Here is a 142093-nt window from a genome sequence, read left to right as displayed (position 1 = left end):
GTGTTTCCAGGGGAAGCCTCTGGTGCAAAGGGAGGACTCCTCTCTCCCTGATGGATTTGAGGGTGGATTATTTGAGGGGTGATGACGGACTGGAAGTTGATAGTGACGTGGTGGGAATCCATGGTGTTATCTCATTCTGTGGAGAAAATGGAGGGGGGAGAAGGAATGTATCTGGAGGGTTTTCATTTCCTAGCTTTGTGTGTGCGTTCCTTTTCAGATATTGTAATTAATAAAGTGTTGTTTTGTTCCCTCCATCCTCAAGCCTGCTTTGTTCTGTTTCCGGATCACATCTCACAGTAACCATTTTGGAAATACGCCTGCCATGGGGGCCCTGGCACTGTGCCAGGGTCAAACCATGACAGTAGCATAGTTTCTATTTTAACATTATGTTATGACCTAAAACTATATTTAACACACTACATAAGAAAATTAATGCACCATCACTTTCTAACATAAAACATATAATATTTATTTTAGTATTTGCAAAAAGTCAATCGTAAAATATGCATTTTTCACAGCTGGGGAGGGGACGGGGGAGGTGTCTGGGACCTGCTGGCACTTGTGACCTCCTGGGGTGGCCCCGTGCTCTTGAGCAGTCTCCTTTGTCCTCTCCATCCCTTTGTCAGCCTCTTGTCCCCACTGCCACCCCCTGCCCTTCTACTGTCCCCTCCACGCTGTCTACAATGTCCTCAACCCTGTGCCTCAGCTCCCGTGTCAACTTGCTGGTGATCAATAACAATCAGCAAAAGGCAATACAAAAGGGCAAAAGGCAATAAAAAGTTGCAGAAGTCAATACAAAAGTGCAAAAGGCAATACAAAAGTGCAAAAAGAAATAAAAAATTGCAGAAGTCAGTACAAAAGTGCAAAAGGCAATAAAAAATTGCAGAAGTCAGTACAAAAGTCCAAAAGGCAATAAAAAATTGCAGAAGGCAATACAAAAGTGCAAAAGGCAATAAAAAATTGCAAAAGTCAATACAAAACTGCAGAAGTCAATACAAGAGTGCAAAAGGCAATACAAAAGTGCAAAAGGCACTGCAGAACTACAGAAGCCAGTTATTAAATTGTCATTTATGACCCAGTGTTGGCCATGTTTGTGAGGGTCCCAGGATGAGGGAAGAGATTAATCTGACTCCATATTTCTTAGAAGGCTGATATATTATGATATTACATTATATAATAGAAATTATATATTAAAACTATACTGAAATATAGAGAGAAAGGATACGTCACAAACCTAGAAAAGGATGAATAATAAAAAACCCGTGACTGACCAGAGACTACGACACAGCTGGACTGGGATTGGTCATTCAGTAAAAAACAATTCACATGGAACCAATCAAAGGTGCACCTGCAACATTCCAAAGCAGCAAAACTCGGGGAGAAGCGATCACAGTATTGTTTTTCTTTTCCCCTGAGGCTTCTCATCTTCCCAGGAGGAGAAATCCTGGCAAAGGGATTTTACATAAAGTATCATGGTGACAGCCTGGCCCTGCTGCAGGCACAGTGGAAAGCTGGAAGCTGCTGAGGGGACTCAGTCACCCTTGTCCCCTGTCCCTGAGTGTCCCCAGTGACATCACCCCAGGAATTCCCATCAGGATTTGGGACAGTATCAATGAAAATTCCCAGAAAATTCCCCAAATTTGTCTCAAAAACTGCACGGGGAGGGGACAGGTGACAGCAGCTCTGTCGCTGATGATGTCACTGCTATTATGATTTCACGGAAGTGATATCATCATCCCTGCAGCAGATTTGGGATGTCCTCGATGGCTCTTTGGCACCTCTCGGCCACCCCACAGGCACTAGGTCTGTCAGGACCACCACTGAAATAGAACTCGATGATGCTGTCAACTGCTCCCACCAGGTGATCCTTGGCCAGGCGGACGTTGGCCTCCCACAGACGCTCAGCCATGGTCACCTTGTCCTTGGGGACATCGGGATACGCCACATTTGTCCCCTTCAGGGCAGCCTCGATGTCCCCAACCCTGCACTGCAGATCCTGGGGGAGCGCAGTGGCTTCGTCACACGCGGCCACCAAGCGCTCCAGCAGCCCCAGGGCCGCCTCCACCCGCTGTCTCTCCATGATGGCCATTGTTGCCTCGCTGGCAGCCACCCTGGCCTCTCTCTTCACCCGGGCTTCATGCCTGCCCACCACCTCAGCCCCCTCCTCCCCACCCAGGGCCTGACCCAGCTCCAACATCTTTTCCCGAAGTGTCCCATAACGGGCAGCCTTGTCCTGCAGCTCCCTGGCCCGGGCGGTGGCAGTGGCCACCCTGTCGGCCACCTTGGTGGCCACCTCCCTCCAGGTCTTATGGAGCTGGGTGGCCACCCTGGCCAGCCGGGCCCAGCTGTCCACAAGCTCAGACACCGAGCCCTGCCACTTGCTGGCCGCCATTGTCACATGGTCCCAGGTGGTGCACGTGGTGCTGTCACAGGCGGCCAGGACCCGGCTCAGGGAGGTGACATCCTGGCGCCACCAGGTGCCATCAAGGCGGTAAAGGGTGACTCGGAGCTCCTTGGTGAAGTCCTCCAGGTTCCAGTACAGGCACCTTGGGGACATGAGCAGCAGCATCTCCTCCTCCCGCGTGGGCACGGTGGCCAGCAGCTCGCCCAGGATGGCCACCACAGTGACCGGCGGGTGCAGCACGGCTGGGGACAGCTGGGGAGGGGACAGGGGAGGTGTCAGGGACCTGGTGGCACTTGTGATCTCCTGGGGTGGCCTCCTGCCCCCAAGGAGTCCCCTTTGTCCCGTCCATCCCTTTGTCAGCCTCTTGTCCCCACTGCCACCCGCGACCAGCCCGTTTCCCCTCTGCCACCCATGCCCCCTTCTCCCCCAGCGTCCCCGCTTGTGCCCGCCCCCGCCCATCACACCTCTTGGAGCTCCGTGTTCACTGGGGACACCTTGGGGACAACGTGGGAACACTCCATGGGTTGAAGGAGCCTTGGGATGTCGTCGATGGCACTTCGGCACCGCTCGGCCACCTCAAAGGCAGGGGGGCTGGCAGGATCACCATCGATATAGAAATCAATGATGTCTTGAAGTGTCCCCAGCAAGTGATCCTTGACCAGGCGGGTGCTGGCCTCCCACAGCCGCTCGGCTACGGCCACCTTGTCCACCAAGTCCTTGGGGACGTCGGGGGATGCCTCATTTGTCCCCTCCAGAGCAGCTTCAGTGTCCCTCAGCAGGCGCTGCAGCTCCCGGGGGAAGGCGGCTGCTTCGTCACACGCGGCCACCAAGCGCTCCAGCAGCCCCAGGGCCTCCTCAACCCACTGTCTCTCCATGGTGGCCATTGTTGCCTGCCTGGCACCCACCCTGGCATTTCTCCTCACCCAGCCTTCATACCCGACGTTGTCCCTCACCCGCCTGCGCAGGGCTGGACCCAGTGGCGCCCTGTTTTCCTCAGCTATCCCATAATGGGCAACCAGGCCTCGCAGCTTCCTTGCCCAGGCGTTGGTGGTGGCCGCTGCATTGGCCGCCTGTGTGACCACCTCTCTGCAGGCATTGTGGAGTTTGGTGGCTGCCCTGGCCAGCCGGGCCCACCTGTCCACAAGCACAGACACCAACTGGTGCCACTCGCTGGCCGCCATTGTCACACGGTGCCAGGTGCTCAGTGGGGTGCTCCTGTAGGCGGCCAGGGCCTGGCTCGGGGAGGTGGGAGGGTCATCATCATCGGAGGTGACATTGCGGCGCCACCAGGTGTCATCAATGCAGTACAGGGTGACCCGGAGCTCCTTGCAGAAATCCTCCAGGTCCCAGTACAGGCACCTTGGGGACTTGAGCAGCCTCATCTCCTCCTCCCGTGTGGGCACGGTGGCCAGCAGCTCGCCCAGGGTGGCCACCACAGTGACCGGCGGGTGAAGCAGGGCTGGGGACAGCTGGGATGGGGACAGGGGAAGTGTCATCCCACTTGTGGCCTCCTGAGGTGGCCCCCTGCCCTCTAGAGGTCCCCTTTGTCCCCTCTGTCCCTGTGTCAGCCTCTCATCCCCGCTGCCACCCCCTGCCAGTCCCCATGTTCCCTCCCCCATGTGTCCCCTGCATGCCCCCTCCCCACCCAGCGTTCTCTGTCCCCCTCTCTCTCCCCCCACCCATCGCACCGTTTGTAGCTCCACGCTCACTGGGGACACCTTGGGGACGCTCTGGAGATGCTCTGGGGATTGAACCAGCCTTGGGATGTCCTTGATGGCTCTTTGGCACCGCTCGGACACCTCACGGGCACTGGGTCTGTCGGAACCACCATTGAACAAGAAGTCGATGGTGTCTGGAATTGTCCCCACCAGGTGATCCTTGGCCAGCCGGGCGTTGGCCACCCACAGCCGCTCGGCCACAGCCATCTTGTCCACCCAGTCCTTGGGGACACTGGGGGATGCCTCATTTGTCCCCTCCATGGTGTCTACGATGTCCCTGAGCAGGCGCTGCAGCTCCCGGGGGAAGGCGGCAGCTCCGTCACACGCGGCCACCAAGCGCTCCAGCAGCCCCAGGGCCTCCTCCACCCGCTGTCTCAACATGGGGACTGTTGGTGTCTCGCTGGCAGCCGCCCTGGCATTTCTCCTCACCCGGGCTTCACGCCTGCCCAGCACTTCAGCCCCCGCCTGCCTGACCAGGGTTGGACCCAGCTGCTCCCCGTGTCCCTGACCTATCCTAAAAGAGGCAGCCATTTTCTGCAGGACGTCAGCCCAGTCGGTGGCGATGGCCGCCTTGTCGGCCGCCTCAGCGACAACCTTCCTGCAGATGTCGAGGAGGTGGGTGGCCACCTTGGCCAGCTCAGCCCAGCTGTCCAGAAGCACAGACACCGAGCCCTGCCACATGACGGCCGCCATTGCCTCATGGTCCCCAGCGGTCCGTGGGGTGCTCTTGCAGGCGGCCAGGGCCTTGCTCAGGGAGATGAGAAGGTCACGATCATCGGAGGTGACAATGCGGCGCCACACGGTGTCATCAGTGCGGTACAGGGTGGTCTGGAGATCCTTGGTGAATTTCTCCAGGGCCCAGTACAGGTTCAATGGGAACTGGAACAGCAGCATCATCTCGTCCGGCCTGGGCAGGGTGGCCAGCAGCTCGCCCAGGGTGGCCACCACAGTGACCGGCGGGTGCAGCAGGGCCGGGGACAGCTGGGGAGGGGACAGGGGAGGTGTCAGGGACCTGGTGGCACTTAAAGCCTCCTGACCCGCTGCCCTCGAGGGGTCCTTGGTCCCCTCCCTGGAGGGCTCCGCTGCCCATCTGTCTCTCCCTTATTCTCTCTGCCACCCCCGTCCCTCCCTCGTATCCTCTGCCGTCCCCCTGCCCCCACTGCTGTCCCCTCTGCCACCCTTTCACCACCCCACACCTCCCCTCCTCTCCCCCTCCCATCGCACCTCTTGGGGCTCCATGCTCCCTGGGGACACCTTGGGGACACATTGAGGGCGCTCCGGTGGCGAACGAGCCCCGGGACCAGCGCCGGCCCCGGCCCAGAACCGGCCCCATGGGCGGTGCCAAGAAAATGGCGGCACCGCCTCTGGAGGGGCCGGAAAGGGGCGGGGCGATGTGGCGTCACCGCCCCTCACACCGTACCGGTACCGCCCCTATCCCTGGAAAGCTCCAGGATTTGGGCGCTTTGGCTGGATCCTAGGGGATTTAGGCTCAGGCCCAGGGGATTTAGGCTCAGCCCCGGGAGGTTTAGGCTCCATCCCGCGATTTCCAGGAGGATTAATTCCGCCGTTCCCGGCTGGATTTAGGAGGGAATACGGAGCGCTCTGAGGAGCGGGCGGATTTGCCCTCACCCAAGATGGCGGCACAGCTGCCCTATCGTGAAACACGGACCAATCAGAAGTCGCGCCTGGCAAAAGTACTGGCGGAAGTTTCCCCTGCGGCGGCGTCAGCGGCCGCTTCCGGCAGAAAGGCGATGCATTGTGGGCATTGTGGTCCCGATGGGCCTCTGCGGCGGCGGAGCGGGGCCGAGGGGATGTGAGGGGATTTGGGGCGTCCTGAGGTGTTTTTGGGGCATTGTGAGGGAGAATTGCCGGGGGTTGTGAGTGGGCCGAGGGGATGTGAGGGGATTTGGGGGGTCCTGAGGTGGTTTTGGGGCATTGTGAGGGAGAATTGCAGGGGGTTGTGAGTGGGCCGAGGGGATGTGAGGCGATTTGGGGCGTCCTGAGGGGGTTTGGGGGGATCCTGAGGGAGAACTGGGGGGGTTGTGAGGGGATCTGAGGGGATTTGGAGGATCCTGAGGGGGTTGGGGGGGATTTGGGGAATCCTGAGTGGATCTGGGGGGTTTTGGAGAGATCTGTGGGACTTTGGGAGGTCCTGAGCGGGGAATGGAGATCCTGAGGGGATCTGAAGAGTCCTGAGGGGCTTTTGGAGGTGCTGAGGGGATTGGAGGGGTTGTGAGGGGATTTTGGGGTGTTCTGAGGGAGAATTGGGGATCCTGAGGGGATTTGGGGTGTCCTGGGGGAGAACTGGGGGTCCTGAGGGGGTTTGAAGGGATATGAGGGGGTTTGGGGGAGTCCTAAGGGGGTTGGGGGGTCCTGACGGAGAACTGGGGGGTCGTGAAGGGGTTTAGGGTGGATTTTGGGGCGTTCTGAGGGAGAATTGAGGGTCCTGAGGGGTTTTGGGTGGTCCTGAGGGGTTCTGGAGGGGTCTTGAGTGGTTATGGGGAGGATTTTGGGGAGCCTGAGGGGATTTGGGGAGGTCATGAAGGGATCTGGGGGGATTCTGAGGAGATTTTCGGGGGTCCTGAGGGGGATTGGGGTGTCGTGAGGGGATTTAGGGGCGTTCTGAGGGAGTTTTGGGGGTTCCTGGAGGATTTTGGGGGTCCTGAGGGGGTTCAGGAGGATTTTGAGGGTGCCCGACTGGACTGGGGCATCCCGAGGGAATTTTGGGGGTCCCTGTGTGGATTTTGTGCCTCCCTAACTGAATTTGGGACAATTTTGGGAGAATTTGGGGTCATTTTGGGGTCCTTGAACGGATTTTGGAGCATTTGGGGGATTTTTGGGATCCCTGACTGGATTTTGGGGTATTTTGGTGTAATTTTGGGGTATATTGGTGCAATTTCAGGATCCCTGATGGGATTTTGGGATATTTTAGTGTATTTTGGATAATTTTGGGGTCCCTGATGGGATTTTGGGGTATTCTGGGGTAATTTCAGGGTCCTTGATGGGATTTCAGGGTATTTTGGTGCAATTTTGGGGGTGATTTTGGGTAATTTCAGGGTGTGTTATGGTAATTGGATGTAATTTTGGGGTATTTTGGTGTATCTGGGTTTGAACAGACAGGTGTGTGCTGAGGAAGGCAGGAGACCCCTGAAATGGAAAATGTGAACCCTCTCCCTCTGAATTGTTATAAATTTGAAAATAAAAGGCTCTCAGGCAAAGATATGGGAGGAGGAATAACAGTTCTTAATTTGGGTATGAAAATAAAAGTAAAATAAAATAAAATAATTAAAAGAAATATAGAAATCAAAATAAGAATAAAAATACTAATGAAAATAAAAATAAAGTCAGAAATAAAATCAAGATAAAAATAAAATTAATAAAAATAAAATACAATATAAAATAAAAAATTTAAAATATAGAAATAAAAACTATAAAAAAGTAAAACAAAGTAATAAACAATAAAAATAAAAATTAGATACAAATAAAATTAAACATTGAAAAACTAAAATAATAAATAAAGATAGAAATAAAAATAGAAATAAGATAAAAAAGAATAAAAATAAAATAAAAAATAATAAAAAATAAAAAAGAAATAAAATCAATATAAAACCAAAAATAACATAAAGATAAGAATACAAATAATAAAAATTAACTCAAAAATAAAAATAAAATAAAGTAAAAAACCAGAATAAGAAGAAAGCTGCTCCTCTGGGAATGCAGTGGGCAAAGGCTGCTGTGCTGTTCCAAACCTCAGATTACATCCAGGTAGGAATGCTTGGCTCCTCCCCATGGGCGGAGCATCTCCCAATGGGATGGTGTCATCTCATCAGCCATGCAGTGATGCTTAGTGGCCCATGAACAGCAGATAATTAATAATTAACAGCCCATGAACAGCAGATAATTAATAATTAATGGCCCAGTCTAGGTGCCAATATAAAATGTATTCTCTCCCCATCCCCAAGAGCTGTTCACACCAGGAGAGGCATTGTTTAATTGTGTTCCTGATCTCCTGTTCCTGAACCCATCAATTCCATGCACTGAGCAGCAGCTCCCGTTTAAAATCTCACCAATTGCTCCCAGCTTCCCCAAACTTCCAATCCAACACCGAAAAAGACATTACTGTTAAATCTTTCTAGGTCACACAGAGATTGTAGTTTCCTGTTTGGCAGCTGAGAACAACTAATCCTCCACTCTTAGTAGGTAAACACAATATTGATTTTCACAGAAAATCAGAGCAGGGGAGCAAGTGAAGCAGGGAGGAAAGGAAAAAAATAATTATCAAACCAGTGGCGATATTTTCTGAAATAAAACTAAAATCATTCAGCTCTTCTACTCACTAATTTTTCAGAGACAGTTGCAAAGGAAGCTCGCTATCTTCGTGAGGCTTAATTAATTGAAATCTGACTCAGAGAGAACTCCCTCCAGGAGCCATTTCTGTCTGCTGGGCAATCAAGGACCAATCATGACTCAGAACGACATCAGCCCATTGTGAGAGGCTCCGCCCAAGGGAGGAGCTCAGCATCCCCACCTGGATATAATCTGGGCTTTGGGACAGAACAGGCAGCCCTTACCCATGGGTTTCCAGAGGACAAGAGCTGCCAGATCTTTTCTAGGGGATCACCACTTCAGCAAGACCATTTCATCTGGACTGCTACCACCGCCCTACCTACCAGGGTGTCAGGTTGGATTCTCACTCTGTTAGTGGTTTCATTTTGTATTATTGCATGTTTGTTGGTTTTTTCCCCCTTTTTCCTAGTTGTATTTCTGACTTGGAGTTTCTCACTGGTTTTGCTTTCAAACCAGAACATAATTTTGGCGCCCAACGTGAGGCAGCAAGGTTTTTGCTCAAGGACCTGGTTACACTGGTGGGCAATGCAGGAGGACGGGGAAACCCCTCGTGTACCACAAGGAGACCTAAATTAAAGTGAAAACTGTGTGTAAAGTTTGATTCTGTATTTTATACATATATGTAGATATTTATGTATCTATATATCTGTAAGAGTGTATTGGTTTGTGTACAGAAGGTAATAGAATAAGGAATGGATTATGTCATATTTTACAATATAAAGATGTATTCTATTCCCATCTTCAAGAGCTGTTCAAACCAGGAGGGGCATTGTGTTTTCCTGATCTCCTGTTAATGCGTCCATCAATGCCTTGCCCATGACTCAGAGATAACTCCCTCCAGGCGCCATTTCTGTCTGATGGGCAATCAAGGACCAATCATGACTCAGAACGACATCAGCCCATTGTGAGAGGCTCCGCCCAGGGGAGGAGCTCAGCATCCCCACCTGGATATAATCTGTGCTTTGGGACAGAACAGGCAGCCCTTACCCACTGGTTCCCAGAGGACAAGAGCTGCGAGAACTTTTCTACGGGATCACCACTTCAGCAAGACCATTTCATCTGGACTGCTACCACCGCCCTAACGAGCAGGGTGTCAGGATGTATTCTGACTCTGTCAGTGGTTTCATTTTGCACTAAGAGCATACATTCAAAGAGAAAGAAGTGCAATTGAAAAGACAAAGGGATAGAGAGGGACAAAGAGATGGCAAGAATATTTTTATTCATATGGTGGAAAAGTTTATGAAAGGATTTAATTTGACTGATTGTTGGGTGGGCGGGGAGACACACTTAAGTGAAATTTGACCATGGGACGCTATCAGTTTGGGTCCCCTAGACATTTCAAAATGGATTCCATCCAAAAAAAGCACGAGAGTACCCAGAACGAGGGAAGGAGAGTCAAAGCTTATATCAATATTCATAGGGGAAGAGTGTTTATCAAGAAAAATGGAAATTGTATCCTCTAGAAGTAGGAGAAACACCATGTAAATGGTATCAGGCAACAAATGACACACACATCTCATGGATCCCAGAAATCCCCCATTCATATTGGTCAGTAGAAAAAACTGAAAGTAGATGTGGATACAGTGAAAAAGAGAAAATGTTTGAATGCTTAGGAGATTATATCAATCCGTTCTGGGCAATAGAAACCTTATCCTAATATTTGAAACATATAACAAATTGAGATTCTATTTTCTGGGAGGCACCTAAAAATCTGTTTTGGATCTGTGGTAACACAGCATATGTGAAGTTACCAGGAGGGTGGAGCAGGAGTTGCACAATTGGAGCCATAAAACCATCCTTCTCCTTGCTGCCTAAGGATGCGAAATCAATCTAGGGAATCCCAGTGTGTGATGATCAGACCAGAAAGAAAAGGTGTTTAATTGGCAGAACCCAAAATTGGAGCAATGAAATTTGGCCCCCAGAAAGGATTATCGATAATTATGGGTTGGCTACCTGGGCCCAAGATGGATCCTGGGGCTACAGAACCTCAGAATACATGCTCAATGGACTCATCCATCTACAACCAGTGCTTGAAATCATATCCAATCAAACAACTCTGACCATCGATCTCTTAAACCAGCAGCAACAACAAACACGATCAATAATTTACCAGATGTGATTGGCAGTGGACTACCTCCTCTCAGAGGAAGGAGGGATCTGTGAGAAATTTAATACTTCAGAAGACTGCCTAGAGATCGATGACCACAGTCATGTAATTAAAAAAACTTCTCAAAATATTAGCAAAGGAACCTGTGTTGGAGCACAAAAATGGACCCTCTTGTTTGGAGACTCCGATTGGTGGGACAACTTGTTCACCTGGAACAGTAAATGGTGGAAGAAAGTGGTCTTCTTTGTGGAGTGTGCACTAGCAAGTGTAATATTACTAGTGTGTGCAATTCCATGTCTAGTCTGGATAGCAACCATCCTTGTCCATAGCAGCATCGTGCTGCAAGGGAAAGTGGAAAGGAAAAATAGTGAAAAACTAATGTTAATGAAAGAACAGTGATCAGAATGCCAGAGATATGCTTGAACAGTATGAGAAACTGAGAAAAGTAGAAGCTGAACTTTAAAATGTTGATGCAGGCTTGAAGACTGATCAAATAGTTAGAGGGGGAAATTGTTAAAACTAGGTTAGAAACTGTTGTAAAATAGTTGATAGATCATTAAGCATGATCTATTAGTATCAGGAGTCCACTCTCGTGTTTTACAACACAAAATTCAGGATTCCCGGGGCACACGGAATTGAGGGTTTCCAGGGCACTCGAAGTTCAGGATTTCCGCGTATCTCTGTCCCCCAGAGAGAAACTCCAGAAAAGCAGAGGAGTTCCCCCTCCCCACCTTCTCAAGCACTCAGCCAGCAGTGCCTCTTAGCAATTCAAAAGAAAAAAAATCCACCATTTTGGTTATTACATTGTAAAAGGGTTTAAAAGGGTAGAGATAAGAGATACGGCGTACCATAACACACCTAAGTAAAATGCAGCATGCCCCCAGGCGAAATGTGCCAGCCTGGCCAGAACTGCAATGGGCCAACCAAGCACCTTAAACCTTCATGCAAATGAAGGATCCAAAAAGAAACAAATGCAAAGGGACAAAAAACAGGATAAAAAGGGGCTTCTGACCCAGGGAAGTTGTGCCACTCCATCTGGTACATCAGGGACATCGCTGCTGAAGTTGACCCAGTGCTGGCACTGCAGCATTCAGACAGGAAAGCTCCTGCTTGGCCCGCAGGCCCCCTTGCTTTAGGCCTTTCTTTTTCTTATGATAGATGCTGAAATCACTTTTAGTACTGGGAGCCTGCTCTCGTATTTAACAATTGGAAATTCAGGATGCCTGCGGCACATGAAAGTCAGGATTCCTGGAGCACACACACAGATGAATTCCTGGGGCTCACAAAGTTCAGGATTCCCAGAGCACACGAACAGATCAGTTCCTGGGGCACACGAAGTTCAGGATTCCTGGAGCATATGAAATTCAGGATTCTTGGGCCACACGGAATTCAGTATTCCTGGGGCACACAAGGTTCAGGATTCCCAGAGCACAGCAAGTTCAGGATTCCTGTGCACAGGGAATTCATGATTCCCTGGGCACACGAAGTTCAAGATTCCTGGGACACAGGAGGTTCAGGATTCCTGGGGCACACGAACAGACAGTGATCGGTCTGTCAGTGCTGAGCTCCAGCTGTGGCAGTGAATTCTCCTGGCAGTAAACGACATCCTGACTGAACTCCTCCGATGCCAAAGAGAGAGAGAGAGAGAGAGAGAGGCTGACCCCAACCCCTGACCCCCATTCAGTATCTCTGTCCCCCAGCCTGAGAGAAACTCCCAAAAATCAGAGGAGCTCCCCCTCCCCACCTTCTCAAGCACTCAGCCAGCAGTGCTTCTTAGCAACTCAATGGAAAAAAAATCCACAAGTAACAAGGAAAGAACAGGAAAAAACACTACTCCCAGCAAGGTGGTGCCAGCTGCGGTTTTTGGGGCTTCCAGCAACCCCCGGCACGGGGTCAGTGCTCAGCAGCGGGGGCCCTCACAAACCACATCCGGGTGTGAAAACCAAAGTTCACTCTTTGAAAATTGTAAAAGATTAATAAGGGATAGAAAAGGATTTTGGCAGACAGCCAAACAAGTTTCCTTACCTTAACCCGCTGTTCTCCAGATCCGCATGCACGGCAGGGCTACAAACACATTCCTGAGTTGAGACATTCTTCAGACATTTCCAGGAGGTTTGGATGTTGCAGGAACTCTTGTTTGGTTTTAACCTCCGACTTGTCTGCTGGACATTCTGTAGATTGGGTCAATATATTTGATCTCTTCTCCTGGTTCCTCCATCCGGCCACGCCACATTCCTGCTTGTCCCCAGCTGTGACCTGGGCGTGTTTGTCACCTGAAGTGTCCCCAGAGTGTCCCCGGAGGGTCCCCAGGGGCCATGGAGCGCCTCGAGGTGAGACAATTCCAGAGTGGTGGGGGGGAGGGGACAGAGGGGACACGGGGGTGACAGAGGGGACACGGGGGCTGGTGAAAGGGGCAGTGGGGTGACAGAGGGGACATGGGGGTGGCAGGAGGGGACAGGAGGTCTCAAAGGCGACAGGAGGGAATAGTAGGAAGGAAGAGGGTGACAGAGGAGTAGAGAGGGGGACAACAGGAGGTGGCAGTGGGTGGCAGAGGGGATGAGAGGGTAACAAAGGAAGAGAGGAAGCAGCAGAGCCCTCCAGGGAGGGGACAAAGGGGACTCCAGGAGGGCACAGGGGACTCCCCAGGAGGCCACAAGTGCCACCAGGTCCCTGACATCTCCCCTGTCCCCTCCCCAGCTGTCCCCAGCCCTGCTGCAGCCACAGGTCACTGTGGTGGCCGCCCTGGATGAGCTGCTAGCCACCGTGCCCAGGTGGGATGCGATGATGACGCTGCCCAAGTCTGCAGAGAGCCTGAACTGGGACCTGGAGGACTTCACCAGGGAGCTCCGGGCCACCATAAAGTGCATTGATGACACCTGGTGGCCCGACATTGTCACCTCCGATGGTGATGATCCTGTCACCCCCCTGAGCCAGGCCCTGGCTGCCCACAAGAGCACCCCATGGACCGCCTGGGACCATGTGAAAATGGAGGCCATCATGTGGCAGGGCTTGGTGGACGTGCTCATGGAGAGGTGGGTCAAGCTATCTGGGAAGGCCACCAAGCTCCGCAGCCTCTGGTGGGAGGTGGTCACTGAGGCGGCCAACATGGCGATCACCATCACCTACTTGGCAAGCTACCGGCAGGACAAGGCTGCCGGTGGTGGGACAGCTCAGGAAAACATGGTGGAGCTGGGTCAGGCCCTGGGCAGGGAGGAGGGGGCCGAGGGGGTGGCCGGGCACGAAGCCCGGGTGAGGAGAGAGGCCAGGGTGGCTGCCAGTGAGGCAATAAGGGCCACCATGGTGAGACAGTTAGCGGAGGTGGCCAAGGGGCCACTGGAGCGCTTGGTGGCCGCGTGTGACGAAGCCACCGCCCTCCCCCGGGAGCTGCAGTGGCGGCTCGAAGACGTCGAGGCCACCCTGAAGGGGACAAATGAGGCATCCCAAGATGTCCCCGAGGACTTGGTGGCCAAGGTGGCCGAGGCCAAGCGGCTGTGGGAAGCCAACGCCCGCCTGGCCAAGGATCACCTGCTGGGAGTAGTTGACGACATCGTCAAGATCTATTTCTATGGTGCTCCCGCCAGCCCCAGTGCCTGTGGGGTGGCTGAGCGGTGCCAAAGTGCCATCGAGGACATCCCAAGGCTCCTTCAACTCCCGGATCGTCCCCAGAGCATCCCCAAAGTGTCCCCAGTGAGCATGAAGCTGCAAGAGGTGCGACGGGGTGGGGGAGATGGGAAGAGAGGGGACACTGAGGGAGGAAGGGGCACGGGGGTGGGGACGGGGCAATGGGGTGTGGGGGGGACATGGGGGCAGGTGGGAGGGTGGTAGCAAGTACAAGAGGCTGACAAAGGGACGGAGGAACAAAGGGGACCCCTTGGGGGCACGGTGCCACTGTAGGAGGTCACAAGTGCCACCTGTCCCCTCCCCAGGTGTCCCCTCCACAGCTGCAGGCGCTGGTGGCTGTGGTGGCCACCCTGGGCAAGGTGGTGGCTGCTGTGACCGGGCCACACAGGGGCAAGTTCCTGCACGAGTCCCTAGACTCCCTGCATGAGGACCTGAAGAACTTCACCCAGAACCTCTGTAAGATCCTGGACCACGGCGATGTCACCTCCCTGGGCCACTGTGGTGTCACCTCCCTGGGCCACCATAGTGTCACCTCCCTGGGCCACCATAGTGTCCCCTGCCTGGGCCGGGCCCTGGCCACCCTCGGGGCCACCCCAGGGACAACTGGGGCCAGTGTGAGAGCCGTGGCCAGTGCCTGGCGGGAGTCAGTGGCCAAGCTCGTGGACAGCTATGACCAGCTGGCCAGGGAGGCCACCAAGCTCCGTGACGCCTGTGGGAAGGTGGTCATGGACCAACAGCGAATGGTGTCCTGGGACAAGGAGGAGGTGGCCCAGGAAATGGCCACACATGATGCCCAGGTGGTGGCAGCCACCAACGAGGCCATGGGAGAGGCTGTGGTGGCCACCAGGCAGGCAATGGCAGCCACCAAGAGGGGACATTGGGCAGTGGTGGCCCTGGGGCTGCTGCAGTGCTTGGTGGTTGCGTGTGACAAAGCCACCTTGTTCAACTGGAACATGGAGTGCCGGCTCAAGGACATCGAGGCCATCCTGAAGGGGACAAATGAGGTGTCTCCTGATGTCCTCCAGACCTTGGTGGCCAAGGTGGCCGAGTTTGAGTGGCTGTGGGTGGCCAGCGCCCGCCTGGCCAAGGATCACCTGCTGGGGACACTTGGGGTCATTGACAACATCCTCTTGAGTCCCTATGGTGACCATGGCGGCCCCGGTGGCCCCGGCAGCCGCACAGTGGACGAGCGGTGCCAAAAAGCCATCGAGGACATCCCGAGGCTGCTGTTGTGGTGGTGTTTGTAGGTCCCAGGATGAGAGAAGAGATGAGAATCTGACTCCATTTTTCAGGACGATTTATTGTTTTATGATATTATATTATATTAAATACGCTATACTAAAACTATACTAAAGAAATATAGAAAGGATACATCAGAAAGGTAGAAAAGAATGAACAATAAAAACCCATGACAGAGCAGAGAGCCCGACACAGATGGTTGTGATTGGCCATTAATTAAAAACAATTCACATGTTTGGATAAACAATTCTCCAAACCACATTCCAAAGCAGCACAACATGGAGAAGCTGAAGCTTCCCAGAAGAAAAAGTCCTGGCAAAGGGATTTTTCATAAAATATCACAGAGACATGCTGTGGGGACAGTGATGTCACTGGAGAGACTTGTGGACACTCAAGTGCCACTCGCTCCTCGTGTCGCCAAGAGCTCCTCAAGTGCCACCAGCTCCCCAAGTGCCACCAGTTCCTCAAGTGCCACCAGCTCCTCGTGTCACCAAGAGCCCCTCATGTGCCACCAGCTCCTCATGTCACCAAGACCCCCTTGAGTGTCACCAGCCTGGGACAGAAATGGTGCCACTGGGCGGGTGGTACTGCCACGTCCCTGGTGCCACCTATGTGCTGTCGCCACAGAAGGGACACAAGGGTGGCAGAGGGGACACAGTGGTGGCAGGAGGGGACAGGAAGTCGCAAAGAGACAGAGGGGACCCCGGGAGGTCACAAGTGCCTCCAGGTCCCTGAAACCTCCCCTGTCCTCTCCCCAGGGTTCCCCTCCACAGCTGGAGGTGATGATGGACATGGTGGCCATCGTGAGCGAGGTGGTGGCCACCGTGACCGGGCCATACAGGGGCAAGTGCCTGCGCAAGGCCCCAAACTCCCTGCATGAAGGTACCTGAGGAGATTCACCTGGAGGCTCCGTAGGACCCTGAACCACGGCAGTGTCACCTCCCTGGGCCAGCGTGGTGTCCCCTCCCTGGGCTGGGCCTTGGCCATCCTCGGGGCCACCCTGGGACCACCTGGGCTGATGTGAGAGCCGTGGCCAGCGCCTGGCAGGAGTCAGTGTCCAGGCTCATGGACAGATGGGCCCGGCTGGCCGGGTGGCCACTGAGCTCCGTGCCACCTGCAGGGAGGTGGCCACTGCTGAGGCCACTGCTGCAGCCACCGTCCAGGCCAGGAACTGGCAGGGCACAGCTGCCTGCTTGGGGACAGCTCAGGAAAACACGGTGGCCACGGAACAGGAGCTGCCACTGGCCCTTGACAGGGAGGAGGGGGCCTTGACAGTGGTTGCGCTCGAGGTCTGGGGGGTGGCGGCCACCAACGAGGTGCTGGCGGCCACCATGGCCATGGGAGAGGCCGTGGTGGCCAAGAGCCAGGCATTGATGGCCACCAGGAGGGGACAGGAGGTGAAGGTGGCCCTGGGGCTGCTGCAGTGCTTGGTGGCTGCGTGTGACAAAGCCACCGCCTTCCCCCAGGAGCTGCAGCGCCTGCTCAGGGACATCGTAGACACCACAGAGGGAACAGAGGAGGAGTCCCCCAATGTCCCCAAGGCCTTGCCAGCCAAGGTGGCCATGGCCGAGTGGCTGTGGGTGGCCAATGCCTGCTTGGCCAAGGATCACCTGCTGGGGACACAAGATGACATCAACCACATCTTCAGTTGTGATTCCAACAGCTCCAGTATCCGTGTGGAGACCAAGAAGTGCCAAAAAGCCATTGAGGACATCCTGAATCTGCTGCAGGGATGGTGATGTCATTGCCGTGACATCATGGGGGCAGTGACATCATCGGGGACATTGCTGGTGTCAACTGTCCCGTTCCCGTGCATTATTTGAGACAAATTTGGGGAATTTTTTTTGGAATTTTCATTGATAGTGTCCCAAATCATGATGGGAACTTCTGGGGTGACGTCACTGGGGACAGTCTAGGGACACTCAGGGACACTCAGGAACACTCAGGGACAGGAGTGACTGAGTCCCCTTGGCAGCTTCCTGCTTTCCACTGTGCCTGTAGCAGAGCCGGGACATAAACGACAATATAAAAATTGCCTTCTGCAGTTCTGCATTGGCTTTTGCACTTTTGTATTGCTTTTTGCAATTTTTTATTGACTTTTGCACTTTTGTGTTGCCTTTTGCACATTGTTATTATTCAACAGCAATTTGATGTGGTATTTGATACTGATATTGATTGTTGGTAATTACTTGTATCTGCTGGTTGGTGCAATGTAATCTATCAGTTCATGTGTGCACCTTACAGCCTATATGTAAATAATTAAATGAAATCATTTATTAATTAATATTCTCTATATAAATCAGAGCGGGCTGATCTGACCTCTGTGTCAGACACATTACTTGACCCCAGTGAGAGACGAGTGGTCAATAAAGCCATCCCAATGTTCCTTGAGGGGAGCACAGCCAGGGAGCTGCCTCAAGGCGCTGTCACTGAGATATTTCCCCTTGGAAACCCTGGGTGGGATGCAAATACACCCGAGCAGTTGGCAAAATTAAAATGATATCAAAGCCTCATGGTATGTGGATTAATACAGGGGTTCTCTAAAGCTGTAAATTGGTGAAAGCTTTACCAACTGAGGCCAAATTATGATGAATCTCCCACTGATTTTTTAAACAGGTGAAGAGAAACTGCCATCAAATATACTGATCTAGATCCTGAATCAGCTGATGGTAAAGCACACCTGGTTTTGTTCTGTGTGGGTCAGGCTTCAAATGGTACAAGAAGAAAAGACAAAGGGAGTTCAAGAGAGAGATAAACTCCTGGAGGTTGCCTGGAAGATGTTTTGAGACAGAGACCCAACTGAAAGAGTTAATCCCAACCTAGGAGGAAGGCAGCTCAGGAAAAGTCACCCAAGAAAGCTTTCCCTATGGAGAAGGACCAGAGTGCATCCTGTAAGAAATGGGGGCATTGGAAAAAGGACTGTCCAGTGATGAAAGAAAAATCATCAGTCGCTATTGTAGCAACAGTCCCCAGTGGGGAATAATGAGCATTGGCTCCATGATTGCAGCAGGCTGATCAATCGCTTTGTTATACCATACTTTATTACTAAGAAAAACCCATTGCGCTTGCCAGACAGTCACAACACACAGGGGGATCCAATTGGTCAATCAAGCCAAACAACCATTGCCAGTGGCCAATTGTTCTGGTTTGAAAGCAAACCCAGTGAGAAACTCACATTCAGAAATACATTTTATTAGGGAAAGAGAAACCCCCCCCTCAAAGATATATAATAGTACAAAATGAAACCACCGACAGTGTCAGAATCCAACCTGACACCCTGCTAGTTAGGCTGGTGGTAGCAGTCCAGATGAAATGGTCTTGCTGAAGTGGTGATCCCCTAGAAAAGATCTGGCAGCTCTTGTCCTCTGGAAACCCGTGGGTAAGGGCTGCCTGTTCTGTCCCAAAGCCCAGATTATATCCAGGTGGGGATGCTGAGCTCCTCCCCCTGGGCGGAGCCTCTCACAATGGGCTGATATCATTCTATGAGTCATGATTGGTCCTTGATTGCCCATCAGACAGAAATGGCTCCTGGAGGGAGTTATCTCTGAGTCAGATTTCAATTAATTAAGCCCCACGAAGATAGCGAGCTTCCTTTGCAACTGTCTCTGAAAAATTAGTGAGTAGAAGAGCTGGATGATTTTAGTTCTATTTTAGAAAATATCACCACTGGTTTGATAATTATTTTTTTCTTTTCTCCCTGCTTCACTTGCTCCCCTGCTATGATTTTCTGTGAAAAGCAATATTGTGTTTACCTGCTAACAGTGGAGGATGAGTTGCTCTCAGCTGTCAAACAGGAAACTACAATCTGTGTGTGACCTAGAAAGATTTAACAGTAATGTCTTTTTCGGTGTTGGATTGGAAGTTTGGGGAAGCTGGGAGCAATCAGTGAAATTTTAAACGGGAGCTGCTGCTCAGTGCATGGAATTGATGGGTTCAGGAACAGGAGATCAGGAACACAATTAAACAATGCCCCTCCTGGTGTGAACAGCTCTTGGGGATGGGGAGAGAATACATTTTATATTGGAACCTAGACAGGGCCATTAATTATTAATTATCTGCTGTTCATGGGGCATTATTATTATTAATTATTTGCTGTGCATGGGCATCACTGCATGGCTGATGAGATGATACCATCCCATTGGGAGATGCTCCGCCCAGGGGGAGGAGCCAAGCATTCCTACCTGGATGTAATCCGAGGTTTGGAACAGCACAGCAGCCTTTGCCCACTGCATTCCCAGAGGAGCAGCTTTCTTCTTATTCTGGCTTTTTACATTATTTTATTTTTATTTTTGACTTTATTTTTATTGTTATTTTATTTTTATTTTTACTTCATTTTTATTATTTGTATTCTTATCTTTATGTTACTTTTATTTTGTTTTTATATTGTTTTTATTTCCTTTTAATTTATATTATTTTTAAAAATTTTTATTCTTCTATCTTATTTATATTTTTATTTCTATCTTTAGATTATTTATTATTTTAATTTTTAAATTTAAATTTTATTTTATCTAGTTTTTATTTTTATTTTTCATTATTTATTACTTTGTTTTGCTTTTATTTTTTTATCTTGTTTTTATTTCTGATTTAATTTTTATTCTTATTGCTATTTTTATTCTTATTTTGATTTCTATATTTCTTTTAATTTTAATTATTTTATTTTATTTTAATTTTTATTGTCCTACCCAAATTAAGAACTGTTATTCCTGCTCCCACATCTTTGCCTGAGAGCCTTTTATTTTCAAATTTATAACAATTCAGAGGGAGAGGGTTCACATTTTCCATTTCAGGGGGCCTACTGCCTTCCTCAGCACACACCTGTCTGTTCAAACCAAGATATACCAAAATACCCCAAAATTACATCCAATTACCATAACACACCCTGAAATTACCCAAAATCACCCCCAAAATTGCACCAAAATACCCCAAAATCCCATCAGGGACCCCCAAAATCCAGTCAGGGACCCAAAAATTACTCAAAATACACAAAAGTACCCCAAAATACCACCAGGGACCCTTAAATTGAACCAAAATACCCCAAAATTACATGAAAACATCTCAAAATCTCATCAGGAATACCAAAATTACATTGAAATACCCCATAATCCTGTCAGGAAACCCAAAAATGCCCCAAATGCTCCCAAATCCATTCATGCACCCCAAAATGACCCCAAATTCCCCCAAAATTGCCCCAAATCCAGTCAGGGACCCACAAAATCCACTCAGGGACCCCGAAAATTCCCTCAGGATGCCCCAATCCAGTCGGGCACCGTCAAAATCCTCCTGAATCCCCTCAGGACTCCCAAAACCCCTCAGGACCCCCTAAAATCCCCTCCAAAAACTCCCTCAGAACACCCCCAAATCCCCTCACGACCCTCCAAACCCCCTCAGGACCCCCAGGTCTCCCTCAGGGCCTCCCAGTCCCCCTCAAAAATCTCCTCAGAATCCCCCCAGATTTCCTCCTGACACCCCCAAATCCACTCAGGACCCCTCAACAGTCTCACAACCCCCCAAAATCCCCCCAAACTGCCTTAAGACCCCCCCAGATTCCCTCAAGACCCCTCCAGAACCCCTCAGGACCACCCCCAAACGCCCTCAGGATCCTCAATTCTCCCTCAGAACCCCCCAAAATCCACTCTAAGTCCGTTCACGATCCCCCAGCTCACCCTCAGGATCCCCCAAGGCCCCTCAGGACCCTCCACACCCTCTCAGGATCCCCCAAACCCCTTCATATCCCCTCATAACCCTCCCAAACCCCCTCAGCACGCCCAGTTCTCCCTCAGGAGTCCCCAAACTCCCTCACGACCCCTCATATTCCCTCAGGACCAGTCAACCCCCCCCCAGTTCCCTCTCAGGCCACTCCAAGCCCCCTCAGGACCCCCAGTTCTCCCTTAGATCACCCTAAACCCCCTCACATCCCCTCAGCGGCCCTAAACACCCTCACAATTCCCCCAGATACCCTCAGGACCCCCAGTTCTCCCTCACATCCCCCTAAACCCCCTCACATCCCCTCGGCGGCCCTAAACACCCTCACAATTCCCCCAAATCCCCTCAGGACCCCCAGTTCTCCCTCACATCCCCCTAAATCCCCTCACATCCCCTCGGCGGCCCTGAACACCCTCACAATTCCCCCAAATCCCCTCAGGACCCCCAGTTCTCCCTCACATCCCCCTAAACCCCCTCACATCCCCTCGGCGGCCCTAAACACCCTCACAATTCCCCCAAATCCCCTCAGGACCCCCAGTTCTCCCTCACATCCCCCTAAACTCCCTCACATCCCCTCGGCGGCCCTAAACACCCTCACAATTCCCCCAAATCCCCTCAGGACCCCCAGTTCTCCCTCACATCCCCCTAAACTCCCTCACATCCCCTCGGCGGCCCTAAACACCCTCACAATTCCCCCAAATCCCCTCAGGACCCCCAGTTCTCCCTCACATCCCCCTAAACCCCCTCACATCCCCTCGGCGGCCCTAAACACCCTCACAATCCCCCCAGATACCCTCAGGACCCCCAGTTCTCCCTCACATCCCCCTAAATCCCCTCACAACCCCTCAGCGGCCCTAAACACCCTCACAATTCCCCCAAATCCCCTCAGGACCCCCAGTTCTCCCTCACATCCCCCTAAACCCCCTCACATCCCCTCAGCGGCCCTAAACACCCTCACAATTCCCCCAAATCCCCTCAGGACCCCCAGTTCTCCCTCACATCCCCCTAAACCCCCTCACATCCCCTCGGCGGCCCTAAACACCCTCACAATTCCCCCAAATCCCCTCAGGACCCCCAGTTCTCCCTCACATCCCCCTAAACTCCCTCACATCCCCTCGGCGGCCCTAAACACCCTCACAATTCCCCCAAATCCCCTCAGGACCCCCAGTTCTCCCTCACATCCCCCTAAATCCCCTCACATCCCCTCGGCGGCCCTAAACACCCTCACAATTCCCCCAAATCCCCTCAGGACCCCCAGTTCTCCCTCACATCCCCCTAAACCCCCTCACAACCCCTCAGCGGCCCTAAACACCCTCACAATTCCCCCAAATCCCCTCAGGACCCCCAGTTCTCCCTCACATCCCCCTAAACCCCCTCACATCCCCTCGGCGGCCCTAAACACCCTCACAATTCCCCCAAATCCCCTCAGGACCCCCAGTTCTCCCTCACATCCCCCTAAACTCCCTCACATCCCCTCGGCGGCCCTAAACACCCTCACAATTCCCCCAAATCCCCTCAGGACCCCCAGTTCTCCCTCACATCCCCCTAAATCCCCTCACATCCCCTCGGCGGCCCTAAACACCCTCACAATTCCCCCAAATCCCCTCAGGACCCCCAGTTCTCCCTCACATCCCCCTAAACCCCCTCACATCCCCTCGGCGGCCCTAAACACCCTCACAATCCCCCCAGATACCCTCAGGACCCCCAGTTCTCCCTCACATCCCCCTAAATCCCCTCACAACCCCTCAGCGGCCCTAAACACCCTCACAATTCCCCCAAATCCCCTCAGGACCCCCAGTTCTCCCTCACATCCCCCTAAACCCCCTCACATCCCCTCAGCGGCCCTAAACACCCTCACAATTCCCCCAAATCCCCTCAGGACTCCCCAGTTCTCCCTCAGGACCCTCCCAAAGCCCCTCCTCACCGCTCCCCGCTCCCGGTGCTGGCCGCGGTCGCTGCCGCCCATCCCGCGCTGCCGGGGGGGTCCCGGGGCTCCCTCGGCGCCCCCGAATTCCCGCCCCGCTCCCCCCGGCCCCGGCGGGATAGAACCTAAATCCACTAGGACTGAGCCTAAATCCCCAGGGACTGACCCTAAATCCCCAGGTATTCAGCCTAAAAAGCACCGAAATCCAGCCGGGTGTTTCCCATGGATGGGGGCGGTACCGGTGAGGGGCGGGGCCAGGAGGGGTGACGTCACCGCCCCGCCCGCCCTGAGGCGGCGCTGCCATTTCCGCGCGCGCCGCCGGTCGGGCCGGTTCTGGGCCGGGACCGGCGCTTGGCCCGGGGATCCTTCGCCAGCGGAGCGTCCCCAAGGTGCCCAGAGTGAACATGGAGCTCGAAGAGGTGCGACCGGACGGGAGGGGACACGGGGGCTGGCGGGGGGTGGCAGAGGGGACTGCAGTGGGAGAGGGGGGTGGCAGAGGGGACAGCAGAGGGGCAGGGAGCGTGAGGGGCGATGAGGGGAGGGGCAGGGGGTGGCAGAGGGGACAAGGGGCTGACAAAGGGACGGAGGGGACAAAGGGGACCCCTCGGGGGCAGGGGGCCACCGCAGGAGACCACAAGTGCCACCAGGTCCCTGACACCTCCCCTGTCCCCTCCCCAGCTGTCCCCGGCCCTGCTGCAGCCACAGGTCACCGTGGTGGCCACCCTGGGCGAGCTGCTGGCCACCGTGCCCAGGCGGAACGAGGAGACGCTGCTCAAGTCTCTAAGGTGCCTGTACTGGGATCTGGAGGACTTCACCACGAAGCTCCGGGCCACCGTGAAGTGCATGGATGACACCTGGTGGCGCCGCAATGTCACCTCCGATAGCAAAGTCCCTTCCGCCTCCCTGAGCCAGGCCCTGGCCGCCTACAGGAGCACCCCATGGACCCCCTGGTTCCATGTGACAATGGAGGCCTGGCACTGGCAGGGGACAGTGGATAAGCGAGTGGACAGCTGGGCCCAGCTGGCCAGGGCAGCCACCAAGCTCTGCAGCGTCTGCAGGGAGGTGGCCACTGAGGCGGCCGACAGGGCGGCCGCCGCCACTGCCCGGGCCAGGGAGCTGCAGGACGAGGCTGCCCGTGATGGGACAGCTCAGGAAAACATGTTGGAGCTGGTTCAGTCCCTGGGCAGGCAGGAGGGGGCCGAGGTGGGAGGCGAACATGAAGCCCAGGTGAGGATAGATGCCATGGTGGCTGCCAGCCGGGCAACAAGGGCCACCATGGTGAGACAGCGGGCGGAGGCGGCCCTGGGGCTGCTGGAGCGCTTGGTGGCCGCGTGTGACAAAACCACTGCGTTTCTCCAGGAGCTGCAGCGCAGGGTTGGGGACATCAAAGCCGCCCTGGAGGGGATAGATGACGCGTCTCCCAATGTCCCCGAGGACTTGGTGGCCAAGGTGGCCGTGGCCGAGCGGCTGTGGGAGGCAAACGCCTGCCTGGCCAAGGATCACCTGCTGGGGACACTTCAAGACATCATCAACTTCTTGTTCAACGGTGGTCCTGCCAGCCCCTGTGGGGTGGCCGAGCGGTGCCAAAGAGCCATCGAGGACATCCCAAGGCTCCTTCGACCCCCAGACCGTCCCCAAGGTGTCTCCAAGGTGTCCCCAGTGAGCATGGAGCTCCAAGAGGTGCGATGGGTGGAGGGCGGGGGGGGTGTGGAGAGGGAGACAGAGAGGACACTGGTGGGGGATGGGGGTGGTGGGAGGGAACGGGGGGTTGCAAAGGGTATTGGAATTTACCAGTATTACTGAACGGGACTGCCTTGGTCTGTGTGGCCTCAGCTGCTGAGCCGATCGCGGCACCTGTGGTGTTTTCTCCCCAGAGATGCTCTGGCTAGCTGTGAGCACGTGGGGATAAGTCCAGGCACGTCCCGAGCTCCAGTGCTTACAGCTGGAACTTGCTGTTGAAGGGGAGTCACTCCTCAGGCCTCCCTGAGCTGCAGAAACCTTTAAGGCAAGGTGAAGGAAGGAGTGGGTCCTGATGGAGAGTTTTTAATCCAGAGTATTTATTCTGGTACGCATGGCCTCTGAATCCTGCAACAGCTCCAACAGAACTCCCGACCGCGTGGTGTGCTTGCCCTTTTACCTGGGGATAGGGCGAGGGGAGGGAACACAGGGACCACCAGCCAGGTATGAGGGGAGGGGGTTTCAGGTGAGAGGGACACCTGGATGGGCCAATGGCCCCCCAGGGGTGGGGAGCATCCTTTGAGCCTGCCAATCACTCGACGCTTCCCTTGGAATTTCTGGGTTGATAGGCAGTGCCCAGCAGGGGTCAAGGGTGGGGGAAAGAGGGGTGATTGACACCCCACCTGGGGAAGGAAACTTCAGGGGAAGGACTGGGGAAACTGAGGCACACCATGACAACACACCGCAACAAAAGGGGACAGGAGAGAGTGGCAGGAAGGGGGGAGGGGAAACGGGGGGAGGGGTCAGTGGGGGATAGAGGGGGACACAGGGAGTGGCAGAGGACACAGCGGGGGGTGGCAGGGGCTACAGGTGTGGTGGTAGGGTGTTGGAACCCAGGACATCTCTCTGGATGCCTTGGATGGCTCAAAGCCCTGGCAGGGGCTCAGAGACGCTGTCCGGAAGCCAAAGACACCTGGAAATTCAATCTCAACCCATGGAGCAAATTACCAACTTTATATGAAGAATTACAGTCACAAAAGTTTAAGTAGCATAGTAGTAGCAATCAGAAAGTGAAGAGAAGAATTTTGGAGCACTGTACAGGGGGGTTTTGAACCTTGTACAGGGGGGTTTGGGATTCTCTACTTGGGGGTCAGGGGTTCCAAGATGGAGGGATTTGGGCGTGCCCTGTCCTTTCTTTCTTCTCCCTGGCATCCATGTTCAGGGTGATGTTGGCATTCACAGATTGGTTTAGAGTAGAAAGTCACTGTCTAACATAGGTGATAGGTATTGGAACATAATTGTAAACATAGTATATGTAGTTTTTAGTATAAAAGATAGCACCAGCCCGAGAGGCGGGGAGTGTGCCTCGGACAGACCTGCAGAACAGACCTTGGCAGGCCAGACAGAAAATGTTTGAGATAAAGAAATAATAAACAACCTTGACAACGACAGCCGAAGACTTCTCGACTCCTTCTTTGGCTGCTGGGTTGAGGAAAAGAGACTTTTAACAGAGACACACCTCAGGATCTTCCCAATCACATCGACCAGACCAGAGGAGATCCTGAGAGTAGGGGGTGGCAGAGAGGACAGCAGTGGGGGCAGGGGGTGGCAGAGGGAACAAGAGGGATGGAGGGGATACAGGGGGCCCCTCGGGGGCAGGGCCCCCCCCACGAGGTCCCTGACACCTCCCCTGTCACCTCTGCAGATGTCCCCAGCCCTGCTGCAGCCACAGGCCACCATGGTGGCCACCCTGGACAAGCTGGTGGCCATCACAGCCAGGATGGATGGGGATGTGCTGCTGCCCATGTGCCAACCATCCCTGCACGAGGCCCTGAGGAAGTTCACCAATAACCTCAGTGTCACCGTGCACGACGCTGGTAACATCTTCTGGCACCGTGGTGTCCCCTCTGGGTGCGATAGCACTGTCCCCTCCCTGAGCCAGGCCCTGGCAGCCTACGCGAGCACCTCATGGACCACCTGGGAGCACGTGAGAAGCGTGGCCGGCAAGTGGCTGGAGTCAGCGGCCACGCTCGACAGCAGCTGGGCCCAGCTGACCAGGGAGGTCACCAAGCTCCGGGACGCCTGCAGGCACGTGGACCTCAATGTTGTGGCCATGGAAGAAGTCTTGAGAAAGGCCATAAAAGAGGCCATGGTGGGGGCCATAAGAGAGGCCTTAGAAGGTGTCATAGACTATGACGTAGGAGAGGGTGTGGGAGGAACCGTGGTGGCCGAACACCAGGTGAGGGGGGTCACCACGGGAAGGCAGCAGGCGAAGGTGGCCCTGGGGCTGCTGACGCACCTGGTGACCGCGTGCAGGAAAGTCACCGCGTTCTATCGGGAGCTGCGGCGCAGGGTTGGGGAGATCGTAGGCACCATGAAGGGGGCAGAGGAGCCGTCCCATGATTTCCACGCTGCCTTGGCAGCCAAGGTGGCTGTGGCCGAGCTGCTGTGGGTGGCCAGCAGCCAAGTGGCCAGGGATTACCTGGTGGGGGCGCTTGAGAAGATCTGCACCAGCTTCAGGTGTGGTGATCCCAATGGCTCCATTGCCTGAGTGGTGGCCAAGCGATGCCGAAGAGCCGCCAAGGACATCCCAAATCTGCTGCAGGGATGGCGATGTCACCAATGTGATGATGTCATCAGGGCAGTGATGTCATCGGGGACATGGCTGTCGTCACTTGTCCTTTCCCCCCTCCCCTTGTGGGATTTGAGACAAATTTGGGGAATTTTCTGGGAATTTTCATTGAAATTGGGAATTTTTGGGGTAATGTCACTGGGGACACTCAGGGGCAGACAGGGACATTCTGGGGACACACAGGGACAGGGGACAGGGCTGAATGAGTCCCCTCAAGAGCTTCCAGCTTTCCACTCTGTCTGCAGCAGAGATGGGTTATAAATGACAAGTTAATAACTGGCTTTTGCACTTTTGTATTGCCTTTTGCACTTTTGTATTTCTTTTGCACTTTGTTACTAATCACCAGCAATTTGATATGGTATTTGATACTGATATTGATTATCGATGATTCCGTGTAGCTGCTCGTTGATGCAATATAATCTATCAGTTCATGTGTGCACCATACAGCCTATAAATAAATAAATAAATACCCTCTATGTAAATCAGAGCGGGCTGATCTGAACTCTGTGTCAGACACATTACCTGACCCCATTTAGAGACGAGTGGTCAATAAAGCCATCCCAACGTTCCTTGAGGGGAGCACAGCCAGGGAGCTGCTTCAAGGTGCTGTCACTGAGATATTTTCCCTTGGAAACCCTGGGTGGGATGGAGACACTGGGGACACAGGGCTGGTGACACTGGGATGGAACTGGGGACATTGGAACACAACTGGGAACACGGGGCAGGCAAACTGGGACTGTAAGAGATGGTCTGAAGTTTTCTTCATTTGCCTCACGATTGTCGCAAGGGCCCTGAAGACCCCTGACAGGAGCTCTGGCCTGGCTGAGGTGGATGTTTTGTCAAGTGATTGTTTGCAGATGTGCTTGCTGTGCTTTCACAGAACACTGCTTCGAACAGGTTCTGACGAGTGGTGGCTTGTCGTTGCACACTCATACCTGCCTCACAGACCAAGAAGTCTCAACACAATGCCCCATGAATCTTTCCCACCTTTTGGCCAGATGCCACTTGCTTTGGTTTGAGACTATATAAACTAACTTTTGAGACAACTTCCATGATCCCCCATGGACAACGCAAACCTATGTGGCTGCACCGTGAGGATTCCATCTCATTGGTAGCTATATTCCCCTATTCCCCTTCCCCCCTTTTTCCTTCTATCCTTTATTTCCTTTTCTGATCCCTCTAATGCATTTGCTGTTGGCCCTCAATAAAGGTGCATTTGCTGTGATTAAACTGACAGTCCCCTGCTGTTTGTCTCTTGCACTTCAGGGATCTGGAAATGAACCATCATGACTCCCTTGCCCTAGCGGATCGTGACATAAATTGGCATCACAGACAGGATTTCTGTCTAGACAGAAATGGTGCAGGTTCTGTGTAGTCTGTAAGAGGGGAAGGACGCTTCTCTTCAGCTGCACCTAGCCTGCCAGTTTAAAAGACTGAGCATGGTCTAGATAGCAAGGGGGGAGATTCAAATTTCCTGCAGACTGCACATTGCCTACTTGAAAAAGCGCCCGCACTGTCTTCAGAAATTCAAAAGGATCTCTTAGTGAAAAAGGCAGAACACTCTGTTGTTTTGTTTTTGTTGTGTGTGTCAATTTTAACTGCTTGGTGTAGCAAAGGGACAACCAGATTTTTTGTACTAAAGGAGCGCCTCCTGAGCAGCTTAGGTTCCTTCACCCATTCAGGGAAACACAGCGAAGGCTGTGTGGTTGTGTAATTTAACTCTGTACCTCCCTGTTGTGGTTTTGGTCCCTTCACAAAATGACTGAAGACCTTAGCGCAAAAGTTAAAGATTAATTTTATGGTCTGCTCGCTAAATATGATACTAAACCTTCTGGGGGGGGGGGAAGTTTGGGAAGAGAACAACTGGCTTAATTTCGAAAATGTTATTGATAGAATACGTTCTTTACAACATGAAACAAAATTTAAACTGGGCAAAACCAAAACCATTCTCTGCTCAGTTTTGGGAGCTTGTCTCACAGCAGCCATAGAAACTCGCTTGAAGTGAAGAAGTGAGGAAAAAACACAATAATAGACTCCCTTCAAAACCTAGTGGAAATTTTGCAAAAACAATTAGATGAAGAAAGAAATGAAAATAATTTATTACGGGCTGCCTTGAGAGGGGAACATGTTAAAAATTCACATAATGCTGACTCCTGTATGGAGACAGAGGAGAAGGAAACTCCTCTCATTAATCAAAATTACCCTCAAACAGAATTTTGATGAAAAATTGTGATGAAAAATTGTGGGGAACACTGTTGTTACAGTAGCATAATACCTCTAATTAAAACAGAATGTAACTATATCAGTGATGAGGATCTTGACCCGCACATAACCACCAAAGAAATCCCGTACACTGCTACTGAACTAACAAAACTTGCAAAGCAGTGCGGGCTTCTCCCTCTCAAATCTGAGACAGAATACGTGTTTTGAGTGTCTCTCACCAGGGGAGATAAAATTATTTTGTCAGAACAAGAAGCTGGTGGGTGCTGGGGACACGGGGTGTTCTTAACAACGGGAGACAAACGTATCCCATGGTCCCTAATTCTGTGCACATCTCATTGGGCAGGGGGGCTTAACCCTTTGGAAAAGGAGACCTTTTAACCATAGCTGGTACCCCCAACCGACTCCTGGAAAACATTCACAAAGCTGCTTGCTTGCAAATGACACATGAAAAGAAAATAATTCCTGGTTTTGAGTCACCAATGCAATCACCTGTAAGGCCTGAAATGATGACCCCTTTAATTCAACGGCTTCCAGGACCACTTAAACCTACAAGAATTCTCCTTCAAAAAGCCATGGTAGCTGTATCTCCTGTAGAAACACCAGACAGATTTCTTAGTAACCAGAATGACCCATTTGTTCCTCTTTGTGATTTGCTCAGGAAAGGGGTGAGATGGGATTGGACTCCTTCTCAGGAAGGAGCATTGCAGTTGCTGATTTTTGAAGCAACAGCTCATCAAGCACTGGACCCTGTCCATCCTACAGATCCTTTCCAGGTGGAATGGGGATTTGGCTCCTTAGGGCTGTCAGTACACATTGGGCAGTGGGGTCCTGAGGGTCTGACAAGGCCTGTTGGTTTTCATTCCCATGGTTTCAAAGATGCTGAGAGAAGACACTCTACCTGGGAAAGAGGTTTGTCTGTGGTTGGCTTAACTCTCACAGGAGTAGATAAAAACTTAGCAATACAAGAAACTGAGAGCTTGGGTAGCAGCCAAAACAAACTTGCCTCTGTGATTAAAACAACCCCTCCTTTCTTCCCTGCTTCTACTAACTGGGAGGGAGAAGTTCCTCAGATTGAGGAACTGTTAACCACTTGTAGTATTTTCCTGTGTGAGGGACAGAATTATTTTCTTGCTGGTATTAACATCAAGTTTTATGCTGTATTTGTATTTGTGTTGTTTCAGGCCGATGCTTTTAAAAGAGCTACAGGAAATAATACTGTTAAAGCAATACAGGGATGGTTTGGAATTTTCCTAAAACCACAGGAATTTCAATCTGATTATGTTTCTCACTTTACTGTCAAAGGTGTGCAGGGTTGGGCAAAAGGTGAAGGGATTAAATGGACTTCTCACACCCCTTACTATAGATGGGGGGTAAATGGGTGTCCTAAAATCACTGCTTTTTGCCCGACAGGTCCAAGCATAATTCCTTCATTACAGGAACCAGATGATTTCAAGAATCCAGCACATTACCCTGGATGACCTGTTTTTGGTGGACCACCCCCTATTGTAGGGGAAGTACCACTGGTGGTAAAACCTCTCTGACAGTTCCATCGTTCTAACTTTTTCTGCTTCTTTGTGGCAGATTCTGTTGTGTTTACTTTTACAGAATAACTCTGAGGGACATGAAGACCTGATAAACCATGATAACACTCACGTTGGGCAAGAAAAATAATGCTCTTCCTTCCCTTTATAGTAACGAGGTGATGATGTTACAATAACATGTAAATTAATTGGACTTGAATAAACTGACTACCGCAACTAAAGACTTGACCAAATTACAACCACCACTGCAATCATCCTTATTAGTTTTGGGAACGCATCCGTGTCTGCTGTCAAACATACTACCAAATTGGGAAAAGGTAAATGTAAATGACCACACTCGATGTTACACAAAACAACATTTCTTTGGCTCTCAGCTGTATCCAGGCACAATTGTGGTTGCAGTCAGTTGCTGCCTCAATTATCAGAGAAGGTGAAGAAGGCACTTTTCCCACAGAAATTCAGAAAATAATTTGGGACAGTGCCACTGATTTTGAAGGAGAATTCCAATCCTGATGGAACTTGGTGAATTTTACTTATCACCCCATTTCAAACACAGCCACAGCTTTTGTGTTAACCACACATAATGACTCAGTGCATTTGGTATTTCCTATTGTTGCATAAGGGCTGAAGCACGGCAGAGCTGTTCTCTGTCCTTCCAAGCATAGGAAATGGGCCCGTCAAATTAGTGAGAAAAGGCAAACTGTTAATTTGGAATCTTGTATTGTCCAAGAACAACAAGGGTTCATCTATGAAAGTGATGTAATTATAGCTCAGGACACAGAGCAAAATATCTGTCATTTTTAAATTCATCCTAACGAGACTTCTGAAACAGTACTTGTATATATAGGCAAAGGGTGTGCTTGTTTTAGAACTCTTTGTGATATTGTATTTGTGGAAATTGTAGTAGTGGATACTAATCATTCAAATTTTTGTGTTTGTAACTTTACCAAAATTACAGGACGTGATTTTTCTTATAAAGCCCCAGTTATCTCTCATTACCTTTTAGAATCCAATTACACACTGACTCACAAACTATTGCCTACCCCCACTGGGACGAACATTACTTCGGTAAAGCAATTGTTGCTTCATCAGGACTTAATCAAAATGTTGGAGAAGATCAAGAAGAATGGACAGAAAACCCTGGTAACTGTTCATCACAATGTGAAAGAAATACACCATGTCATAGAGAAAGTAAGAAAAGATGTTGAATTAATGCACACAACTTGGCTGATGTCCTCTTCACTGTGGACATCCCCAAGACTGTTGACACAAGGGGATTATAAATTACAGTATGAGTTTTGAAATAATCTTCAATATTCCTTTGTGATTTTTTGAAAATTACTTTTGATTTTTGGTGAATTGTTTTGAAAAAATAGTTTAAAATTAATACTTCCAGTATTTTTTATTGCTTTATTACCTTTATTTGTGACTTGTTTTGATAATTTAAAAAATTGTTTTAAAATAATATTGTTTTAATTAATATTAATTATATTTGCTTATTGTTTCCTTTCTCCCCTCCTTCTTCCATCTTTTCTTTGCCTTCCCTTCTCTTCTCTCTGTCTCTGTCTCTCTGTCTCTGTCTCTCTCTCTCTCTCTGATGTACTGTCTCTGTTTTCTGGGATATGCTATCAACGTACCATGAGTCCTGAAGACTTTGCAACGACCCTATGGAACCCTGCTGATGAAGACCCTTTGAAGACTGTCGTGAGTCACCCAAGTAATTTTTTTCTCCAGTCCTGCGACTGAAGAAGTCGAGATTCGTCGGTTCTGCTTTTCAAGGTTGTTTCTTTTTTCTTATCTATTACATTCTTTCTCTGACCTGCTGAGATCTGTCTGGCAGGTCGGGTTGTGGCACAGCATCTGCCCTTGGGGTGGTGTTAATTTTTTATACTATGAACTACATGTACTTTATTTACAATAATTTTCCAATCACCTATGTTAGACAGTCTGTCTCTACTCTAAACCAATCAAAAAGTGCCACCACCACAGCAGAATATGGAGGACAAGAAGAAGGAGAAGAAGGACAGGACACGCCCAGATTCCTCCATCTTGCCTCTTGAACCTGCATTCTAAAACCCCAAAATTCTACTTTTTCACCCTGTGACAAATTAACTATCATTCTACTTAAACTCTTGTGGCTTGTAAATCTTCACACAAAGTTGGTAATTTTTTCCATGGACTAAAATCAAAGGCACAGGTGTCTTTGATTCCGTGCCAAGGTCTCTGAGCCCCTTGCCAGGGTCTCAAATCCTACAGGGCAGCCAGAGGAACGTCCTAGGTCCCAACAATAACCATCCCAAGGACAGACATTGGGACCTTGAGCACCCTGATCGGAATTCTGGCCTGCCGGTGGTGGATGCACCCCAAGATCCTGAGGCCCCTAAGCAGAGTTCTGGCCTGCCAAGTGATTGTTGGCAGCTGTGTCTACAGTGACTGCTTCTAGCAGGGCCTGCCAAGGGGGCAACATGCCCTATATGCTGGCACCTGATTCGCGACAATAGCTTGAGAATTTCCTCACCTCTTAGCCTGGTTGGACTTTTCTGGGGTAACCTTTCATGGTCCCTCCCTACAGAAGAGCCATTGTTAAAAATTCGAACGAGACCAGATTCCACAACAGAGGTTGAAACAGGCCTCGTTTATTAAAAATAAGCCAGGGAGAACTGAAGACCCAGGATAAGCCCAGGTCTTCTACAACAGCTCAAAAGTTCAGAAGCAGCGTGCTCCTCACACGCTGGGTTCTTTCAAAAAAAAGCAACTGACACTAACACGAACAAACCCGAAAGAACCCTAAATAACTGAAAACCCCCTTTTTATTACTACCCCTGGTCCAGGATTGGTGGGTTTTGGATCCGCGCACCGATTGGTGGAATTCGGGCGCTTTGATTGGTCTTTACTGGTGTTCATTCTGGACCAATCATTTCCTCAGGGCGTCGAGTGATTGGTCAGTGCCCTGGTCCAATCACCATCCACTTCCAGCCCCCACCAAGTCCTGGACACTTCCTTTCCCCCACAACAAGCAAACCCCAACTTTATTAAAAACCAAACTTATAACCCCATCATCTGCTTTTCAACCACCATGATGGACGGACTTAGATGGGAGAAGCCTCTCCCTTTCTCAAGGACTAAGACATGAGACCCCTATATGGAAAAGCTCCCCCTCCTCCCAAGGACTGAGATTGAAACCCCTAACCCAGGGGAGGTGGGGGGGGAGGCGAGCTGACCAAAGCAAGATGTTTATCTGCAGGTTTGGCCATTGGACCAAGAAGACAACGGTTCTTGCCTGCTGCTGAGAATATCAACTGCCTGTATCTGTCTTCAATATTTTAATAGGCTTGTTCTTTATTGTATCTGTTCCCCCTCAGCGATTTCAAGATCTGTTCCCCCCTCAGCAATGGATTATAATAGAACCTTGAGTTGCCAGGACTTTGAGATCTCCCTGACGTGACTAGGCAAACTCCATCAGCTGGACCATGAGCACTTCGTCTCTCTACGTTTGGTAGCTATATTTCTCTCCCTCTTTGGGTAGCTATATTTCTCTCCCCTTTTTTCTATTACTTTCTTTTCTTTTCCCTAATTCCTTTAACACATTTGCTGTGGTCATTTCAATAAAGGTGCATTTGTTTAATTGATACTGCAATCCCCTTTCCGTGTTGTGTTTTTGCACTCTGAGATCAGTAAAATGAACCATCATGACTCCCCACTCGTAGAGCGGATCATGACACCATCCCTTGTTTAATTTCTGTGAAGTCTAGTTCTGGTTTATTCCCATCAGGCACCTGGAACAAGGCAGTCTTTGCTGCTTCCTTAACATCCTGAAGGATTTGTCTGTTGAGTGTTCTGGCCTGTCCCTGTGGGTCTGAGTGGGCTCCTTCCCCCTGAGCTGATCTAAAGTTATATTTTCAGTGGCTGGAGTTCCTGCATAGCTCTTAAAAGGTCATTTAATAAACGTTTCCACACCAGTTCCCACAGAGAATACTCTGTTGGAGACAGCAAAGATGTAAATGGCTGTTTTAAATCATGAGGGGCGAATACATTTGCTGCAAAGGTGGCTTGTAACAGACCTCTGAAACATGCTGATTCTCTCCCATACAAATGAGAGGCTTTGTATATCTCTTTTATTTCTGCAAAGTTTATGTGTTCCCACTGAGGGCCTGCCCCTCCCTCGGTGACATTATATCGAACTGGAAAGACTTTTAACTTCTATGTGATTTCCCACTCTCCTTCCTGGACTGCATCCTTTCTTATCCTCTGCCAGGTATCTGTGTCCTCCTGGTGTACAAACTCTTCCTCAGATTTTGGGGGGCTACCCTGTGGGTGTATGGGAATATTTCCTGTTTTGGATCAGCTTTTCTCCCGCTGACGTTTTGGGTGGGGTCACTTCCTGGATGTCACATCCAGCTCCCATGTTCGGCAGGGTGTGGGCATGCCATCCCGGGGAGTGGGCAGGGATTATGGGCCGGGAGACTGACCGGGCTCGGCCTGCAAAAGGGGGTGTCTCACGTCTGATGGGCAGGAGCCGATTGATGAATCACAGGGGGAATCCTATGAGCCCAGGGATGGAACACGCCCATGGAAGAGAGAGCTTTCCATCTCTGAAACGTGGCGTCAGCCACCTGTGCTTTTGTCCTCACAGACCATAGCTTTGGCTTGGCTTTTTTCGATTGTACTGCCAAAATTCACTGATTTTGTGCATCGGAGGCTACTTTTGAGAGGAAACCTAGGAGAATTCTTTGGGGTAGGTGGTTTATGAGAGGTGGTTTGGAGACTGGTCTGGGCAGGAGGAATCTGTTCTACCCCTGACAGAGGTGGAGGAGGGACGGGATGGGGAACGGCTGGCCTGGCTGCCTCCTGCCTGTCGTCCTGGGGTCTGTGCTTCTCGGATCGGTTTGGAGGAAGGGTTGAGTTCCCCCTGGAATCTCTGCCTTCCCTCCTTTCCTTCTGCTGCAGCCTGTGGTCTGCTCTCCGTCTGCTCTGTGGTATTCTGTGGCTGTTCCTTGCTTGCTTTTCACTTTTCAAGGTTACCAATTGTAACACCATCCAGAATACTGGATGCAGCTTTAGGCTGGACTTCTTATTTTTTTCCACACTATGTAGCTTCAGCCCCACAATGTCCCAGAACTCTAGGTTGTCTCAGATGTATCTAGGATTGGAATTCTATGAAAACCCATCTGATGAGTTTTTTTAAGCTGTTTCTTCTCAAACTTTACATCTTGAATTCCTAACTTGTGATTCAAATAAAAATAAAGATCCTGCTCAGCTAAAGACAACCTGTTTCCCGTTTCTTACTCACCAACAATGGTTTTCAGACAAGTTGTCTCCTTTGTCTGACTCCCTGGGTCTGGAAATGCAGCGGTGTCTCAGCCTTGGCTCAGCCAAATTGCAGCTTTCTGAAGAGGTCCTTTGGACTTTGCAGCACATTGTCCAGCCCCGTCCTGGTTTCAGCCTCATTTCACCGGCTATGAGGCTTTGATCTGTGACCCCCTCTTAGGGTCTCAGATCCTCCTTTACCTATTTTTTTTTCTCTTTTGGCACCACAAAAACCCAGTCACAGACCTGCTCCCCAAAAATGTGAGACCAAGGAAAAAATGTCCTATTTTGATCAAGGGCAAATCAAAAATTTCCCAGACTGTGTCTCTCAATATGAGAAATCACCTGTTCAGGCACACGTGACATATGGGTCTCCTCGAGCCAGGTCTTATAAGCTGTTGGAGATTTATATCACACTTAAGATAGCTCAGCTACCTTAGAAGGCATAAAATCAGCAGGATGGCTTCTGTTGCAGTGTTGGAAACAGAAAAGTTTTAATAAAAGGCAAAATAACAAAATTCTTTACAGAGAAAACCTGACCCAGGTGCAAGAGGTTCTTGCTGCTGATAAAACACCTCACAAAAGCAATTGCCTTCTTTGTTCACTTCTTTTTCTAGTGAATTGCTCAGGTGGGAGTTTTTGGCTCCTGTCCAATTGGTTGTCCTTCAGTTTGAGGTGAAGTCCCCCAGGTCCTATGAGATGCCTTTTTACCTAATTGAGAAGAGAAACTTCTGAGCTTCTTTCCTTTTTAAGGAGACAAAGGATAGTTTTGTCACTCTCTCAACAGGGGGCACATTCCTATACACAACAACAGGTGCAGCAAGTGGAGATAAGGATTGTTTCTCATTCTTTTCTCTGATTTTCTCACAGGCTTCCCCACGACAATGCCTGGGAAAGTCATGCCTGTTGCTCTCTGTGGAGAGAGCTGCTGCCACCATCCCAGTGCCCCCATTTCCAGCCCAGTGTCCCTGTCGCAGTGCCACCAACCCAATGTCACCAACCCAGCCCCATCCCAGTGTCCCCCATCCTGTCCCAGTGCCCTTGTCCCAGTGTTCTCAGTTGTGTACCAGTGTCACCAGTTTCATCCCAGTGCCAAAACAGCAGAAAAAAGAAGAATTTATTAATTCTTCTCTCATCAGAGAGTGAAAACATGACATGATGGAATTGCAAGGAGAAATAAAATAAACTGGTTTAATCTACAAGATGTGGTGAAGGCAAGTTAAGGGTTAAAACCAAACAAAAGGACATCTAAACTCTCAGGAATATTTGAATATAATTTCTATTGAATATATAAATATATATGTGTATTTATATAAAATATTAATATAAACCAGTATTTTTTATATAATAACATACATTACATAACGTGACACAGTAATATATATTAATATAAAATTGTTAGGTTGCACGTGGGGAGGGTGAGGGGTAAGGAGACAGTGACACCTCACTTCCAGCTGTTCGTGTGGCAACAGAGGAATTTATTCTCCATGCCTCCCCTTATGAAGGCATTTTGAAAGAGCCAGTCTGGGTACTCTCATTGGTGCAAACTCCTCGCCCCCTCGGGGTCTGACCAGTGAAATCCTTGCAGCTTCATACAGATCTGACTGGGAGAAGCCCCTGTCAGTCAATCCTGGTGCTTAGTATGTGATATCTAGTAACATATCACCCTTCTTTGTTTAATAAAATTTGTAGTATGTTTTCTTTTACCCATCTGCAAGGGGCCTCTACAGGGCCTAAATGGGGCAACAAAAGACAGCATGGCCAAATTTGCACGGAAGCTGCAGCATTTCTGTTCAGTGTCTGTTGGGGAAAACTCAGGCCACAAGCACAATGCTTATATGCTACAACTTATAAAAAACCAAAACCCATTCAACCTTTAACCCATTTAACCCTTATAGAAAAGCCCAACTATTAAAACAACCTGGAACCTATTTATCCCCCAAAGAATCCAAAACCAAGAAAACAAGCTGTAAACAGAAAAACAGTTTGTAAACATGAGAAATAATTACCAAGCGAACCAAGTCCGTGTATTGATTGTCCATGAGGTAGGTGGTCACTCTGATCACACGCCTCTGTGACGTCTGCTGAGGGTTTATCCGGAGGGTGCTGCCTGTGGTCCCCAGCAGGATGCAGTGCAGGCTGGAAGCATCTGGCAGGTACCCAGCGTGTCCCACTGTCTGTTGAAACACCTGCATATCCCCGACCCCAGGTAAGGAGATCCCAAGGGCTGCCCATTTATTGGTAAGGAGGCTTCGTACCATTACCTTGGGTTTGGGCAATTGAACCTCACAGGGTGACTGTAGTGATGAGAAGTGATTTAGGATAACTAGGCTCTGGGATTTTTCTAATACTGTTGAATGATTTCATGTGTATACAGCTTTAGCTATTCTGCTCAGTGGGCTCTCACTACACATACCTGCCTTTTGTTAATTAAGTGTAAGTTTTAAAGCAGCATGTGCCCTTTCCAGTATGGCTTGTCCAGTTGGTGAATGAGGGATACCGGTTTGGTGTGATTACACCCCAGAGCTGTAGAAATTGCCTGGTTTTCTGTGAGAAGTATGCAGACCCATTGTCAGTTTTGATGTTTTGAGGAATGCCCAAAGCTGCAGAAGCTGATTGCCAGTGTGCCATGGTATCCCGTCCTCTTTCCCCTGTGTCTACTGTAGCCCATATTGCTGAGGAAAACACGTCAATTGAGGCATGGATGTATTTTAACAGGGATGTGTGTTGCCACTCCTCCCGGCTAGCTGATGACAAGTGGGGGAGGTGGCAGATCCCCCCCTGAGCCCGGTGAATTCCAGCTACCACCTGTTGGTGCAGTATAAAACACAGCAGCATACGGGTCCCAGGGTAACTTTATTTGATGGTAAAACTTCCCCTTTTCTCTTCCCGGGACCTTGATCGGGGGGACAAAGGAGCTTATATTTGGGGGCAGGTCTCAGGGGAGGGTACAATCCTTAACAAATCAGGAGAATTGGGAGTAAAAAAACATGGAGTAAAAATTGGGAGTGAAAAAACAGGCAGGGATTACAATGTATAAACCAATAAAAATCCCAAGGGAGGAGAACAGTTTCAGTAAACTAACAGAGTCTGGAGAAATAGAAACTAGCATCTAATAACAGGAGAAGTGACGAAAATTCTGGGAAAAGGCGGGAACAAAAAGGAAACAGCATAAAGAAACTATCAAATTACAAATCAAACAATAAACCTACTAATAAAACAAAAACCACATCACAACAGTGTGTGACATCACTTTGCCAGATTTGTAAAGCATGCCGTGCAGAAGGGTTCACTCCCATCTGCAGTGGTGCAGTGTGGCATTTGCAGTAAGCACAGGTGCTAACAATATTATGAGCCTCTGTGTTTGACAGCTGAAATTGCCGCTGTAAGGCTCGAGCACCTTGGCGGAAAAAATCGTGTGATGCTTTTGCTTGTGCCAGCATGTCTGGCTGTGGTGCTGTCCAAGCAGGGCCAGCTAGCAGATCTGCCCTGGCCTTGCCCTCTGTGATAAAACCTGGTAAGTTTGTGTGGCTCCTGATGTGTAGGATGTAGTATGGGTAAGTTCTGGCCTGGATGGTCAGACATAAAATTTATACTATTTTAAACTATTTAAACAGTTATGCATTATCGATTTCTTTTAGTAGCGCTCGGTCTAACCTTTGTACGATGTCAGCCACATATGCAGAATCAGTTATGACATTTAGGGGACCAGGGGGAAAATGCTGGAAAGCCATAGCTACAGCCCATTGCTCTACTATTTGAGGTGAACCATTCTCATGTCCCTCCAACATTTGCCACTCAGCCTCCTCTATCCATGTTACAATGGCTTTTCTCATTTTCCCAGAGCCATCAGCACACACAGAAACACCCTTTAGGGGTGTTTGGCTATTTAGGGGTTTTAGAGAGAGTGTAGTTTCACTGTTTAGCTTTATTTGTTTATGGCTCAGTAAATAGTAAGTGATTTGTCCAGTGAAGTTTTGAAGGGTGCATTTGCAAGGCTGTGCAGTTAGCAAGACTCCACTCAAACTCCTCCTCTTTTATGAGGGTAATAATTTGTGCAGGCTCTTTTGCATTCAGTTGCAGACACCTGAGATGGCATTTAATGATTAGCTGTGCAATTCACTCAGAGACAGTAGGTGCCGTCTTTTTTGATTGCTGAGGTAAGGATACCCACTCTAGGATGTGCAAAGGGTCAGGCCATTGTGTGGTCCACTGCCCAATAATGCCAGTAATGTGGGAGTCAACGATGATAAAGAATAGGGTGATACACACCTCTGGGCCTATCTGGTGGACCTGTCTGTTTGTGATAGCTTGCTCTATTGTTTCGAGAGCAGCTTTTGCCTCTGGGGTTAGTTTTCTGGGGGAAGTCCATTTGGGATCCTCTTTCAGGAGGTCAAATAAGGGTGCTAATTGCAAACTGGTTATTCCCAGGTATGATCTGACCCAGTTTATAGTACCCAGAAGTTTCCGTGCATCATTTAAATTCTCCATTTTTGTTGAAAATCTAATTGGTTGTGGCTGTATTGTTCATTATTTTAAGTCCCAAATGTTCCCAGGGTGCTTCTTGTTGCACCCTTTCTGGCGCTACCTGCTGCCCAAATGGTTTTAGTGCTTGCAGCAGGTTTGGCTGAATCTTTAGGAGTTCCCCTTTTGTTTGTGTAGTGACCAAAATGTCATCCATGTAGTGATAACAGTACTCCCCTGGAAACTCTTCTCTCACAGATGAGAGTGCCTGTGCAACGTACCACTGACAGACACCGGGACTGTTCTGCATTCCTTGTGAGAGTACAGGCCACTGATAACACTGCGCAGATGCAGCATTAATAATGGAGGCCTCCTCCATTATTAAGTGAAGGCAGACTTTGAGGTATTGTTTGGGTGCAGCGGAATAGTGAAAAAACAATCTTTTAGGTCCACAATCAGGATGTCCCAGGAAGCAGGTATCATGGCAGGGAAAGGCATACCAGCTTGCAAAGCCCCCATGCCTTCCATTACTGAATTGATCCTTCTCAGGTCATGGAGCAATCTCCATTTACGCAGTTTCTTTTTTTACAACAAATACCAGGGTATTCCAGGGGCTCATAGAGGTTCTATGTGTCCTTGTGCTAGTTGTTCTTGTACAAGTGTTTTTAGGGCATTTAACTTTTCTTCTTCGAGGGGCCACTGTGGTATCCACACAGGCTGGTCTGTAAGCCACTTTAAAGCTGATGTGGAACACCTTACGCTGTAGGGGAACAGAATATAAGAAAAAAAAGATAGTATAGAAAGTAATCTCACCCCTAAGGAGTTGCGGCTGGGTCAATTATCAGAGATTAGGAGCAGGCGTAACTTTAACAGGCCACAGCTGTAACCAATAAGAAGACTGCTATAAAAGAGTGGCTTGGCTACTTTGTGAAGAGCTGGAGTCAGTTGGCTGCTGTGAAGAAGGAGAAGTCAGTGCTCCGAAGAGCTGCCCAAGAAACCACATTGAGAAGGCATGAAGCTTTTGAGATACAGAGACAACAATATGGAACTTTTTACGCCCTTCAACACAGTGGTGCCTGTTAAAAACCCATTCCCACCTGCACCCCCCATGCAGACAGAACGTCCCTCCCCCATAGGCTCAGTGGTGCAGCCATGACGTACGGCCGGATTGTCACTGTTTGGCCCTCAGGATTCTTTATCAGCACAGGATTGCTGCTCAAGTGGCTCTGTGTGATCCCTCCAAGGCCAGCAATGGCAGGTCCCGCAGATGTAGTGGCCCACAATGGAGGCCACGTGTTGACTGAGATGATGGTGACGTCTGTCCTTGTGTCAAGCATCCCACTGACCTTCATCTGCAGAGGCTGTGCCTTGGGCATCGTAACAGTACAGACCATATTGGGTCTCTGATCACCTATGATCTGAGTCCAGTTCACCTGGGGTTGTCCTGTTGATTCGAAGCCTTGGTCTCCTTGCTTCCTAGGGTCTGTTTTGGGAGCATAAGACTTTAAAAAGACAAGTTGAGCAATGCTGGTTTTTTTTGGAATGGATACAGGTGGAGTAGGGGGTATGTCTCTGTCTCTCTGGGTGCCTTGTAGGAACGCCGGCCAGCCCCAGGTTGGCCCACAACAGGATGGCAGCCCTGAAGCTGACAGCAGGGGACACTCCCTGGTACCCCGAGGGTACTGAGGGCAGCTAGGTTAGTCACCTTTGCAGCACAGGAGACACTGGGGACATCGGTAGAGGATAAAAGGCCGACTCTCAGCAGGGGGAAGGTCTAAGGTTTATTCCTGTCGGAACCCAGGACATCTCTCTGGATGCCCTGGGTGGCTCAAAGCCCTGGCAGGGGCTCGGAGACCCTGGCAGGAAGCCAAGGACACCTGGGAATTCGATCTCAACCCATGGAGCAAATTACCAATTTTATATGAAGAATTACAGTCACAAAAGTTTAAGTAGCATAGTAGTAGCAATCACAGGGTGAATTGAAAAATTTTGGAGCACTGTACAGGGGGGTTTTGAACCTTGTACAGGGGGGTTTGGAACTCTGTACATGGAGGTCAAGGATTCCAAGATGGAGGGATTTGGGTGTGCCCTGTCCTCCTTCTTTCTTCTCCCTGGCATTCATGTTCAGGATGATGTTGGCATTCACAGATTGGTTTAAAGTAAAAAGTCACTGTCTAACATAGGTGATAAGTATTGGAACATAACTGTAAACATAGTATACGTAGTTTTTAGTATAAAAGATAGCACCAGCCCGAGAGGCGGGGAGTGTGCCTCGGACAGACCTGCAGAACAGACCTTGGCAGGCCAGACAGAAAATGTTTGAGATAAAGAAATAATAAACAACCTTGAGAACGTGAACTGAAGACTTCTCGACTCGTTCTTCGGCTGTTGAGTTGGAGAAAAGAGACTTTTAACAGAAACACACCTCAGAATCTTCCCAACCAGACCAAACCAGAAGAGATCCCGAGAATTCAGAGCTCCCCAGGGAGTGCCTTGCTCAGAGTAAAACAAAAGGAATCTCAAGGTTACATTTAAAGGGGGGGAGAAAACTGAAGGTAGATATATTTGCTGACCAATTAAGGCCCTCCAGGGATGCAACCTTAGGGATGGACATTTGGAATAGCATATAAAATTGTACTTGGGGGCTGACCCCTGGCCTCAGACTAATCACTCAACGACTTGGACCAAAAGTTCTGGATAGAGGGGATGGGATGCTGAGTGACTGACAGAGATCCAGGGCAGGGATTTGGGGATGCCCTCAACACAGGAGAGTGATTACACAGGTAGAGGGAGGGAGTACAAAAAGGGGTACACCATTTGCGGAAAATAAGGGGATACAAATCCAAAACTATTACAAAGTATTACAAAGTATAAAAGTACAATACAACATCTCCCTCTTTTCCTTGGAATAAAAAAGGAAGAGGCACCTTAAGTCTAAAAATTCAAAACTCAGCTTGGGCTGATCTCAAGCAAACCAAGGCTGCATTGCAAAGGTTTCTGTTTCTTCCTCGGGAGCAGAGGGAACAGTCACCCAATTGATCTCTAAAGGAGAAGTAGCTTTAAATATAAATTTAAATAACAATTTCATATCAACAAAAAAACCAAGCAAAACTGAAAGTACAGAATTTAGTATGGATTTTACTGAGCCAGAGAGTCCCCATCCTAGGAAAAGTCTGTCCATCCAGTCTGCTGTTTCCTGCTTGATGTCATGGACCATCTGTTGCATCTTTCCATTGGTTTTGTGGACGTCCTCAGCTTTGGATGACAGGTTCAGGCAGCAGAGACCCTCAAACTCCTCACACTGATGATTATGTAGTAGGGGAAGAAAATCAATTGCGGCACAATTCTGCCTTCTTGTTTCCTCATCTGACAGGAGGTGAGAAAGTGCAGCTGATGTAATGTTGGCCTGTTTAGCCACCCAACATTCTAGCTGCGATAATTCACCTAGAGCCTTGGCTGCAGACACCCATGGCAAAAACACAGTGACTGCAACCCCTTTTGGTTTGGACCAATGTACAATTTCACAATCACAATTTGGGTCTAAATCTCTTAAGTCTCTCTTTTTGCTGGCCAAATTGTGGGTGTTGGTTTTGGTTCACCAATCCACGATTTGAGTCTTGTTGGGCGTAAACAGGCTCAGCTTGGCAAGGGTACATGGACCTCCAGTTAGACGAGAGGGGATACCTGCCCACGCTCTGTCACCACAAATGAGAAAAAACCCTTTAGGGAGGGCACGGCACTTATTATCGGGGGTGGATGGCATTTCCACCTGGGAAATTTTCTTACACCGATTTTTTGCTGTTTGATTTCCCGCCCCTCTGTGGGCCTGGCTACAAGACCAGCGGTGTTTATTGAAAGGCTCCGCGCAGCAGCGGCCCCGAGGGTGGAGCCAGCCCAGCCCCACTGGGGATCAGCGCGGGTCGGGGGCTCGTGGGGGCCTCGGGGCTCAGGGCTGGGGGCACTTCAGGGGGATTTCAATCAATGGGGGGGCCGGGGGGTGCCGAGGAGGGGCGTGGTGAGTGGGGGGGGGGTCCCATAGACTAGGGAGTCCTGGTGAGGGGAGGGGGAGGCGGCTGGTGTCCCCTGGGTGGGGGAGAGGCGGTGAGTGAGGGGTCCTGGCGCACTGGGGGGTGGAGGGGGCTCATGGGCTGGGGGGGTCCCAGCACTTTGTGGGGTTGGTGGAGGGGGGGAGGCAGAGAATGGGGGGTCCCAGTGGGTGGGGGGGCCCTGGTGAATCAGGGGGCAGGTCCCTGGTGATAACAGGGGTCCCAGCTGATAACGGAGTGGAAGACAAGACCAAGCCCCAAGGGACCATTACACTGCCATTAAATTGGCTGCACACATAAACTGATCGGTTATATTGCACCAACGAGCAGCCGCAATGGATTATCAATAATCAAGTACCAGAGCAAAATACTTGTGAAAGTATTTTTTTACAGAAGCCAATGCAGAATTGCAGAAGGCAATTATTAAATAGTCATTTATAACCCAGCTCTGCTTCAGGCATGGGGGAAAGCTGGAAGCTGCTGAGGCGACTCATTCACCCCTGTCCCTGAGTGTCCCCAGTGATGTCACCCCATGAATTCCCATCAGGATTTGGGACAATTTCAATGAAAATTCCCAGAAAATTCCCCAAATTTGTCTCAAATACCGTGTGGGGAGGGAAGAGGAGACAAGTGACAGCAGCAATGCCCTCGCTGATGTCATTGCCCCTGACGATGTCACCGCCCCTGATGACATCACAGCTGTGATGTCACTGTCCTGACAGCAGCCTTGGGAAGACCTCAATGGCTTTTTGGCACCTCTCAGCCACCACGGGGCTGCCAGGGCCACTGGGGCCACCGGGGCCACCACAGGGAGTCAAGGCGAGGTTGTGGATGTCTCCAAGTGTCCCCAGCAGGTGACATGTGAACAGGTGGGCGCTGGCCTTCAACAGCTGCTCAAACTCGGCCACTTTGGCCACCAAGTCCTCAAGGACATTGGGGGATGCCTCATCTGTCTCCTCCAGGATGTCCTCGATGTCCTCGAGCCAGCACTCCATGTAACAGATAAACTCAGTGGCACTGACACACGCGTCCACCAAGTGTTCCAGTGGCCCCAGGGCCACCTCTGTCCAATGTCCCCTCTTGGTGGTAGTCCTTGCCTGGCTGGTGGCCACCATGCCCTCTCCCACGGCCTCATTGGCAGCCGCAGCCCCCTGGGCCTCATGCACGGCCTCTACAGAGACCTCCTCCTCCCTGTCCAGGGCCACCATCAGCTGCTGGGCTGTGGCCACCAGGTTGTCCCCAGCTGTCCCCCAGCGGGTGTCCTCCTCCTGCTGGTCCCTGGCCTGGGCGTTGGTCACGTCCCAGCAGGTGCCATGGAGCCTGATGGCCTCCTCGACCAGCCAGTCCCAGCTCTTCTCAAGCACGGCCACCAACTCCTGCCAGGCGCTGGCCATGGCTCTCACATTGGCCCAGGTGGCCCCTGGGGTGGCCTTGAGGGTGCCCAGGGCCTGGCCCACGGAGGGGACACCGCTCTGGTCCAGGGAGGTGACATTGCCGTGATCCAGGGTCTTACAGAGGTTCTAGGTGAATCTCCCCAGGGCCACGAGCAGGAACTTTGGGGACACGTGCTGTCGCACGTCCCTGTGTGACCCGGTCACGGCGGCTGCCACCTCACCCAGGGTGGCCACCACGGCCACTAGAGCCTCCAGCAGCTGGAAAGGGGACAGGGGAAGTGTCAGAGACCTCGTGGCACTTGTGGCCTCCTGCGGTGGCCCATCTGCCCTCCTGAGGTCCCCTTTGTCCCCTCTTGCCTTCCTTTGTCACCTCTTTGTCCCCTCTGCCACCCCATGCTGTCCCCTCTGCCACCCTCGGTCCCCTCCACCCCTCTGTCACCTCCCACCTACCTACCACGCCCTATTGTCCCCTCTGTCACCCCTCCCCCACCCCCCACGTCGGGACTGTCGCGGCTCCATGGCCCCTGGGGACACTGTGGGGACACTCTGGGGACACTTGGGGGCGAACACGCCTGGGGGACAGTTGCGGACACGCAGGAACGTGGTGTGGCCAGAGAGGGGAAGCAGGAAGAGGTGACGTCACCACCTCCCCCACCTCTGCAGGGCCAGGGCGAGGTCCCCAATGTCCCCCCTGATGTCCCCAATGGGACTGTGATGTCCCTTCAGGGTCCCAAACAAGGCCCAAGTGTCCCTATGATGTCCCATTGGGGACACTGGGGACACACCAGGGTCCTTTTGGGGACACTGTGGGGACATCGTGGTGACCCAAAATGGGATACTGGACATCAGGATGGCCCCAAGGAAAGGACATGGGGGTGATCCCAAGGTCCCCAATGTCCCTTGGGGTGTCCCTGTGCCCCGGCAGTGACAGTACCACCACCATGTCCCCGCCCTGTCCCTGCCTCTACCCCACCAGCACCTCCTGGGCCACCTCCAGCCTCCACGTCACCTCCTCATGCCCATCCCCCGATGTCCCCAAGTCCACCATGATGTCCCCAAGCGCCCAGGCAGCGCTGGGGAAGCCCTGTCCCCATGTCCCCCATGGTGTCACCTCCCTGTCCTGGGTGACAGCGGCCACCAATGTCCCCAGTGCCAGCGTCACCTCCTCCTGCCACGCCAGCGTTTCTGCCATGGCCTTGTTGATGGCCCTGGTGGCCTTGACGCTGGCCCAGGTGGCTGCCACCCGCCGGGCACGGTGATGCAGGCACAGGGCCTTGTCCTGCTGGTGGCCTGTGGCGGTGGCCAGGTGACGCTGTGGGGTCCCCAAACTCCACCAGGCCACCTCGCAGGACACGGCCACCGTGGGCAGGGCCAGCAGCAGGTGACAGTCCTTGGCCACCCCCAGGGCAGGGCAGGCTGAGCCCAGGGACACTGTGGGGAAACGGGGACACTGCACAGGTGGCAGCAGGGACACGGCAGTGCCACCAGCCCAGTGGCACCGCAGTGGTGTCCCCAGGGACACAGCAGTGTCCCCAGTTCCATTCCAGTGCCACCAACCCAGGTCCATCCCAGTGCTCTCAGTGCCAGCCCAGTGCCACCGCCCCACTGTCCCCATACCAATGTCACCATCCCATTCTTCCCAGTCCCCTCTCATTGTACCCAGCTGCAGCCCAGTGTCCCCAGGGCTGTCCTTGTGCCACCACCCCAAAATCATCATTCCAGTACCACCAGCCCAGTGTCACCAGTTCCAGCCCAGTGCCACCAGTTCTGTCCCGCTGTCACCGTCTCAGTGCCACCAGCCTGGTGTCACCAACCCACTTCCAGCCCAGTGTCCTCAGTCCTGTCCCAGTGCCACCAGCCCAGTTCCACCCCTGTGCTCCCAGTGCCACCGCCCCATTGTCCCCATGCCTGTGCCACCATCCCAGTGCCACCAGTTTCACCCCAGTGTCCCCCACCCTGTCCCAGTTTTCCCCCCAGTGTCCCCAGTCCTGTCTCACTCCACAGCGCTGTCCATTTCCCTGCCAGGAATCTGATTTGGAATTGGTGTTTTGGGATTGTTTTGGGGATCCAGCAGGATTTGGGGCTCTGGGCATTGGGATTGGTTGGGATGCAGGATTTGGCATTATTTGCAATAATTTATTGGCACCCAGAAGCATCTGGAATTTGGGAGTATTTGGGATCCAGGATTTTGGATTTGAGATCATCTGGGATTGGTTTTCGGGGATCCAGCAAGATGTGTGGTCTGGGGTTTGGGATTGTTTGGGATTCGGGATTTGTAGTCTTTTAGGATTGGATTTGGGATATCCAGCAGTATTTGGGATCTGGGAATTTTTGGATGCAGGATTTGCGACCATTTGGGGTTATTCCTTGGGATCCAGCAGGATTTGAGATCGCTTGGGACCCTTGGTGTCCCCAACCAACCCTGATATCCCCAAGGGGTCCCTTTTTCTCCCCTTCTTATGCTCCCATGGATAGCCCCGCCCCTTTCCCACACCCCATTCCTTGCTCACCAGACCCTGCTCAGTTTCGTTTCTGCCCAAGCTCTGCCCCTTCCCCACACTTCATTCATTGCCCTCGAGGCCCCGCCCCTTTCCCACACCCCATTCCTTGCTCGCCAGACCCTGCTCAGTTTCGTTTCTGCCCAGGCTCCGCCCCTTCCCCACACTCCATTCATTGCCCTCTAGGCCCCGCCCCTTTCCCACACCCCATTCCTTGCCTGCTGGGTCACACCCACTTTTATTTTCCTCCAGGCCACGCCCCCTTTCCACACCCCCATCCCTTGCCCGCCTTTTCCTGCGCTCCCCGTCTTCCTCACCCTGGGCCACGCCCCCCCGCTCCCCATTGGCCACCATTCCTGGGGCTCCGCCCCTTTCCTACACTCCCATTCCTCACCTTTCCAATCCCCGCCCCCTCCCCACTCTGCCAGTCTCCATTTGCCGCCCCGCGGGGCCCCGCCCTTCTGTGGGCGTGGCTACAAGACCGATTGGCTTTTATTGAAGGGGTCAGCGCAGCCACGGCCCAGGGGGCGGAGCCAGCCCAGGGGGCGGAGCCAGCCCAGGAGGTGGAGCCAGTGCAGGGGGCGGAGACAGCCCGGGGGGCGGAGCCAGCCCAGCCCCAAAGGGCCCAACGTGGGCCGGGGGCTCGGGGGGCCGAGGGCGGAGAGGCTGGGGGCGTTTCAGGGGGGTTCAATCAAAGGGGGCAGCCCGGGGTTGCCGGGGGTGAGTGGTGAGTGGGTGAGTGGGGGGCAGGTCTGGTGAGTGTGGCGCGTCCTGGTGAGTTGGGGGGGTCCCATGGGTTTGGGGGGTCCTGGTGTGGGGGGGAGGGGGTGCAATGGGTGGGGGAGTGGCGGTGAGTGGGGGGTCTTGGCGCACTGGAGTGAGCTCATGGACATGCTGGTCCCAGCGCTTTGGGGGAATTGGTGAAGGCAGGGGGCAGAGAATCGCAGGGTCCTGGTGTGTAGGGGAGGCCCCGGTAAACTGGGGAAGGGGGTTCCTGGTGACAATGGGGGGGAGGGGGCCGGGCCGAGCCCCAAGGCTCCATTATGGTATTATGGTACCATTAAATCGCCCACATGCTGCACACTTCAACTGATCGATTATATTGGGCCAAAAAGCAGCTGCAAGGGATGATCAATAATCAATAATCAAGTACCACACCAAAATACTTGTGACCAATGACAACGTGCAAAGGCCAATTATTATATTGTCGTTTATAACCCGGCTCTGCTGCAGCCACGGCAGAAAGCTGCCTCTGCTGCAAGGCACTCAGGGGGCTCGTTCACCCCCTGACCTGCCACCACGTCCCTGCATGTCCCCAAAGTGTCCCTGTGTGTCTCTGAGCATTCTCGAGTGTCCCAAGTGACAGTACCCCAGGAATTCCAATCAGCATTTGGAGCAATTTTAATGAAAATTCCCTGAAAATTCCCCAAATCTGTCTCAAATGCCGTGTGGGGAGTGGGGAGGGGACAAGTGACGCCAGCGATGTCCCTGATGATGTCACTGTCCCCGATGACATCGCAGCTCTGATGTGTCACTGTTCCCACAGCAGCCTCAGGATGTCCTCGATGGCTTTTTGGCACTGCTCAGGCACCTCACGGGGATCATCAACCCAAGGGTTATAACAGAAAATCCAGTAGATGGACTCCATGTGTTCCAGTGTCTCCAGCAGGTGACGCGTGAAGAGGCGGGCGCTGGCATCCCACAGCCGCTCAGCCTTGGCCACCTCGGCCGCCAAGGTCACACGGAAATCCCGGGAGGGCTCATTTGTCCCCTCCAGGGCAGCTTTGATGTCCCCAACCCTGCGCTGCAGCTCCAGGGGGAACGCGGTGGCTTTGTCACACGCGGCCACCAAGCGCTCCAGCAGCTCCAGGGCCTTGTCTGCCCGCTCCCTCCTCGTGGTGGCCGCCTCTGCCTGGCTGGTGGCCACCTCGGCCTCTTCCACAGCCTCTCCCATGGCCTCTTCTATGGCCTCTTCCACGGCGTCTTCCATGGCCGCAGCGGTTCCCTCACCTGTGGCCGCGTCCCTGCAGGCGTCCCGGAGCTCGGTGGCCTCCTCCAGCAGCTGGAACCAGCTGTGCACCAGCGCGGCCACCGACTTCCACCAGGCCCTGGCTGCCCTTCTCACCTGGGCCCAGGTGGTCCATGGGGTGCCCTCATAGGCGGCCAGGGCCTGGCCCAGGGAGGTGAGAGTGCGCTGGAAGGTGACACCGCGGTGCCACCGGGTGACACCGCCGTGGTCCAGGGTGTCCCTGAGACGATTGGCGAAGCTCTCCAGGGCCTCGTGCAGGGACCTTGGGGACATGTCTAGCAGCACATCGCTGTCCGGCAGGGCCGTGGTGGCCGCCAGCTCGTTCAGGGCGGCCACCACGGTGACCAAGGACTCCAGCAGGGATGGGAACAGCTGGGGAGGGGCAGGGGAGGTGTCAAGGACCTGGTGGCACTTGTGGCCTCCTGCGACGGTCTCTTTGTGCCCTCCTGGGGTCCCCTTTGTCCCCTCCCTGGAGGGCTCTGCTGTCCCCTCTGTCCCTTTCTCACGCCCTCCTCCCCTCTGCCACCCCCTGCGCACTGCATCGCCTCTGCCACCCCCCCGCCACCTCCCTCACCTCCTTCGCCACCACCCCTGCCCCAGCCCTTGCTGTCCCCTCTATCACTCCCCCACTGTCCCCCCCCACAACATTCAGTCCCCTCCACCCCTCCATCACCTCCCCCCTTCCTGCTAAGCCCTCCTGTCCCCTTTGTGACCCCCTGTCCCCCCCTGCCCCTCCTGCCACCACCCGTGTCCCCTCTGTCCCCTCCCGCCCCCTGCGCCGGGATTGTCGCACCTCGAGGGGCTCCATGGATGCTGGGGACACTCTGGGGATGCCTTGGAGACACTCTGGTGACAATCCGGGGAGTGAACACACCTGAGTGACAGTCACGGACTCGCCGGAATGGGGCGCGGCCGGGGGGGTTGGGAGGGGCAAGGGAAAGGTGAGGTCACCCCCCGGCACCGCCCCCCGCCGGGGGGGCCAGGGCGGGGTCACCGATGTCCCCCCAATGTCCCCAACAGGACCCTGATGTCCCCTGAGTGTCCCCACATGGCCCCGATGTTCCCCTTGTTGGGTCCCCAACACAGCCAACGTGTCCTCCCAATGTCCTGCTGGGGACACTGTGGGGACATCGTGGACATCATGGTGACCCAAAATGGGACAGGCGACATCAGGGTGGCCTCGGTGTCCCGAAGGGAACAACACAGGGGTGTCCCCAAGGCCCCCAATATCCCTTGGGGTGTCCCTGTGCCCCGGCAGTGACAGTGCCACCACCATGTCCCCGCCCTGTCCCTGCCTCTACCCCGCCAGCACCTCCTGAGCCACCTCCAGCCTCCACGTCACCTCCTCATGCCCATCCCCCGATGTCCCCAAGCCCACCACGATGTCCCCAAGTGCCCAGGCAGCGCTGGGGAAGCCCTGTCCCCGTGTCCCCCATGGTGTCACCTCCCCGTCCCGGGTGACAGCGGCCACCAATGTCCCCAGTGCCAGCGTCACCGCCTCCAGCTGCCCCAGCACATCCTTGGTGGCCTTGTTGGTGGCCCCGGTGGCCTGGGCACTGGCCCTGGTGGCCGCCACCCGCCAGGCACGGTGATGCAGGCACAGAGCCTTGTCCTGTTGGTGGCCTGTGGCGGTGGACAGGTGACGCTGTGGAGTCCCCAAACTCCACCAGGCCACCTCGCAGGACACGGCCACCGTGGGCAGGGCCAGCAGCAGGTGACAGTCCTCAGCCAGCCCCAGGGTGGCGCAGGCTGAGCCCAGGGACACTGTGGGGAAACGGGGACACTGCACAGGTGGCACCAGGGACACGGCAGTGCCACCAGCCCAGTGGCACCACAGTGGTGTCCCCAGGGACACAGCAGTGTCCCCAGTTCCATTCCAGTGCCACCAACCCAGGTCCATCCCAGTGCTCTCAGTGCCAGCCCAGTGCCACCGCCCCACTGTCCCCATACCAATGTCACCATCCCATTCTTCCCAGTCCCCTCTCATTGTACCCAGCTGCAGCCCAGTGTCCCCAGGGCTGTCCTTGTGCCACCACCCCAAAATCATCATTCCAGTACCACCAGCCCAGTGCCACCAGTTCCAGCCCAGTGCCACCAGTTCTGTCCCGCTGTCACTGTCTCAGTGCCACCAGCCTGGTGTCACCAACCCACTTCCAGCCCAGTGTCCTCAGTCCTGTCCCAGTGCCACCAGCCCAGTTCCACCCCTGTGCTCCCAGAGCCACCGCCCCATTGTCCCCATGCCTGTGCCACCATCCCAGTGCCACCAGTTTCACCCCAGTGTCCCCCACCCTGTCCCAGTTTTCCCCCCAGTGTCCCCAGTCCTGTCCCACTCCACAGCGCCGTCCATTTCCCTGCCAGGAATCTGATTTGGAATTGGTGTTTTGGGATTGTTTTGGGGATCCAGCAGGATTTGGGGTTCTGGGCATTGGGATTGGTTGGGATGCAGGATTTGGCATTATTTGCAATAATTTATTGGCACCCAGAAGCATCTGGAATTTGGGAGTATTTGGGATCCAGGATTTTGGATTTGAGATCATCTGGGATTGGTTTTCGGGGATCCAGCAAGATGTGTGGTCTGGGGTTTGGGATTGTTTGGGATTCGGGATTTGTAGTCTTTTAGGATTGGATTTGGGATATCCAGCAGTATTTGGGATCTGGGAATTTTTGGATGCAGGATTTGCGACCATTTGGGGTTATTCCTTGGGATCCAGCAGGATTTGAGATCGCTTGGGACCCTTGGTGTCCCCAACCAACCCTGATGTCCCCAAGGGGTCCCTTTTTCTCCCCTTCTTATGCTCCCATGGATAGCCCCGCCCCTTTCCCACACCCCATTCCTTGCTCGCCAGACCCCGCTCAGTTTCGTTTCTGCCCAGGCTCCGTCCCTTCCCCACACTTCATTCATTGCCCTCGAGGCCCCGCCCCTTTCCCACACCCCATTCCTTGCTCGCCAGACCCTGCTCAGTTTCGTTTCTGCCCAAGCTCCGCCCCTTCCCCACACTTCATTCATTGCCCTCGAGGCCCCGCCCCTTCCCCACGCCCCATTCCTTGTCTGCTGGGCCACGCCCACTCTGGTTTTCCTCCAGGCCCCGCCCCCTTTCCACGCCCCCATCCCTTGCCCGCCTTTTCCTGCGCTCCCCGTCTTCCTCACCCTGGGCCACGCCCCCCCGCTCCCCATTGGCCACCATTCCAGGGGCTCCGCCCCTTTCCTACACTCCCATTCCTCACCTTTCCAATCCCCGCCCCCTCCCCACTCTGCCAGTCTCCATTTGCCGCCCCGCGGGGCCCCGCCCTTCTGTGGGCGTGGCTACAAGACCGATTGGCTTTTATTGAAGGGGTCAGCGCAGCCACGGCCCAGGGGGCGGAGCCAGCCCAGGGGGTGGAGCCAGCCCAGGAGGTGGAGCCAGTGCAGGGGGCGGAGACAGCCCGGGGGGCGGAGCCAGCCCAGCCCCAAAGGGCCCAACGTGGGCCGGGGGCTCGGGGGGCCGAGGGCGGAGAGGCTGGGGGCGTTTCAGGGGGGTTCAATCAAAGGGGGCAGCCCGGGGTTGCCGGGGGTGAGTGGTGAGTGGGTGAGTGGGGGGCAGGTCTGGCGAGTGTGGCGCGTCCTGGTGAGTTGGGGGGGTCCCATGGGTTTGGGGGGTCCTGGTGTGGGGGGGAGGGGGTGCAATGGGTGGGGGAGTGGCGGTGAGTGGGGGGTCTTGGCGCACTGGAGTGAGCTCATGGACATGCTGGTCCCAGCGCTTTGGGGGAATTGGTGAAGGCAGGGGGCAGAGAATCGCAGGGTCCTGGTGTGTAGGGGAGGCCCCGGTAAACTGGGGGAGGGGGTCCCTGGTGACAATGGGGGGGAGGGGGCCGGGCCGAGCCCCAAGGCTCCATTATGGTACCATTAAATTGCCCACACGCTGCACACTTCAACTGATCGATTATATTGGGCCAAAAAGCAGCTGCAAGGGATGATCAATAATCAATAATCAAGTACCACACCAAAATACTTGTGACCAATGACAACGTGCAAAGGCCAATTATTATATTGTCGTTTATAACCCGGCTCTGCTGCAGCCACGGCAGAAAGCTGCCTCTGCTGCAAGGCACTCAGGGGGCTCGTTCACCCCCTGACCTGCCACCACGTCCCTGCATGTCCCCAAAGTGTCCCTGTGTGTCTCTGAGCATTCTCGAGTGTCCCAAGTGACAGTACCCCAGGAATTCCAATCAGCATTTGGAGCAATTTTAATGAAAATTCCCTGAAAATTCCCCAAATCTGTCTCAAATGCCGTGTGGGGAGTGGGGAGGGGACAAGTGACGCCAGCGATGTCCCTGATGATGTCACTGTCCCCGATGACATCGCAGCTCTGATGTGTCACTGTTCCCACAGCAGCCTCAGGATGTCCTCGATGGCTTTTTGGCACTGCTCAGGCACCTCACGGGGATCATCAACCCAAGGGTTATAACAGAAAATCCAGTAGATGGACTCCATGTGTTCCAGTGTCTCCAGCAGGTGACGCGTGAAGAGGCGGGCGCTGGCATCCCACAGCCGCTCAGCCTTGGCCACCTCGGCCGCCAAGGTCACACGGAAATCCCGGGAGGGCTCATTTGTCCCCTCCAGGGCGGCTTTGATGTCCCCAACCCTGCGCTGCAGCTCCAGGGGGAACGCGGTGGCTTTGTCACACGCGGCCACCAAGCGCTCCAGCAGCTCCAGGGCCTTGTCTGCCCGCTCCCTCCTCGTGGTGGCCGCCTCTGCCTGGCTGGTGGCCACCTCGGCCTCTTCCACAGCCTCTCCCATGGCCTCTTCTATGGCCTCTTCCACGGCGTCTTCCATGGCCGCAGCGGTGCCCTCACCTGTGACCGCGTCCCTGCAGGCGTCCCGGAGCTCGGTGGCCTCCTCCAGCAGCTGGAACCAGCTGTGCACCAGCGCGGCCACCGACTTCCACCAGGCCCTGGCTGCCCTTCTCACCTGGGCCCAGGTGGTCCATGGGGTGCCCTCATAGGCGGCCAGGGCCTGGCCCAGGGAGGTGAGAGTGTACTTGCGCTGGAAGGTGACACCGCGGTGCCACCGGGTGACACCGCCGTGGTCCAGGGTGTCCCTGAGACGATTGGAGGAGCTCTCCAGGGCCTCGTGCAGGGACCTTGGGGACATGTCTAGCAGCACATCGCTGTCCGGTAGGGCCGTGGTGGCAGCCAGCTCGTTCAGGGCGGCCACCACGGTGACCAAGGACTCCAGCAGGGATGGGAACAGCTGGGGAGGGGCAGGGGAGGTGTCAAGGACCTGGTGGCACTTGTGGCCTCCTGCGACGGTCTCTTTGTGCCCTCCTGGGGTCCCCTTTGTCCCCTCCCTGGAGGGCTCTGCTGTCCCCTCTGTCCCTTTCTCACGCCCTCCTCCCCTCTGCCACCCCCTGCGCACTGCATCGCCTCTGCCACCCCCCCGCCACCTCCCTCACCTCCTTCGCCACCACCCCTGCCCCAGCCCTTGCTGTCCCCTCTATCACTCCCCCACTGTCCCCCCCCACAACTCTCAGTCCCCTCCACCCCTCCATCACCTCCCCCCTTCCTGCTAAGCCCTCCTGTCCCCTTTGTGACCCCCTGTCCCCCCCTGCCCCTCCTGCCACCACCCGTGTCCCCTCTGTCCCCTCCCGCCCCCTGCGCCGGGATTGTCGCACCTCGAGGGGCTCCATGGATGCTGGGGACACTCTGGGGACGCCTTGGAGACACTCTGGTGACAATCCGGGGAGTGAACACACCTGAGTGACAGTCACGGACTCGCCGGAATGGGGCGCGGCCGGGGGGGTTGGGAGGGGCAAGGGAAAGGTGAGGTCACCCCCCGGCACCGCCCCCCGCCGGGGGGGCCAGGGCGGGGTCACCGATGTCCCCCCAATGTCCCCAACAGGACCCTGATGTCCCCTGAGTGTCCCCACATGGCCCCGATGTTCCCCTTGTTGGGTCCCCAACACAGCCAACGTGTCCTCCCAATGTCCTGCTGGGGACACTGTGGGGACATCGTGGACATCATGGTGACCCAAAATGGGACAGGCGACATCAGGGTGGCCTCGGTGTCCCGAAGGGAACAACACAGGGGTGTCCCCAAGGCCCCCAATATCCCTTGGGGTGTCCCTGTGCCCCGGCAGTGACAGTGCCACCACCATGTCCCCACCCTGTCCTTGCCTCTACCCCGCCAGCACCTCCTGGGCCACCTCCAGCCTCCACGTCACCTCCTCATGCCCATCCCCCGATGTCCCCAAGCCCACCACGATGTCCCCAAGTGCCCAGGCAGCGCTGGGGAAGCCCTGTCCCCGTGTCCCCCATGGTGTCACCTCCCTGTCCCGGGTGACAGCGGCCATCAATGTCCCCAGTGCCAGCGTCACCTCCTCCAGCTGCCCCAGCACATCCTTGGTGGCCTTGTTGGTGGCCCCGGTGGCCTGGGCACTGGCCCTGGTGGCCGCCACCCGCCAGGCACGGTGATGCAGGCACAGAGCATTGTCCTGCTGGTGGCCTGTGGCGGTGGCCAGCTGATGCTGTGGGGTCCCCAAACTCCACCAGGCCACCTCGCAGGACACGGCCACCGTGGGCAGGGCCAGCAGCAGGTGACAGTCCTTGGCCACCCCCAGGGCAGGGCAGGCTGAGCCCAGGGACACTGTGGGGAAACGGGGACACTGCACAGGTGGCACCAGGGACACGGCAGTGCCACCAGCCCAGTGGCACCACAGTGGTGTCCCCAGGGACAGAGCAGTGTCCCCAGTTCCATTCCAGTGCCACCAACCCAGGTCCATCCCAGTGCTCTCAGTGCCAGCCCAGTGCCACCGCCCCACTGTCCCCATACCAATGTCACCATCCCATTCTTCCCAGTCCCCTCTCATTGTACCCAGCTGCAGCCCAGTGTCCCCAGGGCTGTCCTTGTGCCACCACCCCAAAATCATCATTCCAGTGCCACCAGCCCAGTGTCACCAGTTCCAGCCCAGTGCCACCAGTTCTGTCCCGCTCACCGTCTCAGTGCCACCAGCCTGGTGTCACCAACCCACTTCCAGCCCAGTGTCCTCAGTCCTGTCCCAGTGCCACCAGCCCAGTTCCACCCCTGTGCTCCCAGTGCCACCGCCCCATTGTCCCCATGCCAATGCCACCATCCCAGTGCCACCAGTTTCACCCCAGTGTCCCCCACCCTGTCCCAGTTTTCCCCCCAGTGTCCCCAGTCCTGTCCCACTCCACAGCGCTGTCCATTTCCCTGCCAGGAATCTGATTTGGAATTGGTGTTTTGGGATTGTTTTGGGGATCCAGCAGGATTTGGGGTTCTGAGCTTTGGGATTGGTTGGGATGCAGGATTTGGCATTATTTGCAATAATTTATTGGCACCCAGAAGCATCTGGAATTTGGGAGTATTTGGGATCCAGGATTTTGGATTTGAGATCATCTGGGATTGGTTTTCGGGGATTCAGCAAGATGTGTGGTCTGGGGTTTGGGATTGTTTGGGATTCGGGATTTGTAGTCTTTTAGGATTGGATTTGGGATATCCAGCAGTATTTGGGATCTGGGAATTTTTGGATGCAGGATTTGGGATTTGGGACCATTTGGGGTTATTCCTTGGGATCCAGCAGGATTTGGGATCGCTTGGGACCCTCGGTGTCCCCAGCCAACCCTGATGTCCCCAAGGGGTCCCTTTTTCTCTCCCCTTCTTATGCTCCCATGGATAGCCCCGCCCCTTTCCCACACCCCACTCATTGTTCATCATGCTCCGCCCAGTTTCGTTTCTGCCCAGGCCCCGCCCCTTCCCCACACTTCATTCATTGCCCTCTAGGCCCCGCCCCTTTCCCACACCCCATTCCTTGTTCATCAGGCCCCGCCCAGTTTCATTTCTGCCCAGGCCCCGCCCCTTTCCCACACTCCATTCCTTGCTCGCCAGGCTCCGCCCATTTTCCACACCTCCATTCCTTGCCTGCTGGGCCACGCCCACTTTTATTTTCCTCCAGGCCACGCCCCCTTTCCACACCCCCATCCCTTGCCCGTCTTTTCCTGCGCTCCCCGTCTTCCTCACCCTGGGCCACGCCCCCCCGCTCCCCATTGGCCACCATTCCTGGGGCTCCGCCCCTTTCCTACACTCCCATTCCTCACCTTTCCAATCCCCGCCCCCTCCCCACTCTGCCAGTCTCCATTTGCCGCCCCGCGGGGCCCCGCCCTTCTGTGGGCGTGGCTACAAGACCGATTGGCTTTTATTGAAGGGGTCAGCGCAGCCACGGCCCAGGGGGCGGAGCCAGCCCAGGGGGCGGAGCCAGCCCAGGAGGTGGAGCCAGTGCAGGGGGCGGAGACAGCCCGGGGGGCGGAGCCAGCCCAGCCCCAAAGGGCCCAACGTGGGCCGGGGGCTCGGGGGGCCGAGGGCGGAGAGGCTGGGGGCGTTTCAGGGGGGTTCAATCAAAGGGGGCAGCCCGGGGTTGCCGGGGGTGAGTGGTGAGTGGGTGAGTGGGGGGCAGGTCTGGCGAGTGTGGCGCGTCCTGGTGAGTTGGGGGGGTCCCATGGGTTTGGGGGGTCCTGGTGTGGGGGGGAGGGGGTGCAATGGGTGGGGGAGTGGCGGTGAGTGGGGGGTCTTGGCGCACTGGAGTGAGCTCATGGACATGCTGGTCCCAGCGCTTTGGGGGAATTGGTGAAGGCAGGGGGCAGAGAATCGCAGGGTCCTGGTGTGTAGGGGAGGCCCCGGTAAACTGGGGAAGGGGGTTCCTGGTGACAATGGGGGGGAGGGGGCCGGGCCGAGCCCCAAGGCTCCATTATGGTATTATGGTACCATTAAATCGCCCACATGCTGCACACTTCAACTGATCGATTATATTGGGCCAAAAAGCAGCTGCAAGGGATGATCAATAATCAATAATCAAGTACCACACCAAAATACTTGTGACCAATGACAACGTGCAAAGGCCAATTATTATATTGTCGTTTATAACCCGGCTCTGCTGCAGCCACGGCAGAAAGCTGCCTCTGCTGCAAGGCACTCAGGGGGCTCGTTCACCCCCTGACCTGCCACCACGTCCCTGCATGTCCCCAAAGTGTCCCTGTGTGTCTCTGAGCATTCTCGAGTGTCCCAAGTGACAGTACCCCAGGAATTCCAATCAGCATTTGGAGCAATTTTAATGAAAATTCCCTGAAAATTCCCCAAATCTGTCTCAAATCCCGTGTGGGGAGTGGGGAGGGGACAAGTGATGCCAGCGATGTCCCTGATGATGTCACTGTCCCCGATGACATCGCAGCTCTGATGTGTCACTGTTCCCACAGCAGCCTCAGGATGTCCTCGATGGCTTTTTGGCACTGCTCAGGCACCTCACGGGGATCATCAACCCAAGGGTTATAACAGAAAATCCAGTAGATGGACTCCATGTGTTCCAGTGTCTCCAGCAGGTGACGCGTGAAGAGGCGGGCGCTGGCATCCCACAGCCGCTCAGCCTTGGCCACCTCGGCCGCCAAGGTCACACGGAAATCCCGGGAGGGCTCATTTGTCCCCTCCAGGGCGGCTTTGATGTCCCCAACCCTGCGCTGCAGCTCCAGGGGGAACGCGGTGGCTTTGTCACACGCGGCCACCAAGCGCTCCAGCAGCTCCAGGGCCTTGTCTGCCCGCTCCCTCCTCGTGGTGGCCGCCTCTGCCTGGCTGGTGGCCACCTCGGCCTCTTCCACAGCCTCTCCCATGGCCTCTTCTATGGCCTCTTCCACGGCGTCTTCCATGGCCGCAGCGGTGCCCTCACCTGTGACCGCGTCCCTGCAGGCGTCCCGGAGCTCGGTGGCCTCCTCCAGCAGCTGGAACCAGCTGTGCACCAGCGCGGCCACCGACTTCCACCAGGCCCTGGCTGCCCTTCTCACCTGGGCCCAGGTGGTCCATGGGGTGCCCTCATAGGCGGCCAGGGCCTGGCCCAGGGAGGTGAGAGTGTACTTGCGCTGGAAGGTGACACCGCGGTGCCACCGGGTGACACCGCCGTGGTCCAGGGTGTCCCTGAGACGATTGGAGAAGCTCTCCAGGGCCTCGTGCAGGGACCTTGGGGACATGTCTAGCAGCACATCGCTGTCCGGTAGGGCCGTGGTGGCAGCCAGCTCGTTCAGGGCGGCCACCACGGTGACCAAGGACTCCAGCAGGGATGGGAACAGCTGGGGAGGGGCAGGGGAGGTGTCAAGGACCTGGTGGCACTTGTGGCCTCCTGCGATGGTCTCTTTGTGCCCTCCTGGGGTCCCCTTTGTCCCCTCCCTGGAGGGCTCTGCTGTCCCCTCTGTCCCTTTCTCACGCCCTCCTCCCCTCTGCCACCCCCTGCGCACTGCATCGCCTCTGCCACCCCCCCGCCACCTCCCTCACCTCCTTCGCCACCACCCCTGCCCCAGCCCTTGCTGTCCCCTCTATCACTCCCCCACTGTCCCCCCCCACAACTCTCAGTCCCCTCCACCCCTCCATCACCTCCCCCCTTCCTGCTAAGCCCTCCTGTCCCCTTTGTGACCCCCTGTCCCCCCCTGCCCCTCCTGCCACCACCCGTGTCCCCTCTGTCCCCTCCCGCCCCCTGCGCCGGGATTGTCGCACCTCGAGGGGCTCCATGGATGCTGGGGACACTCTGGGGACGCCTTGGAGACACTCTGGTGACAATCCGGGGAGTGAACACACCCGAGTGACAGTCACGGACTCGCCGGAATGGGGCGTGGCCGGGGGGGTTGGGAGGGGCAAGGGAAAGGTGAGGTCACCCCCCGGCACCGCCCCCCGCCGGGGGGGCCAGGGCGGGGTCACCGATGTCCCCCCAATGTCCCCAACAGGACCCTGATGTCCCCTGAGTGTCCCCACATGGCCCCGATGTTCCCCTTGTTGGGTCCCCAACACAGCCAACGTGTCCTCCCAATGTCCTGCTGGGGACACTGTGGGGACATCGTGGACATCATGGTGACCCAAAATGGGACAGGCGACATCAGGGTGGCCTCGGTGTCCCCAAGGGAACAACACAGGGGTGTCCCCAAGGCCCCCAATATCCCTTGGGGTGTCCCTGTGCCCCGGCAGTGACAGTGCCACCACCATGTCCCCACCCTGTCCTTGCCTCTACCCCGCCAGCACCTCCTGGGCCACCTCCAGCCTCCACGTCACCTCCTCATGCCCATCCCCCGATGTCCCCAAGCCCACCACGATGTCCCCAAGTGCCCAGGCAGCGCTGGGGAAGCCCTGTCCCCGTGTCCCCCATGGTGTCACCTCCCTGTCCCGGGTGACAGCGGCCATCAATGTCCCCAGTGCCAGCGTCACCTCCTCCAGCTGCCCCAGCACATCCTTGGTGGCCTTGTTGGTGGCCCCGGTGGCCTGGGCACTGGCCCTGGTGGCCGCCACCCGCCAGGCACGGTGATGCAGGCACAGAGCATTGTCCTGCTGGTGGCCTGTGGCGGTGGCCAGCTGATGCTGTGGGGTCCCCAAACTCCACCAGGCCACCTCGCAGGACTCGGCCACTGTGGGCAGGGCCAGCAGCAGGTGACAGTCCTCGGCCACCCCCAGGGCAGGGCAGACTGAGCCCAGGGACACTGTGGGGAAACGGGGACACTGCACAGGTGGCACCAGGGACACGGCAGTGACACCAGCCCAGTGGCACCACAGTGGTGTCCCCAGGGACAGAGCAGTGTCCCCAGTTCCATTCCAGTGCCACCAACCCAGGTCCATCCCAGTGCTCTCAGTGGCGGCCCAGTGCCACCACCCCACTGTCCCCATACCAATGTCACCATCCCATTCTTCCCAGTCCCCTCTCATTGTACCCAGCTGCAGCCCAGTGTCCCCAGGGCTGTCCTGGTGCCACCACCCCAAAATCATCATTCCAGTACCACCAGCCCAGTGTCACCAGTTCCAGCCCAGTGCCACCAGTTCTGTCCCACTGTCACTGTCTCAGTGCCACCAGCCTGGTGTCACCAACCCACTTCCAGCCCAGTGTCCTCAGTCCTGTCCCAGTGCCACCAGCCCAGTTCCATCCCTGTGCTCCCAGTGCCACCGCCCCATTGTCCCCATGCCAATGCCACCATCCCAGTGCCACCAGTTTCACCCCAGTGTCCCCCACCCTGTCCCAGTTTTCCCCCCAGTGTCCCCAGTCCTGTCCCACTCCACAGCGCCGTCCATTTCCCTGCCAGGAATCTGATTTGGAATTGGTGTTTTGGGATTGTTTTGGGGATCCAGCAGGATTTGGGGTTCTGGGCATTGGGATTGGTTGGGATGCAGGATTTGGCATTATTTGCAATAATTTATTGGCACCCAGAAGCATCTGGAATTTGGGAGTATTTGGGATCCAGGATTTTGGATTTGAGATCATCTGGGATTGGTTTTCGGGGATTCAGCAAGATGTGTGGTCTGGGGTTTGGGATTGTTTGGGATTTGTGATCTTTTAGGATTGGATTTGGGATATCCAGCAGTATTTGGGATCTGGGAACTTTGGATGCAGGATTTGGGATTTGGGACCATTTGGGGTTATTCCTTGGGATCCAGCAGGATTTGGGATCGCTTGGGACCCTTGGTGTCCCCAGCCAACCCTGATGTCCCCAAGGGGTCCCTTTTTCTCTCCCATTCTTATGCTCCCATAGATAGCCCCGCCCCTTTCCCACACCCCACTCATTGTTCATCAGGCTCCGCCCAGTTTCGTTTCTGCCCAGGCCCCGCCCCTTCCCCCACACTTCATTCATTGCCCTCTAGGCCCCGCCCCTTTCCCACGCCCCATTCCTTGCTCGCCAGACCCTGCTCAGTTTCGTTTCTGCCCAAGCTCCGCCCCTTCCCCACACTCCATTCATTGCCCTCTAGGCCCCGCCCCTTCCCCACGCCCCATTCCTTGCCTGCTGGGCCACGCCCACTCTGGTTTTCCTCCAGGCCCCGCCCGCTTTCCACGCCCCCATCCCTTGCCCGCCTTTTCCTGCGCTCCCCGTCTTCCTCACCCTGGGCCACGCCCTCCCGCTCCCCATTGGCCGCCACTCCTGGGGCTCCGCCCCTTTCCTACACTCCCATTCCTCACCTTTCCAATCCCCGCCCCCTCCCCACTCTGCCAGTCTCCATTTGCCGCCCCGCGGGGCCCCGCCCTTCTGTGGGCGTGGCTACAAGACCGATCGGCTTTTATTGACGGGCTCCGTGCAGCCACGGCCCAGGGGGCGGAGCCAGCCCAGGGGGCGGAGCCAGCCCAGCCGCACTTGGGGGACTCGGGGGTCCTGAGGGGCCACGGGGGGCGGAGCCAGCCAGAGGGGTGGAGCCAGCCAAGGAGGTGGAGCCAGCCCAGGGGGAGGAGCCAGCCCAGGGGGGCGGAGCCAGCCCAGCCGCACTTGGGGGACTCGGGGGTCCTGAGGGGCCCCGGGGGGCTGAGCCGGCCCAGGGGGCGGAGCCAGTGCAGGGGGGTGGAGCCAGCCCAGGGGGCGGAGACAGCCCAGGGGGGCGGAGCCAGCCCGGCCCAAAGGGCCCAACGTGGGCCAGGGGCTCGGGGGGCCGAGGGCGGAGAGGCTGGGGGCGTTTCGGGGGGGTTCAATCAAAGGGGGCAGCCCGGGGTTGCCGGGGGTGAGTGGTGAGTGGGTGAGTGGGGGGCAGGTCTGGCGAGTGTGGCGCGTCCTGGTGAGTTGTGGGGGTCCCATGGGTTTGGGGGGTCCTGGTGTGGGGGGGAGGGGGTGCAATGGGTGGGGGAGTGGCGGTGAGTGGGGGGTCTTGGCGCACTGGAGTGAGCTCATGGACATGCTGGTCCCAGCGCTTTGGGGGAATTGGTGAAGGCAGGGGGCAGAGAATCGCAGGGTCCTGGTGTGTAGGGGAGGCCCCGGTAAACTGGGGGAGGGGGTCCCTGGTGACAATGGGGGGGAGGGGGCCGGGCCGAGCCCCAAGGCTCCATTATGGTACCATTAAATTGCCCACACGCTGCACACTTCAACTGATCGATTATATTGGGCCAAAAGGCAGCTGCAAGGGATGATCAATAATCAATATCAAGTACCACACCAAAATACTTGTGACCAATGACAACGTGCAAAGGCCAATTATTGTATTGTCATTTATAACCCGGCTCTGCTGCAGCCACGGCAGAAAGCTGCCTCTGCTGCAAGGCACTCAGGGGGCTCGTTCACCCCCTGACCTGCCACCACGTCCCTGCATGTCCCCAAAGTGTCCCTGTGTGTCTCTGAGCATTCTCGAGTGTCCCAAGTGACAGTACCCCAGGAATTCCAATCAGGATTTGGAGCAAGTTTAATGAAAATTCCCTGAAAATTCCCCAAATCTGTCTCAAATCCCGTGTGGGGAGTGGGGAGGGGACAAGTGACGCCAGCGATGTCCCCGATGATGTCACTGTCCCCGATGACATCGCAGCTCTGATGTCACTGTTCCCACAGCAGCCTTGGGATGCCCTCGATGGCTTTTTGGCACTGCTCAGGCACCTCACGGGGATCATCAACCCAAGGGTTATAATAGAAAATCCAGTAGATGGACTCCATGTGTTCCAGCGTCTCCAGCAGGTGACGCGTGAAGAGGCGGGCGCTGGCATCCCACAGCCGCTCGGCCTTGGCCACCTCAGCCGCCAAGGTCACACGGAAATCCCGGGAGGGCTCATTTGTCCCCTCCAGGGCGGCTTTGATGTCCCCAACCCTGCGCTGCAGCTCCAGGGGGAACGCGGTGGCTTTGTCACACGCGGCCACCAAGCGCTCCAGCAGCGCCAGAGCCTCGTCTGCCCGCTCTCTCCTCGTGGTGGCTGCCTCTGCCTGGCTGGTGGCCACCTCGGCCTCTTCCACAGCCTCTCCCATGGCCTCTTCTATGGCCTCTTCCATGGCGTCTTCCACGGCGTCTTCCATGGCCACAGCGGTGCCCTCACCTGTGACCGCGTCCCTGCAGGCGTCCCGGAGCTCGGTGGCCTCCTCCAGCAGCTGGAACCAGCTGTGCACCAGCGCGGCCACCGACTTCCACCAGGCCCTGGCTGCCCTTCTCACCTGGGCCCAGGTGGTCCATGGGGTGCCCTCATAGGCGGCCAGGGCCTGGCCCAGGGAGGTGAGAGTGTACTTGCGCTGGAATGTGACACCGCGGTGCCACCGGGTGACACCGCCGTGGTCCAGGGTGTCCCTGAGACGATTGGCGAAGCTCTCCAGGGCCTCGTGCAGGGACCTTGGGGACATGTCTAGCAGCACATCGCTGTCCGGCAGGGCCGTGGTGGCCGCCAGCTCGTTCAGGGCGGCCACCACGGTGACCAAGGACTCCAGCAGGGATGGGAACAGCTGGGGAGGGGCAGGGGAGGTGTCAAGGACCTGGTGGCACTTGTGGCCTCCTGCGACGGTCTCTTTGTGCCCTCCTGGGGTCCCCTTTGTCCCCTCCCTGGAGGGCTCTGCTGTCCCCTCTGTCCCTTTGTCACCCCCTCCTCCCCTCTGCCACCCCCTGCGCACTGCATCGCCTCTGCCACCCCCCCGCCACCTCCCTCACCTCCTTCGCCACCACCCCTGCCCCAGCCCTTGCTGTCCCCTCTATCACTCCCCCACTGTTCCCCCCCACAACTCTCAGTCCCCTCCACCCCTCCATCACCTCCCCCCTTCCTGCTAAGCCCTCCTGTCCCCTTTGTGACCCCCTGTCCCCCCCTGCCCCTCCTGCCACCACCCGTGTCCCCTCTGTCCCCTCCCGCCCCCTGCGCCGGGATTGTCGCACCTCGAGGGGCTCCATGGATGCTGGGGACACGCTGGGGACGCCTTGGAGACACTCTGGTGACAATCCGGGGAGTGAACACACCCGAGTGACAGTCACCGACTCGCCGGAATGGGGCGCGGCCGGGGGGGTTGGGAGGGGCAAGGGAAAGGTGAGGTCACCCCCCGGCACCGCCCCCCGCCGGGGGGGCCAGGGCGGGGTCCCCGATGTCCCCCCGATGTCCCCAACAGGACCCTGATGTCCCCTGAGTGTCCCCACGTGGCCCCAATGTCCCCCTTGTTGGGTCCCCAACACAGCCAACGTGTCCTCCCAATGTCCTGCTGGGGACACTGTGGGGACATCACAGACATCATGGTGACCCAAAATGGGACAGGCGACATCAGGATGGCCTCGGTGTCCCCAAGGGAACAACACAGGGGTGTCCCCAAGGCCCCCAATATCCCTTGGGGTGTCCCTGTGCCCCGGCAGTGACAGTGCCACCACCATGTCCCCGGCCTGTCCCTGCCTCAACCCCGCCAGCACCTCCTGGGCCACCTCCAGCCTCCACGTCACCTCCTCATGCCCATCCCCCGATGTCCCCAAGCCCACCACGATGTCCCCAAGCTCCTGGGCAGCGCTGGGGAAACCCTGTCCCCGTGTCCCCCATGGTGTCACCTCCCTGTCCCGGGTGACAGCGGCCACCAATGTCCCCAGTGCCAGCGTCAGCTCCTCCAGCTGCCCCAGCACATCCTTGGTGGCCTTGTTGGAGGCCCTGGTGGCCTTGACGCTGGCTCAGGTGGCCACCACCCGCCAGGCACGGTGATGCAGGCACAGAGTCTTGTCCTGCTGGTGGCCTCTGGCGGTGGCCAGGTGATGCTGTGGGGTCCCCAAACTCCACCAGGCCACCTCGCAGGACTCGGCCACTGTGGGCAGGGCCAGCAGCAGGTGACAGTCCTCGGCCACCCCCAGGGCAGGGCAGACTGAGCCCAGGGACACTGTGGGGAAACGGGGACACTGCACAGGTGGCACCAGGGACACGGCAGTGACACCAGCCCAGTGGCACCACAGTGGTGTCCCCAGGGACAGAGCAGTGTCCCCAGTTCCATTCCAGTGCCACCAACCCAGGTCCATCCCAGTGCTCTCAGTGGCGGCCCAGTGCCACCACCCCACTGTCCCCATACCAATGTCACCATCCCATTCTTCCCAGTCCCCTCTCATTGTACCCAGCTGCAGCCCAGTGTCCCCAGGGCTGTCCTTGTGCCACCACCCCAAAATCATCATTCCAGTGCCACCAGCCCAGTGTCACCAGTTCCAGCCCAGTGCCACCAGTTCTGTCCCACTGTCACCGTCTCAGTGCCACCAGCCTGGTGTCACCAACCCACTTCCAGCCCAGTGTCCTCAGTCCTGTCCCAGTGCCACCAGCCCAGTTCCATCCCTGTGCCCCAAGTGCCACCGCCCCATTGTCCCCATGCCTGTGCCACCATCCCAGTGCCACCAGTGTCCCCCACCCTGTCCCAGTTTTCCCCCCAGTGTCCCCAGTCCTGTCCCACTCCACAGCGCCGTCCATTTCCCTGCCAGGAATCTGATTTGGAATTGGTGTTTTGGGATTGTTTTGGGGATCCAGCAGGATTTGGGGTTCTGGGCATTGGGATTGGTTGGGATGCAGGATTTGGCATTATTTGCAATAATTTATTGGCACCCAGAAGCATCTGGAATTTGGGAGTATTTGGGATCCAGGATTTTGGATTTGAGATCATCTGGGATTGGTTTTCGGGGATTCAGCAAGATGTGTGGTCTGGGGTTTGGGATTGTTTGGATTCGGGATTTGTAGTCTTTTAGGATTGGATTTGGGATATCCAGCAGTATTTGGGATCTGGGAATTTTTGGATACAGGATTTGGGACCATTTGGGGTTATTCCTTGGGATCCAGCAGGATTTGGGATCGCTTGGGACCCTTGGTGTCCCCAACCAACCCTGATGTCCCCAAGTGGTCCCTTTTTCTCTCCCCTTCTTATGCTCCCATGGATAGCCCCGCCCCTTTTCCACACCCCACTCATTGTTCATCAGGCTCCGCCCAGTTTCGTTTCTGCCCAGGCCCCACCCCTTCCCCACACTTCATTCATTGCCCTCTAGGCCCCGCCCCTTTCCCACACCCCATTCCTTGTTCATCAGGCCCTGCCCAGTTTCATTTCTGCCCAGGCCCCACCCCTTTCCAACACCCCATTCCTTGCTCACCAGGCTCCGCCCATTTTCCACACCTACATTCCTTGCCTGCTGGGCCACGCCCACTTTTTTTCACTCCAGGCCCCGCCCGCTTTCCACGCCCCTATCCCTTGCCTGCCTTTTCCCGCGCTTCCCTTTTCTGCAACCCGGGCCACGCTCTCTCCACTTCCCATTGGCTACTGCTCTGCATGGCCCCGCCCCTCCGGGCGTGGCTACAATACCGATCCGGCGTTTATTGACAGGCAGTCCCGGGGGGCGGAGCCAGCCCGGCCCCACTTGGGGGGCTCAGGGGGTCCGGGGGCGCTTGGAGGGGCCGGGGGCATTTCGGGGGGGTTCAATCAATGGGGGTCCGGCGGGGGGAGGGGCGGTGAGTGGGGGGTCCTGGCGCACTGGGGGGGCTCATGGATCGGGGTTCCCAGCGCTTTGGGGGCGTCGGTGAAGGGGGAGAGGCAGGGAATGGGGGCCCGGTTAACTGGGGGGAGGTCCCCGGTTATAACGGAGGGTCCCGGCTGATAACGGGGGAGGAACAGGACCGAGCCCCAAGGCCCCCCCGGTGCTGGGGACCCCCCTGTGTCCCCCCAGTGCTCGGGGCTACCTGGCAGGACACGGCCACGTGGGCAGGGCCAGCAGCAGGTGACCGTCCTCGGCCACCCCCAGGGACACTGCAGGGACACGGGGACACTGCACAGGTGGCACCAGGGACACGGCAGTGCCACCAGCCCAGTGGCACCTGTTCAATGCCAGTGTCCCTGTGCCACTGTCCCCAGTTCCATCCCAGTGCCACCAGTTCCATCCCAGTGCCACCAGTTCTGTCCCATTGTCACCACCCCAGTGTCCCCAGGGCTGGGTGTCCCCAGTGCCACCAACCCAGTGTCATCATTCCAGTGCCACCATCCCTGTGTCCCCAGTTCCATCCCAGTGCTCTCAGAGCCAGCCAGTGCCACCAGTTCAATCTCACCAACCCAGTTCCAACCCAGTGTCCCCAGTCCTGTCCCAGTGCCACCAGTCCAGTGCTCCCAGTTCCATCCCAGTGCTTGCAGTGCCAGCCAGTGCCAGCGCCTCATTGTCCCCATACTAGTGTCACCAGCCCAATGCCACCAGTTCCATCCCAGTGTCCCCAGTCCCATCACAATGCCACTATCCCAGAGTCCCCAGTTCCATCCCAGTGTCCTCATTCCAGTGCCACCAGTTCTGTCCCAGTATCACCAGTGTTTTGGGGGGGTCCCAGATGGAGTTTGGAGGCTTCTGGGGGGGGGGGGGGTGTTCAGGAGTCCCACAGAAGTCTGTGGGGATCCTTGGGGCTTTGGGGAGATCCTGGAAGGGTCTTGGGGGACTCCAGGTGAGGTTTGGGAACTCAGGTTAGGTTTTGGGGGATCCTGGGGAGATACTGGGGGCTCCCAGATGAGGTTTTGGGGGCTCCCAGGTGAGGTTTGGAGGTCCCAGGTGAGGTTTTGAGAGGCCCAGGTGAGGTTTTGGAGAGCCCAGGTGAGGTTTTGGGAGGCCCAGGTGAGGCTTTGGAGAGCCCAGGTCAGGTTTTGGGGGCCCCAGGTGAGGTTTCCAAGGATTTGGGGCTTCATAGTTGAGAATTCCCAAAGATTTGGGGTTCCCCAGGTGAGAACACAGGCCAGGGGCTCAGGGGGTCCGAGGGGTTCGGACCTGAGGGTGTTTTGGGGGAGTTGAATCAATGGGGGAGCCCAGTGGGTGCCAAGGGGTGGGCTTGGTGAGTGGGGGGTGTCCCCTGGATTTGATGCCTCAAGTTTTGGCTTTTCTGTTTTTCAGATTCTGTGCTGCTTTACTCTCTGGGTCTGGGCTTCATATTAAGGGATGGTGAGCTCTGTTCCCAGAGCAGGGAGACAAAACAATTCCTGCTCTAGCTGGGAACCCAAGGACAAATAATCCAAACCTCAGGCCCAAGAGCATAAACAACCTGGACTGAAGAGAGAAAAACAAGAAGGATGGGACTTGATCACCTAAAGCTATAATTGGACAATGAACTCCAACATGCAAATGGCCCAGAACTTATAAAAGTGACAGACCTCATGACCCATCGTCCATTTTGTGGCCATTTCGGGTTCGTCTTGGGCGCAGCCCTGGCTGGGCTCTTGTTCTGCCCAAGGTGCACCCATGGAGGCCTTTTAAGAAATGCCCGCTTTACTGTATGTGTGCCTGGCCTCTGTTGCAGGTCAGCCTTGTGAAGGCAGCAGGGAGCGGCGGGCACGGAGGGAGCCGGGGCAGCGGGGCCCGGGCTGGAGCGGAGGCAGAGGAAGGCGCAGCCGCTGCCCCCAGGCCGCGGCGGCGGCGGGGCCCAGGTGCGGCGCAGAGGGTGAGCGAGGCCGAGGAGCTCAGGAGCCGCGAGCGAGGCGTGAGCGGCTGCAGGGCTGCTGTGTCCGCGAGGTGGGTGCGGTGGAAGGGGTGTTTGTGCTCTGCAGGGCGGGCGGTGCTCGCTGTGCCCGGGCTGAGGCCGGGCGGGCGCTGTGGGCAGCGGGCTCGGATCGCAGCGCTGGGCTCGGCGTGAGGCCCGCGCTCTGGGGCCGGGCATCACTCTGGGGCTTGAATGCCGCTCTCTCTCCCTCCCTGCTGCTTTGAATTGCTCCTCGTCACTGTTAAAATTCGGTGTGTATGTTCTGCTGCGAGTGTTGTAGTGATAATATCCCGAGAGGCATTCCCGTGGGATTAGTACTGAGAAACGGGGGAGCCCTTACGGGGTTGGGGGGAGCCTCGTTTTTCAAATGCAAACTTACTAGACTCTCAGAAAAGATCTGAACTAGATCGGTATGAACTAGAGGACAATCAGACAAAGCCCGAGTTCGGATAAGAGATTAATATCAAGTTTGATTTCCCGTATACCCCGGGATAAACCCTCAGGGTGCTCAGGTGAGCTGGAGTATGCGAGGCTCTTCACGGTGTCAGCAGGGCAGCGGAGCCCGGCAGCAAAGCAAAAGGGAGAGCATGCCTTAGTCTGAAAGGGAAAAGGGGAGAAAAGGAAAAAAGAGCCAATATTGGACAAGAAAAGTAAAAGAAAGGAAGGGAAGAAGACTTAGATCGAGTTGCTCCCGCTCTGAGGGTGGGGTCGGGCCAGGCCAAGGCGCGCCCCCCCCGCCGCCACGATCGGGGGCGGGGGAGGCGCAGCTCAGACGGGGTCCCGGGCAGTGAAGGAGGAGAAAGGCGAGCCTTGGCAGGCGGGGATGCCGCCGCCACCGCCCCAGGAGGAGCAGCCGGGGCAGAGCCTTGTACCGGGAGAGGGGAGGGCATGGATGGCGGGTGCAGCCCCCGGCACTGCCCCGAGAGGAGGAGCCGGGGCAGAGCCTTGTACCGGGAGAGGGGAGGGGATGGATGGCGGGTACAGCCCCCGGCACGGCCCCGAGAGGAGGAGCCGGGGCAGAGCCTTGTACCGGGAGAGGGGCGGGGATGGATGGCAGGTACAGCCCCCGGCACGGCCCCGAGAGGAGGAGCCGGGGCAGAGCCTTGTACCGGGAGAGGGGAGGGGATGGATGGCGGGTACAGCCCCCGGCACGGCCCCGAGAGGAGGAGCCGGGGCAGAGCCTTGTACCGGGAGAGGGGAGGGGATGGATGGCGGGTACAGCCCCCGGCACGGCCCCGAGAGGAGGAGCCGGGGCAGAGCCTTGTACCGGGAGAGGGGCGGGCATGGATGGCGGGTACAGCCCCGGCAGCGCCCCGAGAGGAGCAGCCGGGGCAGAGCCTTGTACCGGGAGAGGGGCGGGGATGGATGGCGGGTACAGCCCCCGGCAGCGCCCCGAGAGGAGGAGCCGGGGCAGAGCCTTGTACCGGGAGAGGGGAGGGGATGGATGGCGGGTGCAGCCCCCGGCACCGCCCCGAGAGGAGGAGCCGGGGCAGAGCCTCGTACCGGGAGGGCGGAGAGGGATCCTCCCATGGCGGGAGGAGTCTCTCGGCTCTCAGCCCTGTCAGTTTCCATGGCAACCCCGAACGCCGGGGAGCGGCTTCGGGGGATGACGTCACAGATGCAGGCGGACGCGCAGCCCGGGTTAAAAGACGCAGCAAATCCTGCGTGGTGCTTCCTAGGACCGGGGGTAGGCAAAATAGATTATATGGTACAACAGGGTCCGCCGAATCAGAGAGTTCTGGCTCAAGTAGCCCCGAGGAAGATGAAATTGATGAACTCATTGCAGCCTCGAGCAAGCCCCACTACTGTTACATTAATATCCTGTGGTGTTTGTCCCTCTGAGACACAACACATGACAAACTCCCTTTGGTCATCAGCAAACAGCCTCGTTTATTGCCTCCAGCAGCCTTTTATAGCCCATTCCAAACTCCCAGGTCGAGACAGCTCCTTGGTCTATCTCTGTGCCCCCAGACTCTGAACCAATACAATGTCTGCATCTTAGGAGAGCTTGCATTGGCTGTGAGCTTCTGTCAGTCAGCCCAGAGGCTGCTTCATGGAGCTGAGCTGGGCTGCTTATTATAACATGATTAATGCTAATGCTACATACACTGTGCACCACTATCAACTAACACTTCATATTTTTGTGGCTCTGATGTGCCAGGCCATCGGATCCACACTGTCTAGAATTCCAGTTTTCCCGTGCCTCTTCCTGGTTTGAGGCAGGACCCCTCCAGCCCTGGTTATTATTTCTTTCCTGGGCATACATGGTAGAGGTACCTTCAGGGGGATCTGACAGATCATACCTGGCAGCTCAGTCATGGGAGGCTGAGGCTGCCTTCACTTTAGTGGAACTCCCTTTGTTAGTGTTTCCCTCCTTGAGTTGATGCAGCCGTGCTGCCAGGACAGAAGTGTGTTTCCCATCCCACCTTCCCATGTCTTCCCCGTGGTCATGCAGGGAGAACCACAGGTCAGCTCTTGGGGTGCACCCTCTCTGTCTAGCTGGGGGATGCTGGTCTCTGACTTTGGGGTCTGTGACTTGCACTGGTGTGATGTGGGAATTGTTCCTCCTCATCTCCTCTTTGAGTTCCTTGACCATGGCAGGGACATGAGCCTGCATTGGGCCATTGATCACACTCTCACAATTTCTGAGCTTGCTGGCGACAGAGCCCACTGTCTCTTGGTTGGTATCAGCATTGATCGTTGCAGTGAAGGTGGTGTATTGAGATGGCCCTGGATTTGCCAGACTCCACAACATTTGCCCTGTGCACCTGACCTTGTCAGGGTCATTATCATGCTGTCCATCCCTCCCAAAGAGTACCTCCAATACTGCCACTTCTCCCAGCTGTTGGATCCCTTCCTGAAGGGTCTTCCAGTGCATTCTATGGTGGTACTCCTGCATTCTCTGCCTGTGGACAAACCTCTCTCTGACATTCATTAGAAGCCGCTCCCAGAGGGAAAGGGACCCTGTCTCCCTTACAAAAATCTGACTCACACCTGAGTCCTGGGTCAAGGGTCCCCAATTCCTTGCCTCATTACCATCCAGTTGTATGCCTGTACCCATAAGGTCCCGGAGCCAAAGTAGCCAGGTTGTATAAGCCTCACATCCCCATCGTACAATGTCTTTGTGCAGATTTTGGAGACTTTCGTTCGTCAGGGACTCAATGATGATTGCGACCTCTGGGTCTCCTGAGGGTTGTGAGGGCCCTTCTTTACCTGGGTGCTTTGATTTCATCTTAGATCTCCTTGTTTCTACAGGGGCAGCTGCTGCTGGCTGTGAGTGCCCTTGCAGTTCAGCTGGAACCAGGACACGTTGGTTCCATTGCTGCACTGTTAGATTCTCCCTCTTCAAGTCAAGGGGAGAGCTTCTCACCAGGTGGGGAAATACACAAGATGGGACAGATGCTAAAGGAGTATATCTCCTTCAGCAGAACCCCCATCCAATCTGGGTAGTTTATATCTGAGGTGGGCTGTGGGGCAGGCTCAGGTTCTGGGGCAGCATCCCTTGTCTCTGGGGTAGGTGTCAGGGTGGTTATCCAGGTTTGTGGGATCGCGCTGGATCGCTCCCCCCCTGTTTATAAGTTGGTCCGGTCCCAGGACATCGGTTTCTTGTCAATCTCCCTCACTCCTCCCCAGGGTTAGCCAGGTTCCTCCCCAAGTCCCTGTCCGTCATCCAGCGAACCCTTCCTATCTTCCAGAACCTTCTCGGGGTTCTGCTGGGTGATTGGACGAAGGACTGAGGCCACTCCCCTCCTTCACTGCTGTTGGATGTTATAATTGTCAGTTATGGTTTTGTTACACCCCCCCTACCCCCTGATTGGTTGTCTTGTATCCTTTATAACACGTTGTCGAGCACATTTCTTGGTCTTTCGGCGGTCCTCCCTCTGGATTAAATCAGAACTTTGTCACCCCGAAAGAACGTCTCGTGTATTTCCTGCGGGCTGCAGTCTTTGTCTTGCTCCGGAATCCTCCGTCACTCTGGGCTTCCACGCCCTAGGCGCACCCCAATCCTCGAGAGGACTCAGGGGGCGTCGTTGTGCTGCCGGTGACGCTGGCCTCGGCCAGCCGGGTATTCTGCTGAGGTTGACGCACTGCTGCAGTTTGGCGCCCAACGTGGGGCCCTGAGAAGATCACCAGGACACACGGACGAGGATTCCGGATCCCTGGACTCAGTCCGTTTGGATTTGGACTCTACCTCTGTGGCCGTCAAGCTACCCTGTGGTGAGCAGACCCCGTTTTAGGGGTGGCGCTCCCTAGGGATCGGGACCGGTAGCTCCAGCGCCCAGGAGTCGGTTCCCTCCGCAGGATCCTCCCGCCTTGGACCTTTCCCGGATCAGTCGCCAAGCGTGAGTTCTTCGCTCCTCCCTTTCACCTTTTCTCTCCCTCACCCCCGTCTTTTTAAATTTATCTCGTTTTCTGCGGTTTTATCCGCTCTGGCCGTTTTATCGGTCCATCTAATTCAAGTCCTGCAGGCCATTTTCTCTTTACCGGCATAGACCGGCGGCGGGGTTTGGCGACTGTCCTTTTTCTCCTCTTCCTCTCCTTTTTCGTTTTTCCAAGGCGGGCGGGCTTGGGTCGTCATTTAACATCAGTATGGGTGCAAAAGTCTCGACGACCCAAAAGAGACTTGTTAGAAAAGTTCAGGGGGTTTTAGTTGTGGGGGGTTTTGATAATGTTAACAAGAAAGATGTTAAAATGCTGGTTGCTTGGCTCCTCTCCCAATTCCCTACCACAGACCCCGAGCAGATTCTTAACCACACGTTTTGGTCCCATGTCGTTTTAAAAGCTAACAGTATGTGCCGCTCGGGGGACTCCAAGATGTTGAAAATTGCGTTTCTAAGCTCGACCATTCGGGACCTTTTAAGATCTAACAGGCAATTGGGAGAGCAGCCAACCTCACCCGAGTTAGTCCCCAGTTCGGTTGTGTGTTCTTCCCCTACCCCTCTTCCCTCTACCTCTACCCCGAGGTCAGGGATCCTGAAGAGAGCAGCCCGCGACGGCAGCGCGCAGGAGTTGTACCATCTCCCTGGCTCTCTTCAGGGTGTCCCTTCCCCCCGCCCGAGGAGTCCTGGCCAGACTCTTCGGGATTCTCCCTGTCCCCCCTTTTCCCCAGTTAAGTGTATAAAAGGTTCGAAGTCTGTTCGTTTTCACCCTCCCCCTTCCCCTGCCCCTTCGGGAGATTCGCTACTCCAAAATGGCGCGGGTGAATCCCAAAATGGCGGAGACCTCATGGTCTTTCCCGCCGAAACACCTTCTTCTTCCCGAAATCCCTTTCGTTCGCCCCGAAACCCTTTCCGCTTCCCTGACCCCTCCTCTTCCTCAGTTCCCTCCGCTCCATCCTTGCCTCCGCCCCTTCCTCTGCGCGGCGCTCCGCCCTTGGCTCCACCTTTCGCATCCTCCGCCTCTGAGGCGGGGACAATGTCACCGGTCCCCGCCCCCATCACAGGCTCCTCCCCTTCCGCCCCGGTCCCTGGTTCCCACGCTCCCTCTTCCGGTTCCCACGCTCCATCGGGTGCTGGGGGGGGGGCTGGGGCCCGGGATTCGGGGCCGCTGCCCAACTTGTCCGCGGCTCCAGTTTCATACATCCCGGGGAGGGAAGGGAGGACCCAGGCCCAGTGGACCTCATTTTCAAATCAAACTATCAAAGAGTTATGTAAGGCCCAGAAGGATTACTCCCGGGAAAGCGAGTTTTTCCGGGGGATCCTGAGGGCCACCCTTACTGATGCCATAATCATTCCTGCCGATCTCCGGCGGATCTTTTCATGCCTGCTCAGCCCCTCAGAGTTCCGTCTCTGGGAGGCAAATTGGAAAAGAGAAATAGGCAAGATTTTGCCTCAATTATGGCAAGATGCAGGCTCCGCTAGAGACACGGAGGGAGGAATGATTTCCACAGACCATCTTTGTGGCATTGGGGACTGGGCCGATGGGAATTACCAGTCATGGTATATTCCTGCAGAGGCGCTTAAGGCAACAACATCAGCAGCTTTGAAAGCGTTTACCACCCTTAGGTCTCCTACTGCCCCTCTAATTCCCTATTCTAAGATTGTGCAGGGAGACAATGAGCCATTTCTTTTGTTTACTGAACGTTTACGCAAAGCTGTTGAGATGCAGGTTCAGGACGAGGCAACCCGGGAGGGAATTCTAACGGAGATGGCAGCCACCAATGCCAACCCTGCGTGCAAGGCTGCCATCCTCAGCCTCCCGTTCGACCCTCCACCGGACCTGACACAGATGTTGCAAGTCTGCGAAAGGAAGGTGTCGGTCCTCCCTGAAAATCCTCCTCGAGGACAGCACCCGACACCCCGGAGGGTCGCCGCGGCGGACGCTGCCCCTGCAGAGGCCGACAATTCAGCTTCGCATCGGACGCCCCGTCCCATCCGAAGACCACCTCCCGGCGCCGATGCTCCGTGTCATTTATGTCAGAGGACTGGGCATTGGATGCCTGACTGTCCGTTGAGGAAGGAGTTTTATAATTTTAAGTTCCATCAAAAGCCTCAACGGACAGACCAGGCTCCAAAAAACTAACTAAAGAGCGCGAGGCCTCCCCGCGCAACGACATAAGTAGGGCGGAAAATTTTCCATCACGCGGGGGGGGAGGAGGAGGGGAACAACCGGAAGCGGCTCCCCAGGTTAATCCGCCTACGTTGACAAATCCACTGGACTCTACTATTCCACATCCAATATTGACCACTACTTCTAACATCTCTCCATACAGGCTCCAGCTCATCGAGCCCTTGCACCTAACAGACACCAGTTTCCGGGAAGTCTCCGTCTCGCCTGACGCACCAGGTACTTGGTGGCGGGTCAAATGTAAGTATGTCGTTGTCGGAGACACGAAACACACCCCACCACACGTCAACATCTTGCCAGGGGTGTTGTCTACAGACATACACTCGTTTTCTGTCGTCCTGCATTGCACACAGCCACCCATCTTTCTGCCCAAGGGCCAGGTGATCGCACAAGCGATCCCTATCCCGGAGGTCTACCACACTACCACTGAAGCAGAAGTAACGCCTACCGTGGCTTGGTCTCAATTCGTCACCGGAGACAAGCCACGACTCACATGCCACATACAGAAAGATGGGGAGGTCACTACGTTACACGGGCTCTTGGACACCGGGGCAGATGTGACGATCATTCCCGCAAGGGAATGGCCGGCACATTGGGAACTGCAAAACGTGGCTGGAAGAATCCAGGGTGTCGGGGGGGTCCAATTGGCAAAGCAATCCCGGAGCGTCGTCCAAATTATGGGGCCAGACGGGCAATTGGCCTCTGTTCGCCCGTTTGTTTTAGATTATTCTGAACCCCTGTGGGGAAGAGACCTCCTTGCCCAGTGGGGAGCCAGAATCGACTTACCATCGGCTTCCCCGGTTTTTCGGGCAGCGGTCACTGAGGGGCGCCCTACTCAGAAACTCGTTTGGAAATCAGATGTCCCCGTCTGGGTAGAGCAGTGGCCGCTTTCTAAACAAAAACTTAAGGCGCTCCAGGAGCTCGTGGATGAGCAGCTACAGAAGGGTCATCTGGTGGAGTCCACGTCACCGTGGAACTCCCCAGTCTTTGTCATCAAAAAACCTAATAAAAACAAGTGGCGGCTCCTCCACGATCTCCGCAAAATTAATGACATCATTGAAGATATGGGGTCTCTTCAACCAGGGATGCCGTCCCCGGCGATGCTCCCTCAAAACCATCAATTGGCCGTTATCGATATTAAAGATTGCTTTTTCCAAATTCCCCTGCATCCGGATGATGCCCCACGTTTCGCCTTCTCGGTTCCCACCATCAACCGAGAAGCCCCAAGGAGGAGGTACCATTGGACAGTATTACCACAAGGCATGAAGAACTCGCCAGTAATCTGCCAATGGTACGTGTCCTCCTTGCTGTCCCCGGCACGTGCTGCAATGCCAGAAGTTATTATCCAGCATTACATGGATGACATCTTAGTTTGCGCTCCGACAGACGACATGCTTACACATGCGCTTGACCTGACAATCAATTTATTGATTGCTGCAGGGTTTGAGCTGCAACAAGATAAGATTCAACGGATGCCACCCTGGAAGTACCTGGGCCTTGAGATTGGCCGCCGTACTATTGTACCTCAAAAAATAACAATTCGGCCGAATATTAGGACACTCTCTGATGTCCAACAGCTGTGTGGGGCTTTAAATTGGGTGAGACCTTGGCTGGGTATTTCCACCGAGGACCTGGCCCCCCTTTTCAATTTATTGAAAGGGGGAGAGGAGCTTAGTTCTCCAAGGTCTCTCACCCCAGAGGCACAGTCTGCATTAGAAAAGATCCAGACATCCATTTCCAGTCGGCAGGCCCATCGATATCGTCCCGAGCTGCCATTTAAATTTATCATTCTGGGAAAATTGCCACACCTCCATGGGGTGATTTTTCAATGGGACACGTCCATCCAGAAGGACCAAGGGGCTAAGGATCCCCTCTTAATCATAGAGTGGGTTTTCCTTAGTCACCACCGGTCCAAAAGAATGACCAAGCCACAGGAGCTGGTGGCAGAACTTATCCGCAAAGCACGTCTGCGGATCCGGGAGTTAGCAGGTGTGGACTTCGACTGCATTCACGTTCCGATCCAGTTAAGCTCAGGAAACTTTACCAAGGCGATGTTGGAACACCTTTTGCAGGAAAATGAAGCATTACAGTTTGCACTCGACAGCTTCTCCGGCCAAATTTCCATCCACAAACCATCACACAAATTTTTTAATTCGGACATTCAATTCCACCTTTCATTAAAATCAATTCAGAGTCGGACTCCCCTCGAAGCCCTGACAGTTTTCACTGACGCGTCTGGAGCATCCCACAAGTCAGTAATGACTTGGAAGGATCCTCAAACTCAGCAGTGGGAGGCTGATGTTAAAGTAGTTCTGGGGTCCCCCCAGATTGCTGAGTTGGACACCGTCGTCCGGGCTTTTGAGAAGTTCGCTGAGCCCTTTAATTTGGTAACTGATTCGGCCTATGTAGCTGGAGTCGTTTCTCGAGCTGAGGGTGCAATCCTGCAGGAGGTTTCCAACAATGCCCTGTTCCTCTTGCTCTCGAAATTAATTCGACTAGTCTCCCACCGAGAGCAACCATTCTACGTGATGCACGTCAGGTCCCACACCGAGCTACCGGGGTTCATCATGGAAGGAAACAGGAGAGCCGATGCTCTTGCTGCTCCCGTCCAGGTGGCCCCCCTCCCATGCGTGTTCGAGCAAGCCAAGCTCAGTCACCAGCTTTTCCACCAGAATGCTCCAGGCCTTGTTCGACAGTTTAAAATCTCTCGGGAACAGGCCAGGGCAATTGTGGCAACATGTCCCCAGTGCCAAGCGTTTCAGCTTCCCTCCATTCCATCAGGCACCAACCCCCGAGGTCTGTCAAGTTGTGAGGTGTGGCAGATGGATGTTACTCACGTCCCGGAATTCGGACGTCTTTCCTATGTCCACGTATCAATCGACACCTTTTCTAATGCGGTTTATGCCTCTGCCCACGCAGGGGAGAAAGCTAATGACGTTAAGAAACATCTGTTGTTGGCTTTCTCTGTGTTGGGCATCCCAAAGTCTATAAAAACAGACAACGGCCCAGCGTACAAGTCCAGGGAGTTGCGAAGCTTCCTGCAGCAATGGGGAATAGAACATAAGACCGGCATCCCCTATTCCCCGACAGGCCAAGCCATGGTGGAGAGAGCCCATCAGAGCCTGAAAAACACTCTACACCATCAGCATTCGGCAATGAAGATGGACTCCCCACAGACCCGCCTTGCTCGAGCCTTATATACCATCAATTTTCTAAACTGCTCGTTTGATAACCTAAATCCTCCTGTCGTGCGTCATTTCGGCCAGAACAACAGTTTAAAACCGGAGACAAAACCACCAGTCTTGATAAAAGACCCGGAAACTTGGAAGACGGAGGGGCCGTTTGACCTGGTGACCTGGGGGAGAGGATATGCTTGCGTGTCCACCCCCTCAGGTCCCAAATGGATTCCATCAAAATGGGTCAGGCCCTTCCTCCCTAAAAAGCAGGTGTCTGTAGGTGCGGTTCCCCAAGTACAAGAGTCCTGTTGGAGACGTAGACGGAAACCCTTTGAGGGAGACCTAGATATCCTGAGATCGGAATTTTGATTTCTTTCACTGATGCATTTTATGTATCTATTGTTTTAGGGCCCACGCTATGGCAGCCCCACTGGAGACCGTACGACTCACGGCCTTCGTCATCATTTTCTGGCTTCTTGTGTTACCATCTACGCCGTGGGTAGTTCCCCAGCCAAGAAAAAATGTCTGGAGGACTCTCGCTGACGCCCTCGGTCAAGACAGTCTCTGCCTTACCACCGCATCAGCAGCAGACCCCTTGTCCACCTGCCTTGTGGGGATCCCATCTCCTCCGGATGAGTTGCCCTTGCCCCTCCGTGATTCTCTAGAACCCTTTTTCGAGAATAAAATCAATCGCCCCTCTGACCCTAACCCTAATATTGTCTGGAGGAGGTTTGCCAACCAGTTGAATCAATCAAAGACCGAACCCCTAGAATTTAAATTACTCGGGTCCTCCGCATTTCATTTCTGTATTCAGTTCTTCCCTTACTCTGACTTAGACACATCCCTACCAATCAGGAATATCACCTCCAACTATTCGCTATGCCCCTCTCTGTCACAAATCACAACTTCGATTACCCGCGACTTTAAACCTCGCTCCTTACCCAATGGTTACTTTTTCATTTGCGGAAACCGAGCTTGGCAAGGCATCCCCTCTCGCCTTCTCGGAGGTCCGTGTACTATCGGCCGGCTGTCGCTGTTTACACCCAGCACAAGTCAAATTATTAATTGGCGAAAGATAGAGGTCGCAACAAATTCGAATAGAACCAGAAGAGATTTAGCCAATTTGGATAATACATGCGACGAGGAAATTTTCCATTGGAGTAAACCGGAGGAGGTGGCATGGATCACCTTCCTCCCCTGGGTGGCAGTCGCTCAAGCGTTAGGCGAATTAGGCCACCTAGAGTGCTGGGTTGCGAAGCAAGCAAATCTTACATCAGCCGCGCTAAGTGACCTCCTAGAAGACGAGGAAATTACAAGGCAGGCCACGTTGCAGAACAGGGCAGCAATAGACTTTCTATTGCTGCTCCATGACCATCGCTGCCAGGACTTTGAAGGGCTCTGCTGCCTGAATTTAACTTCTAAGGCCGAGGACGTCCGTCTCGCCATTGACCAAATGCGAGAGATGATAGGCAAGATAAAAGAAGATTCGTCAGACTGGCTGGGGAACCTGTTCTCTGGATGGGGACTGTCAGGGTGGTTTGGGTCCGTGCTGAAGACTATCATTTTAGTTGTGTTCGTCGTTTTGCTAGTTCTTATTGTTGTTTCAATTTTATGGACAATTATCAAGAGACTTTTAGTTAAGTTAGCATCACCAATGACCGTTAACCGTGTCACGGAGCACGAACTCCCGGAAGATGAAGACCAACAAGACATGGACTTCGGTTACGGTTATTGGGAAGAAATCGTTTAGTCTTGTTCCTTTCAATTATTTATTTTTAAACAAAAAAGGGGGAGATGTGGGATCGCGCTGGATCGCTCCCCCCCTGTTTATAAGTTGGTCCGGTCCCAGGACATCGGTTTCTTGTCAATCTCCCTCACTCCTCCCCAGGGTTAGCCAGGTTCCTCCCCAAGTCCCTGTCCGTCATCCAGCGAACCCTTCCTATCTTCCAGAACCTTCTCGGGGTTCTGCTGGGTGATTGGACGAAGGACTGAGGCCACTCCCCTCCTTCACTGCTGTTGGATGTTATAATTGTCAGTTATGGTTTTGTTACACCCCCCCTACCCCCTGATTGGTTGTCTTGTATCCTTTATAACACGTTGTCGAGCACATTTCTTGGTCTTTCGGCGGTCCTCCCTCTGGATTAAATCAGAACTTTGTCACCCCGAAAGAACGTCTCGTGTATTTCCTGCGGGCTGCAGTCTTTGTCTTGCTCCGGAATCCTCCGTCACTCTGGGCTTCCACGCCCTAGGCGCACCCCAATCCTCGAGAGGACTCAGGGGGCGTCGTTGTGCTGCCGGTGACGCTGGCCTCGGCCAGCCGGGTATTCTGCTGAGGTTGACGCACTGCTGCACAGGTTAATCTTCCCTTATCTCTAAATGCTAAATAGAACAAGCCTATCAGCAACACCAGCCACTGTATGATATCATTAGTCTTTAGGGTGGATCAGATCCCTTCAAAAACTGGTGGGGCAGATCCAAAGAGATGGTTAAAGGGTTGGGAGAAAATTTGCCCCGGTGTAATTTCCTTACAGGAGGTGTCATATTAAAGTAACCCCAAAAACATCCAGTTAGGGTGTGATAGCTCTGAATCCATGTACCTGCTTTCCAGAGGAAATAAAAGATGCATGAATTTCTCACCTTATTCACCCATACAACAAACCAGATTATCATTTTTCCCTCAAATTCTCATTTCTCCACCCCCAAACTCCCTGTATTTTCCCCCAAAATTCTGATTCTTTTCCCCTAAACTCCCGTTTAAAACAGCCTAACCCCAAATCCTCTTTGTGTCCCCCTCAGACCATGGGAGCATCCCTGGGGGTGTCCCTGGCCCCATACCTGGTGTTTCTCCTGGTCCCAGCAGTGTCTGGTCCCACTCAGTGTCTCTGGTCACCAGGGCCACTGGTGCCACCAGGGCCACCAGAGGGACTGAAGAGGAGATAATGGATCTCCTTAAGTCTTCCCAGCAGGTTACAAATGAACTTGTGTGTGCTCTCCTCCCACAGCTGCTCAGCCTCATCTACCGCAGCCACCAAGGTCTTGGGGACATCGAATGACACGTCCATTGTCCACTACAGGGTGGCCTTGATGGCCCTGAGCTGGCAGTGCAGCTCCCAGGAGAACACAGTGGCTTTGTGACATGCAGCCACCAAGTCCCCCAGGGCCTCCTCCACCTGCTGTTTCCTCTTGGTGGCTGCCATCCCTCGGATGGTGAACACCACAGCCTCTCTCCTGGCCATGGTGGCCATCTGTTGCCATCTTATTGCAAAGGTTTCGTAACTTCTTGGTGATCCCTCATGGGCAGCTCCTCACAGCACTGACTCCTTCTTCTCAGTACAGCCAACAAACTCCATCTAACTTCTCGAGCAGCCAACCTACTCTTTTACAATTCCTATCCTAATTGGATCTAGCTGTGGCCTATTAAGGGCAGGCCTGTTCCTAATGCTTGATAATTAGCACAGCTGTAACTTCTTAGGGGTGAGATTACCTTCATCACTATCTCTATTTTCCTACATTCCACCCATCCACAGCCACCAGCACCTTGTTGCTGGCCGCCACCACCCAGGCCTTGAGAGCAGCCATTGCCTCTATTTCCAGGGCCAGTATTGTGGATGGGACATGCCTTGGCTTGTCTCACCCCTGCTGCTGACCCAAATAGCAGCAACTGTCACAGGTGTTTCACCCTGGAGATGCTTTTGGCTAGATGGATGTTGCAGCTGGGCGCGTGGGGACAAGCCCAGACGTGCCAGGGCATAGAAAATATGACTGGTCCTTTAATTCTCGTGATGTGCGTCCAACCCTTTTCTCTGGTCCACACAGCCGAATTAGCAATGAGGAGTACCTGAAAGGGGTCTTCAAATTCAGGCATTAATGGTCTATAATTCCAGGATTTTATTAAAACCCAATCTCCTGGGTTAATGTTATGTACTTTTGTGTCAAGAGGGGAGGTTTGGGGGACATATCCTCTTTTTCTAAGTTCTTCCAGGGTTCTTCCAATGACTTCTAAATATTTTCTGGTAGCTTCTTCTCCTTCCAGATAGTCTCCTATGCTATAGGGTGTTAACGAGAATGGCAGTCCAAACATCATTTCATAGGGTGAAATCCCTATATCATACCAGGGTCTTGTTCTGATGTGCAAAAGCGCTAGGGGCAAACACTTTAGCCAATTCATTTTTGTTTCTTCAATCCATTTAGTCAATACATTTTTGAGAGTTTTGCTCATCTGCTCCACCCTCCCAGAACTCTGGGGATGCCACGGAGTATGTAATGTCCATTTTATTCTAAAGCTTCGATTATATTTTGGGCCACAAAATGTGGACCTCGGTCTGAGTCTATGGTGCTCACCATTCCATATCTGGGGGTAATATTCTCCAAGATTACTCTTGCCACGACCTGGGCTGTTTCCCTTTTAGTTGGGAAGGCTTCCACCTAATGTGCCCGGTCTCTCTGCAATAACAGCAGCGCGTTTCTCTCAAAGGGACTTGAGGTCTCTCCATTCCTCCTGTACTTGGTGGTGCTGGCCTATCCTTGCCTGTGTCTGGTAGTGGACCTCCCCACTCTTTTGTTACCTTGGATTGTGGGATAGAGTTTCTTTCCTCCACACTTTCTCTAGCTATAGCGACCAGGATCCTAGCCTTGGCCTTTCTTCTTCCCTCCTAAAATACACCTTCAATGCTTCTCTCAATAACTCATTAATGTCCTGCTCTTGCTAATCTTCAATCTTTTCCAGTTTTCTCTGTATATCAGGCCAAGATGTAGTAACAAATTGGACCTTTAGTAGCACTTGACCTTCTGTGGTGTCTGGGTCTGTTTTGGAGTACAACTGGAAGTTCCGCTTTAGGTGATTAAGCCAAGCAGCAGGAGTTTCATCCTTCTCTTGTGCACCTTCAAATGCCAGTTATTGTATTAGTTCCTTTGGGAACTGATTCTCTGATCCCCTGAATTATCAAAGACCTGTATTCTATCACAGCCTTCCTCCCTTCCTCCTGATTAGGGTTCCAATTGGGATCAGCTAGTGGCAATTTCTGTTCACCTGATGGCACTTGGGGTCCCGGACAGTTATCTTTTTCCCAAATTGTTATGCTAGCAGCTCTAATCATCCGGACCTCTTCTGGGGAAAAGAATATATTTAAAATAGAATTCATCTCCCCCCAAGTGTAGATATTTGGACCTAAGAATTGATCCACTTGGTTGGCAATGCCCACAGGGTCCTCAACTAAATTCCCTAACTCCTTCTTGAATCCTCTCACCTCAGAAGTGGTTGGAGGAGCGTTCTTCACAAAGCCAACTCCTCCCATAGGAACTTCTTTGAGGGGAAAAAGTCTCTCTACCTTGGAGGTCCTGGATCGGATACTGCAGTATGGCCCATCCTCAGACACAAAATTATTCATTTGAGGGGTATTCTCTTGTCTTTTGTCCCACACCACGGCCATCCTCCTTGCACATCTAACTCTGGCCAGACTTCTAAACAGTAGTGAATAATCTTCACCTTATCTAATCCCCCTGTGGCCTCTCTAGAACCCCATCTCTCTAACTGTTCACCTAAGGGACTCGGGGGGTATATTCCTCAGTCTCTGGCCTCTCTTCTTACTATTACATCCTCCCATTTTTTTGGGCCTCAAAAAAAAAAAAATCACAAAGTTGCCTCTACCTAAAGGAAATATACTGACAGTCAACTCAAAAAAAAAAAAAAAATCCTATTTGAGAAGTCCCAGCCTCCTCTGCCGAAACTCCAATTTGCCTGAGCACTTTTCGTCAGGGCTTTGTTCACACCTTGGCCTCCCTTCACTGAGACGCAACAAAAAAAACAACCTTGAGACCCCGGCCTCTGAGGCTGAGTTTGCCAGACCTCCCTCCTTCGTCAGGACTTTGTTTGCCTGCAGGACTTTTGGACTTGCCCAAATCCTTCTCGGGACTTGTGATTTTGCCTGACTTCCTTCATCAGGACTTAAAACAAAACCATGGCCCAATTTTTAGTTTGCCTGACTTCCCCCGTCAGGACTTACATTATCAGGACTTTTTAAAACTCAAGATTGGCTTCCTCTGCCGAGCCTCATGCCTGACCTCCGTCATCAGGACTTAAAAACAAAACTGTCTGATTTTCTAATTTGCCTAACTTCCCTCGTTAGGATTTGTATCAGGGCTTTTGCGTGCCACTCACACACTATTTCCTCTGCACGCCCAGAGGGGGCCCTCTTTACCCCTTTGGAAGTGCCTCAATCACCAATTCCACTTGTTTCCCCCTGTTCCCGGCCGGCCCCCTGGCGGGGGTGCAGAACCACGGTGCTAAGAGGTCCTCACTCACTTTGAGGAGCCAACCTGCTCGCCCTTGTCTCACTCACACACCACTCGCTCGCCCCCTCCTCTCACCACTGGATACTCTCATCAGTCCAGTGCTCCTCTGCATCACTGGTCCCAAGCCGATCTCCTCTGGTCCTGATAGCCACCTGTCCTGCAGGTCCAGTGTGGGTGGCCATCCCAGTTCTGGTGTCCTCTTCAGGCATGGCTCTCCTGGAGACACCCCAGCTGAAATGAATATGGCAGGAGATCTTTCTCCTTTTTAATGCCTTTATTAAAAAGATCGGCTTGAGTGGGAAGAAATGACGGGTCGTGCCCATGCCGCCGCTGCTGCCAGGAATGGCACAGAGGAGGAGGATGATGATGCAGCTGTGTCTGCTGGTATGCTGGAAGACCTGGGTCTTCCGTCCTCCCGAGAGATGAGAACATTCCACCTTTTCAGTCTGACATTCAATATCCTCTTTCTAGTCAACCTCCTTTTAAGTTATGGTGAGAGGCAAAAAGAATCTTAATAGACACAAGATTAAGTTCCTCACCTTTGGACATCACTTAGATCTCTTAATTCCATGATGGCTCATTGTTTTTAGGGTTTTTTTCAAGATTTGGTGAGGGGCTTCCTCATTTGCATACTAGCTCTGACGTCGCCTCCCCACCGCTACCTACAGCCTTCAGGTGCCAATCCTCTGGGAAGCTGCAGGGGGACAATTGGGCTGATTTCTAACCATTAACAGGTAACTGAAGAAAAATTATTAACAACAGGTGATTACAACATGAACAGCAATTGGTTTAACTTGTTAACTCTACAACTTTAAAAAATGGACAACTTTTCTACACATAACATCTCATTAGTAGAGAAGTGATCCCTGATAGCAAATCAAACAATAGTTGCATCTGATGATTGGTTATGCCTAAATATGATTGAGTCCAACCTATTGAACCAACCAATTTCTGTACATCAGTAACAGTTTTAACACCAATGTCTAATTTCACAGGTTGAGGCATAATTTGAGTCACCAACATCCCTAGATATTTCCAAGGCATGTATTCCTGTACTTTCTCCGAGGCAATGATCAGACCAAAGGCTTTCAAATTTGTCACAGCACATTGTTTAAGAGCTGATAACTGTTTGTTGTCAGATGCCAACAAGATATCATGCATCTAATGATAACAATAGCAGTTATTATAATTGCTCCTGCACTTTTGACAAGGCCTGTGCCCACGTACCATTGACAAATAGTTATAGAGTTTTTCAGGCCTTGGGGGAGTACCCTCCATTGATATCTTTTGTTGGGTTCAGCATGATTTGTGGAAGGCACAGTAAAAGCAAAAAAAATTTCTTTGTCTTGCACAGCCAGTGGAATAGTAAAGAAACAATCTTTTAAATCAATGACAACTGTCTGCCATTCCTGTGGAATCATTGTAGGTGTAGGAAGGCCTGGTTGTAAAGCTCCCATTGTTGCCATTACAGCCTTTGTCTGCTGTAAATCATATAAAATTCTCCATTTTCCTGATTTCTTTTTTATTACAAAACCACGGGTATTCCAGGGGCTGAATTATTCTTCAGTATGTCCTGCTTGCAATTGTTCTGTGACTAATTCTTGCAGGGATGTAAGCTTTTTGGTAGTAAGGGGCCACTGGTCAACCCAGACAGGTTTATCTGTCAACCATGTTAAGGCTACAACTGGATGTTCACCGCCCTGCATCACAGTGGCCCCTATTAAAAATACGTAGTAATTTTGACACCTCATTGAGGTAAGCAATCTCGTCCCCACAATCTTTGAGGAGCATCAGCAACGTGGGGTCTGATGTTAACTTGTTGGTGACACGATCCGTCCTAAGGACGTGATTCGTGAAGATTCTTTTTCTCTGATCTCAATGTTCAAAACCTGACACGACAAGGCGATTTTGCAGTAAAATCAAAACAGATATACTTTTATTGAATAGCCACAGCAAAGACGCGTTAGAGAGAAGGGGAATGAAGAAAAGGGAAAGAATAAGGAAAAGAAAAGAAGAGAGGAAAGGCAAGGAGGTGTATAGCTACCAGACGTGTAGATGACAAAGTCCCTCAAAGTCCGGTCGACGAAGAGCCTGTCGTCTTCATGTCAGGGGAGATCTCCAGGGTATCAGTCAGTTCTAACCTCTTTTATAGTCCTTTTGAATGGGGGAAGGGGACACATTTCAAAATAGTCTATTGAGAAAGGGTACAAAAAGTCTTATCAGTAGTCCGTCAGCAGCAGGCGTCGTCAGCAGCAGGCGTCGTACAAAAAGTCCATCAGCAGTAGGCAAGAACCATTGTATTCTTGGTCCAGTGGTCGCTTGCAAAACTTGCTTTGGTCCCCATGCACGCCTTCCCTCACCCTACAGTAGGGATTTCAGTCTCAATCCTTTTGGGAAGAAGAGGGGGCTTTTCCATGTAGGGGTCGCATGTCTCAGTCCTTGAGGGGAGGACCCTCTCCCATCTCAGTCCATCTGTCACGGTGGTTGATGTACAGTGAATGGAGGGTCTTTTAGTGGTGACCACCAAGAAGGTCATTCCAGAGAGAAAGTCCAGCCAAGTCAGAAGGGTGGAGAAATTCCAGGACTAGCGTTGCTAGGTGATGCAGGCGAAGGAGAGCACACTGCCCCTTCTTGGGTGCAGTGTTCCATGAGTTGAGCAAACACACCCACAGACAATAATTTGGCTTGGTGGACCAGTCAGACCTGGATTTTCAGAACAGGATCTTTTCCTTTCCCCGGTGGTCTTGGCTTTCATGACGGTCGAGAGGCAAAAAATGAGGGAAGTTTCGGACAGACACTCACAGTTGGCCATCAGGATGTTTCACATTAATTACAATGGCTGACAAGCCACCTGTTGTAGCACCACCCAACCCCATAAGTCCAAAATATGCATGAGTGAGAGGCCACAATTGAGGCCAACAAAGTCGCGACAGTATTGTAACATCTGCTCCAGTGTCAATCAAACCTGTTACTGATATGGTTCTTGGATGATATCCACTGGCTGTGAGGATGCATGTCTTTTCCAGATGGTTTTCTGTTACTTTCTCAGTCCAGAACACTTGAGGTACCCCTGTTGATCCAAAACTTCCTGTGCCACGACTTTGGTCCACTGTATTTGGAACAGAACCCACAAAAGGTACAAGTTGAGCAATGCAAATTCCTTTCTGAATAGTGACAGGGGGGTCATCAATTGATACCATAGCATGAATCTGTCCTATATAATCAGCATCAATAAATCCTAAATGCACATGAATACCTCTAAGTGTGGTACTTGATCTCCCTATCAAAAATGCATTCAATCCTCATCCTATTAGACCGTAGGCATTGAGGGGAACTTTGCATATTTCTTTTGTCAAAATGGTTACTGTGTCAGCAGTGGGTATATCAGTCCCTGTGGACCCCTGAGTATTGTTCACAAATGGGTAGCTTTGCAGTACCAGGAAGGCCTGTAGTTGCTGCTGTGGTTGTCTGGGTATTTGGGTTCCCACGTGCTTCTTTGTGCTCTTCCTCCCATTTCCCTACAGTAGCTGATCATTTGCATGATATTTACTCCTGCATTGTTTAGCATGGTGCCCAAATTTGGCACAACAATTGCACATAGTATTGCTGCTTGCATTTGACTTAGATGTTATTTTCTGGGTATTACACTGTGCCCTTACGTGCCCTTGCTGTCCACAGCTATAGCATTTTGATGGAGGTCTTAGAACTGCAGCAAGAGCTGCCATGTTATGCTCTACTGAATCAACTTTTGAGCAAGCAGTTACCATTTCAGACAATGTGGGCTCCCCAGGTAAGGTGTCAATAATCTTTCTACAGCCTGGGTTTGCATTTTCTTTAGCCAATTGTATACACAATCTGTGTGGCAAAGGTTCATCATCTACCTGTTTCTCAATAGCTGCAGCAAGCTTTTCCACAAATTGCAAAAATGGTTCTCTCAATCCTTGTTGTATAGTAACATATCTCTCTTTTGGAGCTGCCATTTCCATTGTTTCAATTAAAGCACTCACACCTATTTGCTGAGCTTGTGTCAGAATTGAAGGATCCCACCTTGCCTGTAAATCTGGGTTGGCAAAAGGCCCAGTGCCCAATAAGGCATCAACACCCACATCATGACGAGGCTCGTGTTGAACCAAGCCTGTTCCTTTGGCTGTGGTTTCGCTGGATAGTAGGTAGGGACAGTGGGACTCTCATTCATCCGTTCATACGCACGTCACTAATTAGATGACGAGGCATTTGGCTGTTTAATAAACATATATAAATAATACAGATCTCTTTTCCGGGTTAAGTAAGGTGGCCCGTCCACCTGAAGGTCCAGATTAGAATTTAAAGCCCAAAATATGGGCTTTGAAAGACACGGTTATGAAGGATGAACCCCTCCTACCCAAAACCGATTCCACTGTCCAGCAAAAACCAGCCAGGGAAAGGGGCCTAATTTATTCCTATAGTAATGTTACACAGGTACAATCGATCTGGCTTTGCTCGTGAATATATGTACAATATCTACAGACACAAGGACTCTGGATGCTAGGGCCCGGGTAGTCTTCTCTAGCCTTGTTTTAGAGTGACCGAGGGCTGAAAGCAGCTCAGAGTTCTCGCAGTACCACTTTCCACAGGCCCCCATGGCGGAGCCTACATATTCAATGTCCACTGCATTAGTCAGTTGTTGTATCTGTGGGTGAAGGCACTGATATTTTTTGGCCTTCCCTGCAGCAGCCTCCCTCAGTGAGAAGTTACTGTGCTCATATCTGACCATAATGTCAACCACAATGCCTTGGAATCCTTCACAAAGATTAGATCTGGCTTTAACAGTTTGTTAACCTCATCTCACAAGCATGGTTCCTGGAAGACTGTCCAATCCGCTTTCTTAGTTTTGCAGCTAGGAGTTTCATAGATGGCATTATGTCTCTTAATCCTGGCATCCTGTCTAATTGGACAGTTCCCGACAATGTGAGCTACAGTTTCAAATCTAGCAGCACAATGCCGGCATAATTGAACAAAATTCTCCTGTCTACCCCTAGCCAGGAATTCCCTTGTGAGGTAGACATTTGCTCTTAACTGTAGGGCCGATATAAGTTTTTGGTGACGTATGCCGCTGTAGTGCCTAATTCAGGCGTTACTGATGTCATCATTCTCAAAATTCTCGATACTATGTCCCTGGGCAACCAGATGTATCCACTTTTGAAATTCTATTTTCCACCAACTGCACAGTTTTGGGTAGCGGATCTTCGGAATAGGTACCTCCCATTCTGACTGGCCTTCATCACCACCGCCTTCTATCCTTGGTATAGGTTCCCAAATCGATGGGATGGACTCTTTTCTTCCACCAGCTCTTACCCACAGTTTCTCATATACCAATTCCAGATGTTCATCCCTTAAAAAGCCCAGCAGAGCCGCATCAGAAGACTGCGCCAACCTATGGAGTCTTCTCGCCTGTATGCTTGGAATAAGCACCACCAATTTGATGATACCCAGACCACCATCCTTAAAACTCGAATACAAGATGGCATCACATGTACTCAGTGGAAGATGAAGCCATTCCTTGACCGCCTTACGAATCAACAGGTCAAGGGATTCCAGAAGGCCCACGCTCACCTCGGTATGGTCAGCCAAGTATACTAGTCTCTGGATGGTATAAGTCCTAAGTATCTTGACTTTCTGAAGAGGTTTGAGGAGTGAGTTCCCAATCCGATGTAACCAATCTATGAGCTTCTCTGACAAACCTGAATCTGCAAAGCCAGTTCAGGGGTCAACCCATGTGCCGAGAAATTTCTCTGAGCTCCCTGGGTCAATCATCTTCAGGGGGGAACTATTTATTTCCCGAGGGGGACAATCATTGATAGTATACGAGTCCTGAGTAGGCTTGATATAAAAGCCATGACATTTCTCCCCCTGAGTCCGAAGACCAGTAAGTTCACAAAAGGTCTCCAGAATTTTGATGTTACGATTCATGCCATCACAGGAGTCACTCAGCAGCTCTAGATCGTCAGCAAAAGTCATGGCCATTATTTTTAAATTCCCATGATGGAAACCTTCACCTTCACTTTCGAGTTTGCATAGAAGAGGGTCCATCGCCAAGTTGAACCATACAGGTGACATGGGATCACCTTGCTTGACACCTGAGCAAATGTAAATGGGATCTGTCTTTTCCCTCCCAACGGAAATGTACGTTTTGATATCTTTGTACATTTCCCTTACCAACTTCACAACATGCAAGTAAATCCCTCTCTGGATCAGACCCTCAATTACATGCTGATGACTGTCAGTGTCAAAGGCCTTTGCATTGTCCACGAACACCACCCCCAGATGTTTATGCTCCCTTTTCGCATACTTCACCACAAGTTGCAATAACTTGAGGTTTTCAGCACAACCCGGAGCACAAATAAAACCCCGTTGACGAGAGTTGATGGGACATGCCCTAGACAGTCTCACAGTAGCGATCCTGGAGAACAGCCTAATCACCATGGAACCAATGGTGATAGTCTCCAGTTATTGATATAACCAAGTCTCACCACCTCGGAAGACTTGGGTATCAAAACTGTCCGGCAGTCCCACAGTACATCTGGGATAGTACCGGTAAGCAGCCAGAGGTTGAAGATCTCAGTCAACTGGGAAAACTTCGGGTCTTTTATTAAGATGACCCAAAGTAATCCCATCTGGCCCAGGACCAGAGGACTTAGCCATCTCACTCACGTATTTCTCAATCTCCTTTTCAGTAATCAGGCCTTCAAATACGATGTTATCTGTCTCCGCATGCGGAGGGAAATTCGCCAAGCTACCAAACTCTCCCGTTGTATCCCATTGTATCTTAAAGTGATCGTGGACAACCCCAGATGGTAACTGGAACCACACAGTTTCCGTACTGTCCAGAATAATAGGCGCCAGATGCCTTCTATGCAACTCGTACAACACCTGAAAACTGAGAAATTTCCCTCTTTTTACCGCCCTTTTACGCATCCAATTAGTTGCTGTTTTGGATGCACTCTGACCACGAACCATCTGCCTTTTTCAACCCCTGCTAGATCTCATATTTTGGCCTGGCACACCCAGGCTATTTCGAAACTCATCAAAACCCTCATTCACCAGCTTTGGCAGATTTTGACCCTTCAATGCCTTCTTGAAGACTTCATGATACCTGGCAAATATGCCAGGCAATAAACCAGTTTTGATGGCATCACGGTAATGGAGCTTCAACTGTCCCTCCTTTGGCAGTTTAGCAGACCCGGAGTGATGTACCATCTCCCTCACGCATTCCAGCCCAACCTGATCTTTCACAGAGGGACCTCTCCCCAGAAGGTGCCTCTTATCACTGATCTGCTTAGGAGTTTGCATGGAATCTGCTCCGCAATAAGTTGGTTAATATGCCCGCTAATTGTACCAGGAGAGCCTCCTCCTCTTCAGTCCATACCCTCTTGTGGGCCCCCCTCAATGATGACACCTTGGGATGGGAGGCATCAATCTGTTCAAGATATCTCACAAGAGGATGTCGTATCCTTTTGTGTCAGCCCAGGCCAATCTTGGTGGCAAACCCTCGTTGGCATACCTCACAGACCCACTTGCCAGTAGGAACCACACACACTTGTACCTTTACACGCTATACTGTGGTAATTAAGATTTTGCTTGCCACACTTTGAGCACTTAAATACCACCTTTTTCTGCCCGTGTGCCCTCTTCAGATGGTCAATCAGGCCCAGCATCCTCGTAAACTGGGTCAAGCAACAAGGACAAGATGGATTTTTGTCAGGTACGGATACAACTGGTGTTCTTATTGTACCGTCATGGTTTGACCTTGGCACAGTGCCAGTGCCTCCATGAAAGGTATATTTTTAAAATGGTTACTGTGAGATATGACTCAGAAACAGAACAAAGCAGGGTCCAACTTGGGAATGGAGGGAAAAGACAACACTTCATTAATTTACAACATGGAGGCAAAAGGGAAAAAAAGCAAAAAAGCCCACACACAGCAATCCACAATGGAACACCTCCAAAACACTCCTTCTCCCCCCACCCCTCTAACACGCAATCCTCTCTAACACTCAATTCTCAGTTTAATACTATGCTTCACACAACCTCCCCCTAGTTCACCAGGAGAGTGGAGTCTCTCTCTTGCACTATGGGCCTTCCCAGGAAACATAGTTGGAACTTCTTGTGCTTCCATGTCACATGTGGCAGCCGCCCAGAGAGAATCTGCTGTAGTGACCATCTTCTTTCTATGTCCAGTGTTTTTACCACTGTCCATGGATCTAAACTGCTTCTTAGGTTCTTTTAAGAATTCCTTGCCCACTTCCAAGAAGTGGCAGCCTCTCACTATTTGGGACACCTGTCCCCCCTATATTTCACCCCCTGGGGTCGAGGGGCTTCATGAACAGAGAGTCTTCTCTGCTGAAGGCAGGGAGCTCCACTACACCCTCCTCATCAGTCTCTGTTCCCTCTACTTCTTCTTACAACAGCTTTGTCACTCTTGGCTTCTGGCCAACTGCCTCTCCCAAGGTGCAGTCTCTACATTACAGGAAGAAATTGGTTCTGTCCCGGGGCCATGTAAGAGAAAAGTCCAGCCAAAAGGTCACTCCAAATCATCTCCTCCATCTAGGGCACTTCTCATCTGATAGCATTTCTTCACCTACTCAAGCTTTCTTCTCATTTGCCCATCCTCTGTCCCCTCTCAGTTCTCAGCTGGGGAGGATCAATGTTTTTTACAGCTTCCATTATCTCAGCACCAAGGGGGTTAAAACCTCAGCCGCGGTCTGCTGGCGGCTGGGCACCTTGCCCCCCCCTTCTTCTCCAGGCCATGGTGCCGGGACAAGATATCAAATTTCAAGCCAGCACAGTCTCTATCATTCTCTTCTGGGGGCGGGGTTCTGCCCAAACATCCCAGGTCTCCTCCACCCCTGCACCATGCAGGGCTCCAGCCTCCCTTCCCACAGGTCGCATGGCCTCCCCTGCCCCACCCAGACGCAGCTGGGCAGAGGAGAGGTGAGATTGACTCACCGACTGGACTCAAAAGAGAAAGTGCCTCTGGGAATCCTCTACTTTTAACCCCTGTGTGTTCTCAGAGGCGTATCCAAGTCCCCAGTGGCCATACCAAGTGCCAATTTTCAAATCTGGCCACTGATTGGTTTGACCATAACTTTCCCAGAAACTCACTTCCTGGTCAAACCACGACACAGCTGCATATTTGTTGAAGCTGTGCGCTCAAGCCACTTGCCTCCAAGTTTCTTGAAATACATGGTATTGTACTGGTTGGACTAAAATTGTAGCAAGATGCATGATGTCATAAGGTGCAAGCATATCCGCATTAATTATATGTATTTATTGCATTGCCTCTGAGGAATTAATACCAAACTGTGGCACTTTCGATTGGAGATCTTGCACAACCTTCCAGGCAAAGACGTGATGACTATCATCCTGCCCTGTTCCAGGAACTGCTTTAAAAACTGCTGGAAAAGCCGTTCCCTTGGTTGTGGTTTCACTGGATAGTAGGTAGGGACAGTGGGCATCTCGTTCATCCATTCATGCACGTCACTAATTAGATGACGAGGCATTTGGCTATTCAATAAACATATATAAATAATAAATGTCTCTTTTCTGGGTTAAGTAAGGTGGCCAGCCACTGGAAGTCCAGATTAGAATTGAAAGACCAAAATACAGGCTAGAAGGACACGGTTATGAAGGATGAACCCCTCCCACGTGAAACCAATTCCACTGTCCAGTTAAATTGGCCAAGGGAAGGGGCCTAGTTTATTTCTACAATAGTACTAAACAGGTACAATCGATTGAGCTTTGCTAGTCAATATATGTACTATATTTACCAAGGTGACAAGTACTTTGGATGCCAAGGCCCAGGCGGTCTTCTCTAGCCTAATTTTAGAGGGACCGAGGGCCAAAAGCAGCTCAGAGTTCTTGCAATACCACTTTCTACGACCCCCATGGGGAAGCCTCTATATTCAATATTTACCGCATGAGTCAGTTGTTGTATTTGCAAATGAAAGCGCTGATATTTCTTGGCCTTCTCGGCAGCAGCTTCCCTCAATGAGGAGCTACTGTGCTCCTATCTCACTGTGACATAAACCACTAACACCTTAAGAATCCTTCACAAAAATTAAATCTGATTTAAACACTTTGTTAACATAATGTCTCAGGTGTGGCTCTTGAAAAACCGTCCAATCCTCCTTCTTAGCTTCACAGCTAAGGATCTCACAGATGTCTTTTGATCCTGGCATCTTGAGTGATTGGACAATTCCCAACAATGTGAGCTACAGTTTCAAACCCAGCACCACAATGTCGGCATGATCGAACAAAATCCTCATGCCTAGCACTAGACAGGAATTCTCTTGTCAGGTAGACATTGGCTCACAGTTGTAGGACCGTTATAAGTTTTTGGTGAGGTATGCCCTTATACTGCCTAATCCAGGCATTACTGATATCGTCATTCTCAAAGTTCTCAACACCATGGCCCTGGGCAACCAAATCTACCCATTTCTGAAACTTCATTTTCTGCCAATTACAAGGTCTTGGGTAGCAGACTTTAGGAACGAGTGCCTCCTGTTCTGACTGGCTTTCATCACCAGCGCCTTCAATCTTTGGTATAGGTTCCCAAATTGGTGGGATGGACTCTTTTCTTTGGCCTGCTCTCAACCACAACTTTTCAAATAGCAATTCCAGCTGTTCCTCTCTTTAAAAACCCACTAGAGACTCATCAGAAGACTCTGCCAATCTATGGAGTCTTCTCACCTGTATACTTGGAATAAGTGCTGCCAACTTGATAATACCTAGACCACTGTCTTTAAAACTCAAATACAAGATGGCATCACATGTGCTCGGAGGGAGATGAAGACATTCCTTAACTGCCTTTCAAATCAGCAGGTCAAGGGACTCGAGATGGCCCACGCTCACTTTGGTATGGTTAGCCAGATATACCAGTCTCTGGATGGTATAAGTCCTGAGTGTATCGACCTTCTGAAGAGGTTTAAGAGGTGAACTCCCAATCTGATTGAACCAGTCCATGAGTTTCTCTGATAAACCTGAATCTGCAAAGCCAGTCCAGGGGTTAACCCATGTGCCAAGAGCTCCCTGGGTGGATCATTTTCAGGGGGGAACCATTTATCTCCCAAGTGGGACAGTCATTGATGAGTCCCTTTTAGGCTTGATGTAAAAGACACTTCTCCCCCTGAGTCCGGAGACCAGTAAGTTCACAGAAGGTCTCCAAAACTCTGATATTATGATTCATACCATCCCAGGAATCACTCAGCAGCACTAAATTGTCTGCAAATGCCATGGCCATTATTTTCAAATTCCCATGTTGGAAACCTTCACCTTCACTTTTGAGTTTCCATAGAAGAGCATCCGTCACCAAATTGAATAGTACAGGTGACATGGGATTGCCTTGCTTGACACCAGAGCAAATGCAAATGGGATCTGTCCTCTCCCTTCCAATGGAAATGTACATTTTGATGTCTTTATACATTTCCCTTACCAGCTGCACCACATGCAGATCAACCCCTCTCTGGACCAGACCCTCAATTACATGCTGATGACATACAGTGTCAAAGGCCTTTGCAATGTCCACGAACACCCCCAGGAGTTTATGCTTCCGTTTTGCACACTTAACCACAAGTTGCAATAACTTGAGGTTCTTGGCACAAACCAACACGCAAATAAAGCCCCATTGTCAGGGGTTAATGGGACATGCCCTAGACAGTCTCACAGTAGCAATCCTGGAGAACAACCTAATCACCACGGAACCAATGGTGATGGGTCTCTAGTTATTGATATCACCAAGTCTCTCCAACTTGGAAGACTTGGGTATCAAAACTGTCCGGCAGTCCCACAGTACATCTGGGATAGTACCGGTAAGCAGCCAGAGGCTGAAGATCTCAGTCAACTGGGAAAACTTAGCGTTTTTAATGTGTAATTAGATTGAGAGGTTCTCGAAACAATTTAAATGCGCTGACTACTACTGCTAATTCTACCATTTGAGGTGAGTCCTGTATTGTTTGAATGTCTGATTCCCACTCTTTTGTGGTTGCGTTCTGCCAAGTAATTACTGATTTATGTGTTCTTCCTGAACCGTCAGTGAATAATGTTATTGCATCCAATAGTACTTCACTTATCATGGACTTTTCTCTGAAGCTTAGTTTTGTTTGCAGCAGCTTGTGTCATGGGAAATGAATTGAACAAGCATTTGAATAATTTAATAATGCAATTTGCAAATCCAGTAATCTTTGCAATGTCCAATATTCTTATTTCAAAGACAGGTAGATTGTTTCAAAATCTTTGCCTGCCATTACTAACAATCTGGCTCTGGCTCTGATTATAATTTGGGCTGTCATTTTGAATGTGGTAAAAATTGTTTTGGGAGATCTGTAGGGTAAAAAAATCCATTCTCTTATCATCAACGGTCCTTTTCTGAGGAATCCCATTGGAATATGAGACCATACAATTGTATTTTTTTCTCCCAAGACTGCAAGGAAAAATGGTTGCATCATAAAACAATGTGCTTGTCTCTGTTGAAGAGCTTCAGCAATCTTCTCAAGGGCATCTTGAGCCTCAGGGGGATTTGATATCACATTCTCCTTGTTATAAATGAGCACAAAGGGCCATTCGAGTCAATTACATAGCCAATTTATTAATACAGAAAAGAGAAAGCAAGTGCAGCGCTGGGCGGCAGGGGAGTCCCCGCTCCACCAACTGCCGCCTGAGGTTGCTCTGTTCTTCCTTTTATACCCTCCTCCTTCTTGGCCACGTAGCGCTTCCCGTGTCCCTCTGTGCATGTTCGCCCAGTTGCTAGGGGGTCTTCTTCTGCCTCCTGGTGGTCGTTGATGAAGGCCTTCGGTAGTCTTCCTCGATGCCCTCTGCTTGAACCTTTGAACCTAGTACTTGGAACAACTTGTAGTTTGATTAGTTCAGCGAACCTAGCAATGTTTGTCTTTTGTGGTTTTCGTTTTCGTAAGCAGACTGCCTTACGGATTACTTATTTACATCACGTTCTTTTTCGTATCGGTGAACAAAAAGGTCAAGTTTCCATCACAATTCCCCCCTTTTCTATTTCATTCTTTTTGTTCACTAAACCGGGCAAGCTCTTTTCTACTGAGCTCTAAATAGTCTTCTGTTTCCCTACCATTCAGAGGTTCATACCTTGCTCTAATAAGCATAAGGTGGGCAGCTTCTAATCTTCCCTTTACTATGTTAATTATTTTATTGAATATGCAAGGCCCGAAAGTTAATGTTAGGATAAATAATATTAAGGGTCCTGCTATAGTGGACAGGAGTGTTGTGAGCCAAGGAGAGTGGTTGAACCATGAGTCATACCAGCTTTGCTGCGCTTCCCTTTCCTTTTTACGTTTTTTCAATTGCTTCCTGAGCTCGGCCATGGTATCTATTACTATTCCAGTGTGATCTGCATACGTGCAACATTCCTCTCGTAATGCTACACACAGCCCTCCTTGTTGTAAAAACAGTAAGTCTAACCCTCGTCTATTTTGGAGCACTACTTCCGATAATGATCTTACTGATTTTACTAGTCCATCTATGGCCTTTTCAATTCTACTTAAATCTTCATCTACTGACACTCTTAGGTCCCTCATTCCCTTCTGATGGTTTACTAGAGCGGCTGCCCCTGTTCCTACTCCTGCTCCTCTTATCCCTAGCAATATAGCTAGCGTGAGAGCTGAGGCTGTGAAGGGCTCCCTTTTCATCAAATGATATTCGGACACGGTCTGATGTTCGTATACGTACTCCTTTGGGTGATATATAACCCGGGGGAGTATCACTACCTGTATGCAATACTCGGAAGACTCGTTAAAATGAGGTATGGATATGCATGGAGTTACTCCCAACGTATTACACACCCATTTGGCATTCTCTGCCGGGAGGAGCCATTGAGCGGGTTGTCCTTTTCCTTTCCCGGTGTCTGCTGTGATGTTACACAAATGTTGTTTGTCCTCGGGAACTTTCCCTATACATTTCCCTTTCCCTGTTACTTGAGCTACTGATATACCTGGAGTTCTATCTGTTCCCTTTTTCCAATAACATTTTCGTGGATTAGATCCATTAATTCTGCGAAGCTCTGCTATAGTACCTATAGCCTCGTAGAAGGGGGGAGCAACAGCAAAGCACAACCAACATTCTTTTGTCAAATTTGGGTTTGTATGGTTTAAAACTCCAAATGCTGCTTGCATTACTTTCCATAACACGCTATGCTCTTGGGTGGTTTGGTCAGTTAATGGCCACTCACTTGATCTCTCGGTGGAATTTTTTACCTCGGAAGTGTTTGCATTCTGTATTTCTCCAGTTATTATTCTATTAGGCCCCACCGCTCGACTATCTACTGGTGCTGCCTCTTTTTTCATCAAAATCATCCCTCTTCTATCCCTTCCTGGTTCCCAGAGTTGTAGACCCCATGTTTTCCCTATGAGCCAACTAGAATCCTCAGGTTGTGTTACATTTAGACATATGTACTGGCACCACCGCGAGTTTCCTCCCTGTACTGTCCCATCATACCCATAACGTGGGTCTTGACATCTTGGGGGCCCACGGTTCACCCTTAAGTATCTATTTGGCCCTCCTCCGGGGGAGAATCCTAGTGCTACAGTCTCACATCCCCAATATGCACAGTAATTATATCTAGGGTAATTACAATAAGACTTCCCGGGATTCGAGGCTGGACACATGTAAAAGGTTTTATATCGTCTCTGGGGGTTATGGGGGCTTGTTGGAGCATTTCCTTCGGGCCATATGGTGAGCAATTCAGTTAAGTAAACACAAAAGGCTGGGGCTCTTGGTTGGGTAAGGTTCTTGATTACTCTCTGATCTTCCCATTTAACTAGAGACCATTTAAAGGGCTCGTGTGATACGCTGGCTTTTGCCCCAGACGTCATTAGCATTATCCACACACTCCAGCCCCACCTGGAAAAATGGAAGGACCCACTGCCAGAGTGGTTCATTCTATTAGTTCTCTGCTTTGTCTTCTCCCCTCTGTTATTCCCCTCGCCCAGTTTCGCCATCGTCATATTGTGGTCTCTATTTCTGGTGCTGTGCAAGAGTCGCCCTTCCCCATGAATCATTCCTCTGCCTAACCCGTCAACCCGGTTGCTTCGAGCTACGGGGTAACTCATCTTCTCGGCAGCAAGAATTTTCTTTGGGGATGGGTTCAACTCCTCCTTCTCACTTTCTTTCCGGCACTTGGTCCACAAAATATCGACAGCAGGCAGAATAAAGGGCTCGATAGGGTGATAACAGTAAAGCTCTGGATCGATTCCGTTAGGGTAGATTTTTCGCCACGCAAGGGGTCTTTTTCTTAATTCCCAGGTGGCTACCTTATATTTCAAAACCCCGGTTGGTTAGATCCCTGTATTATTCCCAACAGGGTGGGCATACACTTCGGGGAACCCTCCCCCTCTGGCAGTGAATCCACCACTTCTCCTTACAACTAAGTCTACAGTTAATCAGCTATAAGTATAATTTCGCAACCTGGTCCGCTAAAGCGTCCTCTGGAGTCTTGCCTTCTGGGACAGGTCCTATTACTGAAGTTCTTAGGGAGGGAACCGTATATAAACACTTAGTACTCACTATGAGAGAATGAGCTATCTCTGAACACTTACGCAGCCATCCTTTGACTTCCCATCGAGCCCAGGCTAGCAACAACTGTTCTGGGGTTTCATAAACTGCCCTAAATTGAGAACAGGGTACTCTATTTTCCTGCTTTAGTGCAAGACTCCAGTCGCCCTCTCTGAGGTCTCTACTCCGACATTGCCCACACCACAATTCATTCAATACCCTTTGTACTGTCCAATACACTTTATGGCAACCCCCGCACTTGAACGCTACCCATGCCTCGCAGCACTCCTTGCCGCAGTTACAACATGGACTGCGTCTAAGGGGTCGGAACGAAGGTTCTTCCTGATGTCTATAAGTCTCAATCCACCAAACCCAGTTGTCCGGGGGGTTCGTTATGGCCTCTCGCGCTGCTGAATTGAAGCGTGCTAAACTTAGTAGATATGGCTGCAGAACTAATGACAGCTTCTGTTGGACTCTCCTTTGGTCAGCCCGTTCCAGTCTTTCCCATTGCTCAGTCATCAGGATGATGTCCCATTTTTGGGGTTTTGGTGAAAGTTAGTTTTAGGCCGTCTGGGGGTCCTTTTATTCTCCACTGAGGGTTCTGTGGATGCTCAGGGAAGTTGGAAGGGTTCACTGGTCCTTTTATTCTGCTGGCGTGAGTCCACCCTCTTTCGGCTGTCCGTACAGCAGTGTCTGTGGTGAGCAGGGTGAGATATGGGCCTTCCCACTTTGGGGCTAAAGGGTTTTCTTTCCAGCTTTTGATTAACACCCAGTCTCCTGGCTGAACCTGGTGTAATACAAGATTTAGAGGAGGTCTCTGGACCCACATTCCCTTTTCCCACAGTCTCTTCCTGTATTTTTCTAAGGTGACCAGATAGCTGTTCAAACTTTTATTACTGATATTAGGGTTTGTCTGTACTTTTTCTAGGCTGTAGGGCATTCCATATAACATCTCAAATGGGGATAGCCCTGTGTCTGCCCGGGGTTGCGTCTTAATATTTAGTAATGCCAGTGGTATACACTTTACCCATGACAATTTAGTTTCTAATACTAATTTGGTTAACTGCTTCTTTATTTCCCCGTTCATCCTTTCTACCCTTCCCGAACTCTGGGGATGGTAGGGGGTATGCTGCTCCCACTTTATTCCCAGGGAGTTGGCAAGATCTTGGGTTACCTTCGAGGTAAAGTGTGGTCTTTTATCTGAGTCTATAGTTTCAGGTACCCCATATCGTGGCACAATCTCCTCTAACAAGATTTTTACCACAGTATGGGCGGTTTCCCTGGTGGTTGGAAATGCTTCTACGTAATGGGTAAGATGGTCTACCATTACCAAGAGGTATCGTGTCCACCCTACCTTTGGAAGTTCAGTGAAGTCAATTTGTATGCGTGAAAATGGTCTTTTTGCTAACGGCTGACCCCCTGGGGGCAGCTTCCTTAGGTTGCTTCGATTGACCCGTAAACATGTTGGGCAGCTTTTGGTAATGTATTTGGCTATATCATGTAGTCCTATAGTCATATATTGGGTTGCGAAATGGTCTGCTAACCCCTGTGCTCCCCAATGTGTACTTTGGTGTAGTTTATACAGGACTCTCTGGGCTATCGCTTTTGGCAGTATCTTCCGCTTATCCTGAGTTACCCATTCCCCATTGAGTTTAGACAGTCCCATTTTCTTCAGTTTGTCTTCCTCCTCAGGAGTAAAGATCAGTGTTGGATCTTCTTGCCTATCCTGCTCCCTTGATTTTTCTTTTAGGAGCATTACTCTAGCTGCTGCTCGTTTGGCCTCTTGATCTGCTGCATTGTTACCCCTAGTCTTGAGATCTGTTCTTGTTTGATGGCCTTTCAAGTGCACTACTGCTATTCTCCTTGATCCTCTCAGGGCTTGTAGTACTTCAATTATCAATTGCTGATGAATTAATCCCTTCCTCTGTGAATTTACCAATTTCCTCTCTTCTCATAATTTTCTAAAGGTATGTACCATCCCGAACCCATATCTAGAATCAGTATATATTGTTCTCTCTTTCCTTTTTAAGAGCTTCAAAGCCTTTAGGATAGCATATAGCTTACAGGCCTGTGCTGACCAGGATTTATCTAAGGCCCCTGATTCCACCACTTGTAGATTTGTGCCTTCAATAATTGCGTATCCTGATTGGCGTTTCCCGTCTACCACCCGGGAGGACCCATCTACAAATAACCTTTCTCCCTCGTCTAATTCTTCTTCTTCTAGGTCAGGTCTAATCTTGGTCTGTTCTTCGATGGTTATTAAACAATCATGTATTAAAGGTGTGTCGTCTACATTTCCGAACAAAAAGGTAGCTGGATTTTGAATAGCGGTTGTTTCTAATGTGAAATTTGGTGCTTCTAATAAAATCCCCTCATACTTAGGAGCCTGGCGTCAGATATCCATTTATCTGCTTTTTGCTGCATTACACTCCTGATATTATGGGGAGAGTAAACCTTTAAGTTGCTGTTAAAGGTAATTTTCTTAGCTTTTTCAACTAATAAAGCACACTTGGCTAACATTTGCAGATACGTTGGCCATCTCCTGCTTACGGGGTCCAAAAGTTTCGATAAGTATGCTACAGGTTTCTTCTTGTCTGCTCATTCTTGGGTTAGTACTCCAAAGGCAATTCCCCCTTCTATATTAACGAATAAATAAAAGGGTCTTTTCAAGTCGGGGAGACTTAAAACTGGGGCGTGCACCAGGCTCTCCTTTAGTTCCTTCAGGTTCTCTGCGTCCTCCTGAGTCCATTTCATCCACCCGTCCTGAGTCAGTTTTTGATATAAAAACCTTGCCTTACTACTGTAATTCTCTATCCATTGTCTACAATATCCGGTTAAACCTAAAATTTGTTTGACTTGTCTCTTATTCCTGGGGGTTGGTAATGATAGGATAGCTTGCACCCTTTCCGGATCTATCCTTTTTTCACCTCGTCTTAAATAATGTCCCAAATACTTTACTTCTTCTTCTACAAACTGTAGTTTAGCCCTTGAAACCTTCAGTCCTTTAAGCCCCAGAAAATTCAAGAGTTTTATACTCTCTCTTCTCACTCCTTCCTCATCCTTCCCTGCTAACAATAGGTCATCTACATATTGTATCAGGGTTATCCCAGGTTCGGTTTGGTAATCCTCCAAAATTTGTTCCAAAGCTTGTCCAAATAAATTAGGAGATTCTGTAAAGCCTTGGGGTAATACCGTCCATCTAAGCTGTTGTTTTCTCCCTGTCTCCGGGTCTTCCCATTCGAAGGCGAAGTAATCCCTGCTTGCCTCATCTAAGGGGCAAGCCCAAAAGGCATCCTTCAGGTCGATTACACTGTACCAGTGGTTGTCCGGACTCAGTTTGCTCAATATTGTATAGGGATTAGCTACCACTGGAAACCTAGCTATTGTTCTCTTGTTTATTTCTCTCAGATCATGTACTAAACGATAAGACCCATTTGATTTTTTCACTGGTAAAATCGGAGTATTATAAGGGGACATACAGGGTTCTAATAACCCTTGTCTGACTAGTCGGTCGATTTCCGGTTTCAACCCTTTTCTCCCTTCCAAGGACATCGGGTATTGTTTTATTCTTACCGGAATCTCCGGATTTCTAATGGTTACCTTGAAGAGGGTAATTTCTAATCTGCCGGCATTGTCCGGATTATACCATACTTCGGGGTTGATTTCTCCCTCATCTTCTAATCTTAAGGGACACAACTTAATCTGAATCTCCTGTTCTATCACCTTAATTTGAATACCTAATTCTACAATCATGTCTCTACCTAATAGGTTATAATCTGATTCTGGTACTAATAGAAAATCCCCAATGCCCATCTTAGAGTCCGATTCTACTGCTACCTCTTTTATGATTTTAACTTCAAACGGTTCCCCTTTAGCTCCCACTACTGTAGCAGTTTCTCTAGATAATCTACACCCTTTAGGTAAAAACTGGAGCGTGGACCTTTCAGCTCCAGTGTCGACCAGGAAAGTAATGTCCTGGCTCTGGGGACCCACCTTCAATTTTACCAAGGGCTCTCTTCGATGTTTCTGGGTCCCCAAGAGATAGAGCCCCTGACCCCCCTAGTCCTCCTTAAACTCCTTCTCGTCCCTAATCCGTGTTCGACATTCCCTCTTAAAGTGTCCTCTCCTTCCGCAGTAAAAACACACCTTCAATTCCTGTCTATCCCGTGGGCTCTTGCACCCTCCTGGGGGAGGCCCATTCCGCCTCGGTTCTCCTTTGCTCTGTTCGGGTCTCCTATCCTTTTCCTGACTTTCGCGCACTGCTGCCACCATTATCCGAGCTTGTCTCTTGTCTCGCTCTTCCTCCCTTCTTACATACACCTTCTGGGCCTCCCGCAACAATTCATCCAATCCTCTGTCCTGCCAATCTTCCAGTTTCTGTATCTTTTTCCTGATATCTTCCCACGACTTAGAGACAAAGTGTACTTTCAGTACTGCCTGTCCCATTTGTCTATCTGGGTCCATTCCTGAATATAACTGGAAATTCTTTCTCAACCTCTCTAACCATTCAGTAGGGGTTTCATCTTTCTTTTGCCTTTCATTAAAGGCCTTGTTAATGTTCTGTCCTCGCGGGACTGATTCCCTAATTCCTTGCACAATTATGGTCCTGAGATCCTGCATGTGTATCCTATGGGCAGGATTTTGATGGTCCCAATTAGGGTTTTGCAGGGGCCATTTTGTGTCTGCAGCTGGCCCTTGTGCATGTTGCGCGTCCCAGATACGCATTCCCTCTCTCCTAATCATATTCTTTTCTTCTGCAGTAAACAAGATATTCAATATAGATTGTAACTCCTCCCAGGTGTACATGTTGGGCCCTAAGAATTGATCTACCCGCTCGGCTACTCCAAGCGGGTCCTCCAAAAGGTGCCCCATTTCCTTCTTAAACTCCCTAACATCTCCTGAGCTTAGGGGCACTGATACAAACCCTATGCCAGCCTGAGGTCCTCCCATAGGCATTTCTCTTAAAGGGTATAAACCTGTTTTGGTTCGACTTCGAGTTACTGGCCCCGTGTATTCGGGTTCCTCCGAATCCGAATCTGTCCCTGCTGGCGCACTTGGAGGAGCCACTGCCGCTTGTGCTTGGGGTGGAGGTACATAGGGTGGAGGTGGCACTAAAGTGTCTTCCGGTTTACTTCCCTTTTTCTTGCTCTTATTTCCCTTTGATGTTTCGGAGAGTCTAAAGAGAAACACCCCGGGTCTCTCTACCCAGATTTTAGCATAATCACTCTCCTCCTGAGTACAGGGGGGTTTTCTACTATTTACCCAGATGTTTAAAGTTTGCCTGACCCAATCTTCCGAGGAACCAAATACGGGCTAGAATACACTCTTAGAGATTTCTTTCCCTCCCCATACTTCCACACAGTAATGAATCATTTTAGCCTTATCTTTATCCCCTGTACCTGGAAAATGCCGCCAGTTTTCTATCATAAATCCTAAAGGACTTTCCCTGGGTATCGGAGGGAGTTTTGCCTCGACAGGGGGGGGCTTACTCTTTCCCTGCCCCATTCTTCCGGAGTGCCTTCTTTCACACAATCAACTTTCGCTTCCCCTGGTTCGTGGCCCAAGCCCTCGCGGGTCTGTGGGAACCACACTACTAAGGGTCCACACTCACTTAGAGGGTCTGGCTGCCAGCCCTCCTCTCATGCACATCACACAGTCGCACTCCGGGATCCCGACCCCACCCGAACGGATCCCGTGATACTTACGCGTCCTGCGTCTTCGTCCGGACTTTGTGCACAAATCTTTTAAGGGGTCTCCTTGGGCCCGTAACCTCCCTTTGCTTCCTCTTTTCCTCTTTTCGGGGTTCGTCGGTCGGGGCTGGGGGAATCCTTTCAGGTCCTGGGGCCTCCGGATTGGAGGGGCGCCTCCCCAGGATTGAGAGAGCTCCCCAACGGCCACCGATCCGAGTCACGGCACCAAGTTGTTATAAATGAGCACAAAGGGCCATTCGAGTCAATTACATAGCCAATTTATTAATACAGAAAAGAGAAAGCAAGTGCAGCGCTGGGCGGCAGGGGAGTCCCCGCTCCACCAACTGCCGCCCCCGAGGTTGCTCCGTTCTTCCTTTTATACCCTCCTCCTTCCTGGCCACGTAGCGCTTCCCGTGTCCCTCTGTGCATGTTCGCCCAGTTGCTAGGGGGTCTTCTTCTGCCTCCTGGTGGTCGTTGATGAAGGCCTTCGGTAGTCTTCCTTGATGCCCTCTGCTTGAACCTTTGAACCTAGTACTTGGAACAACTTGTAGTTTGATTAGTTCAGCGAACCCAGCAATGTTTGTCCTTTGTGGTTTTCGTTTTCGTAAGCAGACTGCCTTACGGATTACTTATTTACATCACGTTCTTTTTCGTATCGGTGAACAAAAAGGTCAAGTTTCCATCACACTCCTTTCAAAAAATTGAGAAGTGATGCAAGTTCGTCATTTGTGATCCCCAAAATCGGCCTGATCCTATTGATCTATCCCAAAAGTTGCTGTAGATCCTGTAGATTATTGATTTGAGTCCTGACTTGTTTCTTCTCTGGTCATATAGTTTGTTCTGTGATCTTCCATCCCAAGTATTTCCATGGCAAGATTTCCTGGATTTTTGAAGTGGAAACTTCCAACCCAGCATTCTGGACTTCCACAATCATGCTACTAGGAGCCTCTCGCAACTCTTGATGTGTTGGTGCTGCAATGAGCAGATCATCTATAATAATGAATGATCAATACCTGTTGTCCTGGTTTAGGGCAAGTTTGGGAGGTAACCCCCAAAGGGGCTTCTCTACAAAAACAGATTCAATTGCCCCTCCTCCCTCAACCGGTTTGGGAGAAAATATCTCCTTGGAGAAAAAGTGGAAAGAAACCTGTTTATTAAACAATAGAACCCAAACAATATTAAACAGTAAAACTTCTTGCTGCCTCAAGAAAAAAAATGGCAAACTCAGAACAGTCCCTTCCCCAGGTTGCAGCTCGGCTCACTCAGTCTTTGATCAGTCTCTCTGGTGCTGGAAACGCCGCGGCCCAGGCCTGGCCAGGGGGGCCACAGGTGGAGCTGCTAGTGCTCTTCTGGGTGTTCAGTCCAGAGCAGGCTTGAACAAGTCCAAGAAAAAAAAATCACAGTCCAAGGAACTTCCTTGCCTCAGCTGGCTAAAACTAACTAAAAGCAAACAAAAAAAAAAAAAGGAAAAAAAAAAGAGCTCTGTCCTGCTGTCTGTCCATCCGCAGACAACACAGTCCAGGAGCAGGAATGTGGAGGAGTGAGTGCAGTCTGAAAACAAACTGCGCGCTTCTTCCCTTCCCTCTTCACTCTCTAGAAGAGAGTCTTAAAGGTGTAAAACTTATTATTCAGTATAAACAGAACAAGACAACGGGGGATAAAAGCATCATATAGTCAACACAGGACATTCCACCCTTTATCCCCATATTGTCAGCTTACTTACTAAAACTAATATATATTCTAACTCTACAAACACATACATTATACATCCAATATACAGCTATACACAGACAATGGTGGTAACATTCAGCAAACAGTGATATTTATACATAGTTCTCACCCAACAATCAGATCTTCCTGAGGTACACATCGCTTTCTTCCATCTTTTTGCATTATTCACCATGTGCAGCCTGGTCCTTGAGCAAAAACAACCCTGCAAATGGGTTTATTTGTACTCAAGGCAGGATTGATCCAAACTGTCTTCTCTAACAAACCCCTGGCATGTACCACTGGGACTTTGTCTCCATCTACTCTGTGCAAAAGGTCAGATTGGGCAGGGCCCACTTGGTTAGTAGAGCCTTGGGTATTAACTAACCAGGTGGCTTTTGTCAGATGCTGCTCCTAAATTTTGAAAGATCGCCCACCTAAGGCTTTTAAGGTGGTTTTTAGCAGTCTATTGTACCTTTCCACTTTGCCTGCAGCTGGTGCGTGGTAGGGGATATGTTACACCTACTTAATGCCATGTTCTCTGGCTCAGGTGCTGATAAGGCTGTTCTTGAAATGAGTCCCGTTGTCTGACTCAGTCCTCTCAGGGGTACCATGCCTCCAAAGGATCTGCTTTTCAAGGCCCAGGATGGTGTTACAGGCAGTAGCATGAGGCACAGTGTAGGTCTCCAACCACCCTGTGGTGGCGTCTACCATTGTGAGCACGTAGCGCTTGCCTTGGCGTGTCTGGGGCAGTGCGATGTAGTCAATCTGCCAGGCCTGCCCATACTTGTACTTGGGCCACCGCCCACCATACCATAGGGGCTTCACCCTCTTGGCCTGTTTGATGGCAGCACACGTCTCACAGTCGTGGATAACCTGAGAAATACTGTCCATGGTTAAATCCACCCCTCGGTCTTGTGCCCACTTATAGGTGGCATCTCTGTCCTGATGACCGGAGGCATCATGGGCCCATCGAGCTAGGAATAACTCTCCCTTGTGCTCCCAATCTAGGTCTAACTTGGACATCCCTATCTTTGAAGCCTGGTCTACCTGCTCATTGTTTTTGTGCTCCTCATTAGCTCTACTCTCGGCGACATGGGCATCTACATGGCGGACTCTCACAGGTAGCCTCCCTACCCTGGTAGCGATGTCTTTTCACTCTTCAGCAGCCCAAACTGGTTTTCCTCTACGCTGCCAATTAGCCTCTTACCACCTCTCCAGTCATCCCCACAGAGCGTTGGCTACCATCCATGAATCAGTGTAGAGGTAGAGCTTTGGCCACCTCTCTCTTTCAGCAATGTCCAAGGCCAGTTGAACAGCTTTGGGTTCAGCAAGTTGGCTTGATCCACCTTCTCCTTCAGTGGCCTCTGCGACCTGTCGTGTGGGGCTCCATATGGCTGCTTTCCACTTCCGATTCATTCCTACCGTGCGACAGGAACCATCAGTAAAAAGAGCGTATTGTGTTTCTTCCACTGGCAGTTGGTTATATGGTGGAGCTTCTTCAGCACGTGTCACTTCTTGTTCCTCTCCATCAGTGAGACTGAAGTTTTCACCTTCTAGTTTGTAATTATTTCCAGAATCCCAGGGTGATTCAGCTTTCCAATACGGGTGTGCTGTGTTATGAGAGCAATCCACTTACACCCTGTAGCACTGGTGGCATGGTGGGTAGAGGGAACCTTTGCTTTGAACATCCAGCCCAGTACTGGTAGTCGGGGTGGCAGGAGGAGTTGTGCTTCAGTGCCTATTACCTCTGAGGCAGCTTGGACTCCTTCATAGGCTGCTAAAATTTCCTTCTCTGTTGGAGCATAGTTGGCTTCAGACCCTCTGTAGCTTCAACTCAAAATCCCAGTGGTTGGCCTCGAGTCTCCCCAGGCACCTTCTGCCACAGGCTCCAGGACAAACCATGGTTCCCGGCTGCAGAGTAGAGCACATTCTTCACATCTGGTCCTGTTCTGACTGGGCCATGGGCTACCGTATGAGCAATCTCCTGCTTAATCTGGATGAAGGCTTGTTGCTGTTCAGGGCCCCAGTGGAAAGTGTTCTTCTTACGGGTGACTAGATAGAGAGGGCTCACGATCTGACTGTACTCAGGAATGTGCATTCTCCAAAATCCTATGGCACCTAGGAAAGCTTGTGTTTCCTTCTTGTTGGATGGTGGAGACATTGCTGTGATCTTGTTGATGACATTAGTGGGAATCTGTCAAGAAGCCTGCGGAGGCTGATGTCCGGTGGTGTCACACCAGGGATGGACAGGGTACACAGCATCTCAGGACATTCTTTGGTCAGGAGAGTGGTCCAGTGAACTTGAAGCAGCCCAGTGGATCGAAAGCCGCCATCTCCTTGCAACGGTTCAGCTGTCCTGCAAACAGAGGACTTAAAGGGCACAAGTTGAGCAATCCATGTCCCTTCTGGGATAGTGATGGGGGTGGGCGTGGAGACCATGGCACAAATGTGTCCCATGAAATCTGCATGAATGAGTCCCATGTGCACAATGATGCCCTGAAGGGCGGCACTAGATCTCCCCATAAGGAGAGCACTCATGCCCTCACCCAAGGGACCAAAGGCATCCAGGGAGACCTTGTGTATTTTGCAAGAATCTAAGACAACTGTTGCTGTTGTGCAGACATCAACACCTGCTGAGCCGTGGGTGCTGGCTGCAAGCTGGCTAAGCAGACCTCCATCAGCTCCAGGGCTTGGAAAGAAGCTTGTGTCTGGGCGTGTCTCCCTTTTGCGCTCTGCTTCCCATTTTCCAAGCCTGGCAAAGCCTGGCCATTAGCACAAACAGTTGCCTTACAGACATCTGCAGTATGGTTTGGCCTTCCATGTCGACCACACAAAAACAAGGGAGTTGTGACCTTCTGTACCTTCTTTCCCTGTTTCGTGCTGGCCTGAGCATTCCCCTGCTGTCGTTACCTGCCCTGCGGCACTGTCCAGACTGGCTGCACAGCAGTAGCCATGGCAGGCTGCGCAGCAGTAGCCAAAGCAGCCATCTTATGACCTGAGGTGCCTACCTTTGCACAGGCCTCCGCCATGTGGGAGACAGAAGGATCACCAGGAAGAGCCTCTGTGTTTCTCCCTACAATCATCATTGCAGTTACATCTTGTAAGGTGTGTAAGCACAAGCCTCCTTGCCTCAGGATCTGCCACCTGATTCTCCACAGAGGCAGTCAGCCTCTCTGCAAATCATAGGAAAGACTCACCTGGATAACAGCCTCCTGGATAACAGTCACAAATGACTCCTTTGGAGAAGCCATTTCTATGGTCTAAATCAACGCTGCCATGCCTATTGTCTGGCACTGATTGAGCACAAGGGGATGGAAGCCAAGCTGCCCATTAGGACCAGCATAATTGCCTGTGCCCAACAGCACAATCACACGTCTGGGATCCTGTAGACCCAGTGTAGCATTCTGCTGCAGGAAATGGAAGCTCATTTCTGCTCCATGAGATCCTTCCAGATATCCAAGACCAGTAAGTCCTCCATAGAAACCACAGGGGTTGGCATTATCACAAGAGCTGCAGGCAAAGTGCCAAATGGCTCACAGTCACCGCACCAAAGAAGGGAGCAGCGGGTAAAAACTGTAAGACCTCACCCATGGCTGTCTTACACACGGCAGTCACCAGATCTCGCAATCAACATGAAATGAACGACACTCATATGCTGAGATGTCCAAGGCAAAAAAGGCGCGTTTAATTCCAGACCTTGATATTTATAGAATTCCAAAAGTGACCATGGATTGGAGGATGAAATTGCCACCTCTCCAGCCACACTGGTCAAACCAACAGTCATCAGTTCTCTCCTCCTCCAGAAAGGAATGCCAAACAGTCATTATTTAGATGAAAAGTGTGTGAGAAACTCCATTACAAAAATGTAAACATCAGAAGGCTTAGAAGAACTTTATAAGAGCAGGGCAACAGTAAGCAACTGCCCTGTGGTACAGGCCCAGATCTTGTGCTAGTAATCCCAAAGCAATTCCCTGCTTTTGGTGAGAAAACAAGAAGAATGTTTTTTTCACATCTGGAAGTCCCAGGGCTGGAGCTGACATGAGGGCCTTCCTCACTTAGCCAAAGGCTTGTGTTGCTTCTTTCGTCCATTGGCGATCTCTGTTTCCTTCCATAATCAAGGCATATAGGGGTTTGACTAACAGTCTGTGATTCTAAACCCACAGCCTGCACCACCCAGTCATGCCCAAGGAGGTTCTCAGTTCTTTTACTATCTGGGGTTTTGAGGTTGGGCATATTGCTTCCTTTTGATCTTGTCCTAAAGTTATTTTCCACCACTAACCTTGTAGCCCAAATAAGTAACTGTTTGCTTCACCATCTGGGCTTTCTTCTTGTCGTTGTTGAGGCGGTCACGACACAAAGCAGAGACCTCAAGCAGTCTCAGATGGCCACACTTTATTATTGAACATGGCTGACCTTTTATACACTTTTTAATTGTTTTTGCTTCTTCTACCCTAACTATTGGATACAATAAATCAACATAACACCATTGGTGAAAAGTTACAGTGACTTAACTAACTTTCTAAATATACTTCGTGCAGCTGTGAAGTTCTTACCTTTCTTCAGTCCCTCAATTCTCTTGGTCTACTTGGTTACAGTCTCGGAGAGAGCTCCTTATCAGCTTCTTCTTTCTTCTCAGCTTCTTCTTGCTCCTTTAGCTAACAGGCCCGCTGTTAGCCCCTTCCACAATTCCCCCTTTTTGTTTTTAAACACAGCTGCTATGAATTTTTGCAGGGCCCTTTGCAAAAATCCAAGCAGACAGGGGAAACACAAAACAACAATCACAACCATCAACAAAATCAACATTCCCATTCTTAATACAATCATTCCTGTCTTTCATCCATCCATAGGTGCTTTAAAATTTCTTAACTACTTTATCCCATAAAGCCGTGAACTATAACCACCCCAAAGTGCTCAAAAGGAGCTGCAGGAATACTAGAACAAAGGTTCCAAAAACCTGCATTGTCTCGGTCAGCCTAAACCAAAACCACACCCTTTAATTACTATGAAAGCACATGAAGAGCAATGAAATACATATCCTGATTTATATATCTAGATATAGCCTTAGCCATTGTCATCCGCACGTTCTGCTTCAGCTGCGGAGCCATCCGTCTTGTCCCTGCCTGCTCGCTCCAGATAAGGTTTGACACAGCGAGCAGGAACCCATCGAGGACCATTATCTGTCAAAACACAAGCATAACCTCTTCCCCAGGTTATTAATTCCACTGGGCCAGACCACATGCCAGTAATTAAATCCTTGACCCATACCTTAACATTTCTACGGAGATCTGGTTGCCTAGCATTCAAAGAAGAAAAATGGTAAAAAATTGGAGATAACTGTAAGTCAGGTAGGGGACGCAAGAAGTTCAACACATAAACAGCTTTATCTAATCTCACTTGAGGTCACTCCTGTTGCATTCCTCCTTTTTGTTTTTGAACCTGACGTTTAAGAAGACCGTGAGCTCTTTCAATAATTGCTTGGCCCGTGGGGACATGTGGAATACCTGTTGAATGTTCAATGCCCCAAGCACGAAAGAATGCTTGCATTTTCTGCGAAACATATGCTGGGCCATTATTTGTTTTTATGTGACACGGAACACCTAGAACAGAAAAGGCATGATAAAAATGATGAATAGCATCACGAGTTTTTTCTCCTGTGAATGCTGAAGCAATCATTGCATGAGAAAAGGTATCAACCATAACATGAACATACTTAAAGCGACCAAATTCTGGCATTTTCGTAACATCCGTCTGCCATTCCTCTAAAGCGGAAAGACCCCTAGGGTTGGTACCATAATATTGAGTGACATGAGTCATGTGACAGTCAGGACAAGAAGAAAGAATTGATCTCGCTTCACCAGGAGACAATTTAAATTGTTGCTGTAAAGCTCGAGCACTTTGATGAAAAAATTGATGAGATAAAATTGCCTGCTGCAACACATTAGGTATGGTTTTGATTGCAGCAGCAGCTACTAGAGAATCTACATAGGCATTGCCTTCAACAAAAAATCCTGGTAACGATGTGTGGCTGCGAACATGCATGATAAAATAAGGATGTTTTCGAGCACCAATGACTGTCCATAACTTCATTAACATGGTAAACAATGGTTTCTCTTGGATATTATACAACACTGCTTGATCTAACTGCTTAACCAAATTGGCAACATAGATAGAATCAGTGACTATATTTAGAGAATCAGGAAATAAAGTGAAAGCCAGAAGAACAGCACAGAGTTCAACCAATTGAGGAGATCCTTGCTGAATCATTGTCTCATATTCCCAGTGGTCATCCTTTTTCCAAGCTACAGCTGCTTTTCCGGTTTTCCCGGATCCATCTGTAAAAACCGTTATACCTTCCACTGGAACAGGAGAACAAATTTGTTTTCCTTCAAAAGGAATCTCCTTGGTCAGTTTTAAAATTGGATGAGAAGGTAAATGATATTTTATTTGGCCTGTAAAAGTGTCATGGTTTGACCCTAGCACAATGCCAGGGCCTCCATGAAGAGTATATTTCTAAAAGGGTTGCTGTGAGATGTTACCCGGGAACAGAACAAAGCAGGCTCCCATTCGGGGATGGAGGGAAAAACACAACATTTTATTAATAACAATATCCATAAAGGAACACACACACACAGAGCAAAGAATAAAAACTTTCCAAATACATTCCTCCTCCCCCCTCCCTTTTCTCCACAGAATGAGATAACACCATAGATTCCCACCTTTCAGGTAATCAGCTTTCAGTCCATCATCATCTTTTCAAATAATCCACCCTCAAATCCATCGGGGAGAGAGAAGTCCTCCCTTGCACCATAGGCTTCCCCCCCATGTCCAGTGCTCTCACCACTGGACACAGGCCAGGACTGCTTTTAGGGTATCGTGTTTAAGGATGCTCTACCCAGTTCCAAAAGCAGCAGTCTCTCAACTTTGGGACACCAGTCCCCCCCCAAGTTTACCCCCTGGGGCCGAGGAGCTCGTGAGCAGAGATCTTCCCCTCCACGGAGACAGAGGGCATCCCACACCCTCCTCAGCCGTCTCTGTTCACTCCACTGCTTCACTCTTGGCTCCAAAGTATTGTCTCCCCCTAAATACAGTCTCCAGGTATGGGTCTGTCCATGGCCATACAAGAAAGAGTCCCGCTCAAGGCCACTCCATCATCTCTTCTCACCTAGGATTCTTCTCATCTCTTCCAGTTTTCCTCAGACACAGTCCATCATCTCTCTCTCCTCATTCTGATTCAGGAGGAGCAGTATTTGCAAGGTTTCTATTACTCTACCAAGGGGTTAAAAACTTCGCCTCTGCCTGTTCAGGACTCCCACAGCTGCCGGGCACCTTCTCTCGCCACCTCCCCCGCTTCTGGCCGGCTGAGCCGCCAGCACAATCTCTGTCCCTCTCTCCGGGGGGGGGGGGGGGGATCCCCAGGTAACAGCTAAATCGACAACACTTTTATCTCCCGCTCGGATAACTTCCCACAGTCTGTCCCTGACTTTTTTCCATGCCTTAACACTAAATGCTGTACCAGGGTCCGTGCCAAAACCCTGTGATTTAGCCCACAGCAATAAACTTTGAAGGGCATAGTCTGAAGTAAAGATTCCCTTATTTCTTAACAAAACTTTCCATGTAGCCAAAACACTTTCTTCCTCTTTAGATAAATTATTTCCCATTATTGCTAGTTGGTGGCTCACCTAATTCCAGGTGTCTTGATAGGAGAAAATCAGGTCCGGACCTCCCTGTGGCTTTCACCGGCCACTCTCAGCTACACCAATGCCGCCTCCCCCACTACGTCCCAGTGGGTCACGGTTGCCAATTGCTAGGACCCCGAGTATCTCGTTAAGGGTCTTGTACCACGTCAGGGATCACCAAATGTCGTTGTCGAGGCGGTCACGACACAAAGCAGAGACCTCAAGCAGTCTCAGATGGCAACACTTTATTATTGAACATGGCTGACCTTTTATACACTTTTTAATTGTTTTTGCTTCTTCTACCCTAACTATTGGATACAATAAATCAACATAACACCATTGGTGAAAAGTTACAGTGACTTAACTAACTTTCTAAATATACTTCGTGCAGCTGTGAAGTTCTTACCTTTCTTCAGTCCCTCAATTCTCTTGGTCTCCTTGGTTACAGTCTCGGAGAGAGCTCCTTATCAGCTTCTTCTTTCTTCTCAGCTTCTTCTTGCTCCTTTAGCTAACAGGCCCGCTGTTAGCCCCTTCCACATCTTCTGGGATACTCAATACCCCTGCAGGCCCAGAAAGTTGAAGAGGCTTACCATCCACTCCACATATGCCTCTTGTATCAGGGAAATGAAGAAGCAATGGTTGAATCCACTGTGTGTGTTGCTGTAGATGAAGTTGCTGTAAAAAGGGAGCTGCTATCTGGCTATGATAAGGAGGGTTGAAGAGAGCATGCATGACGTTGTGATCGAAATTGATGAGCACATTACTGAAGCTGGAAAAAGAGCTGCCTTACGAAGTCTTTAGAAAATGAGAAAAGCTGTGGGCCGGAGAAGGAACTGGATTGTCGCCCTGAAAGCCAAGCCTTTGAAGCAGGCATGTAAAAAGCTGTAATGCAGCCTGATGTGGTCCAGCAGCCTGGTGGGTCTTGGGATGACATAGAAATGCCTTGTCCAGCTGACGGAGAAGGAAGACTCGTTCACCAGATGATGATCTACAAGTCTCGTCTTTATTCCCGAATCGCCAATTATTATACACCTTTTAATTAGCTCATGCATAATGCAAAATCCCAGCTCACCATTGGCTAATTAGTTATCAGCTATCTACGTGCTGTTTTGGTGCAACTACTACTACTTTCCCAAGCTGTTTTGCTTTACCACCTGTTTTGTGCATTACTTCATCCGTGGGACAAGGACACAGTTTAATTGGAATGGCAACTCCCCTCATTCTCTGTCTCGGTCAAATTAATCTCACTGTGACCTTTAGCTCGGAGCCAGCTTGTTACAAAGCTCTCAACATTTCCCCCGTTTTCTTTTTGGGCCAGAAGTGTTGTTTTCCAAGCCCTTTCCATCATCTGACTCACCATTCTTTGTACGCAATTAAGCAAGCATGGTAATACAAGCATTAGCAGTACTATCACACCTAATATCCCTATAGCATACATGATCATTATTCTCAGCCAAGGGCCCAGTCCCAGGCTCTTTAACCATCCTTCTAATCCCAATCCATCATCCTCCTTCAGGGCGTGTAGCCCTTTCTGGAGCTCTTTAATTTTCGTATGTATTGATACAGAATGATCCAATAAATTCATATAACACATACCCTCAAATTCCTCACAACCATGGCCTTGAGCTAATAATAAGAAATCGATTGCTGCTCTATTCTGCAATACTGCATGATTTACACTTTGCACATCTTGAGACAGCATGTCCAATACCTGGGAGGTGGCGTTCAGTTCGTCTTTGGCCCAGCAGCCTAATTGCTTGGCCAAATTCATGGCCTTATTAGCTGCCCCTCCAGGTAAATGTGTGGCTACTACTACCTGTTTCAGCTCGCTCCAGAATGCAGGTTGCCCTATATTCTCGCAGTTAAACTCATGCAGACTTCGGCGCTGTCGTGTAGTGTTATGGCTCCACTGCATAAGGAGGGTTATATTAGGGTGAAATATTGTGAGTTTCCCTAAATAACAAGGCCCTCCTTGAGGCTTTACAGGAATTCCGTTCCAGGCCCGATCCCCACAGATCAGAAATATTCCTGGTGGTAATGCCTTAGGCACTGTAATGCCACCGCCCTTACATTGACTATACAATTGGGCATGTACCATCGACGGCGGAAGGTGGGAATCTAAGTTTGCCCAGTGTTTTCTATGCCTATTAAGGCCCCCAGAATCCTCTGGTTCAAAGCTGAGCCATCCCCCCGTGTTTTTTCCCAAGCTGGCATTGGCACTGCCAAATAGATCAAGCTCCTCAGGTGGGGAAGCTAACATTTTATTCAGAGCCAGAATAATTTGGCATTGCCAGCATCCATCTTGCTGACTGGGTGTTATCCCCGGGTTTGTACTGCAACGGCCCTTCTGTATTAGAGTCTGATTAATAAGGGTGTTATTATTAATGTAGCTCCTAAACTCTGCTACTTTCCATACCAGGAGTCCAGCTAAGCAGGTTCTGAACGGGTTACGCACCCCACCAAGACTTAAACATATGGAGCTTTGCTTGGTCTTATTGGCAATGGTCACCCAAACATTGTCACGAGGTGTGTTATACTGAGTGAACCCCAATACACACGACAACAGCCCTATGAACACAGCAGTCCTCATTTTCCTTTCCTGCCCTTTTTCCTGCCTCCTTTTAATTTGGCAGTCCCTCTGGAGCGAAGAGAACAGGACTTAAGTTGCTTGATGCAGTCGTCTAGTGCCTCCTCAACCCCACAGTCCTTTTTAATCGGTCCAACAATGGATGTCTGTGTGAGGGCCACAAGCTTTCGACAGCGCGAAGCTATTATGTGAGTACGCGCTTGCTTTTCTTCTCGCTCACACAAGGCCTTAAGTTGCCAAGTAACATATGCCAAGATAATTTGCTCTGGGGCTTCATATAAGTCTAACGATCCTCTCAAATCAAGCCCTGTGAAATCCCTTAGTGCTCGCTGCCACGAGTTCTGCGAGTTCCAGGAGACTCGGCAGCTTGGGCACCAGTTCTGCCGAACGGTCGATTGCTCCAACCAAAACACCTTATTACAGCCTCCACAGTCTAGCGCGATCCATGCAGCGCATTTATTGTCCCCACAGTCCAAGCATGGCTGTAATTGAGGAGCTTTTACTTCTACCGTAAGGTCCTGACACCACTCGATCCAATCGTCAGGAAGATGAACGCAGGCACGTCGCGCGTCGTTAGAGTAGGGCTTGAGGCGTTGCAAATAGGGTCGCAATATCAGCGTCAGTTTGTTGTGCACCCTCTCTTTGTCCTCCGGTGACAAGGCCGCGACGGTCCTCAACATCTGGTACAGCTCGAGTCCACTTTGCGGGGATCCACAAGGGTCATGTTGGAGAGGAAACACAAAGATATCCCCTCCCCCAGTATAGTACCCTGGCAGGCTCCTGCCAAATTCCAGATTTGGGATCCCTATATCGTATCCAAACTGCTGGCTCTATCCCCTGTTCCTCGTTTTCCTTCTGGTGATGCTTCTGTGCTGGCGGTATTTCCTCCTCCCCAAAACCACACAAATGGTTTATCACAAACAGTGCTCTAGCTAGTCGTGTTACAGGGTCTCCAATATCTTCACCCTTTGCCAGATATCCCTTAAGAGTCCCATTTGCTCTCTCTATAATTGCTTGCCCTGTAGGGGAGTGAGGAATTCCGGTAACATGCTTTATACCCCAGTCTGCAAAGAACCTCCTCATCTTCACGCTAACATATGCTGGACCGTTATCGGTCTTGATCGACCCCGGGACTCCCATCACTGCGAAGCAGCTACACAGATGTCTCTGAACATGTATGGCCTTCTCACCTGCCTGTGCTGTAGCCCAGATAAATTTACTGTATGTATCAATGCTAACATGCACATACTTCAGTCTACCAAAGCTTGCAACGTGAGTAACATCCATCTGCCAAATCTCATTTGCCTTCAACCCTCTTGGGTTTACTCCTGCCCCTAAACCTTGACCCCCGTTATGATGACTGCAGATGGGGCAAGAGCGGACAATTGCTCTGGCCTCTGTAATGGACAACTTATCCCTGGATAATCCCTTAGCATTCTGGTGGAACTTGCTATGGGCCTCTCTTGCCAACACATGCTTGCTAATAGGCGTGCTCTGCCTGGCAGAAGCCATCACCAATTTATCAGCTGTGGCATTCCTTTCTCCCAGGCCTTGCTCCCATTTATGGCTTCTAATGTGGATAATGGAGTAAGCTTCTGCTCTTGATCTGGTTGCCTTTTTCAGCTGTAGCAATAACTCGTACAGTCTCTTATTCTGTACTTCTTTTATCGCCGCATCCTCAATCCTGGCAGCTACTCCTGCTACATAAAGGGAGTCAGTCACAATATTCAAAGGACCTTTTAAATTCATCATTGCCCATACTACAGCTAAAAGTTCCAATGTCTGTAGACTGTCCCTGGCATCTGCATCCAACAAATGTTGTCGCCACTGTCCTTGCTGTTTCCATGTCACGGCTGCTCTCCTGGACTTTTTACCAGCGTCCGTAAAGGCCGTGATAGCCCCCCTTAATGGTGACAGACTCCGAATAGGCTTTGTTATCCATTTCCATTCTGTCATCCACTGGAGGGGACTAGGATGCAGTTTCCCAGTCTCCACGACAGCTCCAGCTCCTAAAAGAGCTTCCTGGAGCTCCCCAGAGTTCACCAAATACCAGTCAAGCGTGTCCTTTTTGATGGGCAATCGTATTGTGGAAGGCTCTGCTCCTGTAACTTGGATTGCTCTAAGACGTCCTTTCTTTATGAGGGATGCAATCATTTCAATTTTCAGTCTCAAAGTTCTTTGTTGCTGTGGCGGTGGAGAGAGCCACTCCAATACCCTGAGCTCCCCCGTTTTCTTTTCAAGCTGAGACAGGGCACCTAAGACATGTGCAGAGCTGTTCCACACAGTAATATCAACAGGTAAATCAAGGGACCGCCGCTGTACCTGTCCAGAACTTACACAGTCAATTATACCTTGCAGCGCATCTCATTGTTGAGCTGTCAAGGCAACCGGTGCAGCAGGGTCTGTGCCTCTCAGTAAGGGGCGTAACTGCTCCAATAGCTGATTGGGGATCCTGACTATCGGTTTTAGCCATTGTAATTCCCCAAGCAGCTTCTGTGCATCATTCAGTGTCCCTATATGAGTAGTGAGTTCCAGCTTCTGAGGCCTAATAGTCTGCTTGGTTAAGGTCCATCCCAAATATCTCCATGGCCCCGATCGCTGAATCTTTTCAGGAGCGATTACAAGATTATGCTGCAGCAGCACTGTACGGATGAAATCCACCTGATGATCCGTAATTGGCTCGGGCTGTGCAAACAAAATATCGTCCATATAATGATAAATCATGCACTGGGGCCATCTCTGGCGCAAAGGCTGTAGCGCAGCATCCACATACAGTCGACACAAGGTGGGGGAGTTGCGCATGCCTTGCGGAAGGACAGTCCATTCAAAGCTACGATCTGGCCCATTTCGATTGACAGCTGGTAAAGTAAATGCAAACCTTTTTGTATCCTGCGGATGTAGGGCAATTGTGAAAAAACAGTCCTTTAAATCCAGTATCAATAATGGCCAACCCTGTGGAATCATGGCTGGGTTTGGCAGGCCAGGTTGTAAAGCTCCCATAGGTTCCATTTGGTCGTTGACCGCTCCCAGATTTCTTTTTAATAACAAAGATAGGAGTATTCCATGGACTGGTAGACAGTTTAAGATGTCCCTGTTGAAATTGTTCTTCCCCCAATTGATGAGCATGCTCCAGGCTTTCCCCTTTTAACGGCCACTGCTTAACCATCACAGGTGTATCAGTCCTCCATGTAAGTGGAATGGGGAAAGTCCAAGCAATGGCGATTACCCCAAAGGGTGTTCGTTGGTCAACACCACCCCTAACTGGGCCAAAATGTCCCGGCCAATAAGGCATTGTACCGTCGGTGGCAAAGTGACCACCGAAAAAACCGTGGTAAGCCGCTGTCCATCCATTCTCACTTGCAAAGGTGGCGTTTTACTGGCCAAGGTGAGGCCCCCTACTCCAGTCAAGGTGTCTGCAGAAGGGTAGAGTGGCCACTGACGAGGCCAATTCTCCGGGCTAATTACACTGGAATCAGCTCCAGTGTCCAGTAGTCCCATAAGGACAATAGTCCGTCCCTGAAACTGTAATTCCACCTTTTTCTGAGGTCTCTCCCCCAAGTTCATAGTTAGCAAGGTGATTCCCGTAGATCCAAACCCTGCGTCTGCTCGTGTCCTCCTTTCACGTGGAGAGATGCCAGTAGTAAGTTGTGGCAGTGGTACCAATTGTGCAATGCGCTGGCCTTTTGCAATAGTAACCGGGGGAAAAGGAGTATGTACCATCACCAGGATCTCCCCCGTATAATCAGCATCGATAACCCCTGGTAGCACAAATAGTCCCATCATTGTGACAGATGAGCGTCCCAGCAACAAGGCACCAACAGATTTGTTTTGAATTTGTAATGGTCCGTGAACTCCTGTAGGTATCTTGTGTGGCTGGGTGGTTAAAATAGAAACGTCTACTGCTGCTGCCAGGTCCAGGCCAAGGCTCCCTGCTGTGGCTGGCTGGAGACTGCAGGGGGTGCTGACGTCATGGCGGCGATTTGTGTCTGGGCGCGGCCACGCCTCGCGCTCCTCGATCCGTTTCCCGAGCGGCGGCGACAGGCATTTGTATTATGAGTATCCGAGCGGCAATGTTGGCACCAGACACCTGTAGCCTGACAATCTCGGCGAAAATGACCGTTTCCACCACATCTGTAGCAGTGAGCCGAGCCCTTTTCTGATGCCGAGGCTTGGAGGGGTGCAAGAGCGGCTAAGACCTGATTCCGTGAGGCTTGAGCTGTCTCTTTTACTGCCTCTTGTAACCCTACACCAATCTGCTTAAGAGCATCCACTAAAAAAACTTGAGAGCCAGTGGGCAGCAATGCAGTCCTTTCTAAAGCATCCTCAATAGTCTAATTAGCCCCCAATGTGCTTAGCAGCCTCTGAGTGGCTGGATTACTGTTCTGCAATGCACATTGCTTTAAAAGGGCGCCTTTCATGTATTCCGGCACTGCTGCTCTGTCTATAGCCCCTGCAGCTCTATCGATGAACGACCCAAAAGGCTCATCTCTCCCCTGTTTAATTCCCATGTAGGCTGGTACCCCTCCCGGTTCTTTCTCGCGATCCATAGCGGCTCTTACGAGTCGCATAGCCTCCCTGGTCTTATCCGCGCCTACGAGGAGCTGGGCTTCCATGCAGGAAAAAGTGCCGAGGCCTATTAATTCATCCATCGTAATGCCATGCAGGTGGTCCCCGGGAGGACGCTGTACCCCCACGCAGTCATTAACAAGGGCTTGCCAATGAGCATTAAACAGCAACTGCTGGTGCTGGGTGAGAATTAGTCTAACAAGTCCTTTCATGTCATTTACTGTTAACAAGGACATGTTAAAGATATAATCTAACATCTGCCGTGCCGGCTCGCTCTTAAAACCAAACTGGCTAACCGTCGACCGCAGTTGTGACAAAAGTTTCCAGTCTAAAGGGGTGTATTCATCCTGATCCTGGGTATGCTGGCCTTGGGCATCATAAACTGGTGTATAAACTACCGGGCAGGCAAGGGTTACAGCATCGAGCATATCGGCATCACCTTTCCCCATCGCCTCACGAGCAAGGGCAGCCCATGCCTCCCGCCTTTGCCTGGCCATCTCCTCCGCCACGGCAGCCCGCGTCCCAGGGACAGCTCTCGGGACGGCTGTCGGCGTGCCAGCGAGGGGGGGTTGTTGTGGGTTTCGAATTGCCGGTGCGGGGGGGTGAGGCTCCCTGCGCAACGGGGGGGATTCCGGCCGTAGCTGCTCGAGCTCAGAATCAGAGCTACAACATTCCTCTACAAGAGGCGGTGCCGACGGAGGGCAATCGCCTGAGCCGGCTGTCTCGGCTGCCTCATCCGAGCTGCCTGCGACCTCTGGCTCCTTAGGCAAGATAACCTTTGACACCGAAGGCGCCAGCGGCGTGTAAGGATCGTAAACCACATTCCACTTGTGCGCCTCCGTAGCCCGCTCCGCTGCCTTCTTCTCAGCTACAAACTGCAGCAACTCATTATGCACAACTCTCCAAAGTTTCCCCAATTTCTTAGCTGTTTTATCATCCTCCAAAATCTGCTCATAAAAGAGATCCCAGAGCTTACACCACTCGGTCAGCTCATGGACCGTATGGGGGTTGAAAAACAACCCTCTAGCGTACCCGTAATCTAACAACCCAGGTAAATCCTTTTTCAAGTCTATCCCTTTAATCTGCCTTTTACGCAGAAAACTAGTAAAAAGATCATATGCTGCTTGCCTATCCATACCTAATCAGCGCTGTTGCAAGGCTCCAGGCTTTGGCAGTACATAGGCTGAGACTGTCTATACAGCTCCCAGGGCCGCGAACTCGCAGTGGTTCATTTGCCGTCCCACCCCTTGCTTCAGAGGGACCCGCTCCTACTTCTCCGATCCGTGGCAGACGTGTCTGTCCGTAGTCGTCTTACGGGTCGACGTCGGGGTCAGCCATTTGACGGAGAAGGAAGACTCATTCACCAGATGATGATCTACAAGTCTCGTCTTTATTCCCGAATCGCCAATTATTATACACCTTTTAATTAGCTCATGCATAATGCAAAATCCCAGCTCACCATTGGCTAATTAGTTATCAGCTATCTACGTGCTGTTTTGGTGCAACTACTACTACTTTCCCAAGCTGTTTTGCTTTACCACCTGTTTTGTGCATTACTTCATCCATGGGACAAGGACACAGTTTAATTGGAATGGCAACTCCCCTCACTCTCTGTCTCGGTCAAATTAATCTCACTGTGACCTGTAGCTCGGAGCCAGCTTGTTACAAAGCTCTCAACACAAACGCTCCACACTTGTAGCATTGTCCTCCTGATGAATTGTTCTTCTTCTGGATGGCTGCAATGACTTCATCTAACTTTTTCTCCAGCATCTTTTCTTCGGCTGTCTTCCCAAGTGTTCTCTCAGCTGTTCTTCCCATTCTCCTCTCAATTCGTCCTTCACAATCGACGCAACATGCTGAGGTGTTCCCACCTTGCTGCATGCCTCCACCATCTCTGCCAACGATGGCCGTCCTGGCATTGCGGTGATGACCCGTTGACAATCCAGGTTGGCATTGTCAAATGCTAGACTTTCTAAAAGAGGTTGCTTCGCACCTTCAATTGTCACCTGCCGATCCACAGCTTGCGTGAGTCGATCTATGAATGACGAATATGGTTCCATGGGACCATGCCTGATGGTTGAGAATGGAACTTCTGGAACTCCTGCTGGAGCAATCTGCAAGATCGCTCTTCGTGCCACGTCCTTGATGTCATTCAACACTCGCCTCAGAAGTCGTACTGCTTGCTCTGCTGGATTGTTGTCTGGAGGATCTCCTACCAACTGTGCTTCAGTGAGGTTCGCGTTTGGCCCGCCTTGATAACTGCTCCTCAAGTCTGTGAGATACCTTTGCCATCTTCTTTCCCAGATGAGATTCTGTGTGTCTGTGAGAATCATTGACACAAGGCTTCGATTATCAAATGGTGTAAGGTCATACATGTTAAATGTCCCCCTCAGGAGTTGTTTGAAGTATGGTGAGTCCAGTCCATTGCGTTGAACAGCTCTCGCTAAGTCTTTGATCACATCGTGACTCAACCTTTCCCACTTTGGATTCTGTCCTTGTGCATCATATGTCACTGGCATTGTCAGATCTCCTGATCCTTGCAGCAAATCTTCTTCTGTCAATTCTTTTCTGATTTGTTTCCAGTCTACCGTCTTCACTGGTTGTTCTTCTTCCTCTTGTAGAAATTCTTTTGGCAATTGCATGCACAGTGGAATCTTTGATGTCAATGGTGATTCTTTTGCAAACAGTCTTTGACTTGAGGTCTTTGGCCTCGCTCCTGAACTTAATAAGGAATTTGAAATTCTTGTGATTGAATCTTTTTTATTCAAAAATGATGGCATATATCCTTTCCTTGCTTCTGCTGCTGAGAACATCCATGCCGGCATCCCTTTTGATGCTGCGATTCGTATCATATTTTCTTCTTTCCCTTGAGCTTCGTTTAATGTGTCTTTGAATTCTAGCTGTTGTGTCGTTTTCTTTGATGTTGTCTTCCTTTTATATGTTGTCGGAAAAAACCGCTGCATTGTTGCAGTCCAGCCACGAGATGGCGTTGTGGCTCTGCCCTGCATTTTGGTCATCCCCCCACTGGTGCTGTCATCTGCCTGGACAGCCATGATGACGTCACAAACTCGATCGGCTCCTCAGCCGTGTCGACTGAGTGCAGCAGTTGTGATGGTTGGACCCGAGCCTGCACGAGCTTTGACTGAGCTACCGATGGAGGTTGAATACATGAACACCTCCCTGGGATGGGACAGGTTTGAACCACAGGAATCGAAATTGAAGAAACCGGAACCAGAGAGGGGGAGGAGCCTCTGGATATGGAACCCCAAGAACGGCCCCTCCTCCTCGCTTGAGACGTCACAGGAGATGGGACCCACCCCTGAACGTGCTCCGTCTGCATTTTCCGCATGCACGCTCTTCTGGGAATGTTTCCTGTCTCCCCTAGACTGACGTCACTGTCTCCGTCCCCCTCCTCCTCTGATGTCTCCTCCCCAGTGTCTGTTCCCGGTTCTCTCTCTTCCTCCTCCGACGCTGTATCCACGCCCCCTGCCCGTGCGTACAGGCCTCGCCCCGCCTGTACCTGTGTTCGCTCCACGATGCAAGCGGATCGACGCGGCTCGACTTCTGGGTCCTGTGTCACTGCCATGCATCTCCTACGTCTACTTACGGGTGCCGCTTGGAGTCCTGCAGCTGCTTCGAGCTTGCTGCCTGCTTCTGACGTGGACGCTGTAATTTGAGAGCCCTTCCCAGATGTCCCACGTGTCCCGCCCCTCCCATGCATCTTTGGTACCGTGCCAGCCGAGGCCGCCTCCCCCGGTGCTGCGCTCGCAAAGTCCTCACCAAAATTCGTGTCCCCCACTGCTTCCATGCTCCCCCCACTGGCTACGACCACCGCCCTCACTGCCATCGCTGCCACGCAGCCGCACCCGCCATGAGAAAGTGTTTCCCCATCTCCTTTCAATCCCCCTTCGACCCACCTTCCTGATTCTGCCGCTTTTCCTGTTCCATCTCCCCCTGGCTCCCGCGGATCGGGATCGACCACCCCCACGGGATGTCCCGACTCTTCGATCTCGCTGGGCAAAAATCTCAGTTCTTCTAGGATTGGGATCGTGTTCGCTTCTGAATTGGAGCCTGAGCCCCCTTCAATTTCTGGGGTTTCAGGGCATTTTGGAGGTCTCTTGGATTTCTGGGATGGTGAGGCTGGAAGCAGTGACTTTCCTGCCTGCTCCTCTGCCTTGGGAGCTGTCTGGCCTGGGCCAGTTGGGACCAGAGCCAATCTCTGCTCCAAGCCTTGCTCTTCCCCCCTGCCACTGTGGGAGTTGTAACAAGTAATTGCCTGGCTGATCTCCGAGACCTAGCCGAGATAGCCTCTAACATGATCCTTGCCAGAGACAGCAATTTAAAAGCCATCTCATCCTTTCTTGTACCTAAAAGAAATATGTGCCTATTAACTTCGTGCCAAAAACCCAATTCAAATAACAAACGTGTCTCAGAAAATTGCATCTCACCCATAATAATAATTCTTTGAGCTCTTTCTTAGAAATCCCCTCTGCATATGCCTGTGTCACGCCTTGTAAGGCTGACAGTGTTTCTATTTGTTCCTGTGTAAGTGTGTTCCCCATGTTTCTTAATTTTGACCTTCTCACTGAATCTGTGTTGTCAGAGCAGTCTGGAGGCTTCCGGTTCCCGTCCAGCAGGTCACAGGAGATGGATTCAGAGGCGCCTTTCTGATTCTGATCTGGGCTGTTCTGATACGAGCTCTCTTCGGCAGAAGTGGAGTGCGATGTTCTCAGTGGCTGCTGCTTCTTCAGACTCTTCTGGCTGCCTTCCCAAGGAGTTCTCAGTGCTCTCCTTGGAACGAGACCAGCTCCGGGAACTGCCCGCCTGGGAGCTGCCCGCTCGGGTTCTGCCCACCTGGGTGTTCTCTCTGCAGCTCAGTCTTCTACTCTCCGCTGGGCTGTCCTTCGGGCCCTTCGTGCCCACCGCTGGGCTGCCCCCCCAGGGACGTCAGGTGTCGGGGTCAGCTGTTACTTGTCTCTGCCCCAACACGGGAAAAGGCGGTTCTGGGCACGCCGCGCTCTCGAAGAAGGAGTCTGGACTCTTGCTTTTCGGTCTTCAGTTGAGTTTATTGTTCCTTATCTACAAAGTTTTTCTGTCTGTCCAGCCGAGGTCTGATCAGCAAGACAGCCAAGGGCACTCTCTCCCGCCCACAGGGCGGTTGTCTCTTTTATAGTAAAAACAACGTATAAGATATTTACCTTTAATTTCCAATACTTTTCGCCCTTGTTGGCAAGTGCACTTCCCCTATGAACCAATCCACACATGCCAACATCATCCTGAACATGAATGCCAAGGAGAAGAAAGAAGAAGGACAGGGCACACCCAAATTCCTTCATCTTGGGACTCCCGACCCATATACAGAATTCTAAACCCCCCTGTACAACATATAAAACCCCCCTGTACAGTGCATGATAATTCAAGTTTTATCAAGTGAATATAATCCCCTCACCATTCAGGCCTGAAATTCTCTCATTTCCTCACATTCAGGTGTCTTTGGCTTCCTGCCAGGGTCTCCGAGCCCCTGCCAGGGCTTTGAGACATCCAGAGAGATGCTCTGGGTTCTGACAAATAACTCTTGTCTGGCACGATCTATTGGAATCTGCTTTTCTAATGCCATTTTCAACAGTCCAAAAACTTAATGTAAGGCTCATCTATTCCCTGTTTTATTTCTGTGAAATCTAATTCTCGTTTCTTGCTATCAGGAACCTGTAACAAAGCAGTTTTTGCTGCTTCTTTGATATCCTGTAATACTTGTTTACTGAGAGTTCGGGCTTGTGTTTGAGGATCTGTATTAGCTCCTTCACCTGAGAGCTGATCTATAGTCAAATTTGCAGTGGCTGGAGTTCCTGCATAACCTCTTAAAAGGTTGTTTAACAAACGTTTCCATGCTAGTTCCCACAGAGAAAATTCTGTTGGGGACAGCAAGGATGTACAGAGCTGTTTTAAATCATGAGGTGTGAATACATTTGCTGTAAAAGTGGCTTGTAAAAGACTTCTGAAATATGCAGAATCTCTACCATAGAAACAAGAGGCTTTGCAAATCCTTTTAACTCGGCAAAATTAATCTGCTGCCAATGTGCCCGAGGTATAGCACCTGCCATGTACTTCACAGGGAAAACTTAGCTTTGATGCGATTTCCCACTCTCCTTCCTGAACTGCATCCTTTCTTATCCTCTGCCCGGTATCTGTGACTCCTTGTGAATTAGACTCTTCTTCAGATTCTTTGGAATTACATTGTGGAGTGTAGGAATAATTTGTTTTTTGCTCCAGCAGTCTCTCCGCTAAGGAACTTCCGGTACATCACATCCGGTTCCCACGCTCAGCAGGGCGGTGGCGTGTTGTCCGGGGGTGTGGGCGAGGAGCAGGGGCAGGGAGACCGACGGGGCTCGGCCCACAAAAGGGGGGCGTCCCTCCTCTGAGGGGCAGGAGCTTAGTGATGAGTCACTGAGGGACTTCCGGGACCCGAGGAGAATGGTGAACCTCGCCCACGAAGGGCAAAGCTGCCCTCACGGCCAGCATGGTTTCTGCCATTGTTCGCAGAGAGGATACCGTCGGCTTGGCTTTTTTCGATTTTACTATCAAAATTCACTGATTTTGTGAGTCGGAGGCAATTTTTGAGGGGAAACTGAGAGGACTTCTCTGGGGTAGGGGATCTTGGAGAAGTGATTTTCAGACGAGCCTGGCCAGGGCTCGTCTGTTCCCCTCTCTTCGAGGATGGGGGTGGGGGGTGACTGGCCTGGCCACCTCCCTCCTGCTCCCCTGGGGTTTCTGGTTTTCGGATCTGGTGGGGGAAAGCTTCTGGATCCCCCCGGACCTTCTCTCTCTCCTCCCCTCCAGGTCCTGCTGCTGCTGGCTGCATTCTGCCCTATCTCTGCTCTTTGCTGGTTTTTGGTCATTCCTCACTTGCTTTTCACTTTCCATGGTTGCAAATTTTAACACCGTCCTGAATATTGGCCGCAGCTTCAAGCTGGACTTCTTATTCTTTTCCATGTTATATAATTTCAGTCCAACTGAGTCCCAGAATTCTGGATTGAGTTTCTGAGACATATCTGAGTTTGGGAACTCTGTTGAAACCCATTGTACAAGCTTTTTAGGCTGTTTCTTCTCAAACTGAACATCTTGAATTTCTAACTTATAATTGAAATAAGAATAAAAATCCTGCTCTGCTAAAGACAACCAATTGCCCATGGTGGCACTCACCAAAGTGGTTTTCAGAGTTGTCCTCCTTGGTGTGAAACTCCCGGGTCCTGGGTCGCAACAGTATTTCAGCTTAGCTGAAGGGCAGAATCCTCTGAGCCTTGCGATGCGTGCAGCAGTCCCGTGTTCCGGTTCGAGGCTCTTTCACCAGTGTGAGGCTTTGATTCGAGATTGCCTCTAAATCTCAAATCCCTTCTTCTGAGTTTTCTTTTGAAGTGACAAAAAACTCAGGTGCAGGCCTGCTCTCCCAAAAATGCAAATACCAAGTTAAAAATGTCCTATTTTTGATTGAGGTAATCAAAAAATCCCTAGACTATCTTTCTCAATATGAGAAATCCTGTCCAGGGCGCCACGTATTATGTTTCTTTTTCTTGGGCCAGGTCTCATAAGCCCTCAAAAGAAATAGAATTCACCCCAGGATAGCTCATCTATTATTTTGGGGGCATAAAATAAGCAGGATGACATCTGCTGCAGTGTTAGAAACAAAAAGGTTTAATGAAAGGTAAAATGACAAACAAAAAAACTCAAGCCAGGTGCAGAGGTCTGCTCCTGGTAAAAACACCTCACAAAAGCCCCTAGCTTTTTTGTTCTCTTCTTTTTCTACCTGATGAGTCAGGCAGGACTTTTTGGCTTCTATCCAATTAGATGTCCTCTAGTTTTTGGTGAAGTCCCTGAGGACCTTTGAGGTGGCTTTTCACCTAATTGTTGAGAGAAACTTCTGGGCTTCTTTCCTTTTTTGGGGGACAAAGGCTATTTTTGCCACTCTGTCAACAGGGGGCACACTCCTACAGAGGTCTGCATTCTCTGCTGCCAGAGAAATGGAAAAAACCACATTAGCAATGCCAATAGTGGCATACCACTTTGCTGCCTTGGACTCCAGCTTGTACTGGAGTTCCAGCACGTTCGGCACAGTAGCACTCAGCAGTGGAGTCACTTCATTCAGTGCACGATAATCCACAGCCAATCTCCATTCTCCTTCAGATTTATGCACAGACCAAATGGGACTGTTGAAGGCTGAGTGGGTCTTGCTGACCACCCTTGGCTCTCCAGCTCATGGATCATTTTGTGGATGGGGATCATGGCATCTCGATTTGTTTGATACTGTCAGCGGTGCACTGTCAAGGTGGCCATTGGCACTCATTGCTCTTCCACCTTCAGGAGTCCTACTGTAGATGGGTTTTCTGACAGTCCAGGTAAGGTGTTCAATTGCTTGATGCCCTCTGTCTTTACAGCAGATATTCCAAATGCCCATGTGAGTGCCTTTGGGTCTTTGAAATATCCACTTTGGAGGAAGTCTATGCCTAAAATGCATGGGGCCTCTGGGCCAGTCACAATAGGGTGTTTCTTCCACTCATTTCCAGTCAGGCTGACCTCAGCTTCCACCCAAGTCAAATCCTGTGATCCCCCTGTCACACCAGCAATAGAAACAGATTCTGTCCCCACATCTCTTGATGGGATTAATGTGCACTGCTCACCAGTGTCAACCAAAGCTTCATATTCTTGTGGCTCAGATGTGCCAGGCCAATGAATCCACACAGTCCAGACAACACGGTTTTCCCTAGCCTCTACCTGGCTACAGTCAGGGCCCCTCTAAGACTGGTTATCCTTTTTTCCCTGGGCATGTGTCTTGGAGGTTCCTTCAAGGCGATCAAACATTTAGTCATCATCATCATATATGGCAGTTTGGTTACGGGCCACTGGAGCTGCTTCCCTTTTGGTGGAACTTCCTCTCTGAGTCTTGCCTTCCTTCAGTTCACACACTGCCGAGTTGCTGTCCGAGTTTTTCTCTACTCCCCCGGGCGGGGGAGGAGGCTGCACCGGCCAAGCTGAAGGCACAGCAACTGACAGCCGGGGGGGCACTGCCCAGATGCGCCGGGGGCATCCGGGGAGCGCCTCAGCAGGAGGCAGCAGTGATCAGCAAGAAGGCGAAGTAGAAAAGAGGGACCCGAATCAGGGCAAAGTCCAGAGTTCTTTAATGTCTCCAGGGAAGGCCAGCCGAGTCGGGACCACAAGGTGGGGGTACAGCCGATTATAAAGGGACGGAACATACAACATTTCAACCAATGAGGAAGAACCTGGGAGGGAACAAACTCGTGACAAACATGCCGGCTCGCCAATAGGGAATGTGACAGGGAGGGACCCTTGTTCCCGATCCAATCACCCACTGAGGAGGGGAGAACTTTCTGGAAATAGGGAAGGGGACAGTGGCTGATAGACAGGAACTCAGGGAGGGATTGACAGAGGGTAACCAGGGGAACAGGGGTGGAGACAAAAAACTGACACTCTCAAAAGGAGGGGTTGCCAGGGGAGGTGGGGGGGGGGGGGAACCCTAGGACCGAACCATTATAACTTTAGGGGGAAACAGAACAAACCAAATGAACCCTGCACCACAACATCTCCCTCTTTTTTGTTTAAAATAAAAATAAAACTGAAATTGTTCTTAAACTGGCGTAGTAACTGAAAACCATAGGGAGGATTGAGGGGCTTGCTCCCAATGCATCTTCTCACAGGAAGGTTCTTCAGGGATGGGAGCAGGATCAGTAGGAGCCTCAACATGGTTGATTTGGGGGGTTGAGGCACACAGAATTCTGGTCAGTAACTTATAGATTATGCAGAAACCAAAAATTAAACAGAGCAAAACGAAGATAATAACCAAAACGGTACAAATGATGGAGCCCACCCAGCCTGTCACTCCCATTTTGGATAGCCAGTCCCCCAACCAGTCTGAGGTCTGTTGTCGGATGTTGTCGACGTCCTCGGACATCTGGCGGATGGTGTGTCTGGCGTCCTCGGCTCGTGACGACAGGTTCATGCAGCACAGCCCCTCGAACTCCTCACAGTGATGGTTGTGAAGTAACAAAAGGAAATCGATTGCCGCCCTATTTTGGAGGGTCGCTTTCCTCGTTGTTTCTTCGTCAGCTAGGAGGTCTGCTAGGGCAGTTGAGGTCAAATTCGCTTGCTTCGCCACCCAGCACTCGAGGTTGCCCAATTCCCCTAGTGCTTTAGCTGCGGCCACCCACAGCAAAAATACCGAAACCGCAATATTTTTGGGTCTAGACCAATGAACAATTTCGGCGTCACACTCTGGGTCAATTTTATGGGCGTTTCTTTTGACTCTGGCCAAATCATGTGTGACATTTTTCTTTTTCCAATCAAGAATTTGTGTGTAGTTGGGGGTAAGCAGTGTCAACCGCCCAAAAGTACAGGGCCCTCAAGACAGGCGAAAGGGAATTCCAGCCCACGCTCGGTTTCCGCAAATTAGGAATGCGCCTTTAGGGAGGAGTGCGGGTCGCCAATAAAAGGTATTAGGGACATAAACGGTGGTGGTGAAATTGCACCAGTTCTTTGTTTGATACCTCTCATTATTAAAGCGTACCACCCGGTCTGGGACCGCACCTTGGTGAGGGAGGAAGCGAAGGCAGAGGGAGGTGCGTGCGGAGCCGAGCAGCTCGAATTCCGTGGGCTCGCCAGTGGTATGATTGAGAAGCCTCATGAGTCTTTCCCACAAGGCGATGGTATTAATGGGATCGGCATGATTAAATTCAGGAAACAGGTACTTTAGGTCAGGGAGTAAGGGAGGGGGAAAATCATCAAACCCGAATGGAATTCCCATGAGACAAGTCGAGAGGGGGTCTGCTGCAGAAGCTGTTAACAGGCACAGGTGGTCTTGTCCCATCGCTTGAGCCAAGTTTCGCCAGACGTTCGCCTTCGGTTGGGGAACAATCCAGGTGTCGGCTGGGTGGGTCATCAACAAGAGCAAAATCATAACGAAGAGGGGTCTAACTGAAACAAACGAAGAAAGCAAGTTAATAGAGAGGGTTCAGTTTGGGATGGTTCAGCCTGGGGGGGACCGGACTTATGGACTTCTTTCCTTCTTCGTCTCCAAGCCGCCTCCTCCACCTGTGCTGCAGAGCCGATGTTGCGGGCTTTCCCTGGAAGGTAGGGCTTTACCCATTTGGAAGGGACCCACCTCAACCCTGTGGGGGTGGACACGCAGGCGTATCCACGACCCCACGTAACCAGGTCAAAGGGACCCTCCACCTTCCAGGTTTCTGGATCTTTCACTAGCACAGGGGGTTTCGCCCTCAGGTGCATGTCCTGATAGGTGTTAAAGTGCCTTGCGATGGGCGGATTCAGGCAGTCAAAACTACAGTTCAGAAAGTTAATTGTAAACAAGGCCCTGGCCAGCCGGATCTGAGGGGACTCCACCTTCATAGCACCTTTTTGATGTTCTAGAGTACGCTTGATGCTCTGGTGGGCCCGCTCTACCACCGCTTGTCCTGTGGGAGAGTAAGGGATGCCGGTTTTGTGGCTTACCCCCCACTCCTGCAGGAAGCTCCGGAATTCCCTGGAGGTATATCCTGGCCTGTTATCTGTTTTGATCTCCTTGGGGATGCCCAACACAGAGAAGGCATGTAACAGATGCTTTTTAACATCTGCTGTCTTCTCCCCTGTGTGGGCAGAGGCATAGACGGCCCCAGAAAAGGTGTCCACAGAGACGTGCACACATCGGAACTTGCCGAATTCTGGGATGTGAGTGACATCTGTCTGCCAGATTTCGCAGCTCTTAAGTCCCCGCGGGTTGGCGCCGGCAGCCACTACTGGCAGTTGGAATGCCTGGCACTGTGGGCATGTGGCCACAATTGCTCTCTCCTGGTCTCTCGTCAGGTGGAATTGACGGACCAGGCCAGGAGCATTTTGATGGAATCGTTGGTGGCTGAGTTTCACCTGTTGAAAGGCGTCTGGGAGTGGGCCATCTCAACTGGGGCGGCTAGGGCATCGGCACACCGGTTGCCCTCCGCGATGAACCCCGGTAGGTCAGTGTGTGACCTCACATGCATAACATAGAAGGGTTGTTCTCGGTGGGAGACTAGATCTGTCAGTCTTGAGAGCAAGCTGAACAGGTCCATGTTGGAAACCTCCTGAAGAATGGCACTCTCCGCTCTGGAAACGACACCGGCGACATAGGCAGAGTCGGTTACAAGATTAAAAGGCTGAGAAAACCTTTCAAAGACTCTGACCACCGCGGCCAAGACCGAACCATTATAACTTTAGGGGGAAACAGAACAAACCAAATGAACCCTGCACCACAACAACACACCAATTGTGCCAGAGCAGCAGTAGATTTTCCATCCCATCTCCTCATGTTTTCTCTGCAATCAGGCAGGAAGAACCACAGCTCAGCTTGTGGGATGTACCTTCTCTCTCCACCTGGGGAACGTCTGCATTGCGTACCAGAACCTCTGATCTGTACTGCTGAGATTTGGAGAAAGCCCTCTTTAATCTCCTGCCTGGGTTTCTTGTGATTCACCTCCATCTTGTCTTCTAATTTCTGCAGACATATTTCCACTGCTGTGATTCTGGCACGTGTTGGCCCATGTACAGCATCTGCATATGCTCAGGGCTTCTTTGCCATATCAAGCACAGTCTCCTCACTGCCATCCCACTTCATTATGGCTAAAGCCCCACCCTCCCAATCCTGGCCAATGGCTGCAAGGGGCGTGGCCCTGCTGCTGAGCACTGACCCCACCGGGGGGCACCGGGACCCCCCCCAAAAACCACACCCACACCTTCTTCAGTCCCCCCCAAACCTCGAGCACCGACCCACCTCACTGGGCACTGGGACCCCCAAAAACTGCACCTGCATCCCCTTCAGTGCTCCTGAAGCCCCTCGTGTACCAACCCCCCCTGAGAACCGGGTCCAGACCCCCTTTTGTGCCCCCCACCCATCATGGGGGTTCTGCCCCCTCCCCTTTGACCCCCCCGGGTCACAGAATGCCCTTGGAACAGTGCTGGGACTGGGGAGAGGGCCAGGGATGGGAGAAATGGATTTGTAAAGGATTCCCAAAACCTGGCGGAAAGCTCACACAGCCTTGGACATGTGCATGAAAACTGAGATTTTATTGAACTAATGAGCAGGTACAAGGAATTATCAGTAATCAAATACCACTATCAAATACCATAGCAAAATACTTGTGATCAATAACAACATGCAAAAGCCAATACAGAAATGCAAAAGCCAATAGAGAAATACAAAAGCTAATTATTATATTGTCATTTATAACGTGGCTGCAGCCGCAGCAGAAAGCTGCCTCTGCTGCAAGGCACTGAGGGGGCTCATTCACCCCCTGACCCACCACCACATCCATGAGTGTCCCCAGAATGTCCTCAGAATGTCCCCAAGTGTCCCCAGTGACGTCACCCCAAGAATTCCCATCAGGATTTGGGACAATTTCAATGAAAATTCCCAGAAAATTCCCCAAATTTGTCTCAAACCCCACATGGGGAGAGGAGAGGTGACAAGTGACAGCAGCAATGTCCCCAGTGATGTCACTGCCACAATGATGTCACAGTGGTGACATCACTGTCCTGAAGCAGCCTCGGGATGTCCTCGATGGCTTTTTGGCACCTCTCAGCAACTGCGTGCCCACTGTGGCCATCAGGGTCACAGCTGAAGAAGAGCGAGTCAATGTCCCCAAGTGTCCCCAGCAGGTGAACCTTGGCCAGGTGGGCGCTGGCCTCCCACAGCCGTTCAGCCACGGCCACCTTGGCCACCAAGTCCTCAGGGACATCGTGGGACACCTGATTTGTCCCCTTCAGGGTGACCTCAATGTCCTCAACCCTGCGCTGCAGCTCCCGGGGGAACGCGGTGGCTTCGTCACACGCGGCCACCAAGCGCTCCAGCAGCCCCAGGGCCACCTCCTCCTCCTGCCTCATGGTGGTGGCCATCGGGCTGGGGGCCACCACGGCTTCTCCTGTGTGCTCTCCCATGGCCTCTCCCATGGCCCTCCTCACGGCCATGGCAGTGCTCCTGCCGGTGGCTGCGTCCCTGCAGGCGTTGTGGAGCTTGGTGGCCTTCCTGGCCAGCTGGAACCAGCTGTGCTCGAGCACGGCCACTGACCGCAGCCACTCACTGGCCATCATTGTCACATGGTCCCAGGTGACCCCTGGGGTGCTCTCGCAGGCAGCCAGGACCCGGCCCAGGGAGATGGGCGGCTCATCCTCGCGGTGCCACCAGGTGAGGCCAGCATGGTCCAGGGTGAAGGAGAGCTGATGGGTGAAGCTCTCCAGGGCCAGGTGCAGGAACCCTGGGGACACGGCCAGCATCACATCCCCGTCCAGCCTGGCTGTGGTGGCCACCAGCTCACCCAGGGTGGCCACCACGGTGACCTGCCGCTCCAGCAGCTGGGAGTGGGACAGCTGGGGAGGGGACAGGAGAAGTGTTAGTGACCTGGTGGCACTTGTGGCCTCCTGCAGTGGCCCCTGTGCCCTCCCGGGGTCCCCTTTGCCCCTCCCTGGAGGGCTCTGCTGTCCCCTCTGTCCCTTTCTCACCCCCTCGTTCCCTCTGCCCCCCCGCCCCCTCCCGTTGTCCCCCCCACCCCTCTGTCACCCTTCTTCCCACTATGCCCTCCTGATCCCCTTTGCCACCCCCTGTTCCCCCCCTGCTCCCTCCCGCCGTGTCCCCTCCGTCTCCCCTGTCCGCTCTGCCACCCCCGTGTCCCCACTGTCCCCTCCCGCCCCCCCCGTGCAGGGATTGTCGCACCTCGCGGGGCTCCATGGCCGCTGGGGACACTCCAGGGACACTCTGGGGACACTCCGGGGACTCCAGTCCCTGTCCCGTGCCTCTGTCCCAGCCGGTGTCACCGCCCCAGTTAAAACACGCGCTGAAGGGGCGGGGCGAGGTGACGTCACAACCACAGGCCCCACCCCCCGCAGAGCCACGTGCCGCCGGTGGCCCGCTGGTGGCCAGGTGACACCGCGATGTCCCCTCCCCCTGCCGGGCCCCCTGGCAGGACACGGCCACTGCGGGCAGGGCCAGCAGCGGGTGACCGTCCTCGGCCACCCCCAGGGCGGCCCGGGCCGAGCCCAGGGACACTGCGGGGACACGGGGGGCACTGCACAGGTGGCACCAGGGACACGGCAGTGCCGCCAGTTCCAGCCCAGTGACACCAGTTCTGTCCCACTGTCACCACCCCAGTGCCACCAGCCCACTGCTCCCAGTTCTGTCCCAGAGCCACCAGTTCTGTCCCACTGTCACCACCCCAGTGCCACCAGCCCAGTGCTCCCAGTTCCACCCCTGGGTTTTGGGGGTCAGGATTTATTTTCTGTTTGCTCCTGATCACCTGGGGAATTCCTTCTAATGGAGGTGCTGATTGATTAATTGATTAATTGATGCTTGGGATGGGGTGGGGGGGAACTCTGGGGGTTATTTTTGGGATTTTCACTCGGGGGATTTGGGCTGGGAAGGATGAAATTTCGACAGGAAAGTCTCACAGATATTTCTGCTGGGCAGGAAGATCTCTGAACGTGGAAGCTGAGAGCAGAATAGGAATGGAAGCAGGTTTTGGTACAGAATTGCTGAGCCAGCCTTGCTGGACAACTGAAAAAATCAAAGGTTATGTCAAGATGGAAAGAGATTTTATGGCTTAGAGCAAAGGATAAGCTGACCACAAAATCACCTTATCTCTGCTGGGAGATAAAACAACAGAAATAAAAATTATATCTTTATAACAAAGTCACTTTAACACCACACATATAAATCCATTTTAATATTTCCAAAAGCCAATGTTATAATGTGTATCTCTAACATTTATAACAAATTCACTTTAACACCAGACGTACAAAATCTATTTTAATATTTGCCAAAAGCCACAGTTATAATGTGTATCTCTAACATTTATAACAAAGTCACTTTGTTATGAATAGAAAGTTGTATTTTTTTTAAGTTTCAGAGTTAAAAAAACCAAGCCAGACCGAGTCAGCCTCCTTTAGTTTCACTGCCGAAGGAAAGCTTTTCAAATACCTGTTAATGGCAGGTGATTAACTGATTGTTTCCCTGATGCTGGCTGCATACCAAGAAGATACCAAGAGAAACCCTCCAGGGTAAAGAGATGAACAGTGACACCAGAGACAACATGCAAATGAGAAACGCAGTGCACCCTGGATTGTTACAGTTTTACAGTTTTTATAAGAAAAACCCCTAAAATCATGAGCCATAAGTGACTTAAAGTGACGTCTAAGGATGGGAGCATTGTCCCGTACCTGCTTAAACCTTTTTATTTCTCACTCTAACTTGAAAAGAAACTGATTAAAGAGACCCCCCGGGTTTCTAAACCAACAAACTAAGGACTCAACGACTCTCCCGTGAGGGCAGAGTCCCCAGTTCTGTCTGCAGACCAGCGGACAAAACTGCATCATCCTCCTGCTTCGTGCCACGCCTGGGAGCAGCGGCGGCGAGGGCGCAACCCGTCGATTTCTTCCCACCTGAGCTGATTCTTCTTAATAAAGGCATTAAAAAGGAGAAAGATCTCCTGCCCATTTATTTCAGCTTGGGGGCTCGTCCGGGATAGCCACGCCTGAAGAAGACACCAGGACTGGGACGGCCGCCCACCCTGGACCTGCAGGACAGCTGGCTATCAGGACCAGAGAAGATCGGCTTGGGACAGTGACACGGAGCAGCGTCAGATAGGTGAGAATATCCGGCGGCGGGAGAGGGAGGCGAGCGAGTGTGTGTGCGTGAGACGAGGGCTGGCAGCTCGGCTCCTCGAAGCGAGTGAGGACCCCTCAGTACCGCGGTTCCGCACCCCCGCGAGGGGGCTGGCCGGGAACAGGGGGAAGCGAGTGGAACTGGTGATTGAGGCGCCTCCAAAGGGGTAAAGAGGACCCCCCTCCGGGCGTGCGGAGGAAATAGCTGTGTGAGTGGCACGCACCCCACAGGACCCCCCTCCGGGCGTGCGGAGGAAATAGCTGTGTGTGAGTGGCACGCACCCCACAAGACCCCCCTTCGGGCGTGCGGAGGAAATACTGTGTGAGTGGCACGCACCCCACAGGACCCCCCTCCGGGCGTGCGGAGGAAATAGCTGTGTGAGTGGCACGCACCCCTCCGGGCGTGTGGAGGGAATAGCTGTGTGAGTGGCACGCACCCCAAAGGCCCTGATACAGGTCCTAACGAAAGAAGTTAGGGTATCAGGCAGTTTGGCCCAGACAAAGGGCGCCTCAGAAGCCAGGGTTTCGAGGTTTGACTGTTTGAGCCTTGGCAAGGGAAGGC

At 51.9% G+C, this 142093-nt stretch overlaps 3 protein-coding genes and 4 long non-coding RNA genes across 7 annotated transcripts; 5 read left to right on the top strand and 2 right to left on the bottom strand.

Moving 5' to 3' along the window:
- Window positions 1-440: 440 nt before the first annotated feature.
- On the bottom strand, window positions 441-5750 carry LOC135286342 (uncharacterized). Its single transcript, XM_064399474.1, has 4 exons — window positions 5347-5750; window positions 4093-5103; window positions 2869-3873; window positions 441-2656 (listed from the first exon to the last, which is right to left on the bottom strand). Exons 1-4 carry the CDS (start codon window positions 5359-5361, stop codon window positions 1733-1735), a joined length of 2955 nt encoding a protein of 984 aa, XP_064255544.1. The 5' UTR covers window positions 5362-5750; the 3' UTR covers window positions 441-1732.
- Window positions 5751-6629: 879 nt separating this feature from the next.
- Window positions 6630-9064, top strand: LOC135286343 (uncharacterized). Its single transcript, XR_010350710.1, has 2 exons — window positions 6630-8803; window positions 8926-9064. It is a non-coding gene; the product is annotated as an uncharacterized LOC135286343 (long non-coding RNA).
- Window positions 9065-12891: 3827 nt separating this feature from the next.
- Window positions 12892-15988, top strand: LOC135286328 (uncharacterized). The gene is made up of 3 exons (XM_064399442.1): window positions 12892-12906; window positions 13274-14284; window positions 14503-15988. The coding sequence occupies exons 1-3, from the start codon at window positions 12892-12894 to the stop codon at window positions 15442-15444; spliced, it is 1968 nt and encodes a 655-aa protein (XP_064255512.1). The 3' UTR covers window positions 15445-15988.
- A 2624-nt stretch (window positions 15989-18612) lies between these two features.
- LOC135286351 (uncharacterized) lies at window positions 18613-23331 on the bottom strand. Its single transcript, XR_010350712.1, has 2 exons — window positions 23230-23331; window positions 18613-19041 (listed from the first exon to the last, which is right to left on the bottom strand). It is a non-coding gene; the product is annotated as an uncharacterized LOC135286351 (long non-coding RNA).
- A 24-nt stretch (window positions 23332-23355) lies between these two features.
- On the top strand, window positions 23356-27859 carry LOC135286350 (uncharacterized). The gene is made up of 3 exons (XM_064399479.1): window positions 23356-23482; window positions 23742-24743; window positions 26446-27859. The coding sequence occupies exons 1-3, from the start codon at window positions 23468-23470 to the stop codon at window positions 27289-27291; spliced, it is 1863 nt and encodes a 620-aa protein (XP_064255549.1). The 5' UTR covers window positions 23356-23467; the 3' UTR covers window positions 27292-27859.
- A 43157-nt stretch (window positions 27860-71016) lies between these two features.
- Window positions 71017-136924, top strand: LOC135286356 (uncharacterized). Its single transcript, XR_010350716.1, has 2 exons — window positions 71017-71065; window positions 136714-136924. It is a non-coding gene; the product is annotated as an uncharacterized LOC135286356 (long non-coding RNA).
- LOC135286353 (uncharacterized) lies at window positions 72666-94247 on the top strand. The gene is made up of 4 exons (XR_010350715.1): window positions 72666-74406; window positions 83779-90857; window positions 92429-92663; window positions 93781-94247. It is a non-coding gene; the product is annotated as an uncharacterized LOC135286353 (long non-coding RNA).
- Window positions 136925-142093: the final 5169 nt, after the last annotated feature.

This window comes from Passer domesticus, chromosome 26 (genome assembly GCF_036417665.1).
Source record: "Passer domesticus isolate bPasDom1 chromosome 26, bPasDom1.hap1, whole genome shotgun sequence".
Taxonomy (NCBI): Eukaryota; Metazoa; Chordata; class Aves; order Passeriformes; family Passeridae; genus Passer; species Passer domesticus.
Note: the sequence above shows the minus strand (reverse complement) of the source record. Positions and strands in the feature narration are given on the sequence as shown.

Excerpts from the sequence above, each read along its gene's own strand:
- LOC135286342 (XM_064399474.1), bottom strand. Across the intron at positions 3,874-4,092 it reads TGAGCGTGGAGCTACAAACG|CTGTCCCCAGCCCTGCTTCA; the intron begins GTGCGATGGGTG and ends TCCCCATCCCAG. Across the intron at positions 2,657-2,868 it reads TGAACACGGAGCTCCAAGAG|CTGTCCCCAGCCGTGCTGCA; the intron begins GTGTGATGGGCG and ends TCCCCTCCCCAG.
- LOC135286350 (XM_064399479.1), top strand. Across the intron at positions 24,744-26,445 it reads TGAGCATGGAGCTCCAAGAG|ATGTCCCCAGCCCTGCTGCA; the intron begins GTGCGATGGGTG and ends TCACCTCTGCAG.
- LOC135286328 (XM_064399442.1), top strand. Across the intron at positions 14,285-14,502 it reads TGAGCATGAAGCTGCAAGAG|GTGTCCCCTCCACAGCTGCA; the intron begins GTGCGACGGGGT and ends TCCCCTCCCCAG.